Below are 121,896 nucleotides of genomic sequence, written 5' to 3' on the forward strand. Positions count from 1 at the left end.
GGGAAAGTCAGGATTCGTTTCCTCAGTGATCCGTTCTCGCGATGAACTGGAAATGCAAATCACTCACTCACTGACTCTTTCACTCACAGATCTGTTCAGTTTTGTGAACGGGAAATGCAGTTTGAACAGGAAGTTATGTCATTTTCTTCTTCGTTTTGTTTTACGGCGAGGTGGCACCAGCTTCCATGCGCATTACCGACACCTACTGGTTGAAGTCATATGAACTGAAAAACTCACTTTTTCACTCTCGTTCACTGAAAAAAAATTCGTTCTTTTGAAATAATCTTTCACTCACGAGCCAACACTAGCGCCAAGATGCATTTGTAAGGGCATATCCCAAAATGAAAATAGCTGAGATTTGTCCAATTTTCAGTTATCAAGTAATTCCAGTAATCACCAGTGCATTGCTATACATATCACGTGGAATCTTATCAGCAATAGCTTCAAAATATCAATTGTATAATCCTTTGTTATATGACAAAAGTAAAACAAGTGAGAGGAGCTTTGCAATTGGCTGTCTGAAGTTTTTGGGGCGTGTCCAAGGGGCACTTACAGGCACCGCCTGGGCACCTGGTTTCTCCCCCCCAGCTGAATACTTTGCGTCCATCTGTCTGTCATCACTTTGGCGAGCCATAAAGTTGAGAACGTTCATCATCGGCTGACAGGAAGTTCTCAAAGGAGATCCGTGAAAGACAAACGAGCGGCAAACGAGCAATGACATCCACTGCCGTGAAAAATACCATACGCTGTATCTATAGAAATGTCATCTGTCTTTTGGATTCAGTCGCCATCTGGCCAATATTTTCCATTTATTTTTAAATTTTGTTCTTTGCAAATGTTGGACATCAACACCACTTTCCTAACTCCCACTGATTTACAGTAGCGGCCGCTTTATGTATGTTTCATTTGATTGATTTAGTATAAACACACTAATATACGGATTCCAACAATGTTAGTACTGCTAATTTTATTCATGTTAATAAATGTGACAGTTAAATTATCCATCAAGTTAGCCATTCTGGTAAAAATGTTCATAGTTTTATTGTATTGTTAAAGAGGAAGTCAACCCCAACATTTTCTTCACAATAATACGGATGGATGGATGGATGGATGGATGGATGGATGGATGGATGGATGGATGGATGGATGGATGGATGGATGGATGGATGGATGGATGGATGGATGGATGTCCATATCAAGAGACAGCCATCACTGTTGCCAGGTTTCAGCCAATCACAGCTCACCAGTTCTGTGATTGGTTGTGACCTAAGACCTGGCAACCGTGATGTCTCCTGGACCAGTCTCAAGGCATCGATTGACCACAAAAACAAAAAGTTCAAAATATGAGCATTTACATAAGCCCACACTGCAACAAAGAAATACCTGACAGCCTCTCAACATGGTACGACCCAAAAACGGCATGCCAATGCTAATTTGGTACCCCGAGGTAACTGTAGGACACATCGCTAATTTGGTCCAAGTAAACAAACGTGAGCGTTTAGGCTCTAATTGTTCTCACTGGGGAACACTTTAGGACCTGCACATGTCTCCTGGGGGGCCATGAGGGGTGTGGGGGACGTGCATACAGGAAGAGCCTGGGGCGACGGACACACACACACACACACACACACACATATGTACACCTGCAGACAAAGGGGGTGTCACATGAGCGCCCACACCCATCTGTCAAGGAGATTCTGGCGGGATGCGGTCCGGCAAGTTGGATCAGAACATCAAAAAGGGTTTTGATGGACAGGTGTGACGAGTGACGGACCACACCTCTCCGAATCTTCCGTGTGATGACATCACCTGCTCAGGTACCAACTCGACTCAGCGTCTTTTGGATGTCACTTTCATTTTCATTGAGAGCCTTACTAATTCTCTTTCTTGTTGCCACTTCTTGCAGATCATAATGAAGTGTTGTGGGGGAGTGCATCAGGTAAGAACACACACTAAAACTTGGTTAGGCTGTAGAAAGTGAAGCTGGCATAGCGACACATAGTGGTCACATAGTGGTGATCATGCCAAAGTTTAATTGCTCCTTAATTAGTCTCCTTGTCGCCTGATTCAGTCACACACACTCGTGTGAGTGTGCGTCGCCTCCTTCCAAGCTGTTTCTTTGCTCACACAAAAAACTCAAATCGTCACTTCTTTTCAACCTTCTGTTCTCCTCCTCTCATTTCCTGCCTTCCTTGCACCCCTCCACCCCTCTCTTCATCCCCCTCAGCAACCCCTTTATACCACCATCCGCACCCCACAGCAAGTGTGAGTGCTTTAATTGTGCTGAGCTGGAATCAATTAAGTGTGGCATGAGCAGGGGGTGTTTACACTACTTACACACACGATTGCGAAGATGCTCATTAGCATTAGCACTAACGTTTACGCCTCACTTGTGGGTAATACTCACATTTAGCCACATGCTTGCTCGCTGGCTTTAATGATCATAAGAGATCATCACACACTAAGTGGCCGAATGACTCATGCATCATGTTACGTCATCAGAGGAGGGTGACACCATCACTGGAACTCACCACTCACAACCACAACTTGAAATTTAGGAGATATTCTGTCTTTTCCCCTCCAGGGATGTAAATAAAATGAACCACAGTTTACCAGTTGCTTGGTAAGAGCAGGATTGAAGAGGATTTTATCCTCAAGATTGGAATACTATTTCTTTTCTTTATTTACTCATATTTGACACAGTATATCATTGCTGTCGGGAAGACTCCCCCCCCCCCCCCCTTCAAAATGTCATTTTGCAACTGTGCTTCCAGATAGCCGGAAAACCTATCGACGAATGAGGCCTATTGTTTGAGTTTGCTTTGTTCCTTCTTGTGCCAGAGTTCAAAGTGTCAGCAGGGGGCGACATTGGAGCCCGAAAAGGAGGCCTTGTTAGGTCAGGCCTTAATGGCGTTTAATGATGCTGTGAGAGGGAGGAGATGCCTCATGCCGCTGGGAACCGGATTATCCCGCTTTTGTCGCCTTGGACCAGCTCAGAGGCATCCACAATAACCCCTGCCCCTAAGGACCAAAGCGCCTCTTAGGCCCCCTGGGTCTATAACACCCCCAACTGAAGAAAGAACAAGTCTTTTAACCATCCATCACCGGGACAACGTCCTGCCTTGTGACGTCAGCTGCCGTCAGAAATCAGTGAGGTGATGTCATCAGATCACATGCATATCACATGACGGACCTGATCGGAAATGTTGGACATGGGACATGACAGATGCGGTTGGTGATTAACACGGACGTCTTGGCGCGGGCGACCATGTTGATCGCGGGCACCCTTGTTGGTCACGTGATGCGTTGAACACTTGTGTGGGTGTTAAACACGGCGTCAAAGAGATGAGCAGTCGCCATCTTGTCCCCTGTGCCAAAAAAGATTGAAAGGCCAGCAGATGGCCGCCTCTCGATTGCTCGCGCCGCCGCCTCGGCGACCAGTCAGTGAGCAGCCGCAGGCGCATATGTTCTTCCCTGCGACGACCCGGCCGTTACAGGGCCACTTGTTTGGACAATTTGGGCGGCATGCAGGAAACTTCTGCGCTGATGTGGATGTCATTCGGACTTTCTATGTGACGTCTTCATTCACGCCAGCAGTTGTGCATCTTTGTGTTTGCCTTCCTCAACCCCGCCTCCTTCAGCAACAGCAGGAGCAGACTCATTTGCTCATTGAAAAACACCTGAATAGCCTCAGGCTGGGGTGACACCACACGCATGCACGTCAATTGATTTTACAGGAAGTTACTCACTTAAACACACTTCATATATGCGTGTGTGTCATTATGTTTGCACGTTGTGTTCATGTGCACGCGCAGTGTGTTCTAATTTGTGTCTTCATGTGTATGTGTCCATGGTAAAACGTGTTTTTGTTGTTATTGTTGAGTGTCTTGTGTGTATGTTGCATGATTGTATTGGGAACTGTAAAGTTCCCCCCCCCCCCCCCCCCTCAGTTGCGCCCAGACTTCTTGTTTGGCGTTAACACTTCAGATGTTCTCAGGATGCTGGGGGGTTGGGGGGGGGTGTTCATTAGAGGGCTTATGGGGGTGATAATGAAGCTAACACCTTGTCACACAGGCGTCCACACAACGAAAGGCAGGTGTAGAAGCATTTTGACTGATACTTGCTTCTTCAACTTTTTGAAGTCCCTGCAAAGTTGTTGTTGTTGTTTTTTTTGGGAAAAGACAAATAAGGAAGGATAAATAAGAAGGCAAATATAATGAGCATCAATTATTTGAGGGGTTTTTTTCTGGGAAAAGACAAATAAGGATGGATAAATAAGAAGGCAAATATAATGAGTATCAATTATTTACATATTTTTAAGGGCCTTCTGTGATTCAGTGTTTTTGTTATGTAAGTTTTAATTGTCTTTGTCATATATTTTAGTAAATTAACATTACTCACATAAATGTAATGATGACAAAAGTAACACGATCAACGACACATTCTTAATGGAACATTTCATGATAACACACACAAAGATTAATAAACAACATAGAGAGTGTGTTTGTAAATGCATGTGTATTGTAATAAAGGTTCATTAGCATGACACTCGTGCCAACAGGTTTAACACACCCCAGCCTTGGTATAGCTTCCTTGGTCACGTGAGCAAAATTGAGCGCCCAAAACAATAATGCATAGTTACAGCTAACCAGGAATACCAACAACACTAAAATTGTTAAATCCACACATACAGTGACAAATATACAAAGACACACACATACGTCTTGTAGCTGTGCGCGCAATTTGTGTGTATGTGGGGAGAGTTGGTTTTGCGTTGGCATGGTTGCATTGGCCATCTGCGTCTGGCGCTGACATTGGCGCGAACCGCAGTGGCTAATGGCGCCTCATTAGACGTTGGCCATGATGGCTCCATCAGAGTGTCACTTCTTCACAGCTAAATGGCTGAAAATGTAAAATGGCTAAACAACTACATGGTTAAAGGGCCAAGGAGCTAAATAGATATGTGGCTCAAGGTAAAGGTCTTAATTATTAAACAGCTAAGCAGATAAATGGCCAGCATGCTAAAGAGTTAAACTGCTAAATGGTTAATGGATATGACAATGGAATACGCCAGCATGCTGTAGCAGTCAGGATGCTAACAGCCATACTTATGTGGCGGCCATGTTGGCAGGGGCATCGACATTGAAATTAAATTGCCTTTTTCTCAACAGAGTTTTGTGAGAATCACTTTTTTGTAAAAGCCATGATTTTTGCTAACAAGAGGAATGATTGTCTGTTATCGCTCACCCCACAAATGCGGTGATGACTTTGCCGGTAATATCCATGAATTAAACGGCTAAATGGCTACAGAGCTGAATGACAAAACAGCTATAATGCTAGCTAGATGGCTAAACAGCTGAACGGTTCAGTTGTCAAAAAGCCAAATAATCTATAGGCTAAAAGGGTAAATTGTTAAAAGGCAGAACCTTCTTTTAAAGGGAACGACAATTTTCCTTACACAGATGAGGCATGAGCAGTTTGCACATTCATCCGTATGTATGTCTGTCCTTTCATTTGTCTATCTGTCCAGGGCTGCCATACTGATACAGCAGCTGGAGATTCAAAGGTCATTCTTGTTCTGTGTGGAGCCGCTTGTCGACAATGACGGGCAGGAGACAGTCCAGCGGGAGGCAATCCAGGTGGCCATCTGCAGCTCGGCATCATTTGTGTGGGTGAAAAAATGAAGCTTCTTTTTACAGAGCTGACTACAAACGCATCTCATACACACAAACACAGCTAAATTGCTTAATGGCCAAGCAGTTAAAACAGCTAAACGATTAAACAGCCAAAGGGCTAAATGGCGAAATGGTTAAATTGTCAAATTCCCAATGTGCGAGCCAACTTATTGGCTAAATGGTTAAAAAGCTAAACGGCGAAATAGCAAAGAGCTAAAAGGCTAACCAGTTAAAATGCCAAACAGATAAACCGCTTAATAGCGTACTGGACAAACAACCGAACAGCTAAATGAACATCTGGTCAAAGGCTGAATAGCTCAATGGCTAAATTGCTTCATAGCCAAAGGGCTAATAGGTTAAAAAAGTAAATGGTTAAACAGTCAAAGTGCTAAATGGCAACAAGGTTAAACACCTAAACTACCTAATTCCCAGGAGCTAAAAAGCTAACTGGCTAAAAGGTTAAACAGATAAATGGCTAAATAGCCAAACATAATGGAGAAACGGCCCAAGGCTTAATAGCTAGATGTCTAAACAGGCAAATGTTTAGAAATGTATTCATCATGGTGACTTTTTCATTATTTTTTTTTATTGTGCATCATCACCTTCATGTCAAGTTTTGATTGGGGTTAATGATGTGAGATTTATGTGTTCAGTCTAAATAAAAATACTCATCTTACGCGGAAGACTCAACAACCACGCGTTCCAGCCTCAAATTATTGTTGGGCTTTTGTGTTGTTGTTGTTGTGTTGCTTCAGATTTCCAAAGAGTCTGCTAATAATAGTTGTGCGATCGGTTACGTGTTGTTGCCAGCGGAGTTGTAAAGTTGTAATGTGAAGCATATGCAGCCCAATCTGTTGCGTTATTTATTGCAAATGCGCGCGACCGTTTCACGCGTCATCTTTGAGCGCTGCATGACTCTAATTAACGCATCATTAAAAGCATAATTCGTATCATTATCCTTTCGCACTCCGCCAGCCAGCAGCCAAGCGACGAGGCGGCAAAGAAAAAGAAAATGTGTCTGTGAAGAAGCCAATTTGGAAGCAGAAAGAAACGGCAAGTACACCAACTATCATCGTTACTGGATCATTAGATTTTATCAATCTATGGCAGATAATTAGAAAATTATACAAGGAAACAACATTTATTTTGATGTGTGTATCACACAATTTAAAGGGCCGGTTATACAAGAAGTGTTTGGCAGTAGGTCACTACCATTCGCCAACATCAATAATTTTAAACAGCAAAGATGTGGAACCATTGATTAGCATTGTCTGTAATTTTTCCCATACAAATTGGATATCTCGTGTTGTTCAGAAGACTTGTAGATTAAGATTACACTTGGTTCTCACTAGCAGTGGTAGGCTAGCTCAAATAGGGTTTCAAATTGAAGTTAGGGTTGCAAATTAGGGTTGGGTTAGGGTTTAGGAATAGGGGTTAGGGACAGGCGATAGGTTTAGGGGTTAGGGTTATTGGTTGAGTGTCGCAGTATGGTTTTAAACTAATGCCATCTTTTCATCTTCAGGTTATAGGGTTTCAAAATAGGTTTTCTATTTAAAGTTACAGCAATGGAGCCAGTCTGTGCATTTGAGTAATGTGAGTTGTCATCACATCAGGGGCCCTTTTTTGAATGGGAGGCGGCCATCTTTTGCACAGCAGCGTAGCGCTGAGGCAAATTGCTCGGCCCTTTTGCATACAGGGGCGGGGCTAAAGAGGCCAAGCACAAACAATTCGTTTAGTTTTTCATTGGTGTTGAAAGTTGAGTAATGTCTTAAGGTGTGTTGATGTTCACTCATTAACGGGGACAGTGAGAGTGGTCATTCAAAGATTTCTTCGATTGTCCAGAATGGGATTAGCATTGTTCTTCAATATTCAAGACACCTTCAACATGAAAAACATTAATAATATCAGTGACGACATGACATGAACAGAAACTAATGACAACCCTCAAAAACATCAGCGACACGATTCACGATATCAACAACACAAAAAACAGTGATGACAACATAGAAAACGTTCACAATGTTGACAACTACGACATCACTATATTAATCACATTAGCGTGAATGACATAAATGCTCTGACTAATGATATTCCATTGGTAATGATATCAACCACAAACAAGATTAACAATAATAATAACGACAAAGAGTGGATAACATAAATGACACCGACGTCAATGTAGCCAACATTGTTAAACCACATCTGCAAATTTAACAAGATGAATCATATAAACACCCTGAAAATCATAAGACATTAACATCTATAGCCTTCCTGAATCAATGGCGTTAACATTGGCTGTTCTATGATAATTAACCCTGTTCGCATAAAGTTCAGAGCAGAAGCTGCAAGACACACGCACGCACAAGCACTAACAAGTGAAAACCACTTCCGCCTCATTTGAATACAAATAGTGTGGGTAAAGTGTTAATTAACCTAACGAGCTTCAAATGTTCTCACACCCCATTGTCTTACACACACACGCACACACACATGCATATATATATACACATACACGTATATATGCACTCATATAGTAAATCCCCGTATAATATATACACATTATATACAGAATGATGCTGCATTCTCTCTCATTTCTTCCGTGTGACTGGAGTGTAATTAGCATGTAATTATATTGTCATTATGAGTTGTTAAATCATTTACCTTTGCATCTTCTGTGGCACTAAAACCTTTCCAAGGCCAAGTCAACGTTTTTTTGGGCAGTCTGTTTTCGATCGCCGTGATGACAGGATGTACTCTGATTGTGTTTGTACCCTTGTACATTTAATTACTTTAACTGCAGGTAGTATTTGAGTGGCTGGTCTGTACCTAAATATATTCAAATACTTAAAGTACATGTAGGCTATGTAGTTCAAGTACTTCAGTGACTTGGTTCTATTGAGGTGCAATTTATATTTACTGTACCGTGAGTCGTTACTTATTATACATGTATGTACTTGTAGTTGTGTTCTCGACTCATGGGCTCAAAAGTTGGTTGGACAGAAGCTGTCAATCACACAAGAAAAATGTTCGAGTCATTAAGTTATCAAACTGAAAAAAAAAAAAGAGATGACTTCTTTGTTTGGAAGAAAATTTGATTAACTGCTTTCTGCCATCTGCGAATGTCCTTGTTTGTTTCCATGGCAACACAATCAACACGTCAGATTTGATTCTAATTTTTTTTCGTATTCTTGAGGAGAAAAGCAACGACGTTAAGAAAACCTCATTCAATGAGTTTTATTTTTGAAACATGAACACAGGAAGTACACTCTATTCTTGTTTTTGACTCTTTTTAGAAGACCACTTCAAATACTTCTCATTCATAAAAGCACTGCGATGACATCGTCACATGACCTACAAGAACGAGACTGCAAGAGGAAGAGGACAATGACGAAGAGCGATATGGAGCATCCCTCCTTTCATTTCCGGCTACGTTTGCTCTCGTTTGGGTCAGTTGACAAAAACACCCAAAAACTGGTCACAAATTACACACCGGTCGCCATCAATGGCAGGCCCTACTGGAAGTCAACGTCATGGAAATAATTTTTGACAGCTTACACCAAACTAGTTTGTATGTATTTTGGCATATTCAGATCTTTGTCATCTTTATTGTCAGGCCTCTTTACGTTTCAAGCTATCGGTTAACTGGAAGTTTGACGCAACTCCTGCAGTGAGTGAGTATGTGTGCGTGCGTTGGTCTTGGTCCCAGACGTCCTCCAGACTGGCATCCGTCTGTTCACAACAGACGCCGTTTGCTTTTCTCACGTTATTAATACAGTTCTTTCTTTTTTTAAAGGAGGTACATTATGTAAAAGTGACTTATTAATATTTTGCATCAAAATAGTTTGTGGCCTTTCTGGAGTGGCAGGAATGAAACCAACAAATCAACTTGGAGTTGTGTGACTTCATTGAAACATGGCTTTAAGTAAGCCCTCCTTAATTTGATCAAAATTGTGCCATGACAGAGTGGCTCATTTACATAACCATGCCCGCACACTATATCCCTCAGCTGAAATGGATCACGTCACAAGTAAGAATGCAAATTTGTACACGTACTTGCCTGTGATTGTTGACTTCTTGTGTGGTGTTAACATGCTAACGTTAGCTCGTGTTGGAGAGTGTTTCTGTGTTTGTTGGCACACTTGACAATCAACAATGTTCTTTCTCCTTCATCTCAGTCCAAACACGAACGGAGTCCGAGTGGCCTTTCCGGCCAGCGTCCGCTCAGTGGTCGCCGATGGCGTCGATGCGTTTGGCGGGGTTCTGCTGTGTGGCAGCTCGCCATCTGTTAACGTGTTGGCTGGCTTTAGAACGCTTGTTTTCCGCCTCAGGGGATTCTTCCTCCAACTTCTGACGCTTGTGTTTGGTTCTGCGATTCTGGAACCACACCTTTACCTACATACGCACAAGCACACAGGTGTCAGGACAAGCTAACATGGCTACATGCTAACATACTAGGGTCACTTGGGTGTCCACTCTCCTTCCATTGGACGCTGTCATGATATGATCATCATGATATGCTGACACCACTTGAATGATGCAACAGGAAGAGCTTGTCTTCCAACTTTGAACCAAGAACTCACTGTCACTCTACGACCAACCACACCTGGCTGGAACAAAAGGCACACTAGCACTAACGTTACCCTCTCAAACCTAAAACCTACATCCTGCCACTATTCACACCTGCACAAAAGGTCCGGACCAGCGTTCCAATCGAACCCTGGTCCGTTTAAAGCGGACAAAACTGAATACACCCTAAATCTCGTGTGTTGGACTAGGGCTCTCAAGGACTGGAATTCCACACCTCTGACCCAGATCCTTGTATCAAATGCTGTCTTGCTTACCTGTGTCTCAGTGAGGCAGAGAGCTGAAGCCAGTTGTTTTCTCTCCGCTCCGACGACGTAGTGGTTTTTGTCAAACGCTCGCTCTAAACGCAGGAGCTGTGAGGGAGAAAACGCGGTGCGGATCCGTTTGGGTTTCCGGGAGAAAGCGCCGTGCAGCAGAAGGTTCTCTGCACCGCCGTCATCACCTTAATGTAAGACACAAAAAGTCACAAACAGGAAGAAGGCCTCGAACATAAAGTGGAGCACGTTAGCCATGCTAATGTGATCAAGCACATTCATCAGAAGACAACTAATAAACGAGACCCAATTTTGTTTGTTCACTTATAAGCTTCAATCTACTAAACCTAACCTACTAAATGCAACAAACCTAAGCTCGGTCTTACTCTGGAAAAGCAAACTTGAAGACCAAACTTACACCCTCCACCCATGGAACCAACATTACAAACTCGTACCTGTCCTGCACTCTCGAATCAACATCTTTGAACCGAGCCCAACCTTACAGTAAGTGAAGCTCATAGCATTGTTTTGCACATTAGCGATGCTAATCCACTCAAAGCTATTATCTCTTCTTTCTTGTCATTCTTTCAATTTTATGGTTGGAGTCTGTAAGGTGCAAAATCATTTGAGATAAAGTTGCAAAAGTAGAACAGTAGATCTGATTTGTTTGGAGCGTGTCTGCGGCGGTTAAACCATCGGCCAATGGCGTGCATACGGCGTGGTCCTTCATTGAAACGTTTGATATCGTTTACATAAAAACAAAGGTGTAAATGGTCAGCCTGAAAAGATTGCTCGCCGCCGTCACGGCACACGCAAAAAAGTCGGTTGACTCGGCGGCCGCCAGTAAAAAGATGACAACAATAGCGGCGAATGCCGAGTGGTGGCGTCGGCGGCCATGTCGTATTGACATGCAAAGCACACGCTGAGGATGAACGGCAAACCTAATCATTAACTCATTCGTGACCCGCGATGCAGAGAGTTTCATTTGTGGACCAAGATAGTTCCGTACAATGACCTTTAACCGGGAATCGGACACAAGTGAATGACTCCGAACGCAGTCGCTGCCACGAGGTCAGCAATAGAGAAGGTTTGAATCATCAAATAAGTCTTGTATCTATGCCATCAAATTCTGAATCTGAATTACAAACACAAAATTTCAAATAAAAAAATATTCAGCGTAAACCTTTAAAAAAAAGTCACGATTTGGTTGCACATTGAACATCCAGCTACATAAATATCCGGGTCAAAGCAATCAACCTCAGCCAACTGATCGGTTGGCACGTAGCGTCAGCTGCTTGTGACCTGTGCCTATTGAATGACGGATTTTTGAAAATCGACATTGAATAGTTTGTTGGGGATCACGTTCAGTGTTAGTCATTCCTAATCTTATGACACGTTTTCGTCCATACAAAGGTCTGGAAAACAGACAGGAAATGACGAAGGTAGTGGTGGGTGGGGCGTGTTTGTATATACGTGTGTGGGGAGGGGGAGAGCAGATGGCGTCCATGATGATGCTTAGATGGCCTCCCCCTGGCACAGGAAACAAGTCGAGACTTGTTAGTCCGCTCGTTAAAAACACACCTGACGATGCTCATTAGCATATTTGCACCACACGCTCATTTGCATATGAACCGCTAACGCCCAAGTGGCACATGCTGGTTTTAGATGCAACATGCTAACCATGCTAACCAGATGGGTGACAGATTAAACTACTTCCTATTTCTTGTTGGAATGACACTAAAATGGACACACACACACACACACACACACACACACACACACACACAACACACACAGGATTTGGTCTATAAAAGATGTGTGTACTTTTGTAGTTAAAAAAAATGATACATCAAACATACTCCAATACAGGACGCGAATTTGATGCAAATGTGAAATATTGATAAGAGTTGTACTAAATGGAAACATGACTTCTAATCTCACACATGCACACTAAGACACACAAGACACAATCAAACCCAAACACAGGATCAGTCACACAAACACACACACATACACACACACACGCACATCACGCCGACACACAGACACACAAACAAAATTGATCACACACGGAAACACATGATCACAAAATATACATGCACACATTCAACACACACACACATACAACTACACACAACCCACCTACAAGTACACGCCCACGCGAAAAACACCCCAAAACTCACACACACCCATAAACCCAAACAAAAGAGGCGTTTTTTCTTATAAGGGTGTTGCAGCCAGGCTCTCCTGCAGGCCTTGAGGCCCAACACCGTCTTAAATATAGGCTGTACAATGTCATCACTTTGCTATCACGTTTAGAATATTAATATTACTATCAACAATGATGACAAGGATTTTTATATGTATATATATATATATATATCTATATATTTATATAGATATATATATGTATGTATATGTGTATATATATATATATATACACACACACACACACACACACACACACACACACACACACACACACACACACACACACACACACACAATCTACCTTTGATTTTTGACATACTCAGAAACCACTTTCACATTTCATTCAATCGGAAGTATTCATTATTTCAACTTTCGTCTCTCAATTTTTAAGATTTTCAAATGCAATTACAGATATGATTTTTTTTCTTGCACTTTGAGGTGACTTTAATAATTGAAAATTATTTTTGTCATTAGTACAAGAATCAATTTTTCAAATTAGTTTTTACATGTTGAGCAAGACTATGCGCACGAGTAAAACTATTGTTCTCAAAAGTGTAAAAATCAGATTTTGAATAATGCACAAATTAACTGTTTGCTTTTTTTTTTTTTTTTACCAATAACAATTGAATGCATTCCATTGTGAGCTGTTGGAAAACAATTAAAGTCGATTTTATTTTATTGTCAGATAATTTTTATGACAGGAGTTAGCTTCGATGTACTTTTTATTTAATCGTAGACTTTGTCTTTTAGAAATGTATTCGTGCTTGTTTCAGCACAATATGAAAGAACAATGATTGGGTTTGACAACAAATTATTCATCGTTCGTATCTCATTGACGAATTGTCGCTTTTGAAATCAGTAACTGAGAATAGTTTGAAATTAGAACATAATACGTTTACAATAAAAAGTTCTCACTCGTCCCAACTTTTCCAAAATTCAAATTATGTCGTTTTGTTAGTTGTGTGACGCATTTTGGGTCTTGAAATTCTTGCCTTACCTGCCAGCGTATGCACGTATCTGTGGTGGTTGTGGAGGATCCAGGAGGCGGGGGGCCCCGCGGCGGCGCCAGAGGGGTACAACAGGCTCACGCCGAGTCCGGGATGTCGGCCGAACACGTGGAGTCCCAAATTGGGTCCGGCAGACGAATACGAGCTTCGGACACCACCACCGGGCCCTCCGCCCGGGAGCTGGTGCAGGGCCTCCGGAAAGCGGAGCGCGGTGGGCCGAATAGGCTCCTCGAAGGCGGTCCGTACCAATTGGATGCATTCGGGCCGCTGCTGCTGCTGCTGCTGCTGCTTCCCAACAAGAGCCTCGATGGAGAAACACTTCTTGACGCCTCCGAGCTGCAACATGGCGGACGGACCCTGTAGACCCTGAGACCCGAACCTCACAGCGGAACCATCCGGCTCCTCTGCACACCTGTGTGCGCGGCCGCGCGTGCGTATTCTCCGTCTTGGTCCTGGCGTGCGTCAAGGCGCTAAAGTGACGAGCGAGTAGCAAGAATTAACTCCAAGCGCAAAGTGGATCCCCCACACCCCCGTAAAGAAACTTCTCACCTCCGCGGAGCCAGTTTGTGCGTGTGAGACGCGTGACACACCTGCCAGATTAGACCTGCCTGGCGGAGTTGTTCCGCGTGCACGCATGCGCACAAGACGACGACCACCACCACACGTTTGAGCAACAAAGTCGATTTTCCCAAATCAACGCAAATCAAGCACCCAAAATGCCCCAAATTAATCGAAACGACAAATATAAGAATCTCAATAATCAAACGCATCCATTCGAAAACAAACTATATACGAACAAATAATTTTAATTTTAAATAAGAATTCAATAGCAAACCATTTTTTCCCATCATACTGATTTATTTCAAGATTTACTATATTCAGCTTTCAGGTACAGCATAAGGATGAAAGTACTACCTGCACACGCGCGCAATCCCCATTTGATATGAAAATACGGTCGCATTGAATTAAAGTTGTTTTTTTAGCTTAAATGACATGATGGTCAGTGAAAACGCAAGAAATCCAATTCAAATTCAAATCGGCTCAGTAGTTCTTGACTTTGAAACATGAATTTTGTGTTGCATCTCACAAAAACTTTTAAATCATTTTTATTTTGATTACGTTGCCAATTGTCAAGAGTAAAATTTTACTATATATTATAGTCATCAGTCACATCATACCTTTTATTAATTTTTGAATGTTTAAATAATGTTGATTCTTAATCTCATGAAGTCATTTACAATAATAATCATGATGTCACGTGCACGTTGAAAAAAAAAACACGCCACTGAAAAATAACGATATGTTGAATTTACTCAATTTTATTTCATAAAGTGGCAGCACGAAATAAAAGCATCTGGATATAATATTTTTTGGGAGTGGGACTGTACGTGTAAAATGTAGACTGGATCCAGATATCATTTCGTGGAATGTCTTGAACCTATTCATTGGCAACTCGGTCTTTCCATTTAGACGAAGTATCACGCAAGTGTCTGAGTACCGAGTGCAAGAACCTTTGCCACCTGTAAGTGGGCTGCCTCCCTCAGTGCGCCCCTAAATGGAGCTCCGTGTGAACCGCTTCAACTTCTTTAGCTATATTAGCGATTAGCATTTATGGCCCAGGCCTAGCGTCTATTCTTGTCTTAGCTGCCAATCAAAGGAGGTGCCTAGGCCAGGCCCCGCCCTCCTAATTAGTCAGCAACCGGAAGTAGACTTCCTGTTCGTGCGTGTGCGTGCGTGGAGGGGGGGTCATTACGCGTTTACGGATGAGAACACTTTAGCGTTTCTCTGCTGCCCCCCAGTGGCTCAATGGTCAATCACATTAAAACAGATATTTTAAAAGCTTTTAATAATTTCCTGTAGTCTAAAGTATGTTCTTTTTCGGGAGTTTTTCTGTTTTATTGAAGATTAGTTCAATCTCACAGTACCTAAAGATAAAAGTCAGTCCACAGTTCAGTCCATGGTTAAAAAGTTTTTTAAAAAAAGTGAACACACATGTAAATAAAAGTGCGAGTGCATGACGACAATTCTTATTTTTACAACAAAAATCGCATCTTTGGCAAACAAAGCACCTGAAAAAAAATGTACAATAACATATTCTTTAAAAAAAAAAACAGTAGAATAAAATAAGCAGCTTCCACTGAAGTGCTGATATGCTAACGTGACACATTAACATGTAGCATTTGAACACCAATACACACTAACACTAAAACCGATTCTTAAGAAAAAGCTACATGATGATGTGACATCCAGCATGTAACATTTGAACATGACAAGCTAACACAAAAACTCATTCTTAACTACAAGAAGCTTCGTGCTCATGTGTGACGTTGACATTCAGCGTTATGTGGCTACATTGAAAATTTGGTAGCTATCATGCAACATGCTAACATGACATCAATTAAAGTCTTGCATAACAGACAATAACACTGAAAAATTTGCTCTTTTTTGTGCTAATTTGCCAAAATGTGTCATTGACAGGTCCAAATTTTTAAGTGTGAATTTACCAACATGACATATTTTAACTCACGTCAACATGCAGCATCTGAACCTGAGGACATGCTAAAAACCAAAAACTTGTTCTTAACTAGAAAAAAGCAACTTGCTAACATGATATGACAACAAGTAGCATTTGCACACAAGAACACGCCAAAAACACAAGCTAGTTCTAAACTAGAACAAGCTACATGCTAACCTGACACATCAACATGTTGTATTTGAGCATATGGAAATGCTGAATTCTGTCAGTAAACTCAAACGTCTTTTAATTACTTTAAAACAAAACTACATGCTAACATGTTAGCATTCCCGCAAGCTGAGCGGGTGATTGCAGTCCTATGACTCAGCATTAGGCACTCATGAAGTTTTGAACAGTTTGTGACTTCCTGTAGTTTGAAAAAAAACAAAACAGAAAGAGTATCTGTTGCACTTGCATAGTCAAACTTTGTGACGGAGTTAAGGAGTGGTGCCTACGGTGGTGCCAAAATCGGCTGGGGCCCCATTAGGATGGTGCGACAACAGTAGCAGCCATGTTGAGGGTGGGGCAGGCATCTCTATGATTGAGTTTGAAGAGCAGCTGCTCTTTCTCCTGCGTCAACGTCTCGTTGAACAAACGCTGACGCTCCAACGACGCACGCGCCTCCTCACGCTCAAGACACGTGCGCCTGAACAGCAACAACAACAAAAAAAAACACTTAGCACAAGCTAGAGACCCAACACCAGAGAAACCACGTCTCATTTGTCTGTCTGGCATAAATATTTTTGTTGCATGTTAATTTTGATTCTATTAGCATGTCAAGCTAACATGCTAACACGCCAACATTCCTCCATGGGACGTTTGTGCCTTATCTAGTACAGTCACGCATACTTACTGCAGGACGCTTTGACTTCTGTCCAGACGAACTCGCAAGTCTTCGTTTTGCTGCAACGTTTGCACCAAGTGATCCTCAGCGCAAGACTTCTCCTCCGCCTGAAGCGCAACAACTACGTCAACCGTCAAAGCCACAATATCACGCACTCGTGAATTACGTGCACCTCCCCAATCGCTGTTGTAAACACGAGTTTAAAGTGTAGGCCGGACATGTGTGGCGAATTAGTTCACATGCGCCGACATGAGGCCTTACCAGTTGCTCCATGTGTTGCAACTTGCTGTTTTGTTCCCTGAGGCGTTCGCTCTTCATCTCGATAACGAACAACAAAGACTCCTGCTCCGACTCCCAGAATGCACCTGGGCTGCCGTGCGCCTGACATGATTCGTGGTCGTTGGTGAGGCGAAAGCGGCTGGTTGCCATGACGACACACACGTTTACCTGAATGTTCCTGAGTAGATCTTTATTGAAGGTGGATTCTTGGACACGCCTCTTCAGCTCGTTGTAACGCTCCAGCTCTTGCTTCAACTCGCTCACCTCCAGCTCCACATACACACACAAAAGCAGGCTGATGACATCCAGCATGATGCAAACGTGCGTCAAATGGTTGCTGTGGTTACCTTCAAAAGGTTCTCACTGACATGAAATGTCTCCGTCAGTTGAACTTTGACCTCGTCGTGAGCTCGCTCAATCTCTGTAGAAGACAAAATGCTTAGGGGGGGGGGGGTCCGGGCATAGGTTAGTGCCACCAAGCCCGCCCCCTCTACTCTGCGAAATTAGAGTAAAACTTATTACCGTAATTTCTCGTCTATTTTTTTCCCCACATTTTCAACATTGAGGCATTAAACAAAGATTTGAGACCAAGTCCTCTAGCGTGACCCAGATAATGTAGAGAAAAATATTTGGCAGATTAGTGTAAGTGCATAAGTTTAGCCTAGAACACTGCGGTCGCACACAAACACACACAAACAAGGAGCAGCTACCGTGTATGTGCTGTTGGTGTTGCTGTGCAATCTGTTGTCGCTGTTGTTGATGAACAGCGTTGAGCTGCGCACACGTCTCCGTCTTGACCTTCACATAACGTAGTCACACACCGCATTAGCCACTTAGCACGTAGCATGCCAGCCGGTCGTGCACCTCAAGCCACCTTTTCGAGTATGGAGAGCACTAGCGTGCACACTTCTTCGTCGGCGTGCTCCTTGAGAAGCTCTGCCCTCTCTGAGGCGCCATTGGCCGAGAGCACTTCCTTCAGGATCCTCAGTTGCCACTCAGAGTGTTCCAGATGCTTCTCCAATGCCACCTTAGCATTGGCGTTAGCCACACTATCACAGCATCGCTCGAAGCGCGCACGCTTTGCTGAGGGACAAGTCACACCGCAAAAATTGCATCACTTTCTTTACCACCACGCACAGCAGCAGCAGCAGCAGCAGCACATGCACACAGATGCAAACCCAAATGCGCACACAGACACACGTCGACACACAAAGAGACACACTGCCACAAAAGCAAACACTTACCTCCACATTGTCGCCTGTTGCCTTTGTCGTCTTTCTTAGTTTTCTTCTGCAACATCGACAAACAAACCAAAGAACACATTAGCAGAGTCACCAAAATATCAAGCAAAATAAGACATTTGACGCAGCCAGCAGTTGCCGCGTTGGTGAGGAGGTCCGACGATGTCAATGTGGCTTGAAGGAGGAGATGGGGCAGTTGAAATCAGATGGGCGACGTCATGCGTGCTGCAATTGTGAAGTTACAATTACGATATTTAGGACTGAGGTTGGGAGACCTCCATCTTTTGCTCTCTTTTCCAATTTATTTTTAAGGATTTTATTTTTGCGATTCCTCTTGCATACATTAAAGTACATCTTTGCCAAGAGGCAGTACTTAGAATAACAGCTGGGTGCCTGCAGAAAGCTTTTTTTTTTTTTTTTGCAACAACACTAGCAGTGTTGACAATAGTGGAAAAACTTGGAAATGAAATTTAACAACCATCACAACACAATGCTAATTGCTACTAATGCTAACTGCTAGCATGTCAATCCAGTCACATTAGACAACCGAAGGACGTCTGTGCCGCTAAACCAATTCAAGCAACTAAACCAATTAAAGAGATGAAAACATTTTAGTGTTGACCACGCACCACTTTCTATTCTGAGCAACTCCAAAAGATTTACACGCACGGCTTTGGCATTTATGTAAGAGGCTCTCACACCGCACAGAGGTGGATACAATGAGCAGATACTTCGGAGTCTGATACATGCGACAGGAAGTCATCAACAGTTTTGGTACGTGGTTTGCAGGGGACATGTTCGGAGTTTCATGAATGATGTTGTCTGAAAACTTTTTCCGCATCATTTTAAAGAGTTCTCAGGTGTCATCCTATGGATTGTTTTGCGACAGATGGCAATTTTTGAGGAGAAAAGTTGTAATATTTAATCAACTGTATGTAACCCGGTTTCCTCCTACATTCCAACGACATGCATGGTAGACCGACTGACCATTACAAATTGTCCGTAGGTCTGATTGTGAGTGTGGATGGTCTTTTGACCCTGTGTGCCCTCCCTACAATTGGTTCAGTGGTTCAATCCACGTGAGAATTGAGCATTTAAGAAAATGAAGAGAAATATTATGAAAAAAACAAACAAACATGTTATGGTCCCTTAACGCAACAAAGATTTAAATTACATACTTCACTGACTGGACACACACTCCTTGACAACAATGTCTCACTTCCACGTTTAAATTTTTAATGTCACTGATTGGATACGTGACGATGACGTCACGTAACAATTCAAAGATCAATCAAAAACGCGTTTGGACAATTTTTAGATCTTGTTTAGGCCTGCTATGGCGTAATCCCGTTTGAAGGCTTGTGCCATTTAAAAAAAAAAATAGTAAAGTCTAATATTTTGTGATCACCACTTCAACGTGTGGGACCCCTTTTTAAATCAAAGGGATAGGAGGTGATGACGTCTTTGAGTCTGTGCGAGTTTGCGTGCAAAACGTCGAAGAGTTTTCGAACATGCGCCAGATTGAAAACAGATGTGCGGTCGTAAAAGTTGCACTATGGCCTAGTTTGTGTCATTTGTTGTTTTTTTGCGTGACTCTCTCTTCGGTTCGTGCATATTGCCGTGAAAACGTTCGACTTTTGGTTGGCTGTACGTAGTGGAAGTCTGCACGGCTCGGAAGCACGTTGCCCGTGGGCCTCGGTCCCCGGTCACGGCGGGGCTCACCTTACTGTGGCCGCAGCCCATGCCTGCTGAAGCCGCCTCGCCTCGTGTCGTCCCGTTCGTCGCTCGGCCTCAACAGAGTCTTTCTGGGGCTTTGCTCTCCCGTCGTACTCCGTCGCCTCCTCCGGGTGACCGCCGTTAACTTTGCACGAGCCTCAGCAAAGTTCCTGAAAGCACCGCTGCCCGGCTTGACGTGATGATGCGTTCAGGGGCACCGCGGGCAATGAGCTTCGGCTGCCTCGCAGCGGGTTGACGCTCAGCGTTGAAAACACTGTTTAGAAAACTAACGTTACAAATATTGCAAACCTACTGAAGCCTGGAGCTACCTATGTGGATTTAACATTTCTTTGAAAAAAACGTCCTCGAAAGTACCTTCGAAGATATTTGTGAGTTAAAAAACTTGTTTGCAATGTGAACATACTCTTATTAGTTTATAGATAAGTTACTCTAACATTTTAATCAATGTGTAAATATTCCTATTAATTTATATATTTTTCATATTAATCCATTTTTAAATACTCTTTGATTTATACAAACATAGTTCTAATTTCCCGCTTTGACTCGGCATTGCCTGTCCTGAACAGAAAAAAAGAGTAAATAAATCAATCAATCAAAAACAAGATGGCAAGCTGTCAAGAGCGCCTCCAGTGGTTTTACGTCATTACTACAAATATTTTGAGGACGCAGCTCTTCAAATATAAAAAAAATAAAAGAATTATTATGATGACTTGAGTAGTCGCCCGAGAAAGCAAGCAAGCAAGCAGCTGTTGTTCCCTGCATGGAAAGTTGGTCACGCTTCCCAGAATAACAACAACTGCTGTTCAAAATAGACGCGTGATGAATTCCTCTCGGGAGTTGCCATGTGAGACAGTTCGTCGATATTGATCACAACCAAAAGTGCACATGTCGTGATCAAAAGAAAAAAAAGAGTTGATTTTTTTTCTGCTCAGCCAACCATGGTCCCAAATGCATGAAAATGCTTGTTACACTCATCAAACTGGTAGGTTGAAATTGGAAGAAGTTAGGTCAAATCCAACATCTAGGTTTGGTCCGATTTTTAACCTAAATTTGGTTGTTTTTAACACAGCTTTTTTTAGGGTGTAAGGAAGAGAAAAGTTCTCATTTATGCTAACACCATAAAATTTGTTCGGCGTCAGGACAGATGATACTGACGTCATCAAATAGATTTATCTAATTGCGGGGTTATTCTCCGGTGAAGTAAATTTCTGAGGGAGAATACACATATGGTCAAATACATCTCTTACGTTCATCAGGGTGCCAAGTTAAAAACTTTTAAATCGATGCTGCATGAGCGAGTTTAGGCTCCTGGGGACGAGCTGGTTGCTCTTCAGTTGTAAGGTGCACAGCGCCGCCTGTTGGTGACATGAGGCTAATTTCAAACAAGGGTTCCAATCACATTTGAGTAACAGGGGTCACATTCACACGAAATTCATTTTATGTGGGACCCCGCCCATGCACTAGAATATTCCTGCAGGCCTCATAAACCAACTGGGATAGGCTCCAGCACGCCCGGGACCCTCGTGGGGACATCCGGAAGAGAAAATGGATGGATGGATGGATGGATGGATGGATGGATGGATGGATGGATGGATGGATGGATGGATGGATGGATGGATGGATGGATGGATGGATATAAAGTATTTTATATTATGGTGCAATGTTAAGAATCAAACTGCATGTTCCAGTGGCTTACACGTACTAAAACATTCAAATGAAAATGAACGAAAATTAATTCCTGAAAGTTGAGAAGATTGCTTTTTTTATTGGTCGCTGAGGTTGAGACAGGGCTGATTAGACAGCCGAGTTGAGGAAGTGATGGAGGGCAAGTCGCCAGAAGGACGCCAAGACACCGACGCAGGAGAAGCCGATGAGCAGCCAGAGGAGCCCCGCGCTCACGTAGAGCGCACGCAAACTGACAAATACAAACAAGGTCATGACGTCACCACTGTCGCGTCATGGTGTCACGGCGACACGAGCAGCTTGTCAACTGACCGTTGTTGCGGCGACTCGGCATAACCTTGAAAGTAAAGCAGACGTGCCAACACATACGCCACGCCGCACACGCAAGACGCTCCTGGGGAACACGGACAGGCACTTCAGCACACGAGCCGCGCGCCTCTAGAACGTTACTCACGTCACCTGAGCTGAAGAAGACGCCGGACGTCCACAAGATGGCGATGAAGATGGGGAAATATTCTGAGCAATTCACTCTGCGAGTTCGTCACAAATTAGGAGGTAGCGTTGGACGCATGACGTCATCTTTCACTTACTGAGCCCTGAAGACTCTCTCAAATTGGGGGTGTCCACTCGTACACGGGGGGGAAACGCCAAACTTCCTCCGGGCGCTTATCACCTGCAGGGAGAAGTACGCTGCCATACATAGGTGGCAGTGCCACGAACATTTGAAGACTTCAACTCAACTCAGATGACACAATTACACTCAAACAACATAAAATGCCCCCCCTTTCTCACCTTGCTCCAGGACGGCGGCCACGGTGACGGCGGCTAGTCCCACAAAGTGATGATGATGCAGCGCATCCATGACGTTGATGAAGTGAACGGACTGGCAAACGGTCCCGATACTCGGGAGCCCTTTGAGTGGGTGGGTACGACTGGCAACGTATGTAAATGATTACAACGCAATTTATTTACACGCACAGACATGGGCAGACGCACACATGCGCTGCGCATATTAGCAAGCTCACAAACAGATAGGCGGGAAGGGTTTGTGGGGAAGAAGTATATTTACAAGTCATAAACCTCTTGTTTAACACAAACATATCAAAAGTAGAAAATACTTACAAAAATGGTCTGCAATATATAAAAATAACATCTATGTCCAGCGCGCAATGTTACATACAAAAAATAGATTTAGAAACATTTACACACAAACGAGGTGACGGATATGCTCCACCTATCGGCCAATGGCAATGCATTCCGGTCGGAGCGATCTGTCCATCCGACATCTGTGAGAGCGCATCCAGGAAGACGGCATGTCCACCTGGGATCATGTGACATGTAACGCCGCGCGTTACGAGGCATCATGCGAAATGGCATGTAACAAGTGGTGTCATGTAACATCGCATCAAAGAATGTGTCAGGTGTCACGTTGTCCGACGCATTAGACAATATATGGGTCCAGGTGGAGTCAAAATCAAAACGTTTTGACATCATGTGACGCGGTATTCTCAGACATGACATCACGTAACGTAACATTGCACGTCATATCTGATGGGTTATGCGACATAATGGAACTTGTGGTGTCACATTATGCATTACCTGAATGTCACAACACATGGCCCAGATGGTGTCAGATAATGCATCACGTCAGATGTCACCTGATGCAAGTTACAGGTGTCACATGACGCATCATAATATCTGACATCATGTGTCATCTGACACGCAAGTGACATACCCCGACACATTTGATATGTGATGTCATATGACACGTTGGTGACGTGGCAAAACCTCATATCAGGTGATCGGTCACGTGACCCTACTCAGGGGAAACCGGCGGCGCGACACGAGACGCATGCGGGTTTCTGCCCGTCGATGGCGGCGAGAAAGCGCAGCGGTATCGACGTCTACTGGTGTGAGGCGAGCAGCTCGTCGAGGTCTGCCATCCACTCATGCGCGCTCTGCCCCTTCAGCAGTGACTCCACCAGGTCGCTTTCGGCGGCGAAGCTCCCAGCAGCGGCATTGTATCCGAAGGAAAGCTGCTGCTGATTGGCCGTCCTGCTGACCTGGTAACCTTGGTTGCATGGCAGGCCCTGCCGCCCGCCACCTGTAGCAGCCCCGAACACCGCCAGGTCAGGGAGGACGTTCTGATTGTTCGGGTGGTTCTGAGCTGCTTGCTGTTGAGTCTGGGGCGGGCCCAGGCTCTGAGGGTTGGGCGGTGCGCGCTGCTGGGCACTCTGCATCATGCCCACCACGGGCCGCCCGGCGGGGTTGGGGGTAAATGTGGTGGCGGCCATTTTGGGGATGCGAGCCTGCTGCTGCATGTGGAAGGCATTGGGGGCATTGACGAAGGTGTTGGGGGGAAGACCGGCATTAGCGGGCGACGTTTGTTGCTGCCACACGCTATTCTGGGGGGCCTGCATGTTGGTGGGCATACGGGCGGCAGCCATCTGTTGCTGCTGCTTCAACATGGCGGCAGCATTGGGCTGTTTGTTGAGGTGCTGCTGTGCCATCAGGTTGTGCCTGTACAGGGGCTGACGCTGCTGGGCCCCGTGCCCACCGCCCGGGTGAAGGCTCATGTTGTTATACAGCACCTGCTGCACGTCCACACCAGTCCCGCCGCACGACGCCAGCCCGAGGTCCGCTTGGCTCGCCGGCGGAGCAGCGCCGCTTGCCGTCATGGCACCGGAGGCCATGTTGAGTCCCATCATGCCTTGTGGCTGAGGAAACATGCGCTGGCCGGCCGGGGCGGGGCCTCCCATGGAAGACACGCTGGCCAGCGACTGTGACGAAGCTGAAAGCGGACAAAGTATGATGCACGTTATTCACAACAAGGCGTTCCCTGCATATCGTTAGACAATCAGTCTGCTCTCATGCAGGACGCAACAAATCTGACAATATTGACTGCTCAGAGGCTGAAATTCAGGGAAATCTGGATGACTGTAAAGCAAATAAAGTCTCCTAACCATTAGTCTATTAAAACAGTTGGTGTCAGGGTTTTTCACATTATCCTTATCGTATGATTATGTTGGAATGCAACCGGTAATAAATAAACTAGCTTGTCCCATCCTACACAAGGTCGTAAAACACCCCCTGATATGTTTTGACTAGAGGACAAGGGCTTTCTATTCAGCCAACTCTTACCCCCACTCTGTTTCTCTTAATAAATATGCCCTTGCAGGAGGGAGAGTTTAGAGTGAACTCTCCACCTGCAGGTGTCTAAAAGGACTTACTTGTCTCCCGTGTGGTTCTTGCAAAAATAAGTTGGAGTGAGCGAATCTCTAACAGTTGGCAACAAATTTAATAATTGATTGCTTGGCGATTAATCGCTGCGCTCCAAGCTGATTTTTTTTTAACCATTTTTCTAAAACGTTGAAAAATAATTCAGTCATTTTGTTAGCCATGTACTGAACATTGCAGTGTTAACAAAAAAAGTTAAACAACACAAAAGTGTTCGGCATATTTGCGAATCACCATTTTCAGAACTTTTGGGGTAACTTTGTGTATCCTTGCAACTTGTCAGGTCGTTAACAAACTAGAGGAACGATTATTAATTAGTCAACAACTCATCTACACCCCAATTATGGGCACCAGTTTGGTCACCGATTAGTCGTTTAGTGACTGTTTCACTTGAAAGCACATCCAACTGTTCTACTCCAGCGACAGAATCTTTTTTCACCAAATAGCAATCAGCTGAAAAGTCCATGAGTTGAAATTTGTATCCACAAACTTGTCTTGGCCATGGTTGCTTATAATTGACATTCATAATTGACACAACGTGGAGGTGTAACCCAAGCAGTTAACATTGAGACTTTGTTCCCTTCACAAAACATTAAAAAAAGGAGAAGTGATGTTGACGTCAATGACGAAACAGCCGTGTGGTGTGCAAATGAGCTCGCTCCCTCATTTGTATGCTATGTACTGCTCCCATAATAAAAAAACAAAAAACAAAACAAAAAACACGTGGATGGAATTGTTGGGATGCATGAAGAACGCCAGGAAAGCTGGAGCCCAGACTCAAACCCCGAAACTTAAACTTACGAGTCTTAACGTGCCAACCACTTCGGCACCTTGCTGCCTTGTGTATTACGTCCTATTTAGGGCACAATTGGAATAGGACTCGGAGATGCTATGAATACGGAGAAAGATCATCAAAATGTGCCTCTCACCATCGAAGGGCAACAGTGTAAAAGACAAGTTCTTAATACAAAGCAGATTCTGTAAAAGACTATAAAAATTGTGAATAAAAAGTGAATGCAATACTTAACAATTTAATCTTTTGATCTGTCCATCACGTTCTTTTTTGAATACAATATTAAAATACTGAAATTTGACACTTCCACATCATTACATTCCCCTTTTATTCGCAAGCGTCCAGACTTTTCTGGTAATCCGGGTAGTGAAGCCGCCGCATATACGAGAAGTTTGTTTTGGCATTAATGGGAATGTGGACAAGCACTCCTCAATGGGAATCTTTTTAAAACCAAATAAAAAATTGGCAGTCCCTGTACATCATATATTTGTAATGCAACTGAGAGACAGATTATGGCTCAATTATTCATGGGAAGAGTTGTGAGCATAATTGATTTTAAAATGATTCAGTAGTGACAGCCAATATAGTTTTGTATATTTGCGGATTTAACTTTGCATATGATCATTTCAAAACAGGTGTGTGTCTCTTTCACTGTTGCACAATCCCCAGTGTGGTATATTGGGATCTGGAGTAATGTCATGTCACTCAGTGTTTTACAGCACTGTTGTTCTCTCCACCCATACAAAAAAAAAAAAAGATTGTAAGATTTGTTCTGACCTTCCTGACTCTCGTTTTCGTTTAATTTCATACCCATCTGTAAATATCAACAAAATGATTCGACAAAAGGAAAAATGTGCTATAGAAAGAAATGCATTTGGAATGGGGGGGGGGGGGGAACTCTGACAATTTGTGAAAGTTTTCTGACCTGTAAACTGGCTGACGGGAGCCTGTGGGAAAGCGTTCTGATTTGCCGTCTGTCCGGGCTGGTCCTGGTACTGAGGCGGGGGTCTGGTCAGGTGTCTCTGAAGCTGCTGGTCCTGCTGACGCTGTTTCTCCTGTACAGCGCAACACCACAACGGGATTGGTCACCAAGCATGTGGTCGGAGGTGTGAGAAAGTCCCATACAGGTTATAATTAAGATGTCTCACGTCACCAATTAGCGTTATTTCCGAGATAAAATGCAGTTGCAGCTATGTTTTTGTTTAAAGAGCACGCAGGTTTTTTATATTTTTCAATTGTACATGGAGTTACTCTATTGGTTTTTGTTAACTATACTAACATTGGTCTTAAGTGGAAATGATGCAAAGTTTGTGAGTGCCAGCGACTTGGAGGCCCGAGAGCCACTTTGTTGGAAATGTAGTGGAAAGTGACCTGTTCTGCCATCATCTGCTGTCTCTGCAGGTACTGCTGCTTTTGCTGCTCCAGAATCTGTTGTTGCTGTTGCTGCTTGAGTGCCGCCGCCTGGCTGCCGAGGTAGGCCGTGTTGCCGTGGTTACCCGCAATGGCGTTGGGCCCGGGCGCCGCCGCCGCCATTGTGCCGCCGCCCGGCGTGGATGTCAGGGCGCCGGCAGGATTGGGGCCGTGTGGTGGCGCCGGGTACGAGTTCTGGTCCTGCGATAGAAAGAAATAGACGGGGTATGACGTCCGCACAAGGACAAACGGTACAGGCGCAGAAAAAAAAAAAAAGCCTTCTGCGACTTCTCTCGCATGTGACGTGACAAACCACTTTCCCAGAACCAATCACAATAAACAATAGTGATATTTTGTTTTGCTCAATGTCACTGATATAGTGATGTTAAATCATAAATAATTCAGGTCCAATTGTAATTACCTTGCAATTTTTAAAGATATTCAAGATTTGCATGGACGCACGAGCTCCTGAGTGTGTGCGTGTTTGTGTCAGTTGGAGCTGGCGAGAAGCAAAACAGAAGGAATCCCAGATGGACTTTGACTCAAGTCAAATGAGTCCCATTCAAACAGCTAGCGGGATGTGGAGTCTAGCGTCACCTGCCGGACACTCTTGCCCATTTACCTGCCAAGCTAATGTTAGTCATGAGCTCATGTTAGCACGCATCTATGTGACACATTAGGAATCTGTTTGACTTTTTTAACCCTCAGGCCTTGTGGAATTTGAGCGATGTTTTCCCCCAGCTTGTTTATGGACATTTTAGACCACCTTTGAAAGTATGGGTTGGGTTGGGTTGGGTTGGGTTTTGGATGGATGGATGGATGGATGGATGGATGGATGGATGGATGGATGGATGGATGGATGGATGGATGGATGGATGGATGGATGGCGGACAGACACAACTGTTCCACATGGTGAACAGAGAGTAATTTCAATGCTTCATATTAAGGGTGTCCTAAACAAATTAGGACAAAAGTAAGATCAACAGGGCCTCAACACAATTAATCAGTTATGAAAACATTTGTTGATCAATTTCATTATCGATCAGTTTTCAATGAACTGGTTGTTACACCTTCACAGTATCTGGCCAATAGTTAGCTGAAGTTTGAAATCCCAAATGTTGTGTGTTACCTGCGAGTGTGTTAGTGCGTGTTGACGAAAGTTCATGTTGTTCTTCTGCTTAATTTGCTGCTGCTGCTGTCTGAGCAGGCTGAGGAGAGCCGCCTTGTTCTGGTTCTGGCCGTTGGTCGGCCTGGGTGGCCCGGGCCCAGCCTCAAAGTGGGACAGGGGCTTGGTGTTGTTGTAGTTCAACATGGCTGCTTGGGCCCCCGGTGTGGGCGGGTGGTTGAGAGTTGGCCCCTGAGGTGGGTGGCCTAGCACACTGGGGTGGCTGGCGGCCCCCGCCATGTAGCTGTTGGCCCCCGCCTTGGGTGAGGCCTTGGTGGGCTGGCCGGGCATCAGGCGCTGCTTCTGTGCACCGGAATTGAAGTCCTGTGGGTACAAGGAGGGGGTGGTTGGCTTGTCCACGCCAAACGCCGCACCCATCGTGCTCTGCGAGGGGGCGGCCATCTGTGTCCAGGGCGGAGGGTGTGCGTGAGGGCCTCCCTGTCCATGGAACTTGGTCCCGGGGGGCGCAGCTTGTTTGTGCTGCAGCTGACTGTGGAGATGCTGTGCCCGCTGCTGCTGGGCGGCCAACTGCTGAAGCTGCTGGGCGGGGGACAGGTCTTTGGCGAGAAGGTGGTTGGGGGGCGGGGGGTGCTGCCTGGGCGGTGGTGCGGCTGGGGAAGAGGCGGATGAAACGGCCGCCGGAGAGCTAGTGGGGTGAGGAGGAGGCGGAGGCCCAGAAGACGCCGAGCGGACGTGAGGGGATCCGGTGCGTGAGTCCTGCTCGAATGCGGACGGGGAAAACTCTGCTTTCACACTTCCCAAATCCATAGGAAGGAGACTCTGGGAGGGCTTGCTGCCTGCTGCCACGCTAGCGCTTCCCGAGTTAGGAGTCATCTCCAGAGGGTCTTTGCGGTCCTCAAAGTCATCATTGAGGATGTCCTGGATGTCCTCGTAGTCCACGGTGCGGTTGAGCTCATCCATCAGGTCGGACCACACCTGCTCATCCAAGTTGAGGTCCGGAAAAAGGTTGTTGTTATTGTTTCCTCCTGCTGATGGTGGCATGATGGGCAGGATATCATCGGGCTCCTGTTTCATCTCCTTACGGTGAAAGTCAGCCGATGCCGCCTCCTTGGTGCCATCTGCTGTAAATTCAACAGAGGGGCCGTGTATGCCGTTGGAGGACAGCGCGTCGCCCAGGCCCAATTTGGAGTCCAGGGGGGAGCCGTTGGCCTTGGCGGCAGCATCCATACAGGCCTTCTTACTGGACGGGAAGCCGTCTGAGAAGCCGTTGACCTGCTCGCGGCTCAGAGGCGAACTAGCACTCTCCAGCTTCCTTTTCACCGTCTCCTGCAACTGCAATGCAAACCAGAAATGGCATACATGATACATCAAAAGGATTTTGAATGAAATCATTTTAATCCATTGAATTGAATCAAAATAATTTAAATCTGTCCATTTTAGTTGGCTAAAATATATATATATATTTTTTGCAGGTTACGGGTTAATAAAAAAACAGCAAGGTTCGCATTGAGACATAAATTGCGCAGCAAAAATTAATTTCTTTTGATTAATCGATGAATATAATGAAAAAAAACATTGTCAAAATGTCCCTCCATTGAAAAATTGACATGTATTAATTTTCATCAAGCTTTCATTATTAACAGTACATGCTTGTCCTTGCGATGATGAAGACTTCCATTTATTACAACATGATTGGCTGATTTCACCCAAATCCAAGGCATTAAGAAATTAAATATGAACAAGCTCTTCAAAAGTACAAATTGAGTTACATGAAGGCACGGGCACCATCTTGTGCACCGCAAACAAGGGAGACTGCTTCCTCTACGAGTGGTATCACTCACTCACTCACTCACTCACTCACTCACTCACTCACTCACTCACTCACTCACTCACTCACTCACTCACTCACTCACTCACTCACTCACTCACAAATATGCCGAGGTCTTGTCTCTATTGATTTTATACATGTGACAAACTAGGAACAATCTTCCCCCTTCAGCTGTCAACATCAAGTCATGTGACAAGTGGGCAAGCAACAAATGTGTGTGTACGTGTGTCTGTGCACTTTCGGTGAGTCAAACAGCGCTGAACAAGCGAGCGATTGAAGTTTCAGAACTTGAAATTCTGGTATTACTCCGGCCCTCGGTTGCCATAGAAGCAACCTGCAGAGAGGGGCAACAGCATTTTGGACAATTTTCCGATGACCCCAACAACCAACCGAATCATCATTTAGCATTTGTTCGCACATTTTCTGCACTGTCAAATTGATATCATATCCTGATTTTGGAAGAAACGATAGAAATTCAACGCTATTTTTTTAAATCCGATTCATCGGGTGAAAAAAAACGACGGATTGATCGATCATCAGAATAATTGGACATGACACGAGCAAATGAATCAACAACTACTAGAGGATGCCTTTCCTTCATGCTTGCTCTATTTTCTGGCACAAAAATGCCAAATATTCATGATGGCGCTTGGATGGAATGCTAAGGTTGAACTGCTCACATTTTATTTTGACTGCTCTTCCATCTCCATTTCCATCTATTGTTACACACATGTGTTATATGATGGAAGCTAAGATCTGCGCAAAAATTAGCGGCGACTCAAATGAAGATTACGGTGGGCATGGAAAATGCTAAAGGTGAATCAAAATCTTTTGGCTCAGATCAGATCAAATCTGATCATGTGTTTCTACGATATTCTGACAAGAGATGATGCTACTGCCATGTTGCATTTATAGACACTTTTGGGTGAGCCATGTTGAGGGAGCCCTGCCGCTAGCAAGGACTGGCCCAGGATATGCGTGCAAGGTTTGAAAATGATTTATTTGTCAAGCAGTTGAACTTCTGTATAGTTACGAACAAGAATAAATGCCTCTACTTTGAGGGCATCCAATTTATTGAGTTAGTTTCTACATTTGGCATCCATGCATTTTACTCTCTAGTCATGGTGGGTTTAATTTACTCGTCGTTTAAAGTCGTAATATGAGTCGTACTTCTAGTACTAGCAGTTGTAGTCGTTATAGTTGTAGCAGTACTTGTATTAGTTGGATCGGTAGTAGCAACATGACAAGTAGTAGTTGTAGGAAGTATAAAAGCAGTAGTTGTAGTTTTAGTAGAAGCACAAGTAGACGTCGTTCTGGTAGTAATGGTGGTTGTAAATAAAATTAGTAGTCGTAGTCGTAGCAGTAGGGATGCTGATCGCGGTAGTGTTGGACTCACTGCAATGAGCGTGCTGTTCCGGCTCTGTTCGGCGACTACTCCGCTGCCGTCGCTGAGCTCCACGCTGGCTGCTCCAGCACCTCCTCCGCCATTGCCGGCTCCGGGTGCCCTCTGTCCGGCCTGATCCCCGGCACTAGCCGGAGGCTGACGGTGCTTATTGGACCTCTTGGCCTTGGCCTGAAGGCAGCGCTGGTGCAAGGCGAGGGTCTGCTGCCTCTCCAGCTCCAGGCTCTCCAGCGCGGCGGCCTCGTAGCGTCTCTCGCAGCTGTTGTGATGCTGCCGGAAGAGCTCAATCCTCCGCCGCAGCCGCTCCATCACCGCGCTGTGTCGCGGTGTAACAAAATCCGCCATCATCAATTAAAAAAAAAAAAAAAAAAAAAAAAAACCTTGCGGGTCAGGTTAGGTCCATAAAACGCTGTCTGTGGTTCTCGTTTTTTGTGACTACGGGCGTCCGTAACCCCTCCTCCGCCCGTCTCTGAACCCTTACAAAGCCAGCCGTGATGCTGGCTCCATTGGAGGTTTACGGCCTTCGGTCACCGCCGGTCAGCCGTCCGACCTCTTGGCCCAGTGAGGAGAATGAGATGCTATGTGGAGTAGCGGTGAAAGGAGCACCGAGAAGCCGCGTCCAAGTTGTCCACAAAGCTAAATAACTAGCGCATTAGCAACATTTCTGTTGTGTTTACATGCTAGCACATTCCTGCACTCGCTAGAAGTTGCACGGCCGAAAAAAAGTGGGAAACGAAGAGGCCGTTCTGCCAAAATGGGCTCACCAGGCACAGGGCATGATTTTAGGGGGGAGATTTCATGTCAACTCGGTGGCAACTTAAGTCGCTCGATGAATGTTAGCTGGCTGCTAAGCTAACGCGAGCGAAGCCACTCCGCGACTCTGAGCGGACTTTCTTGTTCGCCAACTTCGGAGGCCTTTCCGGCTCCACTGGCGCACAAAATGGTGGTCTTTTTTCTTCGGGCGCTACGACGACATTGTCCGCATTTATCAAAAGGACTTACTGTGAACGTGGGGCTGGGCCGTGCGCTCTCTTTACAGCATCTGTTGAGGCAACAGCTGATCCTCCACCCGCCTGGCCGCTTGCTCACCGCCTCCTCCCGCGGCCGCCCGCCCGCCTCCTTACCTCCCTCTCTCAGTGTAGCTAGGCTAGATGCTCGGCTAGCTCTGCTCGGGGGGGCTGCCTGCCTGGCAAGTTAGTAAACGCCATAACAAAGCATGTTCGGAGCGGCCTGGTTATCAAGTGGTCGCTGCGGGTTGACGGTGCTCCTCCCGGATTAGGGCTGCGCGTAGCCCCGCGAGTGCTCGTCTATTGTTTTCCGAAGGACGGGTAGGCTGACGCCGCCATTTTGGTAACTTTCTCTTTTTTTTTTCTAGCTAGGAGAGCGTAATGTATATGTCCCGCCCCCTTGCTGGTGATACGTACACAGCGCGGATGGATGGTGCGCTGTGAATGCGTAATTGATTTTTTTTTTTTAATATTTACATTAGGATCACAGATTTTTGTGATTTATTTCTCAAGCAATTTTAATATATTTTATGACATTTTATATATTTATTGAAACAATGAATATCTGTTTGGAATTTTATATTTGCACATACACAGTAATTGGGAGTGATTTTTGTTTAGTTGTTTTGATAAGATAAATTTTTCGTGCATATATTTTTTTAAACATGGAAATTTTAACTTTTTGCACCTTTTTCTTTTTGTACACAGTAATTGTATTTATCCAGGTTTTACCCACTTTGTAATATGACTTAACTATTGCCCTGATGTGTAGATACCCACCCAACACACAGATCCATTTTAGGCATCTTATGATAAGCACATATCCACATCAATGAGAAACAGCCATAATAAAATCAGAAGTTTATGTTCCGTTTGGCCTTTTTATTCATCAAAACACACAGCATCTGTCACAGTATTTCTAGTCAAAGTTGGACCTTACCGGGGGCGTCTTGCTCGCTTGCCACGCCCCATGTACAGCAGGAAGAGGCGGGGCCAACGCTATAGTTTCAACACAAAATGCTAAAAATGAAAAATCAATAATATTAATAAAAAAAATAAAAAAAAGCAGTTAGCAAGTGGACCTTACTGTGTTAGCAGGCAGCGTCATGTTGATGACAATGCTAGTGGACCAAAGACTTTAGGATCAATCTCAATCCCATGTAATAAAATCAAAACATTACTTAGGGAGTCAGGAACGAGTGAATGATTCTTAACGCAGCAACTGTTCAAAATCATTCCACACTCCCTTATCACAATATTAGATGCCATATAATAAAATCAAAATATTGATTAGGTGGTCAGAAATGAGTTAATGATTCTTTACTGTTCAATATCATTCCGCTCTCCCTTCTCACTATATCGAGACGTTTATATAGTGGGACCTAAACAGACCTAAAATTTCTACGACAGTCAATGAGTAAGCCGATTGTGAAGACAAAAACAAAAGAAACTGACTCAAGTTCCACAGCGAAGGCTAAGCTAAGTAGCAAAGGAAACAGACGCACTGACAGAGCGACGCTTCAAAACAGGATGTGACTCAGCCTCTTCCTGTTCAGTGCAGATCTACGTTAAAAGGATTGATCAAATAATATTAAAAAAAAAAAACTAGTCTTTGATCATCAACCTTCATATTTGATTGCAATCTCATGATGAATTGTCAGAACCGTGACGTCCCGAGGTGAGATGTCACCAAAAGGAGTACAAGGAAATTGCTTCCTCAAATGTTTTGAAATGAAAATCAAAACTTGAGGCAAAAGTCAAGAAAACAATTATTAGATTTACTCCAATTAATGTTTCATTCACCTATCTATGCCGGTGATGTATAATCTCACGAAGGACAATGACAAGCTCTTCGACTATGTTGGCAGGAGTAACAAACTGTGGAAGCACCTTTCGTGACTTTTCCCCCCCAAGTGCTGAAACATTAGAAAGCTAATTAATGGCTGCCAGATGATGAACTAACTACCCAATTAGATTCCAACTATGGCTGGTTCTGATCATTTCAATCATTTGATACCAATAACAAGTGTACGACAGCATCCCAATGTTGTTCGACTGTCCATCTGACGGTGTAGCGAGTTGGGGTCTGCGCTGACGTTTTGTTTCGGAATGATGCAGGAAGATGCAAATGGACTTGGATAATCTCTTTCAAAATAAAAATAATAATAATAATAATAAAAAAAAACTTCCGTCAAAGTCAGTCCTGCCAGCACTGGAATTGTCGGCGCTTTCATTCTTTTCCCACCCGCTTCTGCGTAGAGGCTGAGAGGCCGAGAATGGGTGCGAGGGGGGATGGGGAATACAGCGAGGGAGGTAGGCTGCGGCTTGAGACTGATCAGTCCTTTCTGACCTTCCTGTTCCTGGGAGATCTCCGCAGAACGTCATCCTCCAACTTCTGGCACAGAGGAAATGCATGATGTTAAAGTCATAACAAAATTATCCATTCCGCTTGTCCCCACGGGTCTCCCAGGTGTGCTGGAGCCTATTCTAGCTGTCATCGGGACGCAGGCGGGAACAACGTGAGCTGGTTGTTAAAACGTTTTACTTTTTAAGACCACGCTACCGTGGACCACCATGGCATTCACTGAAATAGATTTTCTTAGCGGTTTTAGTAGTTCAAAGTGCAACTGGGTTGCTAAGCTACGTCAGTCAGTTTTGATGACTGGCTTTAAATAGAAATACAAAAAAAGGCCATGTTACAGGTTCAGTCTTTCTCGGTAAAACCAAAAATAATTTTGCCTCATCATTTTCTCAGTTGCATTTATTGCTAAGCTCAAGGGGGAAAACAACAGAATGTGAATTAAGATTTTAATTAAAACAGATTTTTTTTTTGCTGACCAGCAGTATGTCCAAATGATTCCATTGTGTTTTTGTTGTTGTTCACCTCTTCAACTGACGCCTCCTTGTCCTCTTCCTCCTTGTCCTCTTCCTCCTTGTCGCCATCCACCTCCTCTTTGTCGGCGGGGCTTTCATCGTTGGCCTCTTCCTCGCCGTCACCTTTGCCATCTGGACACAACCACACCCCGAGTCATGTCAGCACAAAGGAGAAAAGCTATAGGTAATATTTGCTTGGCGCTCCAAGAGACCTGCACTGCTCATGTCTTCCTCTTGGGCCTCCTCTTCAGCCTCCTTCACATCAGGCTGAGGCTCGTCGGTTTTCTTGTAGTCTGCTGCCGCCGCTGGGGCCTCGCTCTTTTTCTGCATTCGCACATTGCCATTATGAAATCATCAGGGGGGGAAAAAAACTTCATTTCCTTAACGTGGGTGTGGGTGTTCCTTACCTTGCCGGTGCAGCAGAAGACGAAGATGAGGACAAGCGGCAAGGCCACCGTCAGCACGTAGACGACCCAAAGCCAAGGACGCTCCTCTGCCGCGTTCATCATCTGAGCCGCCAGGCCCGGCTGCCCCAAAAACATTGAAAATCACATTAAAGCTCAACTCATCGGAAAAAAAATTCAGCTGATGAGTCGACATTTTTGAAAAATTGCTGGAAAGTTCAAATGTTTCCCCCCTCAAAAAGTTGGAAATTCATAAACTACTTGCATTTTACAAAACAACAATAAAAAACACTTTCTCCACAGTGTGACTTTTCGCAAAAATCAAATTTCTAAAAAAAAAAAAAAATTCCAGCCACATAAGAAAGCAACATACTGCTTGCTAATATTTTTTATGGAGTAAAGTAAATCAGAAAGCCAACATTTTGAATTTTCTGGAAAACAAATGTTCCCCCCCCCAAAAAAAAAACTTGGTCAAAAGTGGTTTTGAGAGAATTCACAAGTCATCTATATTTTGGATAAAAGTGGCGGATTGGGTACCTCAGCAGCACCCTCGGCTGCCTTCTTGAGGCCCCAGCCGTCGTTGGCCCAGCGTTCAGCCACGTTGCGGTCGTCGGTGACCAGGAAGTTGTCGAAGAAGATGTCGGACGTCATGGACCACAGTTCCAGGCCCACAGCGCTGAAAGCGCTCATCCGGAAGGGGTGCAGATCCTCAAAGAAGTCCGGATTGGCAATCTTGCGAGGCTTCCAAATGCCCTGTGGGACGAATGGGCAGCCACATCACAATAATGACTCCGTGGGGATTTAAGTTCCTTCAAAGAATTCCCAATGTAGCAATTCAGGACTCGGGAATGGGCGACATTAGTGGACGTGAGATTCCTCAAGATGTCAAAAAAGGACTACATTGTCTACTTGACATTCCTCAGATCTAACATAGCGCCCCACGGAAAAGAGATGCCCCAAAATGGTGGAAACGCACAAATTTAGTTTACGTGAAGCCAACACCGACATACTCAGAAGTGAGACGTCACGGAAAATAACTTCTTTTGTCGAACTGAAGTTCCCCGAATCCCAACGGCGACAAAGCACTACTTTGTCTAACTGAAATTCCTGCATTGTTCCTTTGAAGTGTGATGGCAGCAAAAGTACCATTTTTGTTTATAATCCTCAACTCCAACGGTTCCTTGATGGCAAGATGCCACAAGATGGCGACAAAGTACAATTTTCATCTAATCTAAGAGATGCTACAGCTTCAGTTTGAAAGGTCACCTGGTAGTTCGGGTTGTCGATCATGGGCGCCTTCCACTTGCCCTTGTAGTCAGGGTTGTCAATAGTGGGGCGCTTCCAGAGGCCACAGCCTGGCGCCGCCTCACAGGCCGGGTTGGGGATCTGAGGCGCCTCCCACTCGCCGTCCATGTCCTCGTCCCTGATGGAGAAACACATGCTCAAACGGTGAATGTGGAAAAACGGCAGCTATTGTTAAACTTGATCGGTCGCCGCTGCAACGTACCAGTCCTCGGGCTTGACAGCGTCGGGGTCTCCAATGTACTCGGGCTCGTCGTCCAGCCAGCCGTCAGGTTTGACCGCATTCTCGTCGGGAATCTGAGCTGGAGCGTCCTCGTCCCTGTGCGCGTGCCAACATATAAATGAATACAAATTGTTTCGTCTGCAACCAAGAAGATTCAGATGCAGTAAATTTTTACTGACCAGTCTTCAGGTTTGCTGGCATCCGGGTCCTGGATCTTGGGTCTCTCGTCCCAGTCTTCGGGCTTGTGATCATCTGGGTCCTCAATCTCGGCGGGGGGGTTGACTGGGGGGGTCATGTCTGTCAGCAAACTGCCGCTGTTCACCACCGTTTGGTCCACCAGCATCTCAAATGTGTTGTCGGGGTTTAGCACTAGAAGATGCACACAAGTCAGTCCGTCAGTCGCGTGCCTGCGCTGCGTGCACGTGCCGACAACTAACCGAGGGTGTAGAGGTGCGTCTTCTTGTCAGTGTAGTATGTGCGCAGATCAGCGTCGGGCTTCTTGGCGTGTTTCTCCTCGTATTGTCCTGTCTTGGGATTCTTATGTCTGAAAATGAAGTGCAGCTTGTAGTCCTCTCCGCATTTGTCCGGTCCAAACATGATGGTATATCCCGTCTTGTCCACAAACTGGGCCTGCGAATGCACACAAATTTCAGACACAGGCAAAAATACATAGATGTACAGACAGACGGACGGACGGACGGACGGACGGACAGACGGACAGACAGACAGACAGACAGACAGACAGACAGACAGACAGAGAGAGAGAGAGAGAGAGAGAGAGGGATTTGAATATATGCGAGTTTCCACTTTCTGTACATTAAGGTGTAAAATCAATAAAGTTAATAACATTGACTTTAAAATTGTTTTTAGGGAAGATGAGTACTTTTACTAGGGAAGATGAGTACTTTTACTATTTTTCTCTCTTTCTCAAGGTCTACCTGTGTGACTAACACAAACTTTGAATTTTTGTCTTAGGGAAAACATATGTTGTCTTCCTTTAGTAGGATTAATACAATATTTTTATTTACGGTTATCACATTTGAAAAACCACAAATGTTGTGAAAAGGAAAATGTTTGTTGGGTCAACTGCGCAAATCAAAACATTTTGAGGTTTGGACGTTTGCCCTGAGAAATTCCTTACAAGCTAATTTTTAGCGAAGATCCCTGGCCTAATATGTGACATGTGAGCCATAACGTGGTAGGTTCAAGTGCGCAGAGACTGACCAGCTCCAGTTCAGGCGTCTGAGTGAGCAACTTCACATAAGCACCGCCGCAGTCGATGCCGGCCTGGAAGTTCACCTCGTACCTAAACACACACACACAACATAGTCACAATACCGAATGATGAGCAAGCATGTTCCAAGTGTGTGTGCGTGCGTGCGCTTTCTTACTGAACAATGAGTGGCATGGTGTCAAAAGTGAATGGTCGCAGCAGCAGGGCAGAGATGGCGTGATGTTTGGCACGAGACTTGAGAACCAAACCTTTGTCGCCGGGAAGCTTGCTGTCCTTCATCTCCTCGACCTCCCACTTGCCTATACAAAATGGTCATTGTCATCATCATCAACATCAAGTGGGAGCGGGACACCCACCATCATACTTGGCGATGTCATCATCTGTGTCTTCCTTCTTGGCACTGGACAGCACCCAGCTGAGAAGATGATCGACAGCCCGTCAGGGTCAGGATCCAAAACATATTTTCACGTTTTGATGAAAACGTATTTGGAGTTCCAGCATGAGAACAACACGCTTAATAGAGATTGTTGTTGCATTAAGAGCAATGTCAGCAACAGACTCATCTCAAGTCACCACTGATGCTCCGGGAATGATGAGCGATTCCAAAATTGCAACAGAGGCATATTCCATCTAGGTCCACTATATAAAAATAAAATAGTCCGGTTAACTTGCCGCTTACCTGTCCAGCGTTCCACGATCAAAAGATTCGGCAAAGTAGTGTTCTCCCATTGGCTCCGGAGCTTTGTAGGTCACCTGCGCCGACGTGTCACAACATCATGACATCAACGCAACATACATCAAAAACGACTAGCGGCCAATTGGCAATCGGCTTACTTTGGGAACGGGCGGGGTTTTGGGAAGCGCCGGGGTGTCGTGGTCGTGGTCGTCCTCCGGCTCGTCGTCTGCTCCCAAATCCATGTCCAGGTCTTCATCTTCAACGTCCATGTCCTCACCCAGGAGGTCCTCGTCAGGGTCGTGGGCCCCACATGCCGGCGCCAGGCTCAGGCAGAGAACACCCATTGCCAAAACAACGAACAACCACACCGTACGATCCATCGTCTGCACACGCGATACTGCGATGAGATCAAAGGCATTGTTTATGACGCGCGTTTTATGTTACTATGGCGCTGGATGAACGTCACGGTAACTAAGCACCCACAGGACACACAAATTACCCTTGTGACATCACCACACTATGGGATACACATAAGCGCACGCGCACAAAGTAGGACACACTAGCAAGCACACACAAAAATGCACGTTTAGCTTCACACACACACACACACACACACTCACACAAGAGACAAGACGCGCATGCGTGCACAAACACACACACCCCTAAGATGGTGGCGTTTGTGGGTCGCAGGTCACATGTCCATCAAAGAATTTGTAAAAAAGACGGCGGCGGTGACCTAAAATTTGCTTATTAGCCCACAGACGCTAAGCAGGTTAATGGATTAGTGAGATTGGCAAAAGGAATGTAGCCGTTATCTTAGCATGCCAGCCATCTGGCACACATGAGCGCCCATTTTAGTGTGTGTGTGTGTGTGTGGGGGTGTTAGGGTTATAAAAATGGGGGCGTGGTCCACAATCCAAAGCTTTTGAGGTCTTCTCTAGTTGGCCCCCAATTAATTAATAATATTATGGTTAGTTTAAAGATGTGTTTCTCTCTCCTCATTGACATGCAGGCCTAGTAAAAGTAATCAGAGCAGGTTCTGACTGATTTTCAATGCGCATGCATAACCTTGGGTGCAAAGCTTGTCCCCACCAAAATGGCCACTACCATGTCGCTAAATTCAGCTAGAATGTACTTTCATATTGTATTTTATATTCACATCAATTGTTAGAACATTCCATCATAGTTTCCTGTAGTTATGTGGCTAATGGAATTTTCACCTATAGCCTTAAACGTAATGTAAACGTTTGCGTCTACAAGACCACTTGCGGTGCTAGCTGCTACATACCAAATAGCTTAATTATAATAGCAACTGTGCCACTTAGCCAAAATCAAAAATTGAAATCAACCAAATCCTTTAAAAGATATCAAAGAACCAGATTACTTTTTTATTTCCACAATTATTCAAGTTTCCTGGCATCAACGTGCATGCTGATCAGGTTGAACCAGATGCACCCGACAAGCTGGATACACACGTGGACCAGCCTGATCTCCTAGCAACCACTTTACAAATTATAATCACAAACGGTGCCCATTTTATTTCCACAAATGGCCAGATTATTTTGTCTATAAAGGGAAAACATATTTGAATTTATCACTTTTTTTGCAGCTACCGTTCTTCTGCAGCACCGCATCAGCAGAATGTCTCTAGTGTCAAGCCAAAACAAATGAAGGTGGTATTTTGTTTCCCCGTGTGCGTTTGTTTCCTTGTGTTAAATAAACCCATAACAGAGGAAGAGCTCTTTTCCAATTTAACTGTTTAAAAGACTAATTTCAGTTCAGTGGACACGAAAACGTCGCCTCCTAGCGGACGGAGGAGGGACTCATGTACTCATGTAACATTTTGAAACGTGCGTGACTCTCTTGACAAGGCATTCGTTTCAAAAATAAGTGTACATGTCCACAAACACGTTCAACGAAAGGACAATTACAATTTTTCAAATGATCAAGAATACACCCACGACATTAAAAAAAAAAAAACGTTTCAATCGTAGAAATATTTGTGGAGCTAAAAAACTTAATATATTTAAGTGAATAAAATCTTAATTATAAAATATCAACCATATAAATGTATCTTACATTTCGTAATGATGCATATGATTCTGTGACTAACTTTTGTACATAACTTTCATGATGGACGTATAATATTGACTGTGTTTAGGGTGTACGAATGTATTCGACGTACTTGAATTACGGATTTTTAAAATTTTATTCTTATACGGGAATTCTAGGGGCCACCTTTAAACGGAATATCCACTAAAATATTACCCGCAAAAGCATTTAGAGCTATGCGGTACAAATTATTGTTTAAAATTGAACGATTGCTGCACCGGCCGGAACTAAAGCGATCACCTCCCCTTTTAGCCTAGCCTAACCTCATTGCCGTTGAACTGCTGGCACAGCTAACAAAGCTTTTCGTGGCAGCCAAGGTTAAATTCTTCATCCGAACTCGAGTGAACGTAAATAAGTTAAAGTAGCTAACCATTAATAGGTAGCTGGATAACTAGCTACACGACCGGCTAACATGCACGCTAGCATTAGCGGGCCAGCCTGGTTAACCTCACTTGGCTTCTCGACAGAACGCCCACAACTTAACCATCTTCCACCACTCCAAAACACGCATTTAGGGGACATATGTAAAGCATACATTGAGAAACGCTTTAAAATTTCACATGCGGAGCGCATATAGCGAGTAAATGACATTTATTCGACATATGAACTCACCTCAACCGCTTGCTTGAGAACTGGCGTCTACAATCACGTGGGAATAATGGAGAAGAGCGGGGAACGCCCTCACCTGTTGCTGATTGGGCAAGAGAGGGACATCCTGGCGTTTCCTGTCAACTGTCATCAGCCGATTGGTCGCTGGGTAGCTGCAACTCGTGGACGGCCCTGATTGGCCGAGATGGCAATGATGACAAGCAGCAGGTCCGATGTGTTTGTTACGTGTGCGTGTTTTTTTTTTTTAAATGCTTATTAAGTTTGATTTTTTTTCGTGCTTGTGCTTCTGCAAGATATTAAATACCATACAAACAAAATCCGACTAAAACGAGGGTTTGCGATTGAAGCTGATCCCTTTGTGTAGTGAACAGCACAGGTACTCTCGCGGATTTGTTTTTCATTATTGGGGAGGTCGTATTTTTATACAACGTTATGTTCATCGGCTTATTTTCAAAAGTAATTTACAATGAATTAAAATGCATCGATATTTGGACGACAGTGAAGACAATAAATGAAACTTCTGGTACTCAAACATATTGATGATTCTTTTAATAATTTATCCTTTTCATCAGCTACTGATATGACAAGAAATTAGACATGACATAAAAGTAGAAAAGTGTCAAGTACGGAAAAGTACCTCTCCAGTGAGTAATTCTTCTGAAGTAACACTTTAAGTACAAAGTAGTGTATCACAAAGTACAGTAGTATTCATTCTCACCGGCTCCCTTCCAGCTATACATGTCATGTGATCATCACTCCCTGTCACATGACTGGAGCGGAAGGGTTGTTGTGATCTGATGTCATGTGGTCAGTCGCTCATTGGGAACTGCGTGTCAGTTAGTCCGTGTGTTTGTCTGTCCAGTGCGCAACCTTGTGAAGGCCAACAGGAAGTCATATGTTCCAACATTTGGACGAGGACGCTCAGAAACGGCTAGGATTTGGCCCTAGCGAAGAGATTGCGGCTACGGGCCTGAGAAGAAGACCTCTTCGAAGCGGCACCTTCGTCATCTTCATCGTCATCATCCTATGTCGGTCTTCTCCCCGCCGTCCCTTAAGCGTCTCAACGTTCAACATGACCTCAGCTTTCTGTCACGTAAACATGTGACTGAGCTTTTTTTCCACCTACAATGGACAAATGCGACCAGAGGGAGGCGATGTGGCGCCATGGCGTTGGGGAACCCTGACTCGGAGTCCCTTGCCCGCTCCTTTGCTGTCACTCCACCTTCTTGATGAAAATCTGATGAAGACGATAGACAACACGCAAGACAAATCATGACATTCATGCTCATCATCATTACAATTTGATTATGCACCCTAAGTTGCATATGAATAAAATGTGGGGGAAACAAATGTCATTTCCCATCTTCTTGTTTCCAGGAATGGACACGTTCACTTCTAGCAAAATCTCTGGAATTATTGCATTCAATTTGAGCTATTGTAGGAATTAACCCACTCCATTCCTGTCATTTGCGTTTAAAGAGGCCCGACCTCACTGAGGATGATCCAAACGGGAGAGTCGCTGATGATGCTGAGCCGGATAGCCTCCAAGGGTCCGAATGAGGGATCCACTTCCCCCTCTGCGATGCCTTTCTGGAACATTCCTGAGAGAAGAAGAGACGGCGGGTAAAGGATCAAAGGGATCGATAAGCAATATGAGCAGACTAAAAGGCTTTTGGGGGATTTTTTTTACTACCTGTATTGATTACTGCAGGGGCAAGTGTGCTACATTTGCTACATTTGCTGCCTGGTTCCTAAGTGAGGACTTAACCCGACATAATCCACCTCTTATTTGCCCAGCTATCAAGGCAAACCATTAATAGCAATAAACAGCACATCATCAGGAAGCACTTTACAATCAATACTTACATTGCATATGAAATGCATTTGCAAGTTTGTTTACTTGGCCTTTAATCACAAAAGTCTCAGAGGACGACGGTTGACTAAAATGAAAACCTTAAACGGTTAAGAAGACATAAACCTCATTTTTGGGGAGGGACGGAAGGATGAGCAGATTGACAAAAACATGGCAATGGGTGACATTTCTCTCATGATGAGTTTTTTATTTTTATCAATCAAACTCAAACTACAACCATCCTGAGTGGTAACCTGGACACGTCGACTAGTTAGTTTAGCCATGCAGCACTACTGATTGTGCAGGCCCTCTGTAGATTCCAATGCTATGGCAACACACACAGGCTGATTTTTGACTGGACTGTAGACTCCGCCCACCACTGACCTAATGTGGTATTAGTATATGCATGTGTCATTAGGAGACCATCCATGTTGTATTCCATTCCAGTCCATTAAAGTAAATCTGACGCTTATGTGTGATTAGTGCACAGCCATTCTGGGAAGGGGCTGATGCTGATCGTGGTGGCTGGCGGTTGAGGTTAGGGTCAGCATTCATCATAATCCACGTGCTTCCTTCCCTGTGTGGGGTCGTCTTCCCGCTCAGGAAGCATGTGAGGCCTCGTGGGATTATTGTGTTTTATTGCTTTTGACACACACCCATGCCATCATCTGATCCAATAAGAGACCATTGATGCTTTTTGGTGGGTTTTGATGCTTTTTGGTGGTTTAAGGGGTCAATAGTGGGTTTGGTGTGATGCTGCTTGTGAGTGGACGAGTCTCACGAGGATCATTTTGCAATCCATGAAACATTGGGATCAAGTTGTTGTTTGTGATGTCATACATATGTTAGTCAATCAAAACCACATCCTCATAAGCTAATAAATATTTGATTGGAAAACTTTTTTAGGCTACTTTTTCAATTGTGGGGACCTGGATAGTTCCATAAAGTGCCTACGTAAAATGCTTTCACGCTGATTCGTGAGTGGGAAATGAGTGAATGATTACAGAAGTGGAGACTGAGATGTTGACTGACCAATTCGGATGAATCCATCCTCTGTGCGATGGTATTTCTGACTTTTGTCCTTCCCATCCATCAGAGCTTCTTTGTCTGCCTGAATGTTCTAGAAAACAGCCATCGTACGTCAATTTCTTCTCGTGAATGTCGCGAGACAAGTAGAAGGTCTCACATCGAACGGAAGAACCTCCACAGACGTGTTGACAAGTTTGTCTCCTGGATGCTCAATGTTTCCGCTTCGGAAGAAATACCTGAAATATTTACGACATTGTAGCAAAACGTCTTGTTCCCACATGGCACAGAGAAAATATTGTTACAATTGGGCACAAATACAGTCAAAATTAGTATGATTTATTTTACTAATTGAAATGGTTTGTTGCCACACGGGCTGTTTTGTTGACACATTGTCAACCAATGAAAAGTGTTGAAAATAGCTTGAGAACAAATCTCTGAACTCCTGGGAATTGTGGTAAAACCATTTTTCCGTTTTGCTGTAAACAACCAGTGAAAACAAGTGAGATACATTTGACCAGGACCCTTTTTTTATTACAAATGGAGGGATGTTTTTTTAATTTACTGAAAAGTTATGATATTAGTGACTTACACCCACCTGACAATAAGTGTAGCATCCATGCTAATTAGCCCGTCTCCGGTACAATTTCACAATGTATGATAGCATTAAGCCAGCAGACATTGGTTGCACATGACTATAATGTGAAAAACAAACGTTTTGTTCCATATTTTTATTGGTACGTCGTATAGGCAGAGAATCAACATCATTCCACAGCTACATAGCTTCATAAAATTGTTTACGAATTCATATGAGATGCCATTAAATCGATACGAAATTATAGTAAATGTCCAATAAAAATGGCCATAATAATAACATTCTATACTTATTTAAAATAAATTCTTTGTGCATTTTAATCATGTGCAACCAATATATGGTACTGTATATGTTCAAATTGATCAACTGAAAGGACATTTTAGTGTTTGATTAAATATCATTTCTTTATAATTGTCTTTTGTCTTGCGTCAACTTCAACCGGAAGTAATGAATCAACGGTTTGAAACAACTGACCTCTCAATGCGTACGGGCGTGAAGAAGCGTATCCGAATGAAGTCGCCGGCCACAGGGGTGAAGGCCCAAAAGAAGTCCTCGCCGAGGTAGGCCTTCTCCAGGGTGAAATGCTGGTACGTCTTGAGGCTGGTCGTGACCTCAGCCAGCGGGTTGGCGTGACCCTTGTGGAGGCTCTGCTTCCCAAAGTCCTTGTCCTGAAGGCAAAAAACTCACGTTGGCATGGACGTCCACGTTGCGTTGACGGCGACATTCGTCACCTTCAGTTTCTGTATCTTGCCGGCCAGCGAGGAGTGCGTTCCCACGTGCTGGAAGAGCGACGGCTTGAAGCGAATCCTTAGATTGGCTTTTTGACGGTCGCAGTGTTTCTGAGGAACGCAAGAGGAGAAGAAGACAATGTCCAATGAGGTCAAGCTTTGTTTGGGTCGTTGTGTTAGAACAGAAGAGGAGCTTTCGAGCAATCGGTGACTGACCGCGTCCTTCTCCGGGTTGCAGACTTTCACCCACATGATGTGATCCAGTAGCCAGTCGATGGGTTTGTCTTTGTAGAACATCAACATGAACTCCACAATCAGAGATAAGTCAGAAGACTTGAACATCTTTCCTGCGTGCATGCACACGTACTAAGTCAGGGTCCTATTAGTATTTTCACTGCATTAATGGACAATTTGTTCCCCCAAACTCACCGATGAATCCGAGCTGCGAGAATTCCAGGATCATCCATTCCTCTGAAGGCTGCTGCAGCGCAAAGTTCTTCATGGTGCTCAAGTAGGTGGGTCGCGCCACAATGTCGTCCTCCAGCTGATACCCGGACACATGCGAGTGAGTGCGTGTGCGTGTGTGTGTACGTGTGTTTGTGTGTGTGTGTGTACCTGCACGTAGTACGTCCCTTTGGAGCGTGCGTACATCATGAGGAAGCAGTAGTCGAGATTCTGCTTGGTGCGCCACCTGATCCAAAAACAACATCAATCAGCCCCATCAGGAAGCAGTACAGTAATCCCTCGTTTATCGCGGATGATTGGTTCCAAGACCACCCGCGATAGGTAAAAATCCATTAAGTAGTGTCCCCCTCTCATTTTTAACAAACATACATTTTTTGTGTATCAATAAATGTATATTAAACCGTAAAAGTGCATATGTAAGCATTAGAAAATTAAACGATCGTTTCAAACGTGTAAATACTATATTAATAGTAAAAATCCCATACAGAAAATAATGTATAAATAATATAAATATAAATATGATGTGTGTGTGTGTGTACAAGTATTCATTTTGTAAATATGTTTTTAGAACTTTTCTTATAACAACTTTTTTATAAGTGTACATACTGTAAATGTGTTTTTAAAAGTCTTATTATGATCAAAATGTTTTATAACAAGGTAGAAGTGTACGTACTGCAATCATGTGGGCACGAGCACTTCTGCTGGCGTGCAGGCAACTTTCATTGCCATAATTCCTCAATTTAGAATTTTTAATTTGAATTTTTGATTTTTTTTTGAGTTGGGTTGATCCACAATGTACTGGACCCGCAATAAACAAACTGCAATGTAGCAGGGGATTACTGTACCCCCGTGACAGCCATGTAACATCAAGGGTCAAGCTTAACAGAGTTGGATCCTTTTGCTGGAACCCACCTGACTCTCTCCTTAGGGTCTCCAAAAGATTCACGCAGGTTGGAGAAGTCTGGATAGAAATGGACCGACGGCGAGACCACCTCTAAGAGGCCCGACTGGATCTCTGACGGGAAACTGACAAGCACAGACGAGAAACCGTTAGCATAACCCGTCCTTAAATTGTCATTCAAGGCGGATTTTGCGTCCAACTTTATAAACGAAGAGGACAAGCAAGACGACGGCGAGAAGGAAGACGCTTGATGCACAAATAAACACACCGCGTATTTACAGTAGACACACACACACCACTGGCACAGACACGCACAGACTTGTACTCACGCTCAAAGACATGCACACATGTAGATGAAAGCTCAAATAGGAAGTGTTGGTGCATGTTGCCACGGAAACAACATCCCATAGCGCAGGCTACTCACAGGAGCTTCAGGTTGTCTGCCACGCTCACGGCGTACTGATGGTCTGCCTTCAAACATGTACACAAACACACATCAAGCCCAAACTACAAGATATGCATCGGTAATTGACATAGGAACACACTCTCAAGCCGTCACCCACACTGGTCAGTAAAAGATTCCACAGTGAGTGAGCGAGCGTATGTAACCCCCAAGCTCCACCTCACTGGGCCGTCCGTCTAGGACACCAAAACAAGCGGCGGTGACTCAGCTGTGTGACCTTAGCTTGACCTCAAATCTGGATACCACCCAGGTTACGGGACAACTCGCTTCCTGATTGGCTGAGCAGGACGTGGAAATTATTATGTCATCAACTTGTTTTTGAAGACTGAGTGTGCATGTGGGTGCCTACATGTGTGACTGTGCCTCTAGGTATTTGAGTGTGTGTGTGTGTGTGTGTGTGTGTGTGTGCGTGCATGCGTGCCTTTCGCAAGGAAATATAAGCTCAAGGAGGAAAAAAAAAGTCGAAAAAGGTCATGTGACCGTAACACGTGATGATATACAACAAAATATACCAAAGGGCTGTCATGGCAAGAACTTCTTTGGCATCATTACTTTACCTTTCCTTCCTTCCTTCCTTCCTTCCTTCCTTCCTTCCTTCCTTCCTTCCTTCCTTCCTTCCTTCCTTCCTTCCTTTTGCTCACTTCTCTTTTCTTTCCTCCTCGTTTTCTCAGCTTTTTCTACTTTCTTGTTTCATCCCCTTTCTTTGCTTCATTACTTCTTACCTTTCTTCAGTGTTTTCCTTGTTCCTTTCTCTTAATCTTAACATTAACACATCCACTGAACACAGACAATGATGTTTAGAGTGCGTGCGTGCGTGCGTGCGTGTGTGTGCGTGTGTGTGTGTGTGTGTGTGCGTGAGAACGAGATGGTTCATTGGCCAAATCATTGACCTTTACAAAGTATTACTCGCAAACTCATGCGCACACACATTCTCACACACACGCAGACGCGGTGGCTGACCTCAGCGATGAGGACGACAATGACGCAGTCGTCCTTCTCCGCGGCGCTGAGTTGTGACATCAGAGAGTTGAGTGTGTCCGTTAAGTACGAGTGGACCTCCCGCTTAACACTGGGAACGCCCATCACTATGGAAACTGTACATGCGCGCACACACACACACACACACACACACACACACACACACACACACACACACACACACACTAATGTGACTCCATACATCTGAACAGACAGTGGGAGTTCCACTCAAGCACTCCACACGCACACACGCACACACACACACACACACACGCACGCACACACACGCACATGCATGATGACAAAGACGTACCTCCAGTGCGTCCTTGTCCCACATGGACGGCTGGCTGTAGGCTGTCTTCTCTGTTGATGAGGTGAGGAAGATGATGGAGGACGGAGGGAAGCTGCAGGAAATTCTTGCTGACGCTCACATTCCACAACTTCATCCTGGTCTCCTCTGGGAATGACATTAACCAGCAACCAGTTAAGTGTTATTCTTTCGAATTCCTGCCTTCTCAGACAAATGGTCATGATGAGTGTGATTGTGTAAGTTGCAGATTTTAATACCTGAGAGGCTGCTCCAGGTTCTGTTGATGTCCCTGAGCGCTTGTTTCTCAGCGATGGCCCGCTTGATCTCATCCAGGACCAGGTTGAGCTCTTTGGAGCGGCGTAGGTTTTCCTGCTCGGCTGAATGCAGGCGCTCTCTTAAGGCCAGGAACTCCCGCTGGTAGATGTCCACCACATCTCCTAAACGAGCCACGCAACATCAACAACACATCCGGGTCAAGTCCCGAGTCCTAGATGGGTGCCAGGTTCAAGTCCTGGCTGCAAACATGACGTGAGCGCATCAAGCGATTATAGCACAGACCATGGACCAGATCACGTGGCAGACCGTAGAAGAAAGACCAGAGCAACAACCAAACGATGGAGCAGAAAAAGTATAGAAAAGGTTTTAGAAACATAGACCCAACATAGACCGGAATGTAGATAAGACCACGACCCTCCTCGATATCATTATAATGACCAGACCACAAATCATGGACAAGAACATCAACCACCATGGACCAAAATATAAACCTGACTATCAGCCTGACTATCACAAACCAGACTACGTATGTATCAAACTATAGGCAAGGCTAAAGTAGTCCAAGTGTGCCCCAACAGCCAAGACCACAGAGCAGGTTGTAGACTAGAAGGAGCAGGAATATCAACTAGAATTTTGTTACACCATTAAAAAATTAAAAAAAAAAACATCAGGTGGATGTACACCATAAGACTTACCAGCCTATGGATCAGAATATAGCCCAGGTCATTGGCACGTAGACCTGAACATAGCCAAGACCATAAAGCTAGATACGGATGAAAACATACATTAGGACAGGACACAAAGCGGAACATAGGCCAGACCTTGAACAGTAAGACCAAACAATATTAGTACATGCTAGCTCATCAAACACCATCTACCTTGAATCATGGAACAGAACACAAACCGGACCACGGAGCACAAGATTTACAGTTGTCATTATGAACAGATAAAACAAGAACATAACATGCACTAATATCTATTTTCCATGTGGATCAACGTAAAAACAATTGCCAGTCCATATATGGACATGATTGTGACATGATGTGAAAGTCTTGTAAACAGCGTTGCCCAAAGTAGCAACATTTCAGTAGCATTTCAGTTTCCATACACCTAGCTACACATTGTAGCTCAATCATAGCTCAAACACACACACACACACACACACACACACACACGCACGCACGCATGCACACACACACACACACACACACACCATGACATCATCCCATAGTCTCAGATATACAAATTTGACTACTATTGACTTGAGGCTCACAAGCGTATAAACTGAAAGAAGAGCTTCTGTGTGGACGCATGCACACACATACGCAAGTACACACACAAGTACACACACATGTGCACACACACACACGCACACACACTCGCACAATGAGGTCATTGTTTCCAAAGGAACGACGGACATGCCAAAGATTCTAATACAGTGCCAGAGTGCGGACGGTGGCCATGTTGAAGGTATTCAGTATTTACAGCCGAGCGAACCAACCGAATTTTTACTCGTGTGATTTTTAGCACATTTCTAAAGTAACTCAGAGCTATATGGTAGTAGTTCAGATGTATTCTGTAGCTGGGCGTAACAGCTCATTCATTTCCTCTATGCAGCAAGCATCCATTTCCTGTCGGCATAGCGGAATAGCTGCACTTCCTGTCTATAAGATCACGCTAATGCTTTCCTGTATGCCTCAACTCAGCGGTCATGTCAACATCTGTGACCAGCAGGGGGGCAACGATCAAGTCACCATTGGGATGACCTCATCCAAAATGGCAGCAAAGCAAGACGTAGGGGCTCAAAGTTCAGATGTTTGACCCCTGCTGAAGCTTGACAGCGCTTAACCAGCCGTCACCTGTATGATGGGGATGCGGTTGCCATGGTCACCGCACAGCTCGCTCACACGCGCATCAGTCCGTTTTAGAGTATGTGCCCTGATATCGTTCGGCCTCCACTCTTTCCGTTTCTTCGCTGAAATTGTCTGGCGACAAGTCCACACAGACTGTTCACAGCCGGCGAGCGGCACATTGGCGGTCTTGTGTGCCTGCCGCGTGCGCCGCGGCCGTTGAACAGGAAGCGAGCCAGGGCGAGCAACAGAGCGTCACTGTTTGAAATGTTTCGAGTGCATGGAGACGCCAGAAGGCCGCTTCAAGCGCCACGCCTTTTATAAACTGACAGCGACCATTTCACAACGACGTCTCTCATAGAAGACGAGACCCAACAAGAGTGGACCGGGAGGAAATATCGGGCAATGTCAAAGTAGCACTCGTATCTTCAGATTTTTTTTTTTTCCGCACGCGGCCCTCGAAAAACATTTGGACACCCAGGCGCGAACGTACTTCCTCAATAAATGTGGATGTTTATTAGTGGACACTCATTTGTGTGTGCGTGCTTAGACATGGATATCGATTCAAGTGGGCGTCACGTTCTCAAGTAAGACGAACCATTCACTCCGTCTCGTTTGGCTCCTTACCGACACTCAAACACAAGTGTGCGTCTCACCATCTGCCACGCACGGAACACACGCGCGCACACACACACACACAGATGGTTTGTCGGTGGGAGGGAGAGGAGCTGATTTTTCATCTTGAGTTGCTCTCTACAAGCCGACCAAATTTTACTCCATTTGAGCTGTCATAATCTCTCTCTCTGTCTCTCTCTGTCTCTCTCTCTCTCTCGCTCTCGCTCGCTGTGTGCATTCAAGTGTGTTTTTGCCAATTACGCTTAAAAGGTTGATTTGTTGCTCAAACACAAGAGGAAAAACCTTTACGGTGAAAGCTGAGCCCTCGTGAAATATTCATCACTTTTCACACACGCACTTTTTACACACGCACGCACACAGCCGGTGTTGTTTAATTTGTGAGCGTGTGTGTGCGCGTTTGTGTGTTTGTTGTCATGCAGCATTCATGAGGAACGAAAACAAGAAAGGATTGCAGGAAGCAACAAGTTGTCATAGAAACTGATGAGCCTCCAGAGGACAATTACAACTTTCCATTTAATACTACAGTCGCACACATGTGCGCACACACATACACAAAAGCTCAACAAAGTGAGTCATTTAATGTAGCAAAACATCCACATGAAACTATCAACTGCTCATAACTGTTTCCATGATGCTTACAAACACACAGACGCGCACACCGACACACAAACACACACAGACACACAACGGCTACTGTTGTGGAAACGAGCAATGTTGAGCTACATTTTTAGTGGGCTTATAAACTGGAGCGTCAGATCTCCAACTGCCTCAGGGCAGGCAATCACAACACTGATTATATTTAGATCATGTGATGAGTCTTTAAATATACTTCAACACGCACACACACACACACACAAAACACCCTCTTGACTCTTGCATATACAGCTCACGTGTTGAATGTCAACCAACTGCGAAGGACACTTGCACACTGCAAAAGTCATGAAAGAAGTCAATTTGACTCATCAGAACTGATTCTTGGGAACTTTGGATGAGAGTGTTAGGTCAGGTTTTTGACATCTGCTGCTGGACCTGACCACGGTGCGATAAAAGGAAAAGCGCGTTTCGTCCATGGTTGTCTAGGCGCTGAAGTTTATTTGCAGTGTAGCACAAGCAACAAAGCGGCCGAGACCAAAGTCAGCGAGCAGGCTTGTCTCAACCTGCCACATCTCACCCCAACCCCCGCCTCTACCCTCCACAATCGCCCCCCCCCCCCCCCCCACCCCATCCGTCAAACAAACTAAACACATTGTGTGTTGTTAATGGAATCATTAACCGTCAAAAGTATGATCACTGCTGACAAACACATTTCCACAACAACACGTTTGGCTTCTTCAATGCTAAACATAGAAAAATGTCCAATAGTCATTTACGATAGGGAGAGCAGAGTTGAAATCTTTTTTTTTTGTCTTGCCTTGACCTCACGACCAAAAGTTGGACAGGCGGCGTAAAGGTTAGCAGGATGAACTTTCTCAACACCGCCAACCACCTCAGCCATTTTGATGGGCCACATCATTAGCGTTGTGGTGTCATGTGACACCCAGGTGTGAAAGCGTCACGTGCTCTTCGGATGTTCACATTGCCGCTCACGTCCAACATCTGTCTCCACCCGGATGATATATACCGCATCCAAAAAAACAAGCCCCCCGTCTGAAAAAAAACATGTCCCAACGTTACACACGCTGGGGTTGTCCAAGCAGGAAACATCTGCGTGCAGCGCACACACACACACACACACACACACACACACACACACACACACACGCACACACACACACGCACACACATACACGCACACAAACACGTACATTTAAACTCCTTCTCACGGATATACGCACGGAGACAGGAATACACGAATGCAAACAAACACAAAAGCGCACGCGCGCACACACACGTGTCATCCACAACACGGCTAACTCACCATTCCATTGGATGCCACAGCTATTGTGTGCATAGCCCCCCCCCCCCAATTGCCCCCTAGTATGTGCTACATGCATAACCATGCGCTCCCTGGAGACGGAACTATTGGTTGCATCTCAATCAAATGTAGCAACTTGCATGTGCATCACCACAAATCAAGTGCATCTTTCTTGAGTAGTAAGCACTTGTTCCTCTCTCGTCAGCTTGACGCATTTTATTCAGTCGAGCAAAACAAGCAAAGCCCCTGATCTCGACCAGGACCCCCCCACCCCACCACGGCTCGGATTTTTCATTTCTTCACTGAAGGAAAACCAAGCGCTCCTCTGAAGCAGAGATAGATGCCGCAGCAGATCGGCACGTGCTGTGGGGCAAATCAAGTGCTTCTTTAATGACCTCCAAGGTCATTTCTACTCCAGTCAGGCGTGTAAACATCACAAACAAGTGACAGCTGATCGACGAGTGCTCCCTAGTCTTTCCACCGAGTTGGATTTATGCTGAGCCATTTGTGCATTTATTTGATTTCTTTGTACTAGTATGCTTTTAGTCCACTCACGTTTGACAGCTAGCAAAGCAGGCACCTAGGAAGGTTGACATTAGGAAGGTTGCTCTTGATTCTATAAGCCAAAAGTGTGTTGTGTTGTAGTGAGAAAAGCATTACTATTGAGACACCTTTGGAATCCTTGTAGGACACACAACTGTGTTTGGGTGTTGCTAAAGGTCCAGAAGTATTTTAGCACATAACACATGCCAACCATTTGACCTTAAGACGCAGTTGTACTTCTGTTGCGCTGTGTTACTTCACAAGTGAAGACAAGAATTGAAAGGAGACCTTAAGTTGTCTATCAAGGATGTTGCTTTCAATTTCTGAGGGGGGGGGGCTTGTTACATTAACCTCCACATAGCCCAGCATGCAGTGTCACGTGTCCACTCTGCAACCAAGCGCACCCTTTTTCACCCTCAAAGGTCCCCCCCACCTCACCTGACACCGACAAACCGAGTGCTCCCCGTCCTCCACGCTCGTGAATCGAGTCTCCCTCGCCTGCAGTCTGACTTCTTTATCATCACCATCAACATCACTTTCTGCTCTCTTTTCTTCCCCAACCACGGATGGTGCGTGCGTGCGTGCCTGCGTGCGTGCGCGCGTGACGTATGCGGTTCTTACCTCTGGAGGAGCTGAAGGCGGTGTACCAGGACAGCGAAACCAGCCCGCATAGTCCGAACAACAAGAGCGTCAAGAAGGACACATTGCGGAACCTCATCTCCACACCGACCTCAGCATGTCCGCACCGAGAGGGAGGGGGGCTGGCTGCAAAAGGGGGTGAGGGGCAGCTATTGAGCGAGGGAAGGAGAGAAGAAAAGGAGGATAAAGAGACAGGTAGATCGAGCGAGAGGAGAGAGAGCGATGTTGATATGAGAGCAGTAGCTGCGAGAATGACGAGAGGAGGGAGGGAGTGAAAAAGAGCGAGAGAGGAGGGGAGGAAAAAAAGCGAGGGAGGAGCCTGAGAGGGACAAAACAGGTAGTCTTTATTTTTTATTATGTTTGAGAGGTCTGTCTTCGGTGAACTCCGCATTTGCATGTCCACTCAAAAAATATATATATATAAATATATATATATATATATATATATATATATAGCCGCGAACGTAATTTTCCAAACTGAGACCGATTTTTTTCTGTTTTTTGAGACTTTTCAGTGCGTCACTTTGGGAACGTCACAAAATGAAACCACTTGCACGTGTATTTCTTCATCGTTGCAGTTTGTGTGTGTGTGTGTGTGTGCGTGCGCGCGTGTGTGTGTGTGCACGTGTGTGTGTGTGTCTTTTTTCTTTAAAACAGACAATTGTAGTCATTAATACAGCATTCCGAAAAGTTCGTCTTAAAAGAAGATCATAACTGTTTCTTAGCTTTTAATATGGTACTCATGAGTCGGTCCTTGTTGATCATCATGTGATGCTATGTATTTATTTTTACAAATATGTTCAATTATCTCTGAGCGTAAATAAGCGACAAAGTGATGGAAATGAGTGAGTGAGTGAGTGAGTGAGTGAGTGAGTGAGTGAGTGAGTGAGTGAGTGAGTGAGTGAGTGAGTGAGTGAGTGAGTGAGTGAGTCAGTCAGTCAGTCAGTCAGTCAGTCAGTCAGTCAGTCAGTCAGTCAGTCAGTCAGTCAGTCAGTCAGTCAGTCAGTCAGTCAGTCAGTCAGTGGCTGAAACAAATATATATAAATATGATATGTGGAGCAGGCGGAAAACAAATAGTCTCAATTTGATTGAAAAATGCATGCAAGAAAGTTTGATACAGAAATCCCACCTGTCTTTTGGCAATAAAGAAAAATTAAAGTCTCTTCAAGTTGATTGAAAAGTGCGCGCAGGAAAGATTAATACAAATTCCCACCTGTCTTTTTGAAAAAAAAGTCCCTTCAATTTGATTGAAAAGTGCATACAAGAAAGTTTGATACAGAAATCCCACCTATCTTTAATCAAAAAGAAAATAAGTCTCAATTTGCCTGAAAAATGCATGCAAGAAAGTTTGATACAAAAATTTCCACCTGTCTTTTGGCAACAACAACAAAAAAAAAGGCCCGACTTAAAAGAGCATGCAAGAAAGTCCAAAAGTCAATTTTGGGGAGAAGTGCATGCAGGAACGTGTGATACAAAAATCCCACTTGTCTTTAAAAAGTCATTTGGAAAAAAAAGTAAAAAAGTGCACGCAAGAACGTTACATCCATCGCGGCGGGCCATTCCATCTCTGCCATCTTTGATGTCCCGCAATTGGCCCACAAGATGGCGCCAGATCGATTGACTGACAGACACCACCACCAAGTGGGATGAAGACTTTATTGTGGTTCCGACTCAATAATAATACATGACACCAATGCAAAGTTGCACCATCAAATTCGAGCAATCCCTTCCAATGCGCTGCAAGCAAAGCAAACGCCATCAAATTCAAGCGAGCCCTTCCAAAGCGTTGGTTGAAAGCAAAGTTGCACCATCAAATTCACCACCTTCCTTCCACAAAACGTTTGAACTTGCTAAAGTTCAAGTCGAAAAAAATTGCAATAAGTAGAAGACAAAACAAAAAGGTTGCACCATCAAATTCACCACCTTCCTTCCAGAGCATCCCAGCAAAACGTTTGCCAACCTATGCAATCAATTGTAAAGAACCTCATATCATAAATGGAGTGGAACATTGAATAAGAGCCAAAAAAAAGCGCTTTCCCGCTGCAAACAAGTCAAAGGCCAACCGCTCAGGCGTCACGAGTTGTTGCCCTCCCTCGCGCCAGATGAACGCCAGATGATGGAGGCTTTCCATTGGCCCAGGGTCTCGTGCCGCCGTCAACGCCGCCGCCGCCGCCGCCTTCCCGCTTCTCCCCATCGGCTTTCCGTGCTTTTTTTTGGCAATTGCTGAATGAACGAATGAATATTTGGATTGCTGAACAAATACATGAAAAAAGAAAAATGGAAGGGCGCGCCACTCGCACGTCGACGTCGTCGCCTCCAGGATCTCTCGTCTGAGGAAAAGCAGACAAACAGCCGGTTGTTTTGGAGCAAGAACAAAGCAAAAAAATGGCAACTCACCCGGCGGCCGCCGGGTCTACAGCATCATCACGTAGAGCTCAACGAGGACGCTTATCAGCAGCAGAGCGACGGAGGTGGACGCGCCCTGGGGGCCCCTTCCTGGGAGAGAGGTTGGGCCCGGACCTAGAGCAAAGATGGCAAACATTGGCGGTGGCGGGGCTTGCTCCACTGACAGACATGCCAGAACTCACCTCCGCTACCCTTGTTGTCGCCGTGGTCCTCGCCGACGACACAGGGTTGGGCTGCAAGGGGTGAGCAAATTCAATGGGATGGTGCTTTCCAAGCCCCCCCCTAACACGTCAACCCAAGAAATGGCGGCGTGCTCACCTTGGACGATGAGAGTTACGCCGGCGCTAGTAGCAGGTTCATCAAGGAAGCCCGTGACCTTGCAAACATAGTTACCGGAGTCCTCAGATGTCGCATTCTGGATGGTCAACTTGCTGGTGGTCCCATCTTTTGGCTTGTTGTCCTTGGTCCAAGAGTAGGATTTTGCATCACCGGTGACCGTGCACTCAAAGATCACCTTGTCGTTTGGACACACGCGAGCTTTGCCCGTCGGGATTTTGACTTGGGCGTTGGAGACATGAGCTGTTGGGAAACAAAAGTTTGACGTTTTTAACAAGGGTTTGAAAAAGTGCATGGATCAAGTAAGACAGTTCACGGACAACAAAATAGCAGCAGCGCTTTTTTTCAACGTGCGCCGCCTGCCGCGACGAGCCCGTCGTCGGGATTGTTTGAGCGGCTACTTTGATCGAAACTTCAAACGGCCGCGTGGTGGTAGCCAAGCGAAAGGAGCGCCAGAGACGCGACGCCAAACTTACCTCGGACTGCGACTGGAAACTCTTTGGGGAAATCGGCGCTGCCCTGTTTCTTGGCCGTGTACTTCCCGCTATGAGTTTTTCTCAGGTCGAAGAGGCCCAACTCTTTCTTATTGGCGGTGAACTTGGGTGGATCATTAGGTTTATTGTCCTCGATTTGGCTTTCAGACTCAGAAGGTGCCGTAAAGTACCAGGTGACACCTGTTGGCTCTCCGGAGTCCAGCTTGATGGAGCCACCCACTTTGACGTTGCATGGGGTGGCTGCGGTGCAGGTTTCTGAAAAAGCCCAAAAGAGTTGTATAGAGTTATTCACCTCCAAGTGCAGGCGGCCAAATCACAAAGTACACACGCAGATGGATGTGACTGGCTCTTTTCCATCTCAATTTGCTCACAAAATCAAATGGTCGTGCAACTCACTGGCATCAACAATGATGGTGAACTTCTCGACCGTGTTTGGGTTGTAAGTGGCCTTGTAAAACCCAGTGTTCGCTGCTGCCAGGGTCTCAATTTTCAGGTCTTTTTTAGTACTCTGGTCAGGGTGTGTCACTCCACTCTCTGGGAGATCATTGCCATTGAACTTCCATGTGACCAGTTGTCCAGCTGAAGTGTCCAGTTTGAGTGCGTCGCTTGCATCGCAGAACACCACTTCATCCTTCTTGCCCTCGCGGTCTGTCGGATCTGGAAAAGCAGAGGTGGCCAGCCAGCGCATGCTCTTACTCCCACGGTGTAAAAGGACACCAAGGATTGTACAGCCAGAAAGCTACTTCAAATTCAAATCAAGGCGCCAAATAATAACCCTACAAACACATTTTAGCAATGAGCTTTGTCATTTGCGCACTTTGCTTTCGGCGAGCCATTTTGCCAATGGACGACGTCCAAATTCCCAAAATGAAGGGTGAAGAAGACATTGCAAGCGCCACAACAACAACAACAACAAAGTGGCCCTTTTTCGAGTCAACATCGCTTTGCGCTTTGATGACAATTCATTGATTGGCTGCAGTCCTTTGGATTGTCTTTATTGCTTGGCGCTTTTGACCAACTTGATTCCACTGACAGCGGAGCACAAGGTGTGCGAACGCTTTTCCTACCTGCCGAGTGGACGCAGAGGAGCAAGATGATGGTCACGAGCTTCATTCTGACGAGGAGAGAGAGAGAGACAGAGAGACAGAGAGAGAGACTGGTGGGTGGCTGGCTTGGTTGGTTGGTTGGTTGGTTGGTTGGTTGGTTGGTTGGTTGGTTGGTTGGTTGGTTGGTTGGTTGGTTGGTTGGTTGGTTGGTTGGTTGGTTGGTTGGTTGGTTGGCAAGTTAATGGCTGGCTGGCTGGCTGGCTGGCTGGCTGCTGCTGCTGCTGCTGCTGCTGCTGTTCCGACTCGACGAGCGAATCAAGTGACGATCGGACGCGAGCGCTCCCTACTAGCCGCAACGTGCGTGACGTCACGCCGCTTTGACACGCGGAGCCCACGCGCGCTTAGCTTGATGTCAAAGCGTCTGTGAAGGCTTGCAAGTTGTTGCCAGGCGCCCAACTTTATGACTGGCGTCCGCCATCAGTCAGATAGTTCAAGACAAACAGGCAAATGAGTCAGCCAAATGTGCGAAATGGCGCGCCACGCTTGTTTTGGAGTCGGCTTAAAATCATCACAATAAAGTACCTGTCTTCTCACGGATCTGAAAGAAAAAGAAATCATGCTTGAGTTTCGTTTCTTATAGTTCGTCCATCGGTTGCATAAGATAAAGTCGGTATTGGCACGCCTTCTTTCAAGTGGCTTAAAAAAAAAAAAAGAAATACACACACACACACACACACACACGTATATATATTTCATTTTGTCAATTCTTTTCCATTTTTCATCGATCTGAAAAAAAATCATGCTTGACTTTGTTATAGTTTGTGCAGAGGTTGCGTAACATAAAATTAGTATTGACACGCATTCTTTGAAGTGGATTCTAAAGAAATAAATACATGAAAAGAAAGAGATATATGTATATATGTATATTTATACATGTATGATACATATATATGTGTGTGTACATGTATATACATTTAATGTATAGTATAAAATGTATATATGTATATATTAGATATATATGTTATGTATACATATGAGAGTATTTTATATGTTATGTCATGTATACATATTAGAATATTGCGACGTCAACGTTTGGAATCGCACTCATAAAGACGGAACGTCCTTTTCGCTCCAGAGTGAGCAACATTGTCAGAATTGAAAGCCTTCAAACCAACGGCTCGCTTTGTGATCCGGCCCGCGGTCCGCACCTTTGACGGGCGGCCCTGTCCCTTTGCATCAGAGGACAAAGGCAAAGCTGAAGCCCTCGACTTCCCTCGACCCCCCTCCAGCCACCCGTGGCAAGGTTGCATCATCTTCCTGACTGCTGTTGGCAAAGTGATGGATTGCAAATCTCCATTCTCATGCTTGCTCGCCACGGGACTCATGCGTCCGCCGAGATCATGACACAAACACACACACACACACACACACACACACACACACACACACACACACACACACACACACACACACACACACACACGCACGCACACACACACACACACACACACACACACAAACACACACACACACACACACACACACACACACACACACACACCGTTTGTTGCCTTTGTTTTGTCACGTACGCAAAGGTTTGGGCAGCCCAGCTCATTTGCAGGATTTTCCTTGAGGAATCGTTTCAGTTCAATGTATCAGACACAGTGATCTTTGAGACGTCAAATGAAGTTGATAGGATTGACAGAAAGTGTGCAATGGAACAAAATGTCGTAGGCAGCTGCATGTATACATTTGGGCAGAAAAATCCTCCTTTGGCAGAAAGAACAGCCTAGAGAGAGGCTCCCAGTCAGCGTCCAGATTCTGCTGGAAGAGAACATTTTGACCATTCTTCTTTACAAAACATCTCCAGTGAGGAGTATTTAAGGTGGCCACTTGCAAGTTCTCCTCTTTGCACCTTCTCTGAATTCAGAGCGGCCACATTGGAGCCTCGAAACAACTGGCAAACGACCTGAAAGCAAAGATTGTTCGATGTCATGGTTTAGGACAAGGATACAAAAAAAGCAGCTAGCTCAGAGATTTTAGCTGTCAGTTTGGACTGTGAGTGAGGAGCATAGTAAGCAAATGGTATTTAGGTCATGTAATGTTATGTAATGCAAAAGGACCATCTGCTTAATAGTGATGTCATTTTTCTGTTGGGGTGCCCAGCTTTATGCACCTGCCTACTTTTCTTTAGGTAGTGATTGCACACTTTCTGTCAATCATATAAACTTGTAACAGCCAAAATAAATGAATGAATAAATAAATTAAAAATAATTTAAATTACATATATATAGGTATATAGATATATATTAATTATTATTTGTAATTATAAATAAATAAAAAGAATTTAAATCACACACACACACACACACACACACACACACACACACACACACACACACACACAGACTATATATATATTAATTATAATTTTTTTTCTCAGTTGTTCTAACTCATACATATGGCTAGCTACATAATTGTACCCTTGTCATAATATTTTGGCCACAGCAGGGAGCCAACGAGTACATCTTTTTTGGAGTCCAATGTACAATGTTTGTGAAAATGTTTGCGAGACATTAAGCCACATAGTCAAGCCCTCCGCGAGTCTGTGTCTGGTACATACACCGCACACCACGGCCAGGGGAATCCAGGGAAAATCTTGCCTCGGGCAACAAATTGCTCAGGGCCGCCGCCACTGCTGCTCCGATGCGCTTCTTCACCTCTTTTGCTCACTCTCCGTTGCTCTGCACCCCAAGTAATTGAAATCCTCTACCTTCTGGATCTCCACTGGCTGTAGCCTATTAGGATACGGATTTTAATTATTGATCTGACTCCAAATTGCGATCAACACTTAACACATCAGTTGCTATGTCCCAATCCACACACTGGCGCACCTAACAATTTTGCGAGTTCGTTCTGTCGAAGAGAAGACCAGTAGATCAATCAGACCAAATTGACCAATTGTTTATTCCTGACAAAGCGAACTAATACGGGCCTGGGTCCCGGGTCCTTCACACTAAAACTCGTGCGTTTTTGTGACCACCAAAAGACGACACATTCCTTCCTCCGGGTTGCCCAGTTTTAAAGAATCACAATATGAATATTAAAACATGCAAAATGATTGTGATGATTGGTCGATGGCCATCTCCTCCCTGTCTAGGTGTTATCGCTGAGGTCAGGCGGTTGGGTTTTCCCCGCGAAGCCCGACCACCTGGACGTGATGTTGTTCTCGTTTCTCACCGACCTTGAGGTGTTCTCGTCCGGTACTCCCTGTCTGGGCCGATGGCACGTCCTGTTCCACAACACTTCGAAGAAAACAAGTTCATGCAGTTTGCCTGCACATTCTTCGCCACCCACCAACCACACGAGCACTCCAATACTAGATATTTTATTGATATGATTATAAGTCGAACACAGCCTTAAAAAATATGTATGCAAACTGCCGAAAGCACATTTCCCTTTAAGCCTCACCATTCTACTTGGATCCCTCTCATTTACACAGTAGCAGATCTCGTCGCAGCCGGTCGGTCGGTCGGTCGGTATGGAATCCAGACAGCCATTTTCAGTTTGGGTGTCACTTTGGTCGACTACAGTCGCGTGTCAAGAAAGTAGTAGGTAAGGTGTTTTTTTAATCGAAGCCAAAAATTTGTTTGGTTATTGCTACAACGACCGCTTCTTCGTATTTTAAGCGGGCTGCCGATGGAAGACCTCAGGCGCACGTCATCGGCCTTCGTTATGTATCTTTTGATAAATGTCTTCAGCGGTATCGAGGGAACGTATGAAGATGAAAGGCGACCCCCCCCCCAAAAAAGGGGTTGCCTTCGACAGAAAATGTAAAAAAAAAAAAAAAAAAAAAAAAAAACGGAAGGAAAAAAAAAATCTGCATACAGTGAACGAGCGTGTGCCGCGTGACAAATAGTATATACGGTGCACAAGATGCACATGTTTAAAATGACGGCAGATCGTTTATTTAAGACGATTCTGTCTGGGGACCCCCGTACGAGAGCGGCCCCTCGTCGACATTCTCAAGTAAACATTTACAAAATAAAAACACGTATGTCTTTGTTTACGACTTTGCACGGGATCAACTTCTTTAAATATCTAGCACGGCTTTAGCAAAGCTACATCGGGATGGACCAAACACATCGGCGAGACAACATCCAGATGTCTAGTGGTCGGTCACCATGGCAACCACTCCTTCACATCAAGCCTTTCCAGGGCGACATCATTTCTTTTTAGCCATTGTATTCCTTTGTTCAGACAAATTGAGCGGGTCTTACCGTCACAAACTTTTCGGACAGTTTCGGTAACAACTTCCGCCTTCTTGAGAGAATGTCACACGATGGTGTGTGTGTGTGTGTGTGTGTGTGTGTGTGTGAGACACGTCTTTTTCAGCTGTTGTTACTACGAGAATTGTCATTGAACAATTTCTTTTTGCACCTGCAGCGCACTGGCATCGAGATTTGACAACATCACAGCCGAAGGCCACCCGAGGAGGCAGAGTTTTCCGAGCGCGTGTCCCAAGAGGCGGAGATTTCCGAGCGCCCGTCCCAGGAGGCCGAACTTTCTGAGTACCCCTCCGAGAAGGCGGAGTTTCCCGAGCACCCGTCCTTGCTGCCACCCGGCGGTGACTTCCCGTGCTTGTCTTTGGACTTTCTCAGCATGCGGACCTGGAGGTAGGACACCAGAGATCACCAAACCGCCCTATTTTGCTGAACGTGACCGTTCCTTTTTGCTACTATTGAGAAACATTGTATTAAATAATGGAATAAAGTTGAGCCCAAATCAAAACTCAGGCAGGTCATGCATTCCAAAATAATGCTCCTCGAAAGATTTGGCGCTGGGTGAGACGTTGGAGGCATGTGGGTGAGTAAACCTTGGGTCCAGCGGCGGAGATGATGATGTGCCCTGGAGGTTGCAGCCACGGCTCCCCGTCCACCTGCACGGGGAAAGCCTTCTTGAGCGCCACGCGCATGTAAGTTCCCTGGGCGATGCGAATGCCAGAACGCAGGCCGCTCTGCACCTGGCCCTGCGGAAAGAACGAAGATGTCCGTTAAGCTGCGACGGTTGCCGCGCAGCGACCCGGCGGTGGCCCACACGCACATCCGCTCACCATGTGAACCACTCCAGTGACGCCAACCGCTTCCAGCAGGCCGTCGTTCACGCTCGGCTTGCTGTAGCGGCAGTCTGCCTCTGAACCCCACAGGTCGGCACCGGAGCCCCAGCTGAGGACGTGCGAGGCGCAGGGTGAGGTCACGGGGTTGCGGGGTACGCGCTCATCCTCACTCACCTGGGAATATTGAGGAAGATGAGGCCCTCGATGTTGGGCAGCGCAACATTGTGTCCGTCCACATGCAGCTGGAGTTCCCTGTGCAGACTGCGGGTGGCGCTGATCTTCTGGAGGCCCACCTTGACATACACGCCCTTGTTGTGGAACCTGGCAGCCGATGGGCCCAACCCCAAAAAAAAGGCTGATGGGAACTGATCGCTTGGGGGCGGGCGGTGGTCACCGTTTGGAAAACACTTTTTTGGTGACATGATGATTGCGCCGTACCTGCTGCTGAACTTCTCAGGGTCGTCTTCACGGGCTTGGTGGAAGTCCAGGCTGAGCTCGGCATCGATGCCCACTCCAAAGTAATTGTTCATATGAACGATCTGCAACGATAAGGTTGACGCAGCAATACTTTTGCAGGGAATGCTCTGCTTCGACACAAGCAGGCGGGCACACCTTGGGCGCTTCCAGGAAGCCGTCAGCGTTGTTCTCGGCTAGGTCCTGCGCATCCAGCAGGATGGTCCAGCGGTCCATCAGAACTTCGTCCGCTTCGTCCACACAGGCCAGCATGTGAGACGGGTCTTCGCCACTGTAGCCAGCGCCCCAGCGCAGGACACGGGACAGGTCGTTACCTTTAGGAGGAAGGGTCGTATTTGATCGCCCAGGGTCCATGCGGACCACACTCAAGAGCTCATTTCGAGTCTCGCTCACACACACTCACACACACACACACACACACACACACACACACACACACACACACACACACACACACACACACACACACACACACACACACACACACACACACACACACACGTGCACTCGCATACACCCACAGACGCGGAGACGCACTACCTGTTCCGAGAGGCACGATGCCAACGGGCGGCTCCCGACAGGCCAGCTGGTGTCGCAGCTCCTCCAGCACACTCAGCACCCAGCCGACTGTGCCGTCGCCCCCGCAAGCCAACACCCGGAAGCTGGGAATATCCCGGAAGGCGTGGAGGCTGCGCACGTGCACACAAAACCGTCTTTGCAACTTGCTTCCCGTCTCAAACGTTAGGTTGATCACAATGCCACCAATGAGTCACCCCGGCAGCGGTCCACCGTTGGAGAGGTCAAAGACTTGGTGCGGGTTGAGAATCTTGCGGAAGGCGTACAGAAGCTCTTTGCCCTTCAGGCCGCCGCTCTTTGTGTTGACAAACACCAGCAGGGGCCGCACATCCTCACCCAGCTGGCTGAGCTGCAGTGGCACATCAAGAGCGACAGCTGGACCCATAAGTGTCGTTTGGATGCATACTGGCATTGGCCTTTTATTTGATTTTTTTTTCTTTTTTTTCTTCTTCTTCAATCAAAACTGACAGCTGATGAGACTGTCACTGCTCTGGCCAAAGCACTGCCCCGCCCACACCACCAAACGATTGGCTATTTCAATTATTTCTTCGGGTTTTCAGTGTACTTTTGGAGGCAAGCGGCTGACGAACGTCATGGACCAACGCAGTAACTGAATCGTTCACATTTTTTTGGGGCATTCCAAACACAGTGGATGTAACTTTAAAAACCCTTTTTTTCAGCAATCCACTCAATCAATCAATAGCAAACAACAAATCGACAGATTGATCCATTATCAAAATAAACGTTGGCTACATACATCCCTGACTTCTACGCTCGCAAATCGGGAGATTAATCGATTATCAAAATAATGTTGGTCTCCATGCCTGACGGCAATGTTCTCAACAGACCAACATGGCTCAGGTGTTGTGTCATTGTATTTCCCATTTTTGCCACTAGAGGCCCGCCGCTTTAGTCAACACATGTGCGTCACTTCGCGCTCCCTCTTACTCCCAGGACATAAAAGATTCGTGTGGAAAAACAAATCCCAATATGCACAATACACCTAAATGAAAATGTTGAATAAAGTGGGCCACATGACTATACCTGGATCTCCGGGATGACGAGCGATGTGAGCGATTTCTCTTTGACGGTCACGTCTTTGGCCAACATGAACACGCGCTCAGCTTCGGAGAAGCACGACAACTGCAATGCCACCGCGCCTGACACACGCGCGCGCCGCACAGAACCACACGCGCGCGCACACAGAACATGTAAGGGTGCTAACATTTACTATGGCGACAATCTCACCTTGGCTGGGGTACACATGGCTGATGTCCGCCAGGTGAGCTGCAGACAAGACAAAGTGACGTTGTCATGTAGACGTCGTGGCGTGTATGTGCGTGCGCGCGCGCGTGCTCACTCTTGACGGCTAGCTGCTCCTGCAAGAGCTGCCAGTACTGCTCTTTGGACAGCTGGGGGGGCAGCCCTCCGATCAGCAGCCTCACATGCACCGCTTGCTTCTGCCGCTCCACTACATAGAAACGAGTCTGGTTCATCTGCCGCAGAGACGTCTGGGAAACAAACGCGCAGACATGCAGAACATATCACATAACAGCCTAGAGTTAGCAGAGCTATGCTAATACAAACTGGTGTTGACACCCAATTTCAATCATGTCATATAATTGACCAAACCTCCCATGGCTGACATCTCATTGACCTTTTTTCACTCACATCGTTACTTTTACCTTCACAAGTGAATAGAGGAAGACGATCCACGCTAATGCTATCTGTTGCTAATAGCAAAAAAAAGAATCACTCCACGACTGACCTTCCTGATGTTGTGCAGCTTAGCCAGAATGTTCTGGTGCGGCATCAGCGTTTGCTTCTGCACTGAGGACGCAGAGGCCATGACCTTTAGTGTGCTTTGTACCTGGAGGTGAGCCAGCGGCCAGGCGTCACTGACCTTGTTTGCTGCTCATGACCACTTCAAGAAGGTCAAATTGTGTTGTGTCATCTTTCTGTAAAACACAGCAGAGCCTTGACGTTATCACGTGACGGCGGCCTTCTTGTCGCAAAAGGTTTCTACGCTGAAAACGCCCACTTGAAGCTTCAGCTGCTCCAGGGCCTCGGCGAGGACGGACGCAGCCGTGCTGTCCTCGGACACGGACACACTGACGTGATCCGGTCCAGAACTGGAACGCACACAGGCAGTCATTGACTTCCTGTTGTCAGAGGGCGGCGAGCGCGCCTGTCGCCTTGAAAAAGAAGCAGCCTGACCTGCCGCTTCCGTCATACACTCTGATGACCTCGGCACGGCCACCTTTGGCCCTTAGCATCCAGGAGTCGCCACCGCCCTTCAGTGAGCCGCTGTTACGATCCAAGATGTCGTCGCTATGGACGCGCTCAAGTCCGCCCGCCTCCTGCAGATGGACATCTTGAGGGTCATCTGGCAGGTAGAAGGCCCGCAACGCCGCCTCCTGCGCCGTGAAGCCCATATATATGTGACTGAAATGTTCACTGACGCGTGACTGAAATGTCACTGAGCATGTGACTGGTATGTTAACATGACATCTAACTGACACACATTTCACAACGCTTGACCGCGGCGCCTCCTACCAGAACTTCCTGGTTCTTGGTGGCTCTGACGATGGAGACGAGGCGAAAGTGACCACGCCTGAGGGCGTCGTCGCCATCATAGACCTTAAGAGACTGTTTGCCTGTACCGCAAATCCCACATCAATTAACATTGTTGCATATTCCATGCCGACATTAAGCCGCAAGTGCAGCCGAGCAACTACTGACCGTGCTCGGCCGCTGCTGGCTGACCATCTTTAGAGGCTACGTTGGTCACGTCATCGCTGTCATCTGTGTGAGATGTCATGAAGCTTGACTGAACAATATTACAATGAAGACAAAGGTGTCAAATTTTGGCCGTAATTCTGTTTTCCCTGCTTCTGAGTCGGAGACTTCATGGCTAGTTCGGATCGTGACAAATCTTGTGTGCAACGCAACATCAAGTGGCATTTAAAGAGCCACGCTTCATGCCTTCATCATTTCTCCATCTGCCGCCCTCCACGATGCGAAAGCAGTGGTGCTTGCTGAAGTTTCTGGATTGGAGGCGCACACAGGCGGGATGAAGCATCATGCGGCGCAGACGGCCCAGGGTGCACACCGGCGCCACCCTGAGGTGGCAGGCTGCGTGACACTGTGAGTGTAAAAAAAACAAAAACAAAAAAAAAACCAAGTGTCTACAGACAAAGAGCAAAGATACTCTGGACTTAAGTACTTGATGACTTCAACCCATAGGCACAACTTTGGAAAGGCGTTTCATACCGTAACACCGCACCACTCGCACCTCATCCCCGCCAGCACGTCTGACGAACTGCAGGAGCGTCGGCACAGATGGCAGCGTGAGCTCGACGCCAGGTTGCCCTCCCGCCAGTGGTGCTGAAACACGCCCTGCTGGAATACACCAAATAAGTGGGCGGAGAGCTCTCGTTGCCCAAGTGAAACACGGACGTGGGGCTTTTGTCGCCAGTGCTGGAAGTTGCCCCGGTGAGCGGCGGTCACTGACCTGCTGCCGAGTGCCATCTACGTGACAAAAGCGACAGTCGGCACACGTAAAGGCGGCGCAGTCGGCGTGCACATGCAGCTCGCACACTGAAAGCCGAAGGATAGCATCTCTTGTTAGCAAGTGCCCTTAGCATCCAGGACAAACAAATATGTTGAGGTGCAACAATTCATCAAATTATTGACAATTAGTGATGGATCAAGAGTTTTACCTAGGTTGGCAGGAGGTTCAGCCACCCACGCCCCCACAAACATACTAAATTCCATTCATTTTCCACCGCTTATCCCGAGTCGGGTCAGCAGCTTCAGCTCGGAAGTTCAAACTTCCCTTTCTCGAGCCACTTTGTCCAATTCATCCCTGGAGGATCGCAAGGCCTTCCCAGGACAACCGAGAGATGTCGTCTCTCCAGCGTGTCCTGGGTCGTCCCCCGGGTCCTTCTTCTGGTGGGCCAATACAATCTATTCGTTGTAACCACCGTAAGGTGTCTTTTAAGTTGGGCTTCATCCACCCTGTTTGCCATGGGTGACCATGAACTTAGCTCGTAGGATCACTCCACCACGACTCATGGAAAGAAGTACTAGATTCATCAAGTCATTAATTAATGAATAGTTGCAACTCTTTTTTTCTCTCACAACCCCCTGTGCACCCCCCCTGACTGCAGAGCCACTCGCATCAGGCTGACCTTCACAACGAAGAGCATTATTTCCCTCCGTCTGCTTCCTGCACACGCAGCATATGCGCCTCTTGTGAGTGTCCGGACCAAAGCAGTGAGCCACGGGAACCTGTAACGGGGTAGCGTGGACACGGACGGCGGTGGCATCATCATGTGATGTCACTACAATGACAATAATTTGCTACTGACCCGTACTGCAGAGGGCATCATGCTGGAGCATAGCGAGCAAAGTCTCTTCAGACATTTCTCGTGACACATCAAGTTACACGCTGATGACAAAGAAAAAGAGAACATACAGTTTGTATCCTCATAGAAGTCGATGACAGCTTTAAAACAGTCCACACCTACCAGAACCTCTGTTCTGGTAGGTGTGGACTGTTTTAAAGCTGTGTCACAATGTCACCATATTTTAATCAAAACACAAATTGCCATGGCAACACAAGGCGCATTTCAAATACAACAGGCATATTGCCATGGCAACCGAAGACATTCAAAATTACACAGATTGCCATGGCAACACCCCATTTAAAACAACACAAACCACCATGACAAGATTAACACATTTTGACACGGCAACACAGGAAACATTAAGGACACATTAACTGCAACAAGTAATGCACATTTTGAAACCACCCATGTTCCCATGGCAACGTATATTTGAGGCCCAACATACGTATTGCTGTCATTATGCAAGTGACAGCTTCAACAATCAATATGGATTGTGTGAAAAAAAAGATACACACACACACACACACACACACACACACACACACAATTCCACACTCAAAGACTTCTGTTTCCATGACGACCAGAAGAAGTGCATGAGAACTGCTTCTCACATAGAGAAACACACTTTCACCTGCTCCTCCTATGAAGACAGGCTTATGATGGAAAACGCATGAGAAGGTGTGAGTTACCAATTACAATGTGAAAAAAATTGTGGTCAAAACAACTAAAGGCCAACTGACAATATTTAAAGGGGCAGTTGGAACATGAATGCAGATGCTGAAGACGTAATTATAGGAGAGACATTTGAAGGCGTTGATAGACACCGTAGGAAGCTTTGTCCGTATGAGCGGACGGCCATTCGTAGCAATCGGCCACCACACAAGCGAGAGAATATGGATTAAAAAAAAAAGATTGGCTTTTAAATGTAAAGGTTTGTAAATGTCTTTCTTATAGTGAATAACTGTTTTGAAAGGTTGCTGTTTGAACATATAATCAATTGGCGCCTTGGCTTGACTGTTGCTCATTGTTAAATATTGTTAATCTGTGTTTTTAGCGAGCTTTACAATGATAAATTGGATTAAGATGAAGTCATAACAATCTCAATATTTATTAAAGCCGTGGGGACGTTGGGAAGAATTATGCACATTTTCACTGCTTTGAAAGAGTCGTAACATTCTCAATATTCATTAAAAGAAAATCATTCAGGTCATTGAGATCAAGTTTCAAAAATCTGCATGACAATGTTGGCCTCATGTCACACAATTTTTGACATTTTACACATTACCAAAGAGGACATCGAAACACACTATAATAAGAGATTTAGAGGGGGCATCTTCCTTGACAGCCAACATAACACCCATTTTAGGACAACGGGGAGCAATTAGAAAACTTTAGGAGGGACCTTTAAAAAAAAAAAAAAACGTGAAGACCGTCAAGGCATTTGAGAAAAGTGTAAACTGATTGTGGCGGTCTGTCTTCGGCATGTTGTGCTGTACCTTCACACAGGAAGCCCAGCAGCCCCCACAGGAAGTCGCTGCAGTGGTGGCAGAAGGTGGGCTTGGTGAGCGTCACCCTCTTGAAGCTGTGACCCAAAGCCCGAGCCTCCTGTTGGCGTTTCTTGGACCGCAGTGGACTCCCCGTCGCGCTCCAGCTGCCGTCCGCAGCTTCCACTCGAGCCGGGCTGCCGTCCGCCATGGCTCGACTAACCACGTCACGTCATACACGACGCTATTAAAAAACAAAAGAAATGTCCGCGGCCATCACGTTCGAAGCCAACAGTCCAACACGAGTGATTTTGGGTCCAGGAGGGGATTCTTTTGGATCGACCTGTGACGTCGCGTGCCGCCGGCGTGAGTCCCGCCCTGTTTGCTTCACACTCACGCGCGCTACTGGGTCTCTGGCACGCGCGGCGTAAGGTGTCACTTCAAGAATTCAGTCGTGGCCGTGGGCACGTAATGTAATGCGCGTGCACGCGGCCGGCGCTCACTACGGCGCACGCGGAAGTTAACAAGTGGAAAACGAGCTGCTACTTTCGCCTTCTTTGCAGTGTTAAGAGACGTTAAAATACGTTACGTTCTTCCTCCTTTTCCTCATTATTTCCAACTTGAGGTATTTTACCACCTTTCTTCGTTGTCTTTAGCACATTACGTACTAGTACACGTCTTGTTGCACCAGACGCGGTAAAATGACGTCACTTGTTTAAGATAATTTGCATGTTTTGATTTTGTCTCAGGCGCTGAAATGAAATTAGGAGACATTGCCACCAGATGTCAGTGTTCGTCCGCAAGTATGAAAATTGACCGTGGGCCCGATTTGGCCCGCGGGCCGGACTTCAAGCAAAATGAACATTTTTGGAACTTTTCTTAAGGCAGACCAAGAAAACATATAATTGTGGCAGATCAGAAATTTGCATTGTTGTTCTTCCTACGACATTCGCTCTTGTGCTCCTCTGCTTACTGTTTTTCTTTTCTGGTTTGTGTGGAATATGATTGTCTTGCAAGGGCAGCCCTATGACTAGGGCAGACTAGGCCATTTTAAAATATATATTTTTTCTTTCTAAGTTGCTGTAACTCATATAAATGCATATTTTGATATAATCTAAAAGGCGTCCTCTATTTTCTAGGCTTTAACAACTATGTTTGGGGCATCACAACAAACACCTTCCAGCTGACTGTCTTTCGGTTTAGCCCAGCAGAAGATTCTGGCACGTTGTAGCTGCTGTCAGCGCTGTTTACGGCAAAGGGGGCTTGCAAGCTGCGGACAACACGCCTTTGCATTATCATGTCAAGGAGACGGCAACAGTACATTTTAATTTGAATCAAATGTATAATGTTTGTGAAAATGTCTGCGAGACATTATGCCACATAGTCAAACCCTCCGCGAGTCTCCGTGGTGCACACCACAGCCTCTGGGCTCAACATCCAGAAATTAATGGCGGTCTCAGGACAAAAGGATACGACAGATACCCCATTGATAGAGATGTGCACAGTCATTCCATCTTTCAGCTTGCACGGTTCATGCCGAAAAATCCTCTCGCGCAAATGGCTGTTGATGGACTTAAGTGGCAGGCTTAACTTCCCTAGCATGGGACAGCTCATCAGAATTGTCACAGAAGAGATCTTTGGTGTGTAGTGTGCTACCACAGTGTGCTAAAAGCCACATTCTTAGATTGAACCAGTTTTCTGGAAATTTGCCTTTTTGCGCCAGTGCCAAAGATGCGCGAGATGGGTGCCAATCGAGTTACTGTAGAACGACAGATTGTCTCCTGTCCGGATATTTACCAATTGCCTGAACGTTACAGCTTAGGCCTCAGTTGTGAGCGTTTCTTCGACGACCTGTGCCACTTCCGACCTGCTAACGTGCAACTCGACCATACTGGTGAAGTACTCTGCTGCCATCTATAGATTCAAACACACTCCCAGAGCCAACCAGTATGCTTGTGTCACGCAGCAGTAGCACGCATAGCGGGTGTCAGGTACGGCCGCAGTAGTAGAACAATGGCCTTGACTGCAATTGGTTGACATTTGAAAATGTTACTAGCAAAACAGCAGCACACAGTCCAACCCATGCGCCCACAAGACGGGAGCTGCAGTTGTCCTCGTAGGCCCTTGTGGCAGCAGTCAAAAAATCCACCTGACCAGTGTGACGATGCAACCGTTGTACGAGTGAGTGTGGACTTTGTGTGCCAGCTGGAACTAAAAGGTAAAAGGAGGGCAAAGGTAGTGGGGGGAAAAAAAACGTTGCGATGAAGGGCTTTCTATGGGCCGTTTGACGGTCGCGGTAACGTCAGGAGTCGTTGGGGAGGCCAAAGAGTTTGACGGTTCCCGCCTCGCGGCTGTTGTCGTATTTGTCGTCCTTGTCGTCGCAGGAGTAGGCCAGCAGGTGGCGCTTGGGGTGCCAGGCCACTGTGAATGTAGGCGAGCACTGCACCTCCCACAGCTTCGCGCCTGTCCAACGCACGCACGCGCGCGCGCACACACTCAATTTAAACATCACATTTTCCACACGTTGCAAAGCAAGGTCTAAGACTTTTATCCAGAGCCCATGACGATAATTGACGGTCGAGGGCAGGGCTGGACCGATTACGGGCGTTTCGACAAGCCGGTTTTAACACGCCAGTCGGCTGCAAAAAAACGCTAGGCTAGCAAACATCCAGTCAAAAAAAACCCAGGACATTTCTATTTTATAAGTTTTACATTAGGCTTCAACAAAGAACCAATAAAAATTGATGAGCAAAAGAGGACTTCTTGTGTCACAAAAAAAGACGTTAGCGTTAGCATGTCTACTTGGGGTGATATACCAACCTGTTTCCACCTCGGCGATGTCGATGAAGTGGTCCTCGGACGCTGACGCCAGCATCTTGCCGTCGTGACTGAAGCTCAGTGTCCTCACGGGCCAGTCTAACCTGCCATCACAATTGGAAGCGTAACTACATTACAAATCTCACTCACTATTACTTCAGGTTGCAGGACAAAAGAAAGATCACGTTCCATCGCATCACTGTGGGTTAAATGATGCAAGATTGCTCCGGATTATGTCAGCAATTCTGGATGACACTTGATTAATTACATCTGAATATATTTCAACACGTGAGATTAACTAACGGTCCGAGAATACGTCAGTCAGCTTACATTAGTTCAATAAATTTACATTTGGTTTTCTGGATTTCTTCTTTGTCATACACGATTGAGACAAAAATGTGGATTTAAAATGGAATAAAGATATTAGAAATGAATTCAACATTCATGGATGCATTTGTTCGGAATCCGTCACTCTGTTCCATGAGTCATAATAGAGCGTCCCAACCCACCTGGAAAAGCAGCGCACGCAGACCAACTCGCTCAAATCCCAGAGGCTGACGAGCGCGTCATTGCTGCCCGTGGCAAAGTATTTGCCCGTCGGGTCGAATTTGATGCAGATGCAGTTGGATGGGTGCGCGTTGATGGACTGAATGGTCTTCAACTCAGGGTAGCTGCAACGACAGAGCGTCAAGAGCCAAGTCTGACCGACGGACCGGCCGACCGAGTCTCGTTTGTGCCGCTCACCTGAGGATGTTGATGCAGCCGTTGCCGTTGGTGAGGAAGAACATGTCGTTGTCGTTGTTCCAGGAGATCTCGTTCACCTCAAACTTGAACTTCTCCTCAGCTTTGGTCTTGTGTGTCTTGGCGTCTATGAAGGTGACCACGTCTTCCTTGTTGCCCACGGCGATTGTCTGACCGTCCGGACTCCAACAGATGTTGAGGTTCTCACCTGTGGTGGGGGGAGAATTCTTTTTGTTTTTTTTTCTTTCATGGACATTACTGTCAACATGTGCTGGTAAGGAGTTGTGTGTGTGTGTGTGTGTGTGTGTGGGGGGGGGGGGTTGGCTGTCAGGGGCCCAACAGCAATAAATGAAGGTTTTAAGTCTAACTTATGGTCAAGAACCAAGTCCAGCCGACCGAGTGGGCCCACGGCCTCTTTGAGTGTGTGTGGTTTTTTTTGTTTTTCCGTGGCTTCAACTGAAAGTTAGAATCACAGTAGTGCTGCCACAAACAATTATTTTGCTCAACGACTTCCCACACACATGATTATTTTTGCTCTAAGTTGACGAATCAGATCATTGGTAAAGTTCAAGTTAGGCTTCAACAGAAACTTCATATTGTGCTTTTGTATTGCTGTCGCTTTTGCCAACCTTTGGTGTTGACGACTGCCGTGCACTTAGTGGTGCGCACGTCCCAGATTCGGACACTCTTGTCGCCCGACGCAGTCACAAAGAGGTCCGGGTTGCTGGGGTGCCAGCACAGCTGATCCACGCTGTCGCTGTGCCCACGGTAGTTGTTTTCCTTCACCTGTACAAACAAACGCGCAACATGACGGAGCCTTTGCGTGCTTATCGGCGTCATCAACTCAGTGAGCTACAATTCCTACAGTGGTGGAAAACATGCATCAAAAAACTCCATTCTAGTCAGCTAACAACAAGACTTTTGTCTGTCGACACACATGGCACTCGACGGAATGATTTCTGATGCGATTGCTTGATCGGTTGATGGGATTTCTATTGATTTCACAGTATCTATATGGCAATCGAGAACTGTTTGTCATTAGCACTGCAAAGAAAAATGGAGTTGGATTCCAGATGAGTCCTGCATGGCCGCATTTCAGTCATAAATTAGAGTTTCAAGTCAACATGTGGGTTTAGGTCTAGGATTTGAGTTTAAAACCAAGGCCAGGCCATCAAACCAGGGCTTCAAATGTGATTCAGGGTTTCAAATTTGGCTTTATAACAATGTTGTGGTTATAAAGCAGGGTGCAGCGATAGGTTTAAAGCAAAGCTAACTAAAGGTTAGGTTGAAGTTTAAAATGTAAGGTGAAATAATTTGTCTGCACAGAATATAAATTGATGCCTGTATTTATGATGACGTCATGCCGGTGTTACGCTTCAACTCGCTTCCATGTTAATGGGCTCCCCCAATGCTGTTGTGGCCGTTAGAGCAAAGCCAGTTGCGGAATCTTACGTTTAAATCTTGGCTGTGCAAATGTATCTTTTCAGCGGTGAAACCTTCCTTTGGCCGGTGTCTTATATCTCTGAAAAGTTGATAGTGTCATCAATGAATAATGCCCCACTGTGAGGATGTCGTGAAGCCTGGCCACTTGACCATGTCGAGTTGCTTCGGAGGAGCCAGTTAACACGGGCGTGTATACATCCTAGGCACCAGATCAACTCGTAGCCGCGCTGGGTAAATTGGTTTTAATTATGAATAATGTCATTTGTCACATTCCGAGTAAGGGTATTGCAGCATAGCAGTTAAGTGACCGGCTGTTCGGTGGTTCTTTATTACTTTGCATTAGGGGTTCGAATCCCGCTTTCTACGATATTTTTTTACTTTCCCAATTTCGTACAGCCTATCGAAAATGAAAACGAGACGTTTGGTTCCACGTGTTTATTGAGGATCTGAAAAGTTTTGCAGTCCGATCATTTCCATGTTGCTTGTGACGAACGAATCTGCTGTCACGAAACACAAGATTACTGAACTGGCTTTAGCCAGTTAATATGGAAGCGAGTCGAACCGTAACACCGGAAGAATTAACGTAAGCACTACGACTAGTTAAAGAAATGTATACCACTTGTCACTAGCTTTAAAATATGTCGAGCATGTTAGGCAAGTAAATTCATTATGGCCAATGATAAATATGACGGCCATAAATATAAACGTTTCAGTAAGTCGTGTCTGGTCTGGTTTTGGTTGCTTTCATTGAGCCCGCCACGGTGGCCGAGGCCAAACTCACCAGTCTGTCTTTTTCCAGGACAAAAACGCTGGCGGTCTTGTCGACAGATCCCGACGCCAGTCTCCTGCCATCGCAGCTCCACGCCACCGAGTGGATTTTGACCGAATGCGCTGGGAACTCGCGACTTTTGTTGTTCGTTTTGAAAGTCTCCTGCATCGTTTGAAAGTAGCGCGACGCCATTTTCGTTTACGGTAGAGGAAACAGGAAGTGGTGGCAGTGTTCGAGTTGCATTTTAAGTTTGAGCACCCCCTGACGCAGCGGAGAGTCAACGCATCCTCAGCACTGGGAACAAATTCTCATTATGACTTCATTAACATGTATCCTTCTGTTTGTTGTACAAAAGAGTATTAGCAACATCTTAATCTGTTTCATATAGTTTTATTTTTAGTCAATCTGTTCATCCACCCACTTAAAAGTAATATTTTTTAACAGAACGATTGTTTAATCAATCGATTTGTACTTATCTGACTTGAATTTTCTTACGATTACTACTACCGCTATCATCTATCAGTTGTTTTTTATTATCGTTCTCATGATTGAAAAGTTGAAATAAACTGATATTACTCGACTGTAGATTTATAGTGACAACGTAAAAGACTAAAAATAAACAATAGCTGGATACTTCAGCATTTGAGGATGAGGAAAAAAGGGGGAGGTTAGCGATGATGACAGAAGAGCAAGGGAGCAGAGTATGTGTGCGCATGCGTGTGTCCGTGTGTGTGCGCGTGTACGTGTGCGTGCCTGCGCATGTGCGTGAAGGAGGGTCACGGGGGGGGTGAGGGGGGGTCCTGTTTGCCAGCTGCAGCGGTCCTGGGAGTCTCCTCATCCCTTCTCCACGAGAACAAATAATGACATCTGGAGCGGCGGAACCGAGTTTGTTTTAACACTTGCGTACTACACATCATCCAAGTCTTGGATTTTATTTTGCTGTACCTAAAAACAAGGCAATCAATCAATGCTTTCCTGCTCGTCGTCGTCGCCGGTGGAAGGATGCGAAGAGGAGGAGAAGGAGAAAGAGAAGCAGCAAGAGAAGGACGCGCACATGCAGACGGAGGTAAAAGCAACAAATCATTCATTTGAGTCATTCGTTCATCAGACGAAAATCTGGTAATGGCTTCAAACGAAAGCCATCTCACGTGTGTGAAGTAAATATGTGGTGTGTTTAGCGTTGCAGGATGATTTTATGTTGTGATTTAGGATTTCACCGGCCGGCTTTTTTCTGGCTTTCAGGACCCCTCCCTAAATGAATGTGTCCACTCAGTACATTTACACACAGATAAGTGGTATGCAAACCTTTTGTGTCACAAATGGACTAAATTCAGTGTATCAAAACTAAAACTACCAAGGTTGTAATTTTAACTCTTTTCAAATTTTGCAACATTATAAGTTGCTTAAAAATAAATCTATGCAACAATAGGTCCCTGACCTTTCCTAAATCGGTACTTTTTATTCTAAGATTATTCCATCATTAAATTTTCAGAATACAAAGGAGATCTAAGCGTTACTAGTACTACCTCAAGTGACCACTAACCATAGCATGGGGTGTCATATTTCACTTTTACTTTAATTGGCAGGTTCTTTCTTCTGCTCTATTGATGGTTTGTTTTTTTATGTTTAGTGATGGAAAAATGAGAGCTATGGATGCTTTAGCCTTACTTCTGAGACTTTTTGAAGAACAATCTTATGGAGCATGTTCAGAGAGTGGTCTCCTGGTAGCGTCATGTCATTTTGAGACTGAAAAGTGGTATCAGAAGTGCATGCAAACTCCACACGGGGATGGCCGGTGGTGGAATCAAACCCACACCCGCCTAACTGTGAAGTGGACGTGCTAACCAGTGTTCCACCGAGCTGCCCTATCGTAATGTTTTATGTTGCCAATGGTACACGTTTTGGATGTATGTTTTTTTTACCTTGAATGTCTTTAGTATTTAAAGTTTGATGTTTGTAAAGGTGTTTCATGTTCGTAACATCAAATGTTACAAAGTCCGTTGAATGTTCTCAACATCAAATGTTGGTTTGTTGTTCGTAAAGTTTAACGCTGGTGTTTGCGGAATTTCTCGTTTGTAACAGTTCTGACATTCAAAGTTTGAAACGATAAATGTTAATGTTGAATGTTTGTACCAAAATTTAAACGTTTGCTGAAAAATAATGCAGTCTTTCAAATTCATTACCCTCCATGTTTTTGGTATCCTGCATGCTTGGAATAGTGAATGTTACCTCGAGTGTGGGTAGCATAGGTAACATGTTTTTATCACTTTTCTTGAGGGCTGCTAATGCTAGCCATTAATGTGAAAGGCCGCAGGTAGATGAGTCCTACAAAGTGGGCCAAGTGCTTCCTGCAGTTGCTGACGTGTATGTGGGAGGGGGGGGGATAGGGCGGCAAGTGAATTTAAGCGAAGATATTTCACCTCCCCTGTGATGCTGTCAGCTTGGCATAGCGTCACACCTACAAGTTAGCATACACTCACATTTAGCTGCTAGGCTAAAGCAGGAGATACCTTCTGTAATGAATGTTGTGTACCATCATGTTACATACCCCAATGCAACAACAACACAAAGTTGTGAACAAGAAGTTGTAACAGAGCTGTTTAGGAGTTAGCACATTGTTGTCTGGCATTTTGTAACGTGTATCCTTGTGTAATGACACGTAACATTGTGTAACGCTTGCATCCCTCAGTGCAACAGACTGACAGAGCAGAGGGATGAGGCTGAGAGACAACTCCAGCACATCAAGAGGGGTGAGTTTCACTCCCCCTCCACCACCCCCAACTCATCTTACCTTCAAGTCTAACATGCTAGGCTAAAAGCAACCTCGCAAACACACACACATTCTGCCTGGAATAGTTGACACCATAACACATACACCTAAAGAGTGGGCGGGACTCTGGAGTGTGGTTATCACGGCAACCGCTAGTTTAGCGTGTCAGTCGCAGGCATTCACTCGTTGCCGTTCTTGTCATGACAATCCACACAGGTCAGTATCTACGCGTCAATACTTTTGTTCCCTTCATCATAATTAGGGATGGCCGAGTGCCGTGTATCAGTATCGGACCGATATCAGCCGTATTCTCAAACACTCGATACTCGTAACAATAGCCTACACAAATGCTGAACTGTATCCATGTCACTCCTCTTATATTGCTATGAAGATGCAATTTCTTCACGTATGTATCATTTATATCCCTACGTAGAACGCATTAGTAATTTGCTGCTACCAAAATGTATTTATGACTTTGTGGTGCATTTTTGTGTGGATAAAGTATGATTCTTATGTGTGTATTGGACATTACAAGTTGTGCAAATCACATCAAGACAGTTCTATTACATTTCTTGACATAAGCTAGGGCTAATATTGGATTTTAAATTGAAGTATAATCTTAATTTACTATACAAGTGGATGTATTTCACAAGGTCTTCTAAGTGCTTGTGAGTCCACTCGCTACCGGACAAAATTAAGAACAACAGTTATTATTTTTTTTGTAAACATTCCAGTCAATCCTCTGTCAGTGTCAATGTTATTATTTTCTTTTCTTTTTTTCTAAAAAAGTGATAAGGTCTCTTTCGTGAAAATACCTCAAGTGGATGCTCATCCCTCTCCTCTTCTCGTGTACTGAATTATTTAGGTTAGAAGAGTTGAATAATTAACGGTACTAACAGTAGCATGGCGGTACGCATGAATAAATGACGTCCAAATGAAAGTCACATTGACTTTTTTTTTGGTCATTGAACAAATAAAGTTTCTCGACTGATTTTCATCCTTTATCTTTCATGTGAAAGAAATTGTAAACAAAATATAATTTTCTCAAAACTCGAATGAATGGATCTTTAACGCCCTGCCCTACTTTAAATCGTCTGTGCTCCGATTGGTCAACACTGAAAGCTTAAAACCAATTTCCTTCATGGCACAACAGCAATGCAAAGAAGGTAACAGGAAAACATCCGAGTAAAGCTGCCACACATGCAAATTCTAAAGTTGCATATTCCATGCATTCCAAATTCCGTATAAATCCAAAACGATAAAATTTGATCAAACAGAAGAGAACCTTGCATGATCACAGCTGAATATGAAACAATGTCAACAACGTGTCAGATGATGTGTGCGTGTATGTGTGTGGTAGTGTCTCAGATGGTGATCGAGGAGGTGAGCATTCTGCAGACTCAGCTGGAGATCGAAAAGTCGTGTCGGGAGAATGCAGAGGCCCTCGCCACCAAGGTTTGCCCACCCTGCCGGCAATAATCCTCAACAGGATTATCTGCGCTTTGCATGAGTCGGCACAATGAGCATGACATCTTCTGCTGTGTCAGCAAAAAAAAAAAAAGAAAAGAAAAAAAAAAAAACCGCATCCCGCAACATTCGGCTCTCGCACCTTCCCAGATATGAGGTCAAGGATGGGGATATTTTTGCGCTCAAGGCCATTTGTAGATGAAGCTCGAACAAAATTGTTATTAAAACAAGTCAGTGAAATGAGACTATTCATTAATGTAAAATTCTTTTTTGAGTACATATTTAATTGGACAAATAATTTAATAAAACTTCATACAATATGCTAAAATACTAAATTGAAAAAAAAATGCTTGCGTAAAATTGATTTGACTAAATGTATCAATAAAAACGTTGATTAATGTGAAATATAAATTTTAAAAAACATACATACATGATTAATGTTTATTTCTGTCATTATATAATGTTATTCTAAATTAATCCAATTATTGGATGAGGTAAACTAACTTAAAAATAAATTGTGGTTACTCAATATTAAGAAAAAAATCCAGTAGACTGACTTGCATTATAACAGAAAATGTGCCCGATACCGTTCAAAGACGCTTCCGAGTGGCTATAAACGGCATCATAATGTCATTAGAGCAATTGGAATGAACGCAAATGTTTCATGTCACATTGATTCACCCCTCCAACAGCTGAACAGCGAGAACAGGAAATTGAAGTACCTAAGCCTGACGTCACGGGCGCCATGTGTTGATGAGCCACTTCCCAGTATCTCCGACGGTGTCGCTATGGAGACCAGCGATGGCGAGACAGCTTACGACATGAATGACCCAGCGCCCGACACCTTTGAGCAATACCGGCAGCAGGTCAAAGGTGAAATGCAGGATCATCAAAAGCAGATTAAACAAAATTATATGAAGAAGTCATCAAATGTGAACAAAAGTATTGCGGGACACAAAAAGTGGAACAAGATGACAAAAGATGTGAGTGTGTGTGTGTGTGTGTGTGTGTGTGTGTGTGTGTGTGTGTTCAGAGCTACGCGAGGCGGTGAGCAGCTTGTTGGAGGAGAAAAAGAAATTCCTGTGCCAAATTGACGACCAACGGCGAAGGATCGAGGAGCTCATTGACAAGGTCGTCCTCTTTTCCGCCTTCTCACTGCCTTTTTTTTCCCCCTCCTCCAACATAATAGAATAGTTTGTTTTTTGATGTTGAAATAACAGTCAGCGCGAGATGATAAAGATGCGAAGGACCTCCGCCACGCCGTCGAGAGGCACAGCAAAACCATCGAGAGCTTCAATAGAGGTGAGTAACCTGGCGGCCAAGTGTTTTTAATCATTTAATACGGTTGTTGTGGAAATCAGGCGGCAAAAGTATTTTATGGGTTTCGCACCAGAATACTTGGTAGGCATGCTCAGTCTTGAGGAGACCCACCAAATGGCTCTACTAAATGGCGAATTTTGTGCGCGTGGGCAGTGTCAGCAATGGCGACGCAGGAGTACGAGGACATGAAGGAGCAACTGGACTTGGAGCAGAGCCTTCGCGTCAAAGCCGAAACGTACGCGCACCAGGTCAGAAAAACACCAAAAGCACAAAAACAAAATGCCACAGACGTGTGAAATTAAACAACCAAGCTAATCTCTAATTCGCTGACTATTTGTGACATCACAATATGGCAAATTTTCATAATTTTCCCTCAACTTAAAGTGTGCAGTGGCACTTTGCAATACAGGTCAGCCGCGTTGTGAGGTTTCTGAGAAACAAGCTATTGTTTGCCAGATTTTTTTTGCTTTCCTTTAAAGATATGAGCGCTATGTGTTTTGAAGAATTAGTACATGTTGTGTCTTTAAAACGACCCGAAAAAACCTCTGCTAGCTTAATGCTAACACATAATGTGAAATTCCATAGATGGGCTAACAAAACCATTTTTCCGTCCTATAATCATTTGAGGTGTTTAAATACAATAAGTGGAGCAACACATAGACAATAATACAGTAATGTAGCAATTGTGTAAAAATATGATGCCATTGTTTTGTGCTAAATGCTGGCAAGAATGTGCCGGTCCAGTTAGTCTGCAGGCGAGCCGCAAGGAGCAAAATTGTGCTCACATCTTGCTACTGCTGCTTCGTGTATGTGTTTGCCGCAGATGCTGGTGAAGCAGAAGGAGGCCAATCGTCAGAGCGCCCTGCTACTGCAGAGCGCTGAGCCGACCCTGCAGCTGCTCAGCGCCTTGGAAGAGGTCGCCGCCCTCACCAAGAAGCTGGAGGAGGAGCGGCTGCAGCATCAGCGACAGGTATTGATCAACAGTACTTTCGTGTCCACGTCTTTATGAGCAGCATAAACAAGTGAGATAATGTGGTTGCGTATGTTTGCACACCGTCTCGTCAATGAGAGATCGGCTTGAATTGATCAATGATGTTAAATGGGAGGCAGAACACACGTGAAATTCAGAAGTTCTCGTGAACATGGGTGTGCAGACTTGGAGGTTCTCTCCGGGTTCTCCCGCATTCCCAAAACACGCTTCTTAACAACGTTGAAAACGAAATCATCCTTAGATGTACATTATCGGTCAATCGGTGCCGATTTACGAGCAACCCGTCCTGATCTGTGTATTTAGGTGAGTGAGCTGCAGGCCGAGCTGGACGACAGCATCGCAAAGAAGAACCTGGAAAGTCTGCATAGACAAGTGGATCTGCTGGAGGAGGAGAAGAAAGATGTGGAGGGACGACTTGAACAGGCGGAGAAGGATAACCAACAGCTGCAAATGCAAAGTATACTAACACAGTCATCCCAACCCATCCCTCCTTTATCATCTTCTATATTGTTATGTCCTGTGTTCCATCTTCTAAATGACTATGTCAATTATTTCCAATAGCAGATGTCATCTTCTTGTTCTCGTCCGCAGTCCAGCTGCTTCAGAAGGTCACCATGACTACCGACACAGCACCCCCTCCCCCGCCTCCTCTCCCTCCTGGTCCCATGGCATCTGAGGTGGCTCCGCCCCCCGCACCCCTTCCTCAACCGCCGCCCCCGCCACCCCCGCCGCCTCCTCCTCCACCTCCGCCTCCTCCATCCAGATGCAACCCTCTCAGGTGAGGAGCACCCGCGATGAGCCAAATGTTTAGGAATAGTTGACACTCAGACTCTCATGTTGCATTTGATTTGATCAAAACTCATGTTTTAATTTAATTTCTATGCAACAGAAAACAAACTCCAGTCCTGCATGTTTTAGATCTTTCTCTCCACCACCACACACCAGATCCAACTCATTACCAGGCCCGTACTGAACTTGCTGATGAGCTGATCATTTGAAACAGAAGCTGGACATAACGTGTTTCCAAAGTGACAATCAAGAATATACTTTTCCAGTTCTCTAATCGCCATCATGAGGAAGACGTCCAAAGGCTCCAAAACGTCTCTGAAGATGGAGCAACCAGCAGGTAGAGGCCATCTTTCTATCTATAGTTAACAAGCTAACTACTAGCTAGGATGTGCTAGCGTCCTTTTTTTTTTTTTCTGGCTGATGATGACACTAGCAATTTTAGCATGTTAACGAATTTTAAGGTCTTTCTAGCTTCTGCTGACAATGCTAACGAGCTCAATCGAACATGGTAACAAACGTCTGAATGTCTTTGTAGCATCTGATGACGCCGTGAAGGTGAAGGCTGTCAATGAGATGATGGAGCGAATCAAACATGGCGTGGTGCTGCGGCCCGTTAAAAGTCAGGACAGCAAGGTTTGTAGTTCTGTCATATCTGAGACTTTTTTTAAATTTTTATATTAGAGTTCCAGTAAGATGCTGACGTTTTCTGTCCAACATTCATGAATGGTCGTTTTGTCTTCCCTCAAATTCAAACTTTAACGATGCAGCAGAGAGTTGCTGTCAAAGTGAGTAGTACATTGACGAATGCAGACGGTAAGTAGGTCAAGTTGCAAATTGTTCATTCTGTTGATCAGATTCCTCCAGCCAGCGAGGAGAAATCTCAGGAGAGCGCCATGGATGAACTCAAAGGCATTCTGGTAGAACGCATTCACGCATACAAGCTCACATATAAACGCCCACAAACTAGCCGCTTTGTCTCCGTCTCCAGGAGACGGTGAAACGCAGTCCTAGCAGAGGCTCTCAGGAGGCGCCATCGCCAACAGGGAGGAAAGACAGCGAGCTGGAAGTTATCCTGAGAAGAAGGCGTAATAAGGCAGGAGAGGCTGGATCTGGAGGTACAACCGCGTCAAATTACTGGAATTTACTGTTTAACTCTCGAGGGCCAGGCTCTCGTTTCGTAGTTGACTCGGTAGGCTCTTAGATTGTGCTTGACTCCCTTGGCTCTCATGTTGTAGTTAATTGAAATTTGCTCCGTGTCATTGTTGAGTCTCTCATTACACGTGAACAGTGATGTTCAATGTATTGAGCGAGCTTTAATCAGTTTTTTTCATGGAGCTCATTGAGCCCGGTTGGCGGGTTCAAACAAGGTCCCGCCGGCGTCACATTGACAATTAAGCACGCTAGCTTCACACTAGTTTCACGCTTCAGGCTAGGTCATGTGACCTGCGGTCTCAGCATGTCCTCAGTAGAGGGCGACCAAAGTCAAGTCATGTCATTGTTTCATCAATGTTTTCATGTTTGAACCGACCCCTGCTTGCTCATTCACTCTATAAATTATTCGAGCAGTACATTCAAACGATTGAAAATACAAATACTTCTTTATTGGCAATTTAACAATGTTAACAATAAAATGAGTGTCTAGAATGTTATTGTTAATTCACTGGCTCTCATGTTGCCACGTAGTAATTGACTGCAAACGTTCATGTTTTGTAAACCTTTCTCCTGGTCAGATGAGCGTGATGGTCACATGAGTCACGTGTCGTCCTGCGAGAGTCTGAACGGGAGACGCACCAGCAGCGAGTCGGGAAAAGACCCGGACGGTTCTGCCACAACATCCAACTCTACGGTGGACCCACGGGCGGTTGGGGAGAGGCGAGGCTCCGCTCCTGGACCTGTGGTAGCGAGGAAGAGCAGCCCGGAAAAACCGGGAAACTGGCGGGAAAGACGATCTGGCTCCTCCGTGTGGGAAAATGAAACGGCCGACCCTCTTGTCGAAAACGGCTGCAAGCACAGGTGGATGACCGAAACGTGTCATTAGCAAATACTGATTTTCTAGACCAAGGGGCGTCAAACTTATTTTTGTCACGGGTAGCATCATTGTCGTAGATTCCTTCCAAGGGCCATTATGACTTTCAACGCCTTATACAGTACAGGCTGCGCAACAAACTAATGAATAACTAGTTTTAAGACTAGTAAAAACCATTCAGACACCTAATAAATTGCTAGCAATATTTCTAATTTTTGCATTGACACATGAAATCGGTCTTTGCTGGCCTCAGAAATTGGTGTGGGGGTCCGTAGCTAGCCCCCGGGCCTCAAGTTTGCTCCAGATTGTCAGTCATCTAGGTCAGGGTAATATAATAAAGGAGATTAGAGGCAACTGCACTCTTTGTGGTTGTTGAAGACTTTTCACATTTAATCCACAAGGATTTTTAAGTGTACCAAAGTTCTCCGTAAAATAAAACAATGGCTCCCAATTGTATACGGAGATGCCGTTCACCTGATTGCAAAATGGCTTTTCAGTGGCTACATTTCCTCTGAAATAAAACAATCTTCGTGCAAAACAATGGAGGCCATTGTTGTATGCGGACGTAAAGCCTCTTTTTATTAAGTCATGAGTGGTTCACTTTCGCAATTTAATTGTAGAATCCATGATTAACTTGTGACTTGGTTTTGCTCCGCAGTGTCACAATGGATGCCAACACAGGAAAAACGCCAATCCGGTCCAACGGTGTTGATCTCAGTGAGAATGCGCAGGCCACCATCTTTGTTGTGGGTAACATGAATGGTGAACACGCTGAAGGCAACAACTAGGGGGCGCTCTCAGGATGTTTGCCTAATATGCACGTTTAAATGACAAACAATGCACAGACGCTGATGCTGTACCAGTTTTACAACAAATACATAAGGTTAGGTTAGCTCTAGCTCAGGCTAGCAGGCTCATATGCTAGCGACCAGACAAACAAACAAACAAACAAACAAACAAACAAACAAACAAACAAACAAACAAACAAACAAACATAATCCAAACACGGCTGTGCATTTATTCAAGAAAAACATGTTTTTTTTTTTTTAACATGCTAACAATGATAGCCTGATTAGTCACATTCCTTACATGGAGATGCACTCACTGTCACATAATGCACATATACTTCGTTTCCTTTGATTTATTTACTATGCTAACTACTTCCTGTTAGATCACAACTGACATTCGGACACACAGCTCAAAACAAAAGCATGGGGGATAAGCTGCTATTACTCGTGACTCTTGTCAGCACGATAATCAGACATCACATCACAACTTGATGTCACCCCCACCTCCCCTCGCTGGCCAATGTAAAGAATGCTGGCTTGAAAAAAAAAGGCCTTAATGATAGTTGATCTTTTCATGTCTTAGATAAAAAAAAAAAATCATGTGAGGTGTGTTTGGTTTGAGTGTGATGCAGGCTGCCCCTTTTTTTTGTTGCACAACTGTGCACTTAGTGTTAGATTGTGCTAAGTAAGCCCATTTTGAAACGTTAACAGTTATTTGAAAAACAAGTTTAAAATCCTAACCCTTCTTCACAATCCTAAATCCAGACTAGAAGCGCTTATATCGATATCTTATCCTTGTTTAAAGCAAGGGTTGAATTGCTACTCCTTGTTTTAAAACTCTAACCTTTGTTTGGAACCCTAATGTTAAACCGTAATTGTAAAAAAGTGATGTCTTAAGTCTTGCCACAGTGTCTGCATTCCCTCCCTTTGATTTTGTCATATTTGGAGTAACTTAAATCACTCAGCAAATTATTTTAGTGATTTATAAATTGATTTGTCTGGTTGGACGTGCCGAGAGCCTCCTATGCATATCGGGGCCTCCTGCAGGCCTCCCACACGTGGCTTCTCCTGCCATTGCAATTTTTTAATAATTACACTTTATTTTGGGTTGCTCTTGATGTCATGTTTGTGTGTGTGTGCGTGCGTGTGTGTTTGGGATAATACATAAATATATGAAGTGTTGAATTTTTCTTTTTAAAATATGCATTTTCATGTAAACCATCACTTGAAATAAATTGCAATGCAAGCTACAATTTGTGTCATCTGTTTGACAGAAGAAAGCAAATATTTGGAGACAAACTTAGATGTCCCCAGTATTTTCAGTTTGCTTTAATCCCAAATAAGGACATTCGAATAGGCTGCGCAAATAACACACTTAAAACTTTGAGCTCGGAACAGTGCTGCTCTCCAGTGGTCCATTTTAGTGCTCATTTGCGGCTCACTGAAAAGAAAAATAATAATCAACAAGGAAAAAAAGTCACTGACTGAGAATAAAGAAGATTTTTGGGTGTACATGTATGTCCTAATAATAATGTAAAATATGTAATAGCGTGCACGTGAAAAGTTCGATGACAAGCGTCACGTGACTGATCATATGACTGTCGGCTGCGTGATGATGCCAAACACGGAAGTAAACAGCTGCCGGGTTGTCGAGCGTTTGCTGTCCATTTTCTTTTTGTTTGCTGGTTTCTGTTTTCTTTTTCACCGTAACAACCCAAACATGAAGAACATTTTGACGGTTCTCGTCATACTGAGCATGCTGGGGGTTGGAGTTTTTACCGAAGGGCAGCACGGCTGGAAGCGAATCAACAAAGTCGAAGTGAGAACAGCTTTATTTATTTATTTATTTATTTATTTATTTATTTATTTATTTATTTATTTATTTATCTATCAATCAATCAATCAATCAATCAATCTATGAATCTTTTTATCTATCCATCCATCTAATCATTAAATTATTCAGTCATTCATTTATATATTTAGCTCTCCTAATAGTAAGCAGATTGATGGCTTAATCAAAAGTGTCCATTTTCTTTTAGCACGTTTTTTTTTAAAGCTCTCATTGGACGATGTACCGAACTGAGTGTTCATTGTATTGATTTCAACCGTAGCCTTTCCGTGTGTAGGTTTCAGGGTTTGCGTGGAAGAACTGTGGTAAACCAGACGCAGCGGCAGTGTTGAGGACCCTGAGCGTGTCTCCGGACCCCATCAGCATTCCCGGAGACCTGACGGCATCTGCTTCCGGATCCACGTCCGTGGAGCTCCGTGCCCCTCTGAACGTCTGTACTGGACACGCATAGACACACACACCGAGCGGACCTCCTCAAATGCGTATTCAGTCATTTGGTTTGAAATAACAAAGTTTGTTTGTAATGTTTTTAATGAGGCTCAAATGCCCGTGGTTGCCTTACAAGCTAAATCCATCCTTGGGGGAACTTTTACCACGACCTGGGTTTTACATCAATTGCAAGAGTTGAGCCCATTCTTGAAGCCCTACTTTCACCTCCTAACCCAGGCTTGATACTACCTTAACCTTAACTTAGTCTTCAACTTCTAATGTGACACCTAAGGTGACACCTAAGCCCTTGTTTGAAACCTGCCATGTTGTTATCTACTCAAGAGTTCATGTGACACTTGTATGATGGCGCTGTAAAATTATTGAACCAATCAAGTGGCAGGTTGTCAAGGTAACAGTCAGTCAGTGAGCACCACTATGGCTGCAATACAAAATTGAATGTTTTGAAATGTGACTTTGAACAATAACACCTATAAACATCCTGACAGCAGTTTCTGGAATCTCATGCGCATGTTTCTGTGGCCCGGCCAGGTGAACGTAACTTTGGAGAAAGAGGTGGCAGGTTTTTGGGTGAAAATTCCGTGCTTGGATGAGCTGGGAAGTTGTCACTATGCCGACGTTTGTGACATTTTGAACCAGCTGATACCACCTGGAGTAGACTGCCCGGAACCGCTGCACACCTACGGACTGCCCTGCCGCTGCCCCTTTAAACCTGTAAGTGGCTCCACAGCAGTACATAATCTGAATACTCACTTACACTTCAACTGGATTCGATCGTCATGTCAAAGTGGTTATAATTTCCCCGTTTAATGATTTGAGTGTCACTTGTTGCTCAGGAGATTTAAAGCCAATGGAAATTTTCTTTTGTCAACTCAGTTGCTAACCAAAACAGCAGCTCACAGGCTCACTGATAAAATCAATGAGTGATTTATTCTTAAAATGACTCAGAAAATGCACCAATAAGAACTCCGCATATTTTTGTTCTACATGTGGCACTCTAAGCAAAATGTAAAATATCAAATAACAGTATTCCAACAAATCACAAGTCTAATTCGCAACAATTGATCAGTGTGAAGACTGAAACAGGAAGTCAGTAGGCTCTGAGTAGATTACCTTATAGACATTTAAATGGCAACTCTGTATTGAATATAAATGTTGTTTTTATTGTTGTCAGGGTTCGTACGCTCTGCCTCAGTCGGACTTCTTCCTGCCGTTCATGGACGTTCCATCGTGGCTCACGAACGGAGATTATCGTCTTCAGGGGGTGCTGGGTGGCGGTGGCGAGGAACTGGGCTGCCTCAAGGTAGCACTGTCTCTTCACTCAGAATAAACGTACAAGCATCTTTTACAATAAATAATAATGCATGTTTCTTTGCTTCAGAGATTACGTTTATGTCTATTAACGATAAAGACCACTCACTTGTGGTTTTATTAGATTATTAGATGTGTTTTAAATCTTTTTTTCTTCATTTATGATATTTTTTTGTGGGATTTGGTGACTCAAAGATGGATGTTTTTTTTTAAATAAATATGATCACGTTAAAACATTTGTTGATAATTTATTCCACAAAAAAAAGATTCATGTTAATTAATCTTAACACTTCTTGTCCGCTAGAGGGCAGAAAAATGAGAATGTTTGTATAACGTATACACTTGACATTTCTACCAACACACACAAATGCACGCCGGCACGCACGCGCACACACACACACGCACACACACACACTGAAAAGTGAGTGCTGACGTGTGTTGGTCTGCGCAGGAAGATTCACAATGACAGGAAGAAACAATGAAGGCCACACACAACACACAAATGTTTTTCCTGTCTCATGACAATAATGTGTAAATCTCCCAAAATACACAATTTTTTTTTTTAAATATCCAGCCGTCCATGTAATCTACAAATGTTTTCTTGTAAACATTGTCCAGACAATGAACGTAATGATACAGCAGTGAAAAAATTGTGCCAGAAAATGTGAGAACAAGATCATAATGTTGTTAATAGTACTTTCATTCAATCCTGAAATGATCACATCGTCATTTGACATAATCATGTAACATTCCAATCAAATAATCCATGTAACATTTCGTTTTGTTTCCCATTCGTGCATGTTCTCATGTTAGCGCATTGCTAGCACGCTCTCGGTGCCTACTTGTAACGTAGCACCGAGCGAAGGCTTCACCTTTGACCCCTGGCTTAATGTTTGTTTGTTTGAGGAGAGTAGACCAGTCTGTGGAGGATGGAGTGTTGGCGTTGTCTGTCAACACTTGAGCGGGAGGGGCTAACAAAATACATCAGTTTGTGATAAGGAAATACTATAGGGTGCATACTTGTGATGCATACGACGGAGACACGTTATGTCGAGATGTATTTTATTTTATTTACATCTGATGTCATCCGTTGATTTAGCTGGTGTACATTCTGGCTGGTCAGGAGTCAGCCAATCAGATTAGATCACCAGCGAAAAGCAAACATACACATATAAACTCCTGTCTCCACAACACATACACACACGCACGCACACACACACGAAAGAACTGTACATTTCTGCAAAGAATGTGTACAATGAGAAAGAATGCATTTTGTTTTGTCTAGTGCCCGCCCACCCCCATCCTCCCAATTCTACGGCCTTCACCGCCACCCGACCGCTTCCTTCACAGGAAGGGAAAAGAAAGACGGCAGAGGAGCTGAGGGAGGCCAAGATGGGTGAGGGAGTCAAAGTGGCCGAAGGAGTCGGCCGGCGTGGCGAGGGGGGTGATGAGGCGATGATGTGGAGGGAAGCAAACGGGTCAGGGGTCAGCGCGCAATCAGCGGCACAGAACAATTGCAGGGAAAAAAAAGGTGAACGAGTTCAGAGGCTGTTCACATTTTACCATCAACAATGCCTAAACGTACACGGGAAAATATTTTTTAAAAAAATCATAAACACAAGTGTGGCAGGAATCTAATGTGAATGTAAAATAAAATCGTGTGAAGATAAATTGTGATAAATCCATGCGACTAATTATATTTAAGTGTTGATTATGTTTTGGAACTAAACATAGGTATAGAAAGAACACGTTCTATATTCAAAGCAACCAAAGAAACAGATTGATAGCAAAATGGACATGACATGCCAACAGTTTTCAATAATTGCCACCACAACAGGCATTTAAACAAAAAAGGTGCAGCGACGCATGGTATTGTGCTGTCCTTCCTCGCAGTGGCCACACAATGCTAACATCTTTGCTAAATACAACTGTGGCTAAAGCAGGAATGCATATTTTAAAGTTTTTCTATGTGTTTCAGTGCTGCTGTCTGAGACCACAAGCAACACAACAAAATACGTCAAGAGAATCTGAAAGCTGTAATTGTACCACAGGGGTGGTAGAAATATGCCACTCACAATGGACAAATTTAAAACCGTCACGACAGGAAGGTCCATCCATAACCACCGGAAGTGTCCTCAAGTCGCATACACTCCAGACCGAAAGTTTTGGGAATCACGCTCAGGTTGGGAAGAGACTGTACAAGGGTGTCAGGTTTCTTGGAGACGGGGGTGGATTGTCCTGGGATTCATTTACATACTGCCCACCCCACCTCCTCTCCCATTGGTCGAGCCTGTCGGCATGTGGGTACTCACGTCCAAACTTCCTCAGTAAGAGAAAAACTTTCCAGCGGTGAGGATGATGATGAAGTGTACGGCAAGATGGTGGAAGCAGCTGTTGGAGTGAGCAATGCCAGCGGTGATCAAAACGGGAATGATGATTTGCTCCTGGACCAAAACTAAACCAGACAAAACTCTTTTTGTTTTACAACTGGAAAAAACGATCTGATCATCACTTCTCCTTCCATCTTATTTGATGATTTTAGCAGATCTACTTCGAGCACGGTGGACGTATACCTGAATCCAAAATTGACCATAACTCAGATTGTTGTTCTGCAACTCGGAAAAATGATTTGATCATTTTTATTTCTTTTTTTTTTTTTTTTTTGGATGTGGATGATTCAGTAGACATTTTCATCATGCTTCTTCTTCGTATCCTTCTGGTTCTGAACTTTGGCTGGAGGGTTAGCTGCTCTGAGCCGTCGTCCATCACCATCCAGTACCGCGTCTGGGAAGAGCAACCTGCAGGAACCCGGGTGGGCCGGCTGGTGGACGACCTCTTGCAATTGGATCAGGTGGGTCCTTTTGAGAACTTCCAGATTGTGGAACATGGGTGGGCCCTTCCCTTTGCCATCAACGCCGGAGATGGCGAGGTCTCCACCCAAGGCCAGTTGGACCGGGAGCAGTTGTGTCGCAGTGCTGACGAGTGCGAAGTGGCCTTTAGCGTCCTGTACAGGAAGAGCGGGGCGGTGCACTGCTTGCGGGTTCACGTGGAGGTGATGGACCTTAATGACCACAACCCTAGCTTTGCCAGCCCCGTCCAGGAGCTGGAGATCTCCGAGACGGCCGTCTTACGGATGCGGATTCCTCTGGAGTCTGCGGTGGATCCAGATGCGGGAGCCAACGGACTTCAAACCTACTCGTTGTCCACCAACCAGCATTTTGCCTTGGATGTAACTTCTGCGCTAGGTGGGACCAAACAGGCAGAGCTAGTGGTAATCAAAGAATTGGATCGGGAAGTTCAAGGAACCTTTGAGCTCACCCTGGTGGCGTGGGACAAAGGGAACCCACCAAGGTCTGGGAGTACTTTAATCCGAGTAAATATTTTGGACTCAAATGATAACAGTCCTACATTTGAAGAAAGTGCCCCCATAGTGGAGATACCTGAGGACACAGAACGTGGGACAACAATCATCCACCTCAAAGCCACAGACCCCGATCAGGGCACCAACGGGGTGGTGGAGTATTCGCTGAGTAAGCACTCGCATCCAGATGTTCAGAGGCTTTTCTTTGTGGATCCACATAGCGGTGCTGTGAGCATCAGAGCTCCTTTGGACTACGAGGCCCAGACGTCCCATGAAGTGGTAGTCCAGGCTCGTGATCTTGGACCCAACTCCATTCCTTCACATTGTAAGCTCCATGTCAAGCTGGTGGATGTCAACGACAACGCACCAAGGATCCACATGACCTGGACTCATCCCAGTTCCCCTGCTGCAATGGTGCTGGAAGGTGCGCCAGCGGGCACCTTCCTCGCCTTGGTGATGGTTTCGGATGCTGACTCAGGAGAAAACGGGAAAGTGACAGCCATGATGCAACACGGTTCAGGTCCCTTCCATATTAAGAAGATCCATGGTGAAAATTACATGATCGAAACTGCAGGTGTCTTGGATCGAGAGGAGGTGATGGAATATAACATCACCCTGGTGGCGCAGGATTATGGAGATCCACCGTTGTCCTGCGTGAAACATCTTCCCGTCCGAGTTCTGGATGAAAACGACAATGCGCCGCTGTTTTCCTTGGCCGTCTACAAAGCCTCATTAAAGGAAAACAACGTCGCAGGCTACCGTGCACTCAAGGTCCACGCGCAGGATGCTGACTTGGAGCTTAGTGGCAGAGTTTTGTACCACCTTCACAACGCCAGCGAGGCAAAGACTTCCACCCAGCCCTTCTCCATTCACCCGACCAGCGGCATTGTCAGCGTCCTTCAACCTCTGGACTACGAGAAGTACCACTCGTATTTATTTCTGGTGGAGGCTGTGGACCAGGGCCACCCGCCCCTCAGGACCACAGCCACGGTTCAAATTGACATCCAGGATGTGAATGACAACTACCCGGTCATTAGGGAACCTCGACCCAATCACGGCGTGGCTCAGCTCATTGTTCCCATCAACGTGGACCATGGGGAGGTTGTGGCAGAGCTGGGTAGCATCGGCGAGGACGGAACAACCCCTTTGCCCATCAAGCACTCAGTCCGAGAAGGATTCGATGGATTTTTTGCCTCTACCATAAAGGCTGAAGATTTCGACTCGGGACTGAACGGACAACTCCAATATTTTATCACCGACGGTAATCCCCATGGCCTCTTCTGGTTAGACCAATCCACGGGCCAACTGTTTGTCAATACCACGAACGCCACCCAGCTAGTTGGAAAAACTGTGAAGGTGAACATTTCTGTTTCTGACATGGGGACCCCCAGCCTGTCCACCAAGGCCACACTGGAGGTAACTTTCATCAACCTCAAGGACCACTTGAAGAACTCAGCCGCTGGCAGCCGGGGGCGGCTCAGCTTTACCATGATGCTGGCCATCTGCTTGGGGGTGACGTGCCTTCTGCTGCTTCTCGCCATTGCCTCGGTTACAACCTTCTGCAGACCCGACAAAAGAGACTACCGGGCCTACAACTGCAGGCAGGCCGAGTCTACGTATACCCGCCACCCGCGTCGTCCACAGAAAAACATCCGAAAGTCTGACATTCAGCTGATTCCTGTAATGAGAGAGCGCAAAGAGGAAATCCCACTGGATGAGAGCGAGAAGACACCGCTCACTTTATCACACGACCAGCGTACAGCGAAACACTTTGAGTTGACACCGATGACGATGAACTCGAGCTTCCATTCCCAAACGCACCTGGATGGCGATGTCCCTCATGGCAGAACACTGCGAAAGCCCGGAAACATCCGACTGGACGCTGCTTTGCCTTTGACACCGGCGAGTTCCTATCATACACTTCGCAAGGCAAGAAACCAGTCGTCAGCGTCTTCTTCAGGATCCCGTTCAAGCACGCTGAAGCGGAAGACGGCTGAGGCGACGGCTTCCACGCCTCAGGCAACCCTCAGGAGACCCAAAATGTCGGAGAGTCGGGGGTCCAGCGATGCGGAACAGCGACAGATCCTCCGGAATCTAGTGCGACTGTCCATGGCGGCCTTCGCAGACTCCATCGAGCTCTCGTCTGCTTCTCCGGAAGTGCAAGTGAGTCTGCAAGTCTCTGTTTTGGGGCCTTACCTAATTGACATGCATGATTCTAGTTACATATGGCAAGAGGTGACCATATGTGTGTCATGGCTGGCAACCTGTTCAGGGTGTACCCCACCTACTGCCCAAAGTCAGTCGAGCCTCAAGTGCTAACATGCTAATGCTAATGATACGTTCCCCGTAGGTTGTTGTCTCGCAAATCGTACAAACTGCCTTGTGAATATGCGTACTGTTATGCTGTGCTTCTGAGCAACATTGTATGGCAGTACTAAGATAGAACTACGTGATGTCCATCTGTCACATGCCTTCAATCTTCATTCCAATCGGGCGTGGGCAGGGCTCCGGATACTTTGACTTTTACGACTTGACCTGACCTGACCTGACTTTGTGTTAATGATTTCCCTAAATCTTCTCAATGTCCTTTTAATGCCAGTCTTATTTACTCTCTGGCTTAGTCTGTGCATTAATTGTGTTGGCCCGCCATTGCCAATATGGATTCAACATGTGCTTACAGTTAGCGCGTCGCTAATTAACTTACACCCCTTCCCCATTGGCTCCCTCTCCCGCCGTCCCCCGCAGGCTTTGAAATTAATCTGAAGTCCATTAGAGAATTGGAAGGAACACACACATGCACGCATACACACACACTCGTGCCTGAGTAAGTCATCAAACAGGAGCCTGGAAAAAATCTGTGAGGCTGTGTGTGTCTGTTAGGTGAGTGATGAGTGTGATGGGCAAAAAGCAGAAAGTGTATTCATGCTTTTGTGTATCATTCGTCAGTGTCATCTGCCTCCAGAGACTGCTTTCAACTCAAGATCACATATCAATACACAATGAATGTGTGTGCGTGTATGTAAGTTAACACCATTTGACAAAATGAGGCAAAATGTCACTTTTGCTACAAAGGCAAACAAGTGAAAAGATTTTAAGCCAGTCACATTCATAAGCAAGCTACTATTTTTAAACACTAAATTTACTTTGGGCCACTTGAGCAAATTTAGGGAGAACTATTTAGATCAGGAAACATATTTTGAAAAAAAAAAAAAAAGCCTGATCGCATCATCACATCATTAAAGTCAGTAGTAGTGTCAACAGCCGAGTAGTCAGAGGTTGTCAGTAGTAGTCAGCAGCCACAGTCTGAGAGTGTTAGTAGTGGTTAGTACTAGTCGTCATTAGTAGTGCTAAGTAGGTAGCACTCGTTAGTAGCAGGGGTGGGCCACATTAGAGCTTTATCTGTAGAGTCATCATTTATAGAACTATTCATCACCTTGAGGAAAAGGAAGCAGTTAGTGTTTTTACCCAGCATGCATCACTCCTCACGCGCCCTGGTGGCCTATTTGGCAGAAGAACTGCTTCGGACGTCGGCCTCCTCCCTCTGACTCGGAGAGGAAGTTTTGCATGTTACGCGCACACAGACCACGCACACATTTCAGCGTCCATCCTGGAAGGAAGGCAGCCAAAAAAAAAAAAAAAAAAAAAAAGAATAGACTTTTTACGCTCAGGTCACTTCCTGCAGAGCACACGTGCAAAAACACACAAAGTCATATATTTGTCTACACGCACACACACGTTGAGAGATTAACCTTCTCTATGATGGACATCAGCAGCTGCTTCTCCCGTAATAAAAACACACATGTAATAAAAACACGCACACACACACACACACACACACACACACACACAGTTTACAGGATTTCTACAAGCCTTAATTATATGAAAGTCATAATGTCACATGACTTACGCATGTCACGAAAGAGCCAGTAGAGGTCAGGAGTCTCAACTTGCGTGCATACATCCCAGCCCCCAAACACACTCTCCTCTCTTTTATTATTTTGCTGTTGATAGAATTTTGACGTTTGTGTCGTCTTGCAGCAGATTTCGCAGCTGCTGTCGCTCCTCCGTCAAGGTCAGCTGCAGCCTCGGACCAACTTCCGCGGAAACAAATACTCTCACCGAGCCGCCGGGAGGTCAGTGTGTATCCTCTCATCTTCTTCCTCTTTGCCCACAAAAAAAGCACAACATTTTGACAAGTTTGCAAATCCTAGACCAATTTTTGGGTGTATTCGACTTTCGGGGTATGTTCCCAACATTCTGACCATCTCATGAAACTGAATCAGGTGGTGGAAAAATTAGGAACAGCCGTCAGTATGATGCAGTACTGCAAAGATAAACACTGGAGGTTTTGTGAAGACTCATGAGTGTGATTGTGTGTGCGAGACATTTTCCATGCTTAAAATAAACACAACAGACAAACAGGAAGTCAAACAATCACAAGAAGTGAGACATCACCTGACACTTGATTTTGAGCAAAAACTGTACACAACAGAATTTTAAGTGAGGTATTTTCGTTGTGTGTGCACGCTCATAGATATGCAGGTCAGGACTGTCCTGATTGGCAAAGCACCAAGGATAGCGGGCATGGCGAGAGCGAGGCAGGGGACATGGACTGGGACGCGGGCAGGGACTCGCCCATCGACCCCCAACTTGAGGAGGGACTGCATAACTTGCTCAATCACTCTGGTACGTACGCACTTAGGCACACACACGCACACACGTGACTCGAATGTTCAAGCATGAGTATTATTTAGCATTAATAAGTTAGCATGCTAACTAGTAAACTTAATTCATTATTTGCAGAATGTGACCTGTGTTGTGATCTGCATTTTACGTTAATATTCAACCTTCAAATTATCTGTGTTAATAAGCATGTTTGTGAGTCATGTGAATGTGTGTGTGCGCTTTTGTGTCTTCCTGCTATTGTGGTGGTCTGAGCCCTGAGGCTCCTTAAGGAGGGAATTACCTTGGACAAACAACGTGTGTGTGTGTGCATGTGTGTGTGTGCGTGTACCTATATAGTGTGCGTGTGTGCAGGTGTGTGCGCGCTGGTGTGGGCTCTTTGAATCCGCCGCCAACATTCCAATTGCCTTTTTTTCCTTTTGGCCCCGTTGACTTTTTTCTTTTCCTTCCTGCGAGGTGGGGATTTAGTTACACTTCAAGAGGAGGAGAAGAAGTGAATTAATGCAATATCCATCTTCTGTACGGCCCGAAGTCTGGTGGGGGAGGGTGGCGGGTGAGATGGAGTAAAAAAAATCAAGTCGATCAAAAAAAAAACAAAAAAAACAATGAAACACCCATTGCCCTTAAAAACATTGAAAAGTTAAATATAGAGAATGAAAATTAAAAATCAACATGGAAGTAAATGTGAAGCAAGAAAACATTAAGCGCCAAATCGATATTTTAACAACTAAAATTCGCAAGGAAAACTGCAGAAGATATTAAACCGACCAAAAACACAGGTTCAAACTGGAACTTGTGGGCTGTCAGATAGTCATGCTAACCGGATGGTCCACCATGTTTTTCTCAGTTTTTTTCCCCCCCAGCTAAAACTTTAAAAGGTTTTCAAAAGGATCTAAACTTCTTAAACAAAGACAGGAAAAAAGGGGCGCCAGATCCCGAACTACTGCTTGTGTGTGTGCGCGCACGCACACACTAATGGCTTGCACGTGGTTGTGTTCGAACAAAGGAGGCAACTGAACTTCTTTTGAAAACATCATCTGGAACGATTCCTGTTTGCCATTTGAAAGTTGTTGTTAAAACAGAGAATAAATGAAAATAGAACAGAAAAAGAAATATAAGCATTGAGTCAGTAAAAGATATCAAGGCTGTCGTCACGGCAACTAAACAAACAGGAAGCACAGAAGACACCCATCACAAAAATAGCAATAACGTGACATTCGTGTTCTTACAGAAGACATCAGCGACCCGTCGTGGATGGCGCGTCTGTCTGTGACCCTTTCGGGAGATTACCATGACAATGTCTTCGTCCCCAACGAACCGCCATCCGATGACAGCGAGCTGATGCCTCGTCACGCCTTGGACTCCTCATCTTCCTTCTCCACTTTTGGTACCACAAGAGAAATTTGTGCCGATCATTGTGTCGCGTAATGCTATTTGATAATATTTTGAATTTTCCGGCACTAAAACTGTAGTCACATTAGGAATTAACTAAAAAAAAAAACAACAACCAATGCCAATGTCGCCTTTGTTATGTCTGCCATGAGTAGATCAACCAAAAACAACCCCACCAAAAACACAAGAGGTCAGCCATTTTGGTTAGATGGAGCCATTTTATGAAGCTTTTTGACATTTATGATAAAACTTAGTGCCAGCACCTCATTTCACTTAAAGATGGCATCTGATGGATATCTATTGAGACTAGACCCACAAAAAATGCCTCAAGCAGCACTCTCTGAAAAGACGCAAGAAGTCATTTTGGATTAAAGCAGCAATAATCATGATCATAAATGATAATTGTACACATCCATGAACACATTTCAAATGGGACTCCTCTTGTTACCTCTCTCAGGGAAAACCCCAGACAAGGACGGCCCACTGGGCGGGGCTTTGCTCTCGGAGGTCAGCACACTCTTTGAAATGCTGATGACGCAGAAAGCCGACGCCCACCCTGGCCCCCGGGCTGACGTCCTCTACCGGCTGTCCTCGGCGTATCGTCGTTCGTTGGAGGCGGACCCAGCTCTACCCGCTACGAGCAGCCCAATGAGAGGTCTGGCTTCGCATCCTGAACGCTTTTAACACTGGGACCCAAAGAAATCACATGAAGTGAGTCTTATGTCTGATCATCTCATTTTGTTCTTTAATTTAAACCACTAAGTGATTTGTATATGCTTGACTGCAACATTTCCGAACCAAAAGGTAAAAAGATGCACAGTGTGTTCAGATGGTGCTTAAATGACCCAAATTTGCCTTGACCGTCGCCCATATATGACCAAAACAAAGATTTGGGTTAGTCATCATATCCTTTGTAGTCTGGGGAACAAAAAACGAAGGTAGCCATTTCAAAACCAAAATTTTTTCAGTTGTGTCTTCTAGAGACCTTTTTGGAGATCATCTCATGACAGCCTGATGTTTATCAAATTTTGTTGGCTATGTGAGCCCGACTTGAAAAAAATAAATAAAAATCATGTAGAATAGTTCCTCTGTTAAATGGCAAATTGTGAGTATCGAAAACGATAGACCCAACCAAAAATCCCAATCATGCATTTGCATTGTATTTGCATGTACAAATTTCCAAAGCAAGACTATGATGTCATTTTGTTTTGGAAGTTTCATATTTCGTATTTGAATATTAATTTTGGTGATTCTATGTTGTGCGATCGCCGCACAGTGACAAACATGAAGTCAAACTGCTAAGCAAACAAGGACAGCTTAGGAAAAAAAAAGGCAATTATGACATGTTTGAGTGTTTTAACGTCAAATGCTAATTGCACTGACAAATGAGCAGGGGTTTTTACGGAACCCAGTTTTGTTTTGCGTCAACACTGAATCAAATTTGATTTTAGAAAGGAAGAAGACTTTGTCTTTGAGGACCAAATGACAAATTGGCACGACAAAGTTGCCGGGTGGATACAATGAAAGGGGGGAAACAGGAAGTGTGAGAAAGGAAGTAGCTCAATGAAAGGAGGTCAATGGCTACCAGACTGATGTTTTTGTTTGAAAATGGCTTATTAAGTGAGGTAAACCTTATGTATGGCTATGGGGGGGGCTTATGTATGGGGAGGGGGCAGCATGGTAAATGTTCACCTGCTGAGAACACATGTTGACTGATGAGCAGACTTGAAATGCCACAAACTATTGTTCATGGGAGGAAAAGCACTCTGTACATAATTCTGGTTCCTTATCACATGTTTGTACGTTTCTTTCCAATAAACTGAAAATGATGTTGAAACGTGTGTGTGTGTGTGTGTGTGTGTGTGTTTGTGTATGTGAGCGTTTGGTTGGTGCACTGGTTCCCTCTATTGGTCATTAAATGGATCACACCCGTGGATAAACCTCTGGATTCCAGATTTATTAATTAATTAATTAATTAATTAATTAATTAATTAATTTATTTATTTATTTATTTATTTATTTATTTTAGCTCTGCAACGTTGGACTATCGATTAATTATTATTATTTCTTTTTTATTTTGGTCATTTGCGTTTAATTATGAACAAAAGATCTTGACAGATGATGCCAACAACCAGTTAAGATAAATATTGAAAATGACAATAAAGAAAATAACAACAAAGAAAATGATTTTTAAAAAAGCCTCAGAAATAAAAACAAAAAGGTCAATCGTGAGCGTGATATTGACAAAAACAAAAATGGGCAACAATGATAAAAACAGGTATAACCATCATGACAATATGAACAAAAAAGTTTAAAACAGGTGACGACAGCAAAATAAATAACCAGAAAACCCACCTTAAAGACAACATAAAAATCACAACAATAGCTATAAGAACTGAAATGAAACCACACAAATAATATATATAACAATAAATGCAATAATAGAGGAAAAAAAAACAATGACGACAACAACATTAACAACACTCACAGCAATACAATATAGTCCAACACTGGCAAAACAACCAAAACCATGTTCACAAAAAAAAGGACAACTTAACAAAAACTTGCCCTTGAAAAGAAATTTAAAGATAACAAAATGGGCAACAATGACAAAACAACCTCAACAACAACAAAATAAGCACAAAGACAACCACCGTCACAGCAAACGAAAACGACAAACAAAATGGACAACAATGTCAAAAAGGAAGAAAGAATTACAAAATCGGATGGAAATTTGTAGAAGGCTTTGATGTGAGATGGTGTTCGTATACTGCCTGAGCTTTGCTGTCATGGCAACCTAAGTGAAATATAATAAAAAATGGAAAGGCTGTCAAAGTGGACAAATCCTCTCTCCCACGCTCCCATTTGCCATGTTGAATAGGGTGTGTCGCATATTTAGCAGCCGTCGCACATTTGTCTTGATGATGAGGTGAAAAGGTTCCCGCGCTAAGCTCGACTAGGCCTCCATACATCAGCTCGATATTCAGCAAACGCTGACTCGGCTTGCTTCATCTTCCACTTAGATGTTAGTTTGAAATCCAAAGAAAGATTTAGAGTGCAGGCGAAGGAGCGAGCGAAAAATAGCTAAACAAACACTTTGCTTCTCTGGCAGCGTACACATGCGCTCGCGGCTAATGCGCTTTGGTATCAAATGTGCCACAGCGGCTCGGAATATGAGCAGAAATGTAATAAAAATCTGATTAAAAGCAGTCCGCTATTAAAGTTCAGAGTCCGACCGAGCGGCACACAAGTCAAAGTAACAGAAATATTAGCCAAACAATAAAAGTAATACAACAAGTGTTTAATTTTCTTGCCATCATCTTAAAGCCCAGAATTCGACAAGGAATGTTTGCATAAAAAAAAAAGTAACAAAACTACAGCAAAGTTGCAGCAACACAATGAAAAGGTCATCACTTGATTTTAAATGTACTCAACATTCTAGATGAACACTGCCAGAGCTGACTTCATAAAACAACAATTGCAACACATTAAGTTAGAGACTATTCACATTTATTGGAAGATTTTTTCTTCTCATGTTGTTGCAGATCAAACCACCAGAGAGCAGCAGCCTCCTGCAGATAAACGTCTGACTCGGGGCCGGTGGCAGTAGAACAACATCACAGTCAGTCTTGTTTTCCCTCCCAGGGTCAAACTCCTTAAAAAGCAAAAATATAAGTCAAAGCAAAATGCGAATTATTGATTTTGATGAAGTCCAGGAGGTGCATACAGGAGGCCGGCAGTCTAATTTTTGGCACCACAATAATCAGAATGACGATAAATGAGAAAAAATAAAGATGAAAATCAGAATGTTTTGCACTAGCTGGCAAAGTCCATCAGAATGTTAACTTTAATAAGCGGTAGGCGTTGTGATTTGCGTTAGCGTCAACTGCTGATGGGGTTCCGACCTGCCTCCATTCTAGCTGGGAGGCCTACGTGGGAGGGGGTCCGATTCTAAATGATGAGAGATGGCCGAGGCGATGCGGAAAAACAAAAGTAGGCGACAGAGACAAATGAAGGGATGCTCACATGTATGAAGAGCGCCGGCCGTTGCCGAAGCCCAGACTCTCTTCAAATTGGAAAGTTGACCAATCTCAGGCCAAATAAATCAACATTTGGAGGTTTTCACATTCGCAAAATTGTTGCAGCTGTGTTCATGGAGGGAGACGCTTCCATTTGCAGGTGTGAAATCCAAAAGGTTCATGGAAAAATTCAGCCCCTGATGCTGAGAGCTTGAAGCGAATATTTTAGGCTCATTTTGGTTATTCATGCAAATTCAGATTCCACAGCCAGTTTGACAGGATGAGATGAAATTTGGCAGGCATTAGACAGACACACACACACAAAAAAACCCGTCTTGAGAAGTCATTAAACATATTCTTATTTTTAAAGAATCCCCCAAAGGCAGTTTGGGGGATCAAAACAATTTGGGGCCAAGGTTGGTGACATTGCCGCCATTTTGTTTTTGTAAAGTGTTGCCATGTGATCTGCCTGTCCAGATTAGCAAGAGGCAACAGCTGAGGAGAAGTCGGCAATTTGTTACCCGTCAGCTTGATGAGCAACACATCGGGACAACTAGTCACTCGAAAAGTATAAACATATGTATATTCAGACATTTTCTTTTAAGACAATAACAAAATGAAGATATATGTATTGTTTCAAATCCAGAATGGAGTATTAAAAATCTCGTTTCACTTGTTGGACCATATCTGACTTGGATCTTTGCAAGCAAGTAATATCAAGTCAAGGCAAGTCAAGTCAAGTCAGGTCAAGGTAAGTTTATTTCTCTAGCCCTAAATCACATCAAATGTGATTCCAAGCATACCAATGGTCAAGTTGATATTATTTGATATGCGTTGTCTTCTTTGTGTTGTTGTTTTTTGCATCGCCATTTCTGTGTTATTGTCATTGTCTTGCCGTCTTCATTTTACTTTTTTGTTTTGCCATCTTTGAGGCATCACCTTGAGGTGGTCTTCAAGTTCCCGTCTTTGCCTTGCCATTTTTGCGCTTTTGTGTTGCCATCATTTGTGTTGGCGTACCTGCCTTGCCCTCCTCGTGCCATCGTCTTTGTGTTGTCATATTTGCCGCCCCCGCCATTCGCTGACCTCATTTGGTGGGTTAATGAGAACAAAAGACGGACGGCAGGCTGCGGATTGTTAAAAGGTTGGGCCGCTTCCCCCGTTGCCTTGTAGCGAAGCGTAACACCTCGTGATGCCGAAATGCCACCCATCAATCACACCAGCGCTCGGCCAACGTCATTAACCACGAGAGAAACCTCGCAATCGCCCTCAGGCTGACGTACGATAGCAACATAAATATCATTATTAATATATAAATCAATATTCATGAATATCGATATTAGTGTGAGCATACGTATATGCAGAACATGAACAGTGCTGATGGAAGACCTTTCTTTCTTGATTGTTTATGATTTAAAAAGAATGATACAGGACAATAGACTGTATGTGGTGTTTCAAATACTTGAATTGACTTGAGCATGACTAAAAATTTGGAGGACCTGTGAGGAATCCTAAGGACTAGTGAAGACTTGTTACAAGTTTTGGAGACTCATAACATCTCAGGAGGACTTGTAAACATTTATTCGGAGGACTCAAAAGAACTTGTAAAGATTGTGACTACTCTTTAGAAATTTTGTAGTCTTGAGGTCCTCATGAAGAAGCTATCTCGTTGCTATGCTGCTGAACAACAGTGTGGATATATAGAGATATATAAAAAAGATAGAATTCTGTCATAACAAAAGAAGCTCAAACAAAGTATCTGGATTTTTTTTGTTCATTTATGTCAGACCGAAATTTTTCAGCGGAGCCTCGATATGTTCTGGGAAAGACTAAAAATATGTTGCGCATTTCAGACGAATGTCAATGAAAGAAATTCTTCCTCGTCAAAACTAAATAAACTCTTAATTTATTTGAATTCGCTTCCAACAAACCACAAAACATGATGGTGCACTGAGTCGGGAGATTCCAATTTTTGGGGTGTGTCTTTGGACATCACTCGAAAGCATCACTCCAAAATATTGAAGTTGATCTGGAATGTTGTGTTTTATTTTGTGGATTCCAACCCAATGTTTGTGATCGCGTTCGAGTCTGGAAGAATGAAAATGAAGTGGTGAGTGTCAAAGCGACGTTCCTTTGAAACGATCGGAGTGTCGGTATGTTGTCGAAGGTGTTCTCCGGTGCAAACACCCCGTGGCTGTGCCGCGTAGCGCTGACATTTGCCGCCGTGCGTCTGTGCTGATTTGAGCCGGCGGTGATTTAAATGGCGGTGTTTGTTTTGCTTGAAAGTCGGCCAGGCAGCCGAGCAGAAAATGACATTTTAAAAAGCCTCTGCCGCGTCTGCCCGGTCGCGTGGCCTTTTTACACCATCGCCTTGCAAAAAGGAACAAAATAAACTATTACTAGATGACTATGCCGCGTGTTTGACTTTTTCCACAAATAAACATTCTGACACTTTATTTTTCATTTTGATTAGTTAGTGGCACAAAAGGAAGAAAGAAATCAACAGAATACTTTAGTTTTCTGTAAGTATTAGTACTACTTTTAGCATTGATAGGTATTTTTTTAGCTTACTCATCTGCGAGTTAGGCCAGGTCCACACATAACAACGTTTGAGTCCCAATTTTGTCTCATTCAAAGGTCCGACTTTTTTATTTTTATTTATGTCTTTTAAGACTGTTCTAAAATGATGACGTATGTTAATGGTTTGAGGTGTGTTAAGAATTTCGTAAGAATTGTCAGGTCCAATAATTTCTATATTTCTATTTCTATCCAGAAATCTTCAGGGCAACGTTGACAATCCTCGAGTCGTTTGACTTTGTGGACTGTTATGTATACATTATAATGCAATGTCTATGAAACAAAAGTACTAGTAGAATGTTTTTTGGGTCGGTTATGACCTTGATGGCAAGATTGGATATTTGATTTGAACTTTGCCTGTCAAATACAGAAATAGAAATGTAATGTCAATCTTTATTTTTTGGGGTCAGTTCGGGTTCAAGCATCTCTGCGTCGTCTTGTAAACGATGTTGCAATGCTGCCATTTCAGGCCATTTTTGGTACTGCTTTAAATCCATATCCACTGGAGAATTTATTTTAGCCAGGGGTCATCTTCCTGCAGTCGTCGTTGTTCACGGGTGTCAACAAGGAAGGAAGGCTCATTTTTTTCCCCCGCCTGTTATCGTTTAAATAACAGATTTGTGCTGCCATCCTCATACAAAGTGAAAGGTCACAGAGCGAAAGAGGCAAAACACAATGGACAGGTGCGACAGACAACAGGATACTTTTTTATTTTGGATTCTTCTTACTGTATATTTGCATTGCAAATCAGTAAAAGGTTGGGAAACTAAGAATTTGAAGTAAAATCAAACAACATTTTGTAAGTCATTCTCAGATTAAAGTAAAATAAAATGTTGTTCTCGAAAAGATAAACCACGTCGTTTTCATCTCACTAGATTATTTGACATCATTTTGGTGCCAATCATCAAGACAAAAAAACAAGACGAGATTTGACGTCATCATACCGCAATAAAAGTCATCATTACGAGTCGATCCGTCATGACGAGATATAAATGCCTCGTGATGAGTTTAAAGTCATCTCGACATAATACGACGGCTCGTTACTATCACCCAGACAGGAACGTTTTGCAGACACCAAAGGTAAACGAATAGATTCCAGTCAAAAGGCCACGCCATCCCGGCTTGAGCGTCCCAAAAGTTGGGCGACGCCAAACGCCCGTTGTCATCATCCGTCTTCATGCTTCCCCGGGTAGGATTGATGGCACTGGGGGAAAGTATTTATTATGAAAGCTCTCATTTTTTAAACAGCCCTTTTAAAAGCGGCGACCGCCATAAATCAACGGCCGCGGAACGGTGGCCAATCCCGGCGTGTTCCCGAAGGAATCCATTAGTGCTATTATGTCAGACTAAGTGGACGGAACGGCTTAATCCAGTATCGATCCTGTGCCGCTCATCCCTTCCTGACATGCCCCCGAATGGCGACCGCTCACGCGTGATGCTAGCTAGGCTATCTTATTAGATGCTGACCAATCTGTGTGTGTGTTTGTGTGTATGTGTGTGTAAATTGCACATATGCAGGATTGGTTTCTTTTTAGTTGCAGAATCTGTCCCCCCCCGGAATACTCGCTGATGTCATGATTTTGTGATCCTACCTGTTTGTTGTGTATGTTTTTTTTAAATTTTGCATCATGGATGCAGGAGTATTGGCAAGATACTGAGGAAAAAAAAAAAACCTTGACATTGGCAAGCGTTGATTCACTAATGCGTATTGCCCGTCTACATTACTCGATTTGAAAATCTGACCGAACTGAATTCCTAATTAAATAGCCTTGCTTTATGAAATAATAATGGACCATAGTACGCTACTGTAGTTTTAAAATGCAGATTCATTAACAAATTGTATTTATTTTAATTGCATTCTGTTGTTTTCCATCTAGGGAAAACATTGAGGAGAAAATGAAGTGAAAGTTGCTTAATGAATTGCCTCCACTGAGGTGAAACATTTCAGCACACCTGACACATTTTGACTTTTTCTTCCTTTTTTTTATACTTCCACCAAAGATGACGATCCTAGGCAGCACATTATTCTCAAATCTGAATGTAGCTTTCACTCAATTTGTGTTGGAATGTGATTTTTATGTGACACTGCCCCCCCCCCCCCCCCCACACACACACGTGCAGTAATGGCCTCCCTCCTCCACGTCATCTATAAATAGGCTGAAGCCGAGCGTGAAATGAAACGCGAGAGAAACAGCGTGAAATGAGAGCTAAGTTGAGGAAAATGGAACATATTTATCCTTTTGTTTTTGAAGACAGGCGGCAAATAGCACTTTTATTTTACACGCGGCCACGCAATCTTCCCAAACACACCCCGCCATTATGCTGATTCCGCCGCCCGGCTCGCCTCTTCCTCGCCGCCGTAATGAGTCCTCTTGCGCTCTCCCGTTGTTTGAAAATAACGAGAATTATTTCTTCCAGCCAACGCAGATCACAGCAGGAATATTCTTTTACATATTAGTCTTTCCTTATGCTTGATGACAGCGGCAGGGAAAGTCCATCTTATGCTAACACAACAAACAATAAATCCAACCGTGGTTTTAGCGAAAGAAATTTGAGTGGCGCGCCAGATGGGGGATTTGAATCAAATATGCGGACTTCTTGCATGTCTACACTTCTGCCAGTTGGGGATTCCGATGAATCTCCCCGACATTGTGCGTTATGTTGTGCCTTGGCATACTTTGTGTGTATTTTCTACAGTGGGTCCTTGAGAATTTTTTGTGGGTCTGCTAATAATAAATATGTATACCACATTTAATGTTGCTAAGTCACACTGTTTTTAAGGACTTCAAAATACATTTTGAGATCAGTGGACCTAAAATAGCCGCTAAATGTCAAATGGTCTCTTTTTTGGACTTGCCACTTACCATTTGTCAGTTTGCCATTGACTTGCCGCTGACTTATCCAAAGCCTGCCACTTATCACGACAATGACATGCCGCGAGAAGTTTCATGACGACAACAAAATTGTATTATTACTTGACATAAAAAAAAAAAAAAAAAGTTCGTTTCTAACTTTTGTCGCATTAAAAGCAGCGGCTGTGGCGGCGCTCAGCCAGCGAGAAAGTAAATGATTATTTTCAGCAAGGTGGGAAAAGGTCAAACGCTCAACCGGTGACGTTCATCACAGAGGGCTGCAAAGGTCACGTCATGTCCGCGCACGTGTGCCCGCAGACTCAGGCGTGTTTACCTCCGCTGGGTACCCCCCCCCCCCCACTGACGAACCCCACAGGGCATTCAAGTTAGCATATTTAACATCTTCTATGAGAAGTTGCAAAGTTGACTCGCTTCAACTTCCAAGCTGTATTGGAATCGGTATTACTGGCATTACTACCAGTGACATGTGACACAGTGACCCGCAAGTGACACGCCACTGGAAATGGTAGGTAACCTGCCTTTGACTCACCATTGACTCGTACTTAATGTCACTTAGCTGCTTGGCCGCGACATGCCATGAGCTAGCAAACCTACTGCTGACTTGTCAATGACCTGTCCACCACGCATACCGCTGAGAGTCCGATGACCTGCCAGTGACATCATCGCTAGCTACATGGCACTGACCCGCCATTTCATACCCACTATCTTCTCAATGATAATCCACTAAACAATTTCTGCATTATAAACTGAGAAGCTTCACTCTAGTCAGTTAGTTAACTTAAGGTGGTTAACTTTCTTTATTCTGATTACATTTTTAAAGACATCATCACAAATACTAGCAAGGGGGCGTCGTACGGTCATTATTTTTTTGTAGAATGAAGGCGTCGTCAGCAGCTGTGTTGCGTTTGTATTTTTAACATGTAGGCCGCTGCGCCAATTCAGTCACATGACGCGCTGGTGATTTAGCACGTATGCTTGAGTGTAGCGACTGTGGGGGGGGGTTGCATATGCACAACGTACTTCATCAAGCTTAATTTTAAAGCTGCTCAGTCGGCGTGTTCCTCTGACATTCCTTCTCAGATGGCCTCCTTTTTTTATTTCCTGCTGCCTCAGCAGCTTGCATTCAAGTCGCTTTCTCCAACATGGTCGAGGTTGATGCCTTTTTAAGAATCTATCAAGACTTCTGACAACGGGCTCACCCGACATTTACCGTTACCGCCACTTGACGGAAAGAAGAGTCCCGGTAACGTGCCACCGACGTACCGTCGACTCCATACGGACTTTTCACTGGTGTCCCTTTGAGAGATCATCTGAGTTGATCTGACGCAATCGCCCGAGTCGTAAATTTTATTCCTCAGTCCGACATGACCTGCAAGAGACAAGCTACTGGACCACGGAAGTCAGTCTGGTCCTCAGGGGCCTGTATACGTCTTGTTTCAGATGTCTACCTCCATCAACACACCAGATTAAAATGATCCGGATCGCTAACAGCACTTTGACACCTGTGTTGTAGACATACCTCCAATCTACCGATGACTAACCGATAACTAACCTTATCTGTCACCGACAAGCCACCGAACTGTCATTGACTCCACACTAATTTGACAATGACGGGTCAGTGATATGCCACTGGACATTCCACTTACCAGTCGGCGGCATGGCCTTGTCATTCTGACCTGAGATTTGCTAGTAATCTTCTGACATTGTTCTCCAGCTCTTCCCAAGCGCATGAAGAGCGTGAAGGTTGGCATTTATTTAGCGGGGCAGAGTGTTTTCTGAGGTGCCGCGCCAGTGGCTCTGGCAACATGTCGAGACTCTCCTCCCGTGTGTCACAGATGACAAAGTGGCTCGGCGCACGCCACCTGGCGTCATGCCACTTTTCGCTCCCACTCGTGGTCTTGTCGGCGCTGCCGCTGCCGGCAGCAGGTAGAGTCGATGGTCCTGTTGAAGTCAAATAAGTTCGAGTCTGTTTGACTCAAGTTTCACTTTTATGGTATGCCAACAGTGTTTCCCTAAAAAATTGATTGGCTTAGTACAAGGGAAAAAAATAGTAGTAGTGTGTCACTGACCAGTACCCTGTTGTATTCCTGCCAGGAAACGTTCCACTGACCTGTCATTGGCTACGTTTACCTGGACAAAATATCTTCAATCCAATCAGAATTTGGATTAAATACGTATGCTCTGTTTTCATAAACACAAAAAAGATTTATCCTTGACATGTGCAAATATGCGTGAATACTAGAAGAATCCTTTGCGACTTCCGTGTCAACGAAAACATCGCTCCGTCCAATTATACTCCAAACATTACATTTCATATATTTTCCTCGTTTGCGCAGTTAAGTTCATTTTTCCAAATGAAGCTACAACCTATCCACTTTTCTATTTGCTAGTGTTCATTTTTAACACACGATGCGAGCTGTAAATTCCTCCATATGCGATGATAAACTGAAGAATCCGGCAGTTTCCGGGAATAAATAACAAAAACCTGTATACTGACTTCACAGACCACGTGAAGGCGGTTTGTTCCGAAATGTCGGAATAAGTTTTTTCACGCTCAATGATTAGATTAACAATTGACATAAAGCACCCGTATCGTTGGGGATAAAATCTTGATCGGAATGGGCGATCAGAGTATCCTGGGGTGGTCACATGAACTTAGCCATTAATATGAAATGTCTGCTGCCAATTTGTAGTCACCGCCCCTGCCATTAACATGCCAGTGGCCTGCACCTGACCTGTCACACCACTGAGCTAGCTAGCTGTCACCGACATTGAATTGCGCGATTCAAACGCTGCGCTAATGACTGTTGCATTAAGCATATTGCAGCTTGTATACATTTATATTTCATGTCTGTGTCTACATTTCCATGACTCGAGGCAAGACGGAAAAATAAATAAATGTCCTTAGAGGAGAACTCCCCGCTAAATCCATCTGAATGATTGATTATGACGCCGCTGATGTGTCCACTGTAGCCGAATCATAAAAAAATAAAGGAGTACTTTAGATTCGCTCTTGGCTGGCGCTTGCAGACATTTCCAAAATAATCCTGCTCAAATTGCTATTTGGAGAGGCGGAGCCGAGCGTAAAAGGATGAAGTAGCACATAAATCAGGAGCAAAAGTCCATTCTTTACGAAGGGCGCATCATGCCAAAGACATCTTCTCCTTGGACGTCGTCCCGGCTGCTGCAACGTGCACGACAAACATCTAACTGCGACGCCTCGTTTTCAAATCAGCTTTTCGTTCTGCCGCAATGTAAAACAAAGCGTATGCCCTTGACATGCCATTCGCTTGTCACTAATCTGTCGCTAACATGCTACTGACTTGCTACTTACCTGTCACCAACCACTAACCCGCCAAAGACCAATACTTAGCTGCCACTGGTCAGCGATTGACGTACAACTGGCTTGTCAGCAACAAAAAATCAACTAGACATTTTGAAACAAAGACAACTATAAATTATTAAAGAAAAGGATATTTGAAATAGACTGCAGTGTTACTAACTGACCAACCAGAGCACTTCCCCACCCAGTAAGCTCTCCTCTCCCACAAGTATGGCCTTTATTCCATTGCAAAAGTCGATAAAAAAGAAGCGTAGACAAGGTTAAGACTTTGGAAGCCACTTTGGCGGCAGACTGACAGCCGGAGAAGAAACCCAGGCTTTCCTTTGATGGCGACACTTGAGTTGTACGATGAAGACGAGCGTCCGCTAACGACCTTCCTCAAGACGCCCCTCTTTGGCACCCCTCGTCTTGTTCATCCGAACGAGACGAAGTCAGAGGAAAAGCGGAAACCACTCCAACTTCTCCACGGCGAGAAAAAGACGGGATTTTCTCTCTCGGCTCTTCTGTTTCATCACCTGGCTTGTAATTAGCTCGAGCCGAGATTTCTTCCCTTTGTCGGCTTTACTTCGCCAGGATAAACGTCTTTTGTGCCTCCTCGCTCGCACCTTATAACAAGCTTTTTTTCTCCCCTCTCCGAACTAAAAAGTGGCTCCGAGGGGAGCAGATAACCGAGAGGGAATTGGTGGCTCCGTCTTTATCTCCTACCACACAATTAGCCACTCTATCGCTCATCACCATGATGTCATTTCTCCTCTCCTTCTTCTTCTCCTGCTTTTACAAGGCACGGGCCTTTTGTCGTCGCTTCCCAGAAGTGAAAAAAAGAGAAGAGCGAGTTGTTGGTGTGCGAGAAGATAAGACTGAAAGTATCCCGATTCATCCCCTTTCAAAGCCGTTCTTTTGTCCAATCCTTCAGCTAGAACGCGCTGAGCAGACACATCACATTTAAAAATATGAGAAGTAGGATGGCAATAAAAAAAAAAGGTTTTGTAATCAATTCATCCCATTGTCATCATTCATCCATATTTGACACCAAAAATTTTTTTTTCCCATTTTCGCCAACCCATACAGTCATCAGTTGCAGTTTTTGAAAGACTTAAGATTTAAGGGAGCTGACCTCTCTTTGCCCTGCCACCTACCTGTCGCTAACATGCCCCTGAACAGTCACAGACCTGCTATTGAATTGTAACTCGTCTACCACTGGCCTGTTAGAGAGCAAGCAAAGACGTATTATTTGTCTGCAATTTACCCGTCATCGCTTACCTCTTCCGCTATGCCCCCGTCCGACTCATACATAAGGCCTTGATTCTGCTGCAAAGCACTTACAGTGTCTTTTTGATATATTTATTGTACTCTCAAGTACATTCCAGAACAGAGTAAAACTTCAAACATCCTTGGCTGGGAGTTAGCAGAGCCACAATTTTGTTTAAAGTGCCAGCAAAAAATGCTGCAATCAAGGCAATAACAGTCAAATAAACATTTTAGTGTGATTTAATAACGCCAAAGTCACTGGTCTCTCGGTGCCTTTTTTTTTTTTTGAACCAGAAATGTAATTTTCCCAACTCTTTCAGAAAGATACCGCTCAACTCCTCATTTCTTTGTTGACACACCACCGACCTGTAGGTGTCAGTCGTATGCTGTCAAATCAATTGTCAAAATAAATGGAGCTGAAGAAGAGGCAGTTATAAAATTTGCAGATGAATAATGTGAATATTTACAAAAATCCTAAAAACAAAGCAAACATGTTTTTTTTTTTTATTCCGTTTAAGAGGTTCCTTGAACGGATTCTTTGGATTTACAGTATTTTCTATAGGAAATTTTGTTTCTGTTTGATTTAGTCTAGGTCGGACATTCTCGAATACATTGATCAATAAAACTGCTCTAATTGAAATGTACTTTTTCTACTATTGCTCATAATTTAATGTTTACACGTAATGGATACACCAGTGGGTCGTTATCGGGGAAGTTTTACCGTCTTCGGCTAACAAGCGCGCTGATGATCAAGTTGCAGATTCACGTGGGAATTTAATTAATTAACACTTAAATGTGGCCTCAAATACTCAGAGGCCCTTAAATCAAGTCAATTAAAATGCTGGAAGTTAATTAAAAACACATTGACAAGGACACTCAGCGCCTGGTTTTCATGTTTAAAAGCGTTCCAAGTGGTTGCGGGTGGGCATCTAAAGTGTGATGTTTGGTTTGGTATTCTTTTTATCAAGCTTTTCAAGAAAAGCCGCTGACATTGAAGGCCTTGCCAGGAATGCGGGTCCTATTGTAGGATGTTTATTTCATTTGCATTGAAAAGAATCTGATGCTGTCATTCATCGCTGGAGTTTTCTTCTTAATTCATACTTCAACGAACCTTTTGCTCCACAGACTTCCTTTGTAAGGGATGTCTCGGGACACCAGGGGAAAATCTATGCGTATCCCAAAAGAGTATGGTTGTGGGAAAAGGGACTAATTTTGAGGGCGCCCCATTCATTTTCAATGATTTGCACGACTGACTATGAAGGGCAGATTAGATTGACATAGCAACATGTACATGTTGGAATATTATTGGACAAAAAAAAGGTAGCAAATGAGGAGGAGAATCGAGTGCAGGAAATAAATGGGAAAAAATGTTGGAATTGAGCTTATGCTCTCCATTGTTTTGTTGGTGCTGGCCGTCTGTGATTGTTGTGAACTCCACTTTCTCGCCGTTTCATCATCATCGTGTGACGCTAATTTACAGCAGATGAGAGGAGGCGAGCATTCCGGGAGGATGGGCCAGCCTTTGGGCCGATATGTTGCCATGGTGACGCACCGTCATTTGGGTTTGCACTTCTTCACGAAGCGTCCCCACACAAAAGGCCTCAACCAACTGAGCTGAAGATAACGCAGTTGCCAGACCATTTCATCCGGAATTTAATTGCATAGTATTCACTCTGACACACACTTCTCAACTAACTCACGGTGATCCTTATTTATTAAAATCCCTGAAAGCAGAATGCACTAAATTACATGCTTGCTCAAACTGGCATTTACAGTTAGCCTTACATTGCTAGCTTTGGCTAATCCCATGGCCACTAGTCTTAATACGCACGACAGTATGACTCCCTTAGAAATAAACCATTTCTGCTGCGTACGCAGACATTTTTAGACACATTTAACCACACTAAAATGTATTGAAACATTTTTTTCAAACACATATGTAGACACTGAAATGTAGTAAAAGACATTCAAGCCCATTTTTAAACACTCTTAACTTCTATGAAATACACTACTACACTACATTTACAATGTTTAAAAATCGTTTCAATGTGTTAAATTATTTGTGTGGTTGAAAATTTTGATTATACGCATTCCAATGTGTTCAAGTTCATTGTATTTCTCATTAAAGAGGAAGTCAAGTCAAAGTTTGTTTTTCCAAAAATATATATGTCCTAAGTGGCTAGTCTCACTAGGCTAAATATGATGAATATTTGGTTTGTGGAACATGAATTAAGCAGAAAAATCCACCTGTTTTTATCAATCTATGGGGCGGCCATTTTGCTACGTGTTCAAATACTGACCAATCATGGCTCCGCTTGCAAATCACATGACTAAAGTCAGAAAAGGATGGAACAAATTTGACTTTACTTGTTCTTTAAGATTAAAAAACAAATTTGCATCTGTACATTTTGATGTTAAAAAAGTCACTGAAACATTTTACACAGCTTTAAGGAAAACAAGGGGAATGCACCGCCTTCGTTTTTGAAGTAGCGATGGCTAACTTTACCAAAGTGCTATTCTGACGTCGGGCGTGTTCAGGACCATCGTAATAAACTCAAAACTGAATAAAGACAAACGGCACTGCATTGTAAAACAGATTAAGGAATAAACCATCTGCACTTGGTTATTGAGGTCTCCAGGAAGAAGCAAAGCGTTTATTATCAAAATGAATCTTCCTCACAGACGGGTGCGTTCTGCTTGTCTTCCTGCTGTTCCTCCTTCACCCTGTGGGGGGCACTGTGGGTCTTTGCGACCAATGGAGATAGGAGAGCTGGTCTCGCAGGGTCCACAACTAACACGCTGTATGAATACACCAACTCTCACCATATGACTCCCTCACTAATACACCCTACACACTCAGTGTGTATGACTCCGCTCACAAACGCAACAACGACAGCACTATATGATTCCATTGACACAAAATGACTGCAAAACTGCTCACTATCAAGACTTCACGGCACACTCTTTGCACAAGTCTTTTCGCCAATGACTCCCTTACCTAGACAAAGCAGGGCTACCTCACCAATACTCTTAATGAATCCTCGATATGACTTCCTAGGAATTACAACGTATAACTCCATACAGTTTAACTCCCTCACTAGTCCACATTATGATTCTTGCTAACGCACTGTATGACTCACTCATTAATACAAAGTTTGACTACCTTGATCATAAACTATGTGATTCCCTTTCTAGTACACCACCTACCTTCCTAACATATGGTTCCCTTGATAATACACATTGTAACTCCATCCCAAAGATGCAGTCTTCCTCGCTACTACACAATATGGCTCCAGTGCTAGCATATTGCAAGGCTCATGTCACTATGACTGCCTCACTAATATGACTCCATCACTACTCAAATGTCGCGTTATTGAAATTGACGTGAAGCTTTGCGCTCAAGTGCTGTGATTATACTAAATCTGAGTCAGCAGCAGCAGCAGCAAGATCCTTTCATCCCGTTTACACAACACAACAACCCGTCAACACGACGACACTTGCTTCCCGCGCACGGCAACAACAATGTAATTAGCATTTGTGCTAATGATGCTAACAAGCCAGGCTCATTAACGAGTGTATCTGCGTCCTGCCGATGAAAGCAAAAACACGAAACATTTATAGAGAATCGGGCCATGCGGTTTGTCGCACACACGGTTTCAGACTGCCTGTGAATCGTCTAACATCATCTATCATTTCATGATTGAAGATTCAAGAAGTTTATTGGCCATGTTAGGGCATCGTCTTCTTTCCCTCATTCATTAATTTGCCCATTCATCCCATTATCCCCCTTTCATTCCTCCATCTGTGATTAATTTCTGAATGCATTCATCTTATCATCATCATCATCATCATCATCATCATCATCATCATCATCATCATCATCATCATCATCATTCTTGAATTTATCGATTTTCCATCCATCCATCCATCCATCCATCCATCCATCCATCCATCCATCCATCCATCCATCCATCCATCCATCCATCCATCCATCCATCCATCCATCCATCCATCCATCCATCCATCCATCCATCCATCCATCCATCCATCCATCCATCCATCCATCCATCCATCCATCCATCCATCCATCCACCCATTCATTTGTATAGCTATCAAAAACTAATTTGGCCTTGGGAAAAGTCTCCACTCTCGTGACCTGTCCCTCTTCCAACATTAACTATTTTTAAAACCCACGACATTCTTGCATTCTACCACCACAAATATTGGAATTATTCCAAATATTCTAATCCAAAATGCTTGTGGGCTTGACTGATGTGCATTTGGAATGTGTTTTTATTCAAATAATGTCATTCAAGTGCAATTATGAACATACTTTATGCAAAATAGTTTGCATGCAAAGAGCCGCCGGCGGGCGGTGATGAAATAAAAAAATAAAATAATCCATAAAAATGTACAAAATGAGCAGAAACGGGCAATGATGCTGGAAGCTGTTTAATCTGCTGCGGATCACACTTGTGCTGTCAGCGTCCATCTGCTGCGCACGCAGGCACATGCACGCACGCATGCACGCACGCACGCACACGTCATGTGATCCATGATCAGCACAATAAAAGCAGACTTTGTCGGATTTTTCCTGACAAAGTGAGGAGGCTGCACTCACACCAGCTGTTCATTAAATAAAGAAATGAACTTTTTGGATGCAATAAACACACTTTTTTTTTCGCTTCAGGAGAAGCTTCATTAGGCAAATATATTTATTCACAGTCTATGTGGTCATTTTAATGACAAACGACTCCACCCGTCCCAATACGTTTGATTGACTTTTGTTTCACATCCTGTGCATCCCAATATTGTTTTTATGTCCTAATATGTACATTTTCTTTCCACTTCCAATATGTCCCAATACTTTTGACATTGTTTTCACTTCCTGTATGCATCAAATTACTTCTTTCCACAGTTTCCTTCACATTTGACCATCTTTGTCTCTCAATACTTTTGTCAGCATCTTCTTCACTTCTCCAGTGTCCCGAAATTTTAATTTCACTTGCTGTATGTATCTCACGACTCCACACACACACACACACATTTTCCCTTCCATTTTCACTCCTCGTGTGTCCCAATATATTTCTTCAAACTTAATTGACCTCCCTACAACAACAACAACACCAAAGCTCTTCAATCCAGATGAAGAGGCTTCACTTGGACATCTTCCACTTGTGTTGCATTGACGGCATCTTTCATTTTATTGGGAATAATCTCACCACGCGCGCACACACACGCACGCACGCACACACACACACACACACACACTACAATAACACACAGAAGCGGTGATGCCAAGCCAGGGCGTGAAATGAGATTCTCGTGGATGAGAGCTGCTCTTTGTGATCGTAGAGGGGCCTTCGCTGCACTCGTGCACACACGCACGCACACACACACACACACACACACACACACACACACACGCACTCACACACTGACTCATACAATGTATGTGTGTGTGATCGAGAGAGAGTCTCACACACACACAAATGAAAAATGAGACAAACACTTCTTTTTTCCTCTGAAGGCTCTCTGGATGTTGAGGGACTCTACTGTTTCCATGGCAACGACAGCCCATTTACTCCCTATGGTGTGTGTGTCCGTGTGTGTGTGCTCACAGTGACTGTCACGCTGCATCCCTTTGCAATGAGTCTATACTGTATTTTTATATTGGTGTGTGTGTAAGTGTGATAACATGTCCTGGTGGAGGGTCTCTGTGGCCCCACCAGGCCTCAACAACATGGCCGCCCATGTACGGGCCCTCCCCTCCGGAAAACCAACCAAAATAAAACCTGTGGGTGAGCGTCCCAAGCAGATGTTTCTGTTTTGTTTGTTTGTTCGTCAGCTCGGCAGCGCCACCATCCAGCTGCAAGGGGAACAGGACGATGAGGACGAGAGCGGCTGTCAGAAGCAGATAGCAGAGAAGCAAACACATCAGGGCTTCATTTTGCACAGTGCTAATTAAACATAAAAAAATAGTTTAAAGTCCTAGAATAAATCAATTCAAGTTCAAGTAGAAACTGGGAGGTGCGGCAGACGGACGACTCGATACGAGTGAGCAGATTTTGTTGGGAAACTGCCGCCCACACATTACGGCCAAAACGCAAATGTTTCATAATGTGGTCATGGCCATCTGTCCACTATACAGGGTTCAAAAGTGGTGGCAATCAAACTCTGGTGGACAAGTTTGTCTTTGGCGGAAGCCTGAGGATAGCCAGATTGGACCTAAAGTAGCTGCTTGGGTTCTTGAGTTTTTTGAACATCTACTCATGACCACCAAATTTCTTGTTACTAAGTCAGACTGGCTCCCGGGGATACAACTCAATGGACTGAGCCTAAAATGACCACTTCAAACCAAAATGGCAAACTTCCTTGATTTTTTTTGGGGTCTTCTGAATATTCTTTTGGTGTGTCAAGTTGACTTTTGAGGATTAATTTGTGCAACATTCATTGGGGAACAACTCGAGTCAACGACAATGAAGACCTAAAATAAATTTGATGACCTACGAAAATCAGAAATGCGCAACAGAAACATTTTCTTTTATTTCTTTGTTTTCTGTCTGCATGGACGAGAAGGTCGACTGGCGATCAACTCTTGTAAAACACTCCACCTGAAATGTCCTTAAAGTGGATTGCTTTCCAATGAGATGATGAAGAAATGTCACAACACGCACACACGCCCCACACAAGCAGTGTGTGCTTGTGCAAAGGTTAGTGTCTGACCTTCATATCGAAGACAATAAAAAAAAATCTTGCTCTCTCTCACACACAAAGAATCAATGTTGCTTTCTCTTATTTATTCTCTTTTCAAAAGAAAAACCAACCATTGATAGTAACAGCTAACATTTACCGGCCTCGGGAGTCACGTGACGGCATGCTGATGAAAATAAAAAACAATGAAAAACAATATTTATGACGATTAATAATGAGCTATTTGTATGTTAATGTAATTGTTAATTCTTAACTATTTGCAAGTTCTTATAATTAGAAACGTTTGAAATTGGAATATCATGCTAAGTCAAGGTGAAAGTGTCAGGAGAAGGAAAAGTGATGTCACTCAATAATAAAATAAAGCAATACACAT

General features: G+C 44.5%; 12 protein-coding genes and 2 long non-coding RNA genes across 24 annotated transcripts; 5 read left to right on the forward strand and 9 right to left on the reverse strand.

Annotated features, from left to right (window-relative positions):
- Window positions 1-8,884: 8,884 nt before the first annotated feature.
- emx3 (empty spiracles homeobox 3) lies at window positions 8,885-14,422 on the reverse strand. Its single transcript, XM_088392800.1, has 4 exons — window positions 14,281-14,422; window positions 13,722-14,201; window positions 10,517-10,701; window positions 8,885-10,067 (listed from the first exon to the last, which is right to left on the reverse strand). Exons 2-4 carry the CDS (start codon window positions 14,074-14,076, stop codon window positions 9,897-9,899), a joined length of 711 nt encoding a protein of 236 aa, XP_088248926.1. The 5' UTR covers window positions 14,077-14,201; window positions 14,281-14,422; the 3' UTR covers window positions 8,885-9,896.
- A 1,180-nt stretch (window positions 14,423-15,602) lies between these two features.
- On the reverse strand, window positions 15,603-20,590 carry ccdc69 (coiled-coil domain containing 69). Its single transcript, XM_088395769.1, has 9 exons — window positions 20,333-20,590; window positions 18,614-18,659; window positions 18,244-18,452; window positions 18,080-18,167; window positions 17,717-17,790; window positions 17,538-17,639; window positions 17,352-17,471; window positions 17,100-17,197; window positions 15,603-16,892 (listed from the first exon to the last, which is right to left on the reverse strand). The coding sequence occupies exons 1-9, from the start codon at window positions 20,351-20,353 to the stop codon at window positions 16,730-16,732; spliced, it is 921 nt and encodes a 306-aa protein (XP_088251895.1). The 5' UTR covers window positions 20,354-20,590; the 3' UTR covers window positions 15,603-16,729.
- A 1,502-nt stretch (window positions 20,591-22,092) lies between these two features.
- On the reverse strand, window positions 22,093-22,957 carry ltc4s (leukotriene C4 synthase). The gene is made up of 5 exons (XM_088395782.1): window positions 22,823-22,957; window positions 22,621-22,720; window positions 22,490-22,560; window positions 22,343-22,424; window positions 22,093-22,262 (listed from the first exon to the last, which is right to left on the reverse strand). The coding sequence occupies exons 1-5, from the start codon at window positions 22,890-22,892 to the stop codon at window positions 22,142-22,144; spliced, it is 444 nt and encodes a 147-aa protein (XP_088251908.1). The 5' UTR covers window positions 22,893-22,957; the 3' UTR covers window positions 22,093-22,141.
- Window positions 22,958-23,075: 118 nt separating this feature from the next.
- maml1 (mastermind-like transcriptional coactivator 1) lies at window positions 23,076-33,200 on the reverse strand. Of its 3 annotated transcripts, none has more exons than XR_015862480.1 (6): window positions 31,821-33,200; window positions 28,600-29,928; window positions 27,432-27,671; window positions 26,986-27,115; window positions 23,819-24,821; window positions 23,076-23,351 (listed from the first exon to the last, which is right to left on the reverse strand). XR_015862480.1 is itself a non-coding variant. In XM_088395716.1 (6 exons), the coding sequence occupies exons 2-6, from the start codon at window positions 32,133-32,135 to the stop codon at window positions 23,935-23,937; spliced, it is 2,901 nt and encodes a 966-aa protein (XP_088251842.1). In that variant the 5' UTR covers window positions 32,136-32,142; window positions 32,829-33,200; the 3' UTR covers window positions 23,076-23,934. The 3 variants fall into 3 exon arrangements, 2 of the variants coding, with proteins under 2 accessions (XP_088251842.1, XP_088251829.1); XM_088395716.1 differs by having other exon boundaries at window positions 23,076-24,821; window positions 31,821-32,142; window positions 32,829-33,200; XM_088395703.1 differs by having other exon boundaries at window positions 23,076-24,821.
- Window positions 33,201-33,694: 494 nt separating this feature from the next.
- canx (calnexin) lies at window positions 33,695-42,401 on the reverse strand. Of its 2 annotated transcripts, none has more exons than XM_088395741.1 (15): window positions 42,271-42,401; window positions 39,705-39,943; window positions 39,550-39,623; window positions 39,227-39,285; window positions 39,028-39,169; window positions 38,861-38,942; window positions 38,074-38,266; window positions 37,816-38,005; window positions 37,619-37,732; window positions 37,378-37,534; window positions 36,649-36,864; window positions 36,115-36,234; window positions 35,920-36,031; window positions 35,718-35,839; window positions 33,695-35,225 (listed from the first exon to the last, which is right to left on the reverse strand). In XM_088395741.1, the coding sequence occupies exons 2-15, from the start codon at window positions 39,924-39,926 to the stop codon at window positions 35,169-35,171; spliced, it is 1,860 nt and encodes a 619-aa protein (XP_088251867.1). In that variant the 5' UTR covers window positions 39,927-39,943; window positions 42,271-42,401; the 3' UTR covers window positions 33,695-35,168. The 2 variants fall into 2 exon arrangements, with proteins under 2 accessions (XP_088251867.1, XP_088251859.1); XM_088395733.1 differs by having other exon boundaries at window positions 33,695-35,228.
- Window positions 42,402-42,495: 94 nt separating this feature from the next.
- LOC148403761 (uncharacterized) lies at window positions 42,496-45,016 on the forward strand. The gene is made up of 2 exons (XR_015862499.1): window positions 42,496-42,643; window positions 43,130-45,016. It is a non-coding gene; the product is annotated as an uncharacterized LOC148403761 (long non-coding RNA).
- Window positions 42,795-55,741, reverse strand: mgat4b (alpha-1,3-mannosyl-glycoprotein 4-beta-N-acetylglucosaminyltransferase B). The gene is made up of 15 exons (XM_088395723.1): window positions 55,427-55,741; window positions 49,843-50,022; window positions 49,589-49,732; window positions 49,258-49,391; window positions 48,259-48,305; window positions 47,846-47,959; window positions 47,084-47,159; window positions 46,898-47,012; window positions 46,685-46,815; window positions 46,472-46,579; window positions 46,215-46,408; window positions 45,306-45,384; window positions 45,152-45,239; window positions 43,756-43,868; window positions 42,795-43,504 (listed from the first exon to the last, which is right to left on the reverse strand). The coding sequence occupies exons 1-15, from the start codon at window positions 55,521-55,523 to the stop codon at window positions 43,481-43,483; spliced, it is 1,644 nt and encodes a 547-aa protein (XP_088251849.1). The 5' UTR covers window positions 55,524-55,741; the 3' UTR covers window positions 42,795-43,480.
- A 1,345-nt stretch (window positions 55,742-57,086) lies between these two features.
- On the reverse strand, window positions 57,087-60,381 carry LOC148403763 (uncharacterized). Its single transcript, XM_088395755.1, has 7 exons — window positions 59,748-60,381; window positions 59,077-59,337; window positions 58,663-58,935; window positions 58,169-58,429; window positions 58,033-58,083; window positions 57,842-57,964; window positions 57,087-57,774 (listed from the first exon to the last, which is right to left on the reverse strand). Exons 1-6 carry the CDS (start codon window positions 59,791-59,793, stop codon window positions 57,858-57,860), a joined length of 999 nt encoding a protein of 332 aa, XP_088251881.1. The 5' UTR covers window positions 59,794-60,381; the 3' UTR covers window positions 57,087-57,774; window positions 57,842-57,857.
- A 2,717-nt stretch (window positions 60,382-63,098) lies between these two features.
- dgkq (diacylglycerol kinase theta) lies at window positions 63,099-72,933 on the reverse strand. 5 transcript variants are annotated; one of them, XM_088371106.1, is made up of 24 exons: window positions 72,132-72,933; window positions 71,801-72,032; window positions 70,266-70,345; window positions 70,086-70,185; window positions 69,407-69,492; window positions 69,166-69,294; window positions 68,878-69,037; window positions 68,635-68,697; window positions 68,449-68,549; window positions 68,110-68,309; window positions 67,934-68,024; window positions 67,796-67,850; window positions 67,661-67,722; window positions 67,253-67,403; window positions 67,141-67,179; window positions 66,937-67,052; window positions 66,090-66,241; window positions 65,857-66,005; window positions 65,455-65,630; window positions 65,281-65,381; window positions 65,017-65,163; window positions 64,830-64,951; window positions 64,603-64,755; window positions 63,099-64,396 (listed from the first exon to the last, which is right to left on the reverse strand). In XM_088371106.1, exons 2-24 carry the CDS (start codon window positions 71,997-71,999, stop codon window positions 64,143-64,145), a joined length of 2,886 nt encoding a protein of 961 aa, XP_088227232.1. In that variant the 5' UTR covers window positions 72,000-72,032; window positions 72,132-72,933; the 3' UTR covers window positions 63,099-64,142. The 5 variants fall into 5 exon arrangements, with proteins under 5 accessions (XP_088227232.1, XP_088227249.1, XP_088227240.1 ...); XM_088371123.1 differs by having other exon boundaries at window positions 64,840-64,951; window positions 69,166-69,291; window positions 71,801-72,933; XM_088371114.1 differs by having other exon boundaries at window positions 69,166-69,291; window positions 71,801-72,933.
- Window positions 72,934-73,088: 155 nt separating this feature from the next.
- thoc3 (THO complex 3) lies at window positions 73,089-77,784 on the reverse strand. The gene is made up of 6 exons (XM_088371168.1): window positions 77,571-77,784; window positions 75,976-76,132; window positions 75,350-75,554; window positions 75,115-75,276; window positions 74,609-74,709; window positions 73,089-74,251 (listed from the first exon to the last, which is right to left on the reverse strand). Exons 1-6 carry the CDS (start codon window positions 77,748-77,750, stop codon window positions 74,091-74,093), a joined length of 966 nt encoding a protein of 321 aa, XP_088227294.1. The 5' UTR covers window positions 77,751-77,784; the 3' UTR covers window positions 73,089-74,090.
- shtn3 (shootin 3) lies at window positions 77,562-88,962 on the forward strand. Of its 3 annotated transcripts, none has more exons than XM_088371145.1 (17): window positions 77,562-78,624; window positions 80,248-80,308; window positions 81,689-81,783; window positions 82,488-82,668; window positions 82,829-82,926; window positions 83,016-83,097; window positions 83,269-83,363; window positions 83,939-84,085; window positions 84,410-84,563; window positions 84,698-84,884; window positions 85,162-85,232; window positions 85,431-85,528; window positions 85,663-85,680; window positions 85,750-85,812; window positions 85,887-86,010; window positions 86,626-86,908; window positions 87,580-88,962. In XM_088371145.1, exons 1-17 carry the CDS (start codon window positions 78,526-78,528, stop codon window positions 87,707-87,709), a joined length of 1,986 nt encoding a protein of 661 aa, XP_088227271.1. In that variant the 5' UTR covers window positions 77,562-78,525; the 3' UTR covers window positions 87,710-88,962. The 3 variants fall into 3 exon arrangements, with proteins under 3 accessions (XP_088227271.1, XP_088227280.1, XP_088227261.1); XM_088371135.1 differs by having other exon boundaries at window positions 77,571-78,624; window positions 85,884-86,010; XM_088371154.1 differs by lacking the exon at window positions 85,663-85,680 and having other exon boundaries at window positions 77,563-78,624.
- Window positions 88,963-89,308: 346 nt separating this feature from the next.
- On the forward strand, window positions 89,309-91,550 carry gm2a (ganglioside GM2 activator). The gene is made up of 4 exons (XM_088375230.1): window positions 89,309-89,528; window positions 89,836-89,988; window positions 90,537-90,719; window positions 91,180-91,550. The coding sequence occupies exons 1-4, from the start codon at window positions 89,322-89,324 to the stop codon at window positions 91,333-91,335; spliced, it is 699 nt and encodes a 232-aa protein (XP_088231356.1). The 5' UTR covers window positions 89,309-89,321; the 3' UTR covers window positions 91,336-91,550.
- Window positions 91,551-93,260: 1,710 nt separating this feature from the next.
- On the forward strand, window positions 93,261-102,593 carry pcdh12 (protocadherin 12). 2 transcript variants are annotated; one of them, XM_088390828.1, is made up of 5 exons: window positions 93,261-96,840; window positions 98,719-98,810; window positions 99,212-99,363; window positions 100,592-100,747; window positions 101,210-102,593. In XM_088390828.1, exons 1-5 carry the CDS (start codon window positions 94,012-94,014, stop codon window positions 101,434-101,436), a joined length of 3,456 nt encoding a protein of 1,151 aa, XP_088246954.1. In that variant the 5' UTR covers window positions 93,261-94,011; the 3' UTR covers window positions 101,437-102,593. The 2 variants fall into 2 exon arrangements, with proteins under 2 accessions (XP_088246954.1, XP_088246946.1); XM_088390820.1 differs by having other exon boundaries at window positions 93,262-96,840; window positions 98,716-98,810.
- A 2,623-nt stretch (window positions 102,594-105,216) lies between these two features.
- On the forward strand, window positions 105,217-121,279 carry LOC148403769 (uncharacterized). The gene is made up of 3 exons (XR_015859671.1): window positions 105,217-105,339; window positions 105,418-105,522; window positions 120,658-121,279. It is a non-coding gene; the product is annotated as an uncharacterized LOC148403769 (long non-coding RNA).
- Window positions 121,280-121,896: the final 617 nt, after the last annotated feature.

The sequence above is a fragment of the Syngnathus floridae genome, chromosome 1, assembly GCF_059516105.1.
Source record: "Syngnathus floridae isolate MCC-2025c chromosome 1, RoL_Sflo_1.0, whole genome shotgun sequence".
In the NCBI taxonomy this organism is placed as follows: domain Eukaryota; kingdom Metazoa; phylum Chordata; class Actinopteri; order Syngnathiformes; family Syngnathidae; genus Syngnathus; species Syngnathus floridae.

Bases quoted from the DNA above. Each gene is read 5' to 3' on its own strand.
- emx3 (XM_088392800.1), bottom strand. From the start codon at position 14,076: ATGTTGCAGCTCGGAGGCGTCAAGAAGTGTTTCTCCATCGAGGCTCTT. The intron at 10,702-13,721 runs GTAAGGCAAGAA...TCTTACATTAAG, and splicing joins ATACGTGCATACGCTGGCAG to GTGATGACGGCGGTGCAGAG. The intron at 10,068-10,516 runs GTAAGCAAGACA...GTGCGTATGTAG, and splicing joins TCTGCCTCACTGAGACACAG to GTAAAGGTGTGGTTCCAGAA.
- canx (XM_088395733.1), bottom strand. From the start codon at position 39,926: ATGGATCGTACGGTGTGGTTGTTCGTTGTTTTGGCAATGGGTGTTCTC. The intron at 38,943-39,027 runs GTAAGAAAGCGC...GTGTGTGTTTAG, and splicing joins ACCATGCCACTCATTGTTCA to GTACGAGGTGAACTTCCAGG. The intron at 38,267-38,860 runs GTCAGTCTCTGC...GTGCATTCGCAG, and splicing joins AGACGCCTGAACTGGAGCTG to GCCCAGTTTGTGGACAAGAC.
- LOC148403763 (XM_088395755.1), bottom strand. From the start codon at position 59,793: ATGAAGCTCGTGACCATCATCTTGCTCCTCTGCGTCCACTCGGCAG. The intron at 58,936-59,076 runs GTGAGTTGCACG...GGGCTTTTTCAG, and splicing joins CACCATCATTGTTGATGCCA to AAACCTGCACCGCAGCCACC. The intron at 58,430-58,662 runs GTAAGTTTGGCG...GTTTCCCAACAG, and splicing joins GTTTCCAGTCGCAGTCCGAG to CTCATGTCTCCAACGCCCAA.
- pcdh12 (XM_088390820.1), top strand. From the start codon at position 94,012: ATGCTTCTTCTTCGTATCCTTCTGGTTCTGAACTTTGGCTGGAGGGTT. The intron at 96,841-98,715 runs GTGAGTCTGCAA...GTCGTCTTGCAG, and splicing joins CTGCTTCTCCGGAAGTGCAA to CAGATTTCGCAGCTGCTGTC. The intron at 99,364-100,591 runs GTACGTACGCAC...GTGTTCTTACAG, and splicing joins TAACTTGCTCAATCACTCTG to AAGACATCAGCGACCCGTCG.
- ccdc69 (XM_088395769.1), bottom strand. From the start codon at position 20,353: ATGGGCTGCGGCCACAGTAAG. The intron at 18,168-18,243 runs GTGGCTTGAGGT...CGTTATGTGAAG, and splicing joins TGCTCTCCATACTCGAAAAG to GTCAAGACGGAGACGTGTGC. The intron at 16,893-17,099 runs GTAAGTATGCGT...GTTGCTGTTCAG, and splicing joins AGAAGTCAAAGCGTCCTGCA to GCGCACGTGTCTTGAGCGTG.
- ltc4s (XM_088395782.1), bottom strand. From the start codon at position 22,892: ATGGATGCGCTGCATCATCATCACTTTGTGGGACTAGCCGCCGTCACC. The intron at 22,721-22,822 runs GTGAGAAAGGGG...TATGTATGGCAG, and splicing joins GGCCGCCGTCCTGGAGCAAG to CGTACTTCTCCCTGCAGGTG. The intron at 22,425-22,489 runs GTGACGTGAGTA...CGTGTTCCCCAG, and splicing joins CGGCGTCTTCTTCAGCTCAG to GAGCGTCTTGCGTGTGCGGC.
- dgkq (XM_088371106.1), bottom strand. From the start codon at position 71,999: ATGGCGGACGGCAGCCCGGCTCGAGTGGAAGCTGCGGACGGCAGCTGG. The intron at 68,550-68,634 runs GTCAGTAGTTGC...TTTGCGGTACAG, and splicing joins GCCAGCAGCGGCCGAGCACG to GCAAACAGTCTCTTAAGGTC. The intron at 64,397-64,602 runs GTTTACTCACCC...TCCTACCTCCAG, and splicing joins TCTCCGCCGCTGGACCCAAG to GTCCGCATGCTGAGAAAGTC.
- gm2a (XM_088375230.1), top strand. From the start codon at position 89,322: ATGATGCCAAACACGGAAGTAAACAGCTGCCGGGTTGTCGAGCGTTTG. The intron at 89,529-89,835 runs GTGAGAACAGCT...TTCCGTGTGTAG, and splicing joins AGCGAATCAACAAAGTCGAA to GTTTCAGGGTTTGCGTGGAA. The intron at 90,720-91,179 runs GTAAGTGGCTCC...TATTGTTGTCAG, and splicing joins GCCGCTGCCCCTTTAAACCT to GGTTCGTACGCTCTGCCTCA.
- maml1 (XM_088395703.1), bottom strand. From the start codon at position 32,174: ATGATGGCGGATTTTGTTACACCGCGACACAGCGCGGTGATGGAGCGG. The intron at 27,116-27,431 runs GTCACTTTCCAC...TGCGCTGTACAG, and splicing joins AGCAGATGATGGCAGAACAG to GAGAAACAGCGTCAGCAGGA. The intron at 24,822-26,985 runs GTCAGAAAACTT...GTCCGCTTTCAG, and splicing joins TCCCGTCAGCCAGTTTACAG to CTTCGTCACAGTCGCTGGCC.
- shtn3 (XM_088371135.1), top strand. From the start codon at position 78,526: ATGCTTTCCTGCTCGTCGTCGTCGCCGGTGGAAGGATGCGAAGAGGAG. The intron at 78,625-80,247 runs GTAAAAGCAACA...TGCATCCCTCAG, and splicing joins ACGCGCACATGCAGACGGAG to TGCAACAGACTGACAGAGCA. The intron at 82,927-83,015 runs GTCGTCCTCTTT...TTGAAATAACAG, and splicing joins TCGAGGAGCTCATTGACAAG to TCAGCGCGAGATGATAAAGA.
- mgat4b (XM_088395723.1), bottom strand. From the start codon at position 55,523: ATGAGGTTCCGCAATGTGTCCTTCTTGACGCTCTTGTTGTTCGGACTA. The intron at 49,392-49,588 runs GTACGTCTTTGT...GCGCATGTACAG, and splicing joins GGGACAAGGACGCACTGGAG to TTTCCATAGTGATGGGCGTT. The intron at 43,505-43,755 runs GTCGGGCCTCTT...CGTCTTCATCAG, and splicing joins TTTGGATCATCCTCAGTGAG to ATTTTCATCAAGAAGGTGGA.
- thoc3 (XM_088371168.1), bottom strand. From the start codon at position 77,750: ATGGCGTCGCGCTACTTTCAAACGATGCAGGAGACTTTCAAAACGAAC. The intron at 76,133-77,570 runs GTGAGTTTGGCC...TTGTTTGTACAG, and splicing joins TCCTGGAAAAAGACAGACTG to GTGAAGGAAAACAACTACCG. The intron at 75,555-75,975 runs GTTGGCAAAAGC...CCCCCACCACAG, and splicing joins GGCAGTCGTCAACACCAAAG to GTGAGAACCTCAACATCTGT.